Genomic DNA, 118,029 nt, shown 5'->3' with positions numbered 1-118,029 from the left:
GGGATGGATGACACTGTTATAGAACCCAGTCACACGGGATGGATGACACTGTTATAGAACCCAGTCACACGGGATGGATGACACTGTTATAGAACCCAGTCACACGGGACGGATGACACTGTTATAGAACCCAGTCACACGGGACGGATGACACTGTTATAGAACCCAGTCACACGGGATGGATGACACTGTTATAGAACCCAGTCACACGGGATGGATGACACTGTTATAGAACCCAGTCACACGGGATGGATGACACTGTTATAGAACCCAGTCACACGGGACGGATGACACTGTTATAGAACCCAGTCACACGGGACGGATGACACTGTTATAGAACCCAGTCACACGGGATGGATGACACTGTTATAGAACCCAGTCACACGGGATGGATGACACTGTTATAGAACCCAGTCACACGGGATGGATGACACTGTTACAGAACCCAGTCACACGGGATGGATGACACTGTTACAGAACCCAGTCACACGGGATGGATGACACTGTTATAGAACCCAGTCACACGGGATGGATGACACTGTTATAGAACCCAGTCACACAGGATGGATGACACTTATAGAACCCAGTCACACAGGATGGATGACACTGTTATAGAACCTAGTCTGCAGGAAGAAGTTACTCTTTTGCATTTACATTTTAGTAATTTAGCAGACAGTAATCCAGAGTGATTTACAGTTAGTGTATTCATATTAAGATAGCTAGGTGGGACAACCCCATATCACAATTATAGTAAGTACATCGTTCCTCAATAAGTAGCTATCAGCAAAGTCAGTGCTAGTAGGGGGGAAAAGTCAAGTGTGAGTGTTTAGATCAGGAAAGGCTCTGTTTTTTTTTGTGTGTGTGTGTGGGGGGGGGGGGGTGCTGTGGGATTATTTAAGATACTCTTTAAAGAGGTAGGGTTTCAGATGTTTTTGGGAAAATGTGCAGGGTATCTGTCCTAGCTTCAGGGGGAAGCTGGTTCCACCAATGTCAGGACAGAGAAGAGCTTTGACTGGGCCGAGCGGGAGCTGCCCTCCTGTAAGGGTCGGAGGGCCAACAGACCAGAAGTGGCAGAACGGAGTACTCAGGTTGGGGGGAGCCCAGCCAACAGTGAGTTGCGGTAGTCCAGACGGGAGATGACAAGTGCCTGGATTAGGACCTGCACCGTTTCCTGTGTGAGGTAGGGTCGTACTCTACGGATGTTGTAGAGCAATGACCTGAAGGAGCGAATCACTGCTTTGATGTTTTCTGAGAACTAACGGGTGTTGTCCAGGGTCACACCAAGGTTCTTTACACTCTGGGAGGAGGACACTATGGGGTTGTCAACCGTGATGAAGAGGTCCAACCATGATTGAGTGGTCTTTTGTCTTGCCAACGCTCTCACACATACCGACCCAGTCTCTGTGTTTGAGTAAGGTGTGGTTTGTCTAGCTCTATGCATTATGACTTGGATCAGGTGAATACAGGTCCGTTCCTGGTCATAGAATATGTAATAACAATATAAGCCATTTAGCAGACGCTTTCATTCAAAGCAATCCCGGGAAGCAAACCCAATACCTTGGTGTTACAAGCACCATGCTCTTCCAACTGAGCTACGAAGGGCCACATGTACTGACCCCTGATGACTACAACTGTTGTAGTTCAGGAAGGTCAACACCAGCAAGGTGATTTAGAATGTCAGTATTGTAGAGCCAACAGACTTCCCTAAAACACTAGACAGGATAGTGCTGCACTGCAGAACATCCTCATTCCAATAGATTGTAGTTTTATTCTGTGTTTAGTTGCCAGTGTGCTGTTGTGAAGTATAATGGGAATTTAGACTAAGGCTGTACTCAACATGTAAACATTAATAGACGCTAACAGACTACACTGAGAGCAGATGGTGCATTGATGTCCATTTCTCCAATTGATTTTGTTTTTTGCAATACTCTCTGATGGGGAAGCAAAATGTCCTGGGAACAGTTGCCTCACTCACCCCCCTCTCCCCTCCTCAGTCTGACTGCAATGGGTCTTACCTGCAGAAATACCTGATGAGAATCATAAATACTGGATCACCGTAATCACACATGCCATCTACCCAGAGCAGGGTATCATGTGAACTCAACTAGCCCTCTCTATCAGACATGCCATCTACCCAGAGTAGGGTATCATGTGAACTCAACTAGCCCTCTATCAGACATGCCATCTACCCAGAGTAGGGTATCAGGTGAACTCAACTAGCCCTCCCTATCAGACATGCCATCTACCCAGAGTAGGGTATCATGTGAACTCAACTAGCCCTCCCTATCAGACATGCCATCTACCCAGAGCAGGGTATCATGTGAACTCAACTAGCCCTCCCTATCAGACATGCCATCTACCCAGAGCAGGGTATCATGTGAACTCAACTAGCCCTCTCTATCAGACATGCCATCTACCCAGAGTAGGGTATCATGTGAACTCAACTAGCCCTCTCTATCAGACATGCCATCTACCCAGAGCAGGGTATCATGTGAACTCAACTAGCCCTCTCTATCAGACATGCCATCTACCCAGAGCAGGGTATCATGTGAACTCAACTAGCCCTCTCTATCAGGCATGCCATCTACCCAGAGTAGGGTATCATGTGAACTCAACTAGCCCTCTATCAGACATGCCATCTACCCAGAGCAGGGTATCATGTGAACTCAACTCCCCCTCCTTTTCATACTGTGAGGTACAGTACTACTCTATTCTCTGTTATGGTACAGGGTGTAGAAGAGTTGATTACTTTCTCCCTCTCATTCCAGACACTTCTAGAACATTCAAGGCACGATGAGTGATGTTTTGAATGGGAAGATTGTTTTGAAATCTGTAAATACATTGTTGTTTTAACTACACAGGACATGGGGATCGTAACCACGACAACTATTTATTTTTTAATCATGTTTCAGTATATTCCTTTTCAGTGCTAAGTCAGTAAACATTTTAATGTGTTATAACTGATCCAATGTGTTGATTCATGGTTGAAGTTCATTATGTCATCTAGTCCTGGTAGCTACATCTTCTTGACCTTTGAAGGTGATTTGATAAAAATAAAAATAATTCTGTACAAGCAGCTTCTAGGGGTGTAGATTGTGACTCACCATCAAATGTTATTGGTCACATACACACATGGTTAGCAGATGTTAGTGCGAGTGTAGCGAAATGCTTGTGCTTCTAGTTCCGACAGTGCAGCAATATCTAAAATGTAATCTAACAATTCCACAACAACTACCTAATACACACAAATCTAAGTAAATTAATGGCATAAGAATATATACATATAAATATATGGATGAGCAATGACAGAGTGGCATAGGCAAGATGCAATAGGTGGTATAAAATACAGTATGACATACTGTTTCCTCTATTCCTGGGAGAGACCTGCATGTGTTAGAGAATACACTAAACAGGATGGGAGAGACCTGCATGTGTTAGAGAATACACTAAACAGGCTGGGAGAGACCTGCATGTGTTAGAGAATACACTAAACAGGCTGGGAGAGACCTGCATGTGTTAGAGAATACACTAAACAGGATGGGAGAGACCTGCATGTGTTAGAGAATACATTAAACAGGATGGGAGAGACCTGCATGTGTTAGAGAATACACTAAACAGGCTGGGAGAGACCTGCATGTGTTAGAGAATACACTAAACAGGATGGGAGAGACCTGCATGTGTTAGAGAATACACTAAACAGGATGGGAGAGACCTGCATGTGTTAGAGAATACACTAAACAGGATGGGAGAGACCTGCATGTGTTAGAGAATACACTAAACAGGCTGGGAGAGACCTGCATGTGTTAGAGAATACACTAAACAGGATGGGAGAGACCTGCATGTGTTAGAGAATACACTAAACAGGATGGGAGAGACCTGCATGTGTTAGAGAATACACTAAACAGGATGGGAGAGACCTGCATGTGTTAGAGAATACACTAAACAGGCTTGGGAACATAATTGCTAGTATGTGTCTGGTGGTGTCTATTATCCCCACCTGGTGAATAAATCGTGTTTTTATTTCAGTGCGAGCGTTCATGCAATTTTTTAAATGGTATGCATGATTATGTTTCTTTGAACCCCAAAAAAAGAAAAATAATAATCTAAAAACTAGCTTGATAACCCGAGATATCTCTTAGCCATCTGCTGCCTTCAGAAGAATCAAAATCAATTTAAAAAAAGTTGAGTTACGTCTAGGGTAAATACTTTATGTAAGAAATGTGTATGATGAAACTTTGATTATCAGCATGAGTGGCGCAGCGGTCTGAGGCACTGCATATCAGTGCAAGAGGCGTCACTACAGTCCCTGGTTCGAATCCAGCATGAATCACATTCGGCCGTGATTGTGAGTCCCATAGTGCAGCGCACAATTGGCCCAGCGTCGTCCGGGGTAGACCGTCATTGTAAATAAGAAGTTAAATAGTAAAGGTTTTAGTGGGAAAACCAACGAGTCGTTCGATCCAGTAGAGGGGACAAAACAGCCAAATAAAATCAGCTGAAAATCACGTGACGTGTAACCAACATGGCGACTCTGTGCTGAGTTAGCATCATCAACAAACTCGGTGAATCGACAAGATACCGATAGCCCGGTTTCGTTAGTCTTTCTCTCGCCTGCGTCAACGCAGTGCCAGGCCGAAGATGACGGCCTGAGATAGCAGAAGTTATATCAAGAGATGCAACAGCAACACCTGAAGCAGGCAGAAAGCACAAAAACCAAGAGCATGTTTCTGTCTAGGGCGCTGGAGAAAATCCTTTCGGATAAGGAGGTGAAGCGGAGCCAGCACAGCCAGCTGCGTAAAGCTTGTCAAGTGGCACTTGGTACGTGAGTTGTATTTTTATTCCAGGACATTGCACCCATAGGCATGTTTTGTTTCTTCAATGTAATGTTTTAGGTAACCCTTGTGTGCTAACTAACACAGTACTGGGCTCTCATATCGAAATGGCCTCCTGACTGTCAAGCTTACTACTATAGTTTAGTGTAACGTTATGCTGTAACGCCGCATAATGTCCAACGCTTAAGTCTCTGAACGCTGGCTGATGTATAGTGGGGCCTTGTCATAGATCTGACTGCATGTGAACACATGAATCCTATGTTTTCATCACTGTCAACTTTAACAGCTATTTAACGTGATACCTAGACATTTGACCAGTCATTGTACAGTACGTAGCATTGTCACCTAACCGGAATGGCACCTGTTAAATCAACTGGCAATTTATGCCGCATTCAGATACTAGTCGGAACTAGTAAACTCGGAAATGTCCGACTTGTGGATTTGTTGAACTCGGCTCGTGTGGCTCAGTAGCCTAGTGGTTAGAGTCTTGGGCCAGTAACCGAAAGGTTGCTGGATCGAAACCCGAACTGACAAGGTGGTAATCTGTCGTTGTGCCCCTGAGCAAGGCAGTTAACCCACTGTTCCCCTGAGCAAGGCAGTTAACCCACTGTTCCCCTGAACAAGGCAGTTAACCCACTGTTCCCCTGAGCAAGGCAGTTAACCCACTGTTCCCCTGAGCAAGGCAGTTAACCCACTGTTCCCCTGAGTAAGGCAGTTAACCCACTGTTCCCCTGAGTAAGGCAGTTAACCCACTGTTCCCCTGAACAAGGCAGTTAACCCACTGTTCCCCTGAGCAAGGCAGTTAACCCACTGTTCCCCTGAGCAAGGCAGTTAACCCACTGTTCCCCTGAGCAAGGCAGTTAACCCACTGTTCCCCTGAGCAAGGCAGTTAACCCACTGTTCCCCTGAGCAAGGCAGTTAACCCACTGTTCCCCTGAGCAAGGCAGTTAACCCACTGTTCCCCGAGCGCCGAAGACGTGGATATCGATTATGGCAACCCAGCGCACCTCTCTGATTCAGAGGGGTTGGGTTAAATTCAGAAGTCACATTTCAGTTGAATGTATTGTGTTACAACTGACTAGGTATCCCCCTTTACCTAAATACAACAAGTTAGCAAGTGGGACATTTCAGAAATTCCTAGTTCCGACATTAACTCCAGGATACTCGGGACGTCTGTTCTTTTCCATTGAGCAGTGCAGGGTTAACATTAGTTTTACACACCACCCATTCTAGTGTTTGTTGAGAGATACATCCTGTAACCTTGTCTTTGATCATCTGAATAGGAGACGTTCCAGCTGTATACCTTTTACTGTACATTTAAGGATAATGTGTAAGTGACATTTTACTGTAAATGAATAGTCATTATTACTGCCGGTTTAGTATGACATATAGCGGAGTCCCTGAACCATCTTCCAAAAACGTCTGAAACCCTACGTCTGTATGGCGGGAACTTCTAGCTAGATCAGCGGCAATCAATTACTATTTGAGAAGGTCCACATTTTCCTAGGTGGCAAAGGTCAGAATGGATAATGTTAGATTCCAGTCGAGTCATTGTCACAGCCAGGTAACCCTGTACTGAAGTCGTACCATATTCATCTGGTGGGTTAATGTTGACCTTGCTCCCTTCAAATAAATTCATCTCTCCATATTGACATTGCCCAGCCCACTCATACTCTCCTGTTCAGCACACGGTACACTAAACAGTTTACTTAGGCTCTGTTCATTACATGTTTTTCTCATTGGCACGGATGCTGTGTCCGTTGTGGTTTGCTTTATGGGGGGAGGAACCTCCTTACCTGGCTATAGCTCAAATTCTTTATGATGATGGGTGGGTACAGGCTCGTACCTCAACTAACCTGTACCTGTACCCCCCTGTATACAGCCTCCTTATTCTTATTGTGTTACTTTTTATTATGACTTTTTATTTTAGCCTACTTGGTAAATATTTTCTTCTTCTTGAACTGCACTGTTGGTTAAGGGCTTGTAAGTAAGCGTTTCACAGTAAAGTCTACACTTGTTGTATTCGGCGCATGTGGTAAATAAAGTTTTGTTAAAGCAATAACATGTGTGTTTTGTTTGTCTTGGTTTCATATGGAATCACTCAATGAGCATGCCTCAGTGGAACCTCATCCTCTGACTGAAATTAGCCAGTCTTTTTCACAAACTGTGAGTGGCCAATTGACTGTGGTTCCCCCTAGTTTGAGTGTACGCATGCCATTGACAAATGAATTGTCCTAGACACTGGCACCATAGTTTTTGTTGTTGTTGCTGTCTACTGTGCTTTATCCTAGATCAGTGGTTCCCACCCCAAAACAGGAACTCAGTCCGGATTAAAATATTCTCTTGAAAGTTGTAATAGTAGAATACGCTTGGGGGGGGGATGTTCCCCAGGATGTCCCCCAATGCTGGGGCCCCTGAGTGGGAAAAGTTCGGGAACCCCAGTCCTACATTATGAAATGTAGACTATAGCACAAGTTCTATTTGGTTGTTAAGGGGAGATGAGATGAGCAACTGGAGATGTCCAGTGGTGCAGTAATTAGGCTATAATGCTGCTTCCACAGCGTATGGTTTGTTGGTGGATCCCAGATGAACCTTGGGAGAGTCAGCAGTTTATTTTTTTCTTCATATTTACTATACAATACAACTTTAATGTTGATCGTTGCAGCCAACATTGGGAATTCTGTCGTCTCCGCTCTTCATTGAGAGGAGAGGAGCACAGAGACAAGCTACAGTTGAGTCTACAACGGCTGTAGGCTATTTCCTCAGAGTACTCGATGCTCCCTGTTCCACCTCGTGTGCCTGCCTTGTGATCAACTTTGTGTCTTGTGTGTCAGCAGCTGCCAAGCATCTCAGCATGTGAAGTTCTGGGATACAACAGCCCCAATTTGGTCAAATCATATCTGGCCTTGTACGTATGCACTATTGCTAATGCTTAGACCTACTAGGCTAGATAAGGAAAATGGTGACTTCCAGTGGTGCATTTCGGCTTGTTCTGACAGATCTGCTTCGAACACAGGATCTTTGCTCTGCCCAAAGCTGTCACCAATGTTAAGGCGATAAGATTGTCTCCGGTCATTAGCAAGAGGTTTATGGCAGTTGAGGTTGTTTGATGTTTGACTGCATTTCATTTGTTGGTTTTGATTCTAATTCTAACTGTATTCATGGTAAGTTGATACTGGTATTTTTATGCTAGTGAAATGAATGATCAGTTATGCCCGAAACGCGTTCATCAGGTCTAAAGGTCAAAGTTCAGACCTCACTAATCTTGTTCCTTTTTTTTCTTCTTCTCCACTTCACAGATGAAATCAAAATCGAGCTTGAGAAGCAAAAGTAAGTCCAAAGCCGTTTCTCTCCGGAAGTATCTGCAGCTCATGGACAGGTGTTTGATGCACCTATTAAAGGGATAGTGTGACGACTTTTTTTAGCAGTTTTATCTCTGCGTGCTGTTTGCAGGAAGTTTAAGTTAGTTTCTGGAGCCTTTGCTATCTAGCGTTAGCACAAGGACTAGAAGGCTACAGGAAACGGCTGTCATGCTCTATCCCTTTTAAGCAGTCACCGCTGTCATTAGTGGTTATTAAACTTGTGATGTCCTGAGGCCTGCATGTCGCCATAACCTCGTGCTGTGGCTCCTTTCTACAGAGATGGCTCAGTGGTCCCGCCCCGAGCTAACTACATTGAAGCTGACAAATACGTACTGCCTTTTGAGCTGGCCTGTCAATCAAAGTCCCCACGCGTTGTCAGCACCTCGTTGGACTGCCTACAGGTATACAAGTTTACACATCAAAGAACTTAGACACACCAACACCCATACGTATTTCAATTCTAATCACATTTTATTTGTTACGTGCCGAATACAACATGTGTGGACCGTAAGTAAGCGCTTCACTGTTCACCTGTTGTATTCGGTACATATGATATAAAATGTGATTTGAATTGTGGGAGGGAGGTAATTGTAAGTCCCTATCACACAACCACGCACTGTTCAATTATATATAGTTTATTCTACTGTCCTGCTGTCTCTCTGTCCTTTTGTCACTATCCTACTGTCACTGTCCTATTGTCACTGTCTTACTGTCTCTCTGTCCTATTGTCACTATCCTACTGTCACTGTCCTATTGTCACTGTCCTGCTGTCTCACTGTCCTATTGTTACTGTCTTGCTGTCCTATTGTCACTATCCTACTGTCACTGTCCTGCTGTCTCTCTGTCCTTTTGTCACTATCCTACTGTCACTGTCCTGCTGTCTCTCTGTCCTTTTGTCACTATCCTACTGTCACTGTCCTGCTGTCTCTCTGTCCTATTGTCACTATCCTACTGTCACTGTCCTGCTGTCTCTCTGTCCTATTGTCACTGTCCTGCTGCTCACTGTCCTGCATGTCTCTCTGTCCTATTGTCACTGTCCTGCTGTCTCTCTGTCCTATTGTCACTGTCCTGCTGTCACTGTCCTGCTGTCTCTCTGTCCTATTGTCACTGTCCTACTGTCACTGTCCTGCTGTCTCTCTGTCCTATTGTCACTATCCTACTGTCACTGTCCTACTGTCACTGTCCTGCTGTCTCTCTGTCCTACTGTCACTGTCCTGCTGTCTCTCTGTCCTATTGTCACTATCCTGCTGTCTCTCTGTCCTTTTGTCACTATCCTACTGTCACTGTCCTGCTGTCTCTCTGTCCTATTGTCACTATCCTCGCCTGTCCACTGTCCTGCCGCTGTCTCTCTGTCCTATTGTCACTGTCCTGCTGTCTCTCTGTCCTATTGTCACTATCCTACTGTCACTATCCTGCTGTCACTGTCCTGCTGTCTCTCTGTCCTATTGTCACTGTCCTGCTGTCTCTCTGTCCTATTGTCACTATCCTACTGTCACTGTCCTGCTGTCTCTCTGTCCTATTGTCACTATCCTACTGTCACTGTCCTGCTGTCTCTCTGTCCTATTGTCACTATCCTACTGTCACTGTCCTGCTGTCTCTCTGTCCTATTGTCACTATCCTACTATCACTGTCCTATTGTCACTGTCCTGCTGTCTCTCTGTCCTTTTGTCACTATCCTACTGTCACTGTCCTTTTGTCACTATCCTACTGTCTCTCTGTCCTATTGTCACTATCCTACTATCACTGTCTCACTGTCCTATTGTTACTGTCTTGCCGTCCTACTGTCACTATCCTACTGTCACTGTCCTGCTGTCTCACTGTCCTATTGTCACTGTCCTGCTGTCTCTCTGTCCTATTGTCACTGTCCTACTGTCACTGTCCTGCTGTCTCACTGTCCTTTTGTCACTGTCTTACTGTCTCACTGTCCTTTTGTCACTATCCTACTATCACTGTCTTACTGTCCTATTGTCACTGTCCTACTGTCACTGTCCTATTGTCACTGTCCTACTATCACTGTCCTTTTGTCACTATCCTACTATCACTGTCCTTTTGTCACTATCCTACTATCACTGTCCTTTTGTCACTATCCTACTATCACTGTCCTTTTGTCACTATCCTACTATCACTGTCCTTTTGTCACTATCCTACTATCACTGTCCTTTTGTCACTATCCTACTATCACTGTCCTTTTGTCACTATCCTACTATCACTGTCCTTTTGTCACTATCCTACTATCACTGTCCTATTGTCACTATCCTACTATCACTGTCCTTTTGTCACTATCCTACTATCACTGTCCTTTTGTCACTATCCTACTATCACTGTCCTTTTGTCACTATCCTACTATCACTGTCCTTTTGTCACTATCCTACTATCACTGTCCTTTTGTCACTATCCTACTATCACTGTCCTTTTGTCACTATCCTACTATCACTGTCCTTTTGTCACTATTCTCCTATCACTGTCCTATTGTCACTATCCTACTGTCTCTCTGTCCTATTGTCACTATTCTACTATCACTGTCCTTTTGTCACTATCCTACTGTCTTACTGTCCTATTGTCACTATCCTACTATCACTGTCCTATTGTCACTATCCTACTATCACTGTCCTATTGTCACTATCCTACTATCACTGTCCTTTTGTCACTATCCTACTATCACTGTCCTTTTGTCACTATCCTACTGTCTTACTGTCCTATTGTCACTATCCTACTATCACTGTCCTATTGTCACTATCCTACTATCACTGTCCTTTTGTCACTATTCTACTATCACTGTCCTTTTGTCACTATCCTACTATCACTGTCCTATTGTCACTATTCTACTGTCTTACTGTCCTATTGTCACTATCCTACTGTCTTACTGTCCTATTGTCACTTCTCTCTGTCCTATTGTCACTATCCTACTTCACTGTCCTATTGTCACTATCCTACTATCACTGTCCTTTTGTCACTATTCTACTATCACTGTCCTTTTGTCACTATCCTACTATCACTGTCCTTTTGTCACTATCCTACTATCACTGTCCTTTTGTCACTATCCTACTATCACTGTCCTTTTGTCACTATCCTACTATCACTGTCCTATTGTCACTATTCTACTGTCTTACTGTCCTATTGTCACTATCCTACTAGTCACTGTCCTATTGTCACTATCCTACTATCACTGTCCTATTGTCACTATCCTACTATCACTGTCCTATTGTCACTATCCTACTGTCTTACTGTCCTATTGTCACTATCCTACTGTCTTACTGTCCTATTGTCACTATCCTAGTCCTTTGTCACTATCCTACTGTCACTGTCCTATTGTCACTATCCTACTATCACTGTCCTATGTCACTGTCCTGCTGTCTCTGTCCTTTTGTCACTATCCTACTAGTCTCACTGTCCTTTTGTCACTATCCTCTGTCTACTGTCCTTTGTCACTGTCCTACTGTCTTACTTCCTATTGTCACTATCCTACTGTCTTACTGTCCTATTGTCACTATCCTACTATCACTGTCCTTTTGTCACTATCCTACTGTCTTACTGTCCTATTGTCACTATCCTACTGTCTTACTGTCCTATTGTCACTATCCTACTGTCTTACTGTCCTATTGTCACTATCCTATTGTCACTATCCTACTATCACTGTCCTTTTGTCACTATCCTACTATCACTGTCCTTTTGTCACTATCCTACTATCACTGTCCTTTTGTCACTATCCTACTATCACTGTCCTTTTGTCACTATCCTACTATCACTGTCCTTTTGTCACTATCCTACTATCACTGTCCTATTGTCACTATTCTACTGTCACTGTCCTATTGTCACTATCCTACTGTCTTACTGTCCTATTGTCACTATCCTATTGTCACTATCCTACTATCACTGTCCTTTTGTCACTATCCTACTATCACTGTCCTTTTGTCACTATCCTACTATCACTGTCCTTTTGTCACTATCCTACTATCACTGTCCTATTGTCACTATTCTACTGTCACTGTCCTATTGTCACTATCCTACTATCACTGTCCTTTTGTCACTATCCTACTATCACTGTCCTTTTGTCACTATCCTACTGTCTTACTGTCCTATTGTCACTATCCTACTGTCTTACTGTCCTATTGTCACTATCCTACTATCACTGTCCTTTTGTCACTATCCTACTGTCTTACTGTCCTATTGTCACTATCCTACTGTCTTACTGTCCTATTGTCACTATCCTACTGTCTTACTGTCCTATTGTCACTATCCTACTATCACTGTCCTTTTGTCACTATCCTACTGTCTTACTGTCCTATTGTCACTATCCTACTATCACTGTCCTTTTGTCACTATCCTACTATCACTGTCCTTTTGTCACTATCCTACTATCACTGTCCTATTGTCACTATTCTACTATCACTGTCCTATTGTCACTATCCTACTGTCTTACTGTCCTATTGTCACTATCCTACTATCACTGTCCTTTTGTCACTATTCTACTATCACTGTCCTTTTGTCACTATCCTACTATCACTGTCCTTTGTCACTATCCTACTATCACTGTCCTGTTTGTCACTATCCTACTATCACTGTCCTTTTGTCACTATCCTACTATCACTGTCCTTTGTCACTATCCTACTATCACTGTCCTTTGTCACTATCCTACTATCACTGTCCTATTGTCACTATCCTACTATCACTGTCCTATTGTCACTATCCTACTATCACTGTCCTTTGTCACTATCCTAGTCCTATTGTCACTGTCCTATTGTCACTATCCTACTATCACTGTCCTATTGTCACTATCCTACTATCACTGTCCTATTGTCACTATCCTACTGTCTTACTGTCCTATTGTCACTATCCTACTGTCTTACTGTCCTATTGTCACTATCCTACTGTCACTGTCCTACTGTCACTGTCCTACTGTCACTGTCCTGCTGTCTCACTGTCCTACTGTCACTGTCCTGCTGTCTCTCTGTCCTTTTGTCACTATCCTACTATCACTGTCCTATTGTCACTATCCTACTGTCACTTTCTTACTGTCTCACTGTCCTATTGTTGCTGTCCTGTGGTCACTGTCCTACTGTCACTGTCCTGCTGTCTCACTGTCCTTTTGTCACTGTCTTACTGTCTCACTGTCCTTTTGTCACTATTCTACTATCACTGTCTTACTGTCCTATTGTCACTATCCTACTATCACTGTCCTTTTGTCACTATCCTACTATCACTGTCCTTTTGTCACTATCCTACTATCACTGTCCTATTGTCACTATTCTACTATCACTGTCCTATTGTCACTATCCTACTATCACTGTCCTTTTGTCACTATCCTACTATCACTGTCCTATTGTCACTATTCTACTATCACTGTCCTTTTGTCACTATCCTACTATCACTGTCCTATTGTCACTATTCTACTGTCACTGTCCTATTGTCACTATTCTACTGTCTTACTGTCCTATTGTCACTATCCTACTGTCACTGTCCTATTGTCACTATCCTACTGTCTTACTGTCCTATTGTCACTATCCTACTGTCACTTTCTTACTGTCTCACTGTCCTATTGTTACTGTCTTACTGTCCTATTGTCACTATCCTACTGTCTCTCTGTCCTATTGTCACTATCCTACTATCACTGTCCTGCTGTCTCTCTGTCCTATTGTCACTATCCTACTGTCACTGTCCTACTGTCACTGTCTATCTGTCCTTTTGTCACTATCCTATTGTCACTGTCCTATTGTCACTGTCCTATTGTCACTGTCCTACTGTCACTGTCCTGCTGTCTCACTGTCCTACTGTCACTGTCCTGCTGTCTCTCTGTCCTTTTGTCACTATCCTACTATCACTGTCCTGCTGTCTCTCTGTCCTATTGTCACTATCCTACTGTCACTGTCCTGCTGTCTCTCTGTCCTTTTGTCACTATCCTACTATCACTGTCCTGCTGTCTCTCTGTCCTATTGTCACTATCCTACTGTCACTTTCTTACTGTCTCACTGTCCTATTGTTACTGTCTTGCTGTCCTATTGTCACTGTCCTACTGTCACTGTCCTGCTGTCTCACTGTCCTTTTGTCACTGTCTTACTGTCTCACTGTCCTTTTGTCACTATCCTACTATCACTGTCCTTTTGTCACTATCCTACTATCACTGTCCTTTTGTCACTATCCTACTATCACTGTCCTTTTGTCACTATTCTACTATCACTGTCCTTTTGTCACTATCCTACTATCACTGTCCTTTTGTCACTATCCTACTATCACTGTCCTTTTGTCACTATCCTACTATCACTGTCCTTTTGTCACTATCCTACTATCACTGTCCTTTTGTCACTATCCTACTATCACTGTCCTTTTGTCACTATCCTACTATCACTGTCCTTTTGTCACTATTCTACTATCACTGTCCTTTTGTCACTATCCTACTATCACTGTCCTTTTGTCACTATCCTACTATCACTGTCCTTTTGTCACTATTCTACTATCACTGTCCTTTTGTCACTATTCTACTATCACTGTCCTTTTGTCACTATTCTACTATCACTGTCCTTTTGTCACTATCCTATTGTCACTGTCCTACTATCACTGTCCTATTGTCACTATCCTACTGTCTTACTGTCCTATTGTCACTATCCTACTGTCTTACTGTCCTATTGTCACTATCCTACTGTCTTACTGTCCTATTGTCACTATCCTACTGTCTTACTGTCCTTTTGTCACTATCCTACTGTCTTACTGTCCTATTGTCACTATCCTACTGTCACTGTCCTATTGTCACTATCCTACTGTCTTACTGTCCTATTGTCACTATCCTACTGTCTTACTGTCTTACTGTCTCTCTGTCCTTTTGTCACTGTCCTATTGTCTCACTTGACATAGCAGCAGGTAGCCTAGTGGTTAGAGCGTTGGGCCAGTAACCGAAAGGTCGCTAGTTCAAATCCCCAAGCCGACAAGGGGAAAAATCTGTCAACGTGCCTTTGAGCAATACACTTAAGCCTAATTGCTCCAGGGTCGCCGTTGATAATGCCTGGCCCTGACCTTGACCTGACCCCACTTTCCAAGGGGAGTTGGGATATGCAACAAACATACATTTAATACACGCTTGTACATGTGTGAAGTGGGAGGAATATAAGCACCTACAAGACTGTCAGTTATATTTTTTTATCTGACGTTTTGATTTATTGTTGATGTCGATTATTGTACTGCAATGTTTAGGAAACTGGCACGCAAGCATTTCACTGCACCTTTTATACGTGCTGTAAACTGTGTACGTGTCTAATAATGTTGGATTTTTTTCTTGTAAATTCCACATGGTGGAGGACTTAAAATGTTACTAGACCTGTTGTGTCTCCTCAGAAATGTCTGACTTGTGGCTGTCCGACTCCTTCTAAATACCACAGATGCTTACTCTCTCCACAATCTCTCCCCATGGCAGAAGCTCATTGCGTATGGCCACATCACGGGCAATGCCTCTGACAGTAGTGCTCCAGGGAAGAGGCTCATCGACCGGCTGGTGGAGACCATCTGTAACTGCTTCCAGGGCCCACAGACAGACGAGGGGGTGCAGCTGCAGATCGTCAAGGTCTGGCAGGGACCCCATCCATCTTAAACCTCTCCTTTTATGAATAGCTACTTATTTATACAGTACCAGTCTAAAGTTTGGACACACCTACTCATTCAAGGGTTTTTCTTTATTTTTCCTGTTTTCTACATTGCCAAGAGAGTGTGCAAAGCTTTCATCAAAGCAAAGGGTGGCTACTTTGAAGAATTTCATTATATAAAATGTATTTTGATTTGTTTATCACTTTTTTGGTTATTACATGATTCCATATGTGTTATTTCATAGTTTTGATGTCTTCACTGTTATTCTACAATGTAGAAAAAAAAATGTAAATAAAGAGAACCTGGAATGAGTAGGCGTGTCCAAACTTTTGACTGGTACTGTATATATCTCCTAGTTGCATCTCAGGACAAATTGCTGCCCATTATGTTCCACATCCCAGTCCCCATAGTGATACTACAGATATATCCGGTGTCACATCTGTCTCTTACGGCTGTACAGTAGACATGATGCATAACCAGAGTTCATTTCAGCTTCCCATAGTGGAGCTCCAGAGTTGAGGGTCCAAAGTCTGTCTTGTTCAAACAAGCTGCCAGTATTATCACGGTTGATAACAGGTTTTATTGGACTGACCAACAATTCCTACGACATAAAGATACTGTATATAAGATAATTCTTCTATAATTCACAAAGGTAGTGAAAGACTATTTATTCTCTGTCCCCTGTCTGTCAGGACGAGCGTTGCAAAATTCCGGGAACTTTTTAATAAATTCCCTGCTTTTCCAGAAATTCTGGTTGGAGGATTACGGATTAACCTTGTTATTCCCTTCTGATTCTGTGAACCCTCCAATCAGGATTTCAGGACAACCAGGGATTTTTTTGGGGGGGGAAGTTCCCGGAATTGTGCATTCCTAGTTCTGAGCCCTCTCTGTTCTCCTGTAGGCTCTACTGACGGCTGTGACCTCCCCTCACATTGAGATCCATGAGGGAACGGTTCTGCTGACAGTCCGTACCTGTTACAACATCTACCTGGCCAGCCGTAACCTCATCAACCAGACCACCGCCAAGGCCACGCTCACACAGATGGTCAATGTCATCTTCACCCACATGGAGATGCAGGCGGTCAGTGTACTTCTGTCCCCTGTCCAGACCAGCCCATATCACTCTCATATGTACACAATCGTCTATAACAAGCACTCAATCATTGATGCTGGTGTGTATCATCTTAGAGCAAGCTGATTGACCAATGGGAATGGAAATATCTGGATTGAAACTAGACAAGAAATGGATACACTCCTTGTATCTCAATCGTTTCTCTGGAAGTGTATTTGTGTCTCCTTTCTGAGTCAGGGTGGAACAGCCTGTGTCTCCTTTCTGAGTCAGGGTGGAACAGCCTGTCTCTCCTTTCTGAGTCAGGGTGGAACAGCCTGTGTCTCCTTTCTGAGTCAGGGTGGAACAGCCTGTGTCTCCTTTCTGAGTCAGGGTGGAACAGCCTGTGTCTCCTTTCTGAGTCAGGGTGGAACAGCCTGTGTCTCCTTTCTGAGTCAGGGTGGAACAGCCTGTGTCTCCTTTCTGAGTCAGGGTGGAACAGCCTGTGTCTCCTAGTCCTATTAGTTGACTGGTTCGTTAGCTGGTATTGACATGCTGTTAGTTTGGTGGTCTGACCAGTTGTGTTGATCATGGCTGGTCTGTTCATTTCCCTTCATCTGTACAGGCTATAGAGGCTCAGGAGAAGGATAGACAATGTCTGCCCCAGCAGAACCCCTCCCCTTCCCCTGGGCAGATGTCTGGTGGTTCTCCCCGGTCAGACTGCACCCCAGACCCCAACGGGACCCCTTCTCCTGCAGCCAGCACACCGGACCTTAATACCATCAATGGCCGACCAGAGGAGTGCCAGACTGAGGAGGATGTGGCTGCTACAGAGGATAACAGAGAGGAGACACCACCTCCAGGTATTGGCCTTGTTTGTATTCATACTTAGCATCGATCTGTGCTGTTCCCAGAGAGCTACCATCCTATTGGTTTACACTAGGGCTCTCCAACCCTGTTCCCAGAGAGCTACCGTCCTATAGGTTTACACTAGGGCTCTCCAACCGTTCCCAGAGAGCTACCATCCTATAGGTTTACACTAGGGCTCTCCAACCGTTCCCAGAGAGCTACCGTCCTATAGGTTTACACTAGGGCTCTCCAACCCTGTTCCCAGAGAGCTACCGTCCTATAGGTTTACACTAGGGCTCTCCAACTGTTCCCAGAGAGCTACCGTCCTATAGGTTTACACTAGGGCTCTCCAACCGTTCCCAGAGAGCTACCATCCTATAGGTTTACACTCCAACCTTAATCTAGCGCACTTGATTTTTTAAATGTATTATTTTTCTACCTCATTGCTGCAACTCCCCAACGGGCTTGGGAGAGGCGACGGTTGAGTCATGCGTCCTCCGAAACATGACCCGCCAAACCTCGCTCCTTAACACCCGCCCGCTTAACCCTGAAGCCAGCTGCACCAATGTGTCGGAGGAAACACGGTTTTACTGACGACCGAAATCAGCCTGCAGGTGCCTAGCCCGCCACAAGTAGTCGCTAGAGCTCAGTGAGTCAAGTAAAGCCCCCCTCCACTCTGGCCTAATTGTGCGCCACCCTATGGGACTTCTGGTCACAGCCGGTTGTGACACAGCCTGGGCTCGAACCCGGGTCTCTAGTGACACCTCAAGCGATGCAGTGCCTTAGACCGCTGCACCATTCGGAAGGCCCGCGCACTTCATGTTAATCATTTTCTGGTTGATGAGACGAATCAGGTTATTTACAACTGTGGTTGGAGTGTAAACCTACAGGAGGGTATCTCTCCAGGAACAGGGTTGGAGTGTAAACCTACAGGAGGGTATCTCTCCAGGAACAGGGTTGGAGTGTAAACCTACAGGAGGGTAGCTCTCCAGGAACAGGGTTGGAGTGTAAACCTACAGGAGGGTATCTCTCCAGGAACAGGGTTGGAGTGTAAACCTACAGGAGGGTATCTCTCCAGGAACAGGGTTGGAGTGTAAACCTACAGGAGGGTATCTCTCCAGGAACAGGGTTGGAGTGTAAACCTACAGGAGGGTATCTCTCCAGGAACAGGGTTGGAGTGTAAACCTACAGGAGGGTAGCTCTCCAGGAACAGGGTTGGAGAGCCCTGCCATAGATCATGATTTTATCCTTAGACATTTCTGAAGCTCACATCATCCTCATTCATTTGACACTTGGACTTTTTCCTCATGAATCGTTTTTAATGATCCACTTCCAGAAACAACACCAGCAGCAACACAGTCAGTAGAGGAAGGGGATGAAGTGGGAGGGGCATCAGAATTAGGGGAGAGGGGGACATCGGGAGTAGGGCAGGTCGATTCAAAGCCAACAGAGCAACCAACGACTGATGTGGTGGAGGAAGTGGCCGCAGAACCAGAACCACAGACCCAAACTGCACAAGGTCAGTAATTGGTTGTGATCGGAGTGACTGGACAGAGTTTGTTAATCAGAGCTTGTCTGTCATTTACACACCTGTATCAAGGTTCCTGCCTTCTACTTTTTCCAGGCCATTGTGCTTCTGCATTGCTTGCTGTTTGTGGTTTTAGGCTGGCATAGGGCTATGTGACATCTGCTGATGTAAAAAGGGCTTTATAAAATACATTTGATTGTGTCTGACTGGTCTGTTCCACCCCTCCACCCAGCAGGGGACTATTCTCCACGCATACCCCCAGAGCACCCTGAGCTGACGCCCCCTACACCCAGGGCAGTTAGGAACCAGATGAACGGCATTATGGGTGACCATGGTTCCGTGTCCTCTACAGACATCTTGGTGAGTTATCTCTTATCTTGGAATGAGGATGTGTCACATCAAAGGTTCTATGGGAACAGTGATTCCTGATGATTTTTGCCCTTTAATTATACATAGTTAAGCTCATTTTTAGTCATGTATTGACAATTGCATGGTACGGTTAAAGTTGTTCTGTTTAGTTTATTTTTTTCTTGTGTATTTTAGGATTTAGAGTCCATGCAGGGTGGCCAGAACGCTGTTCGTTTCTCACACATCCTGCAGAAAGACGCCTTCCTGGTCTTCCGATCGCTCTGTAAGCTCTCCATGAAGCCCCTGGCGGACGGCCCGCCGGACCCAAAGTGAGACATCACCCGCGAGCCCTTCAGCCCTTGCTTCCCCGCTCAGTTCACACCCACAACTTCACCCTTCCCTTGGTCTCATCACCTAAACCAGTCAACATTTTCTGCTTTCTGTTCACAATAATGTCATTTAGCAGACTGTTTTATCCATAAGTGACTTAGTCATGTGTGCATGTGTACATTTTGCGTACGGGTGGTCCCGGGAATTGAACCAACTATCCTGGTGTTGCAAGCTTCATGCGCTACTAGCTAAGCTACAGAAGACCACCAGGCCCCAATACCAGACTATATAACTAGCTGCCACTTGCTTGATATAGCTAGAGTGTTTAAAGATCCTGAGGTTTTACATTCTAGACGGAGTGTCTTCAGTGTCTCTAATGTCAAACCCTGAGGCTGGGAGTCTGAATAGACGAATGCTGAGCCTGATCACTGCTTCCAAACATAAGAGGGACGTGTTCTAGTTTAAACCTAAATACCTATATTCAACTGAGGCTATAGACTGTACAAGATATTCATATACTACACTGTTGAATATTTACATCTCCTCTGGCTTTTTCCCATGCGTTTGTCCTCCATCTCTCCTTTATCCATCTTCTTCTTTCCCCTCTTCCTCTCCACTGTTTTTTTTACCTTCTTGCGCTCTCTCTTGCGCTCTCTCTTGCGCTCTCTCTTGCGCTCTCTCTTGCGCTCTCTCTTGCGCTCTCTCTTGCGCCCTCTCTCTTGCGCCCTCTCTCTTGCGCCCTCTCTCTTGCGCCCTCTCTCTTGCGCCCTCTCTCTCGCGCCCTCAGGTCTCATGAGCTGCGCTCCAAGGTGGTGTCCCTGCAGCTGCTGCTGTCTGTGCTCCAGGGGGCGGGGCCTGTCTTCCGCACCCACGAGATGTTTGTCAACGCCATCAAGCAGTACCTGTGTGTGGCCCTCTCCAAGAACGGTGTCTCCTCTGTGCCAGAGGTGTTCGAGCTCTCCCTCGCCATCTTCCTCACCCTGCTCTCACACTTCAAAGTTCACCTCAAGATGCAGATTGAGGTGTGAGATGCAGGAGTTGCATAGAGATTTAATCTGGGATCTTATTTAGAGTCCTGTCATTCAGTTCATAATAGGCAACAGGGAATGAAAATAAATGATGCGACTACCTACCATCTTTCTTCTTTACCCCTCACTCTCTCTCTACCCCTCACTCTCTCTCTACCCCTCACTCTCTCTCTACCCTTCACTCTCTCTCTACCCCTCACTCTCTCTCTACCCCTCACTCTCTCTCTACCCCTCACTCTCTCTCTACCCCTCGCTCTCTCTCTACCCCTCGCTCCGCTCCTCTCTACCCCTCGCTCCGCTCCTCTCTACCCCTCGCTCCGCTCCTCTCTACCCCTCGCTCCTCTCCTCTCTACCCCTCGCTCTCTCGAACTCAGGTCTTCTTCAGGGAGATTTTCCTGACCATCCTGGAAACGTCATCCAGCTCCTTTGAACACAAGTGGATGGTCATTCAAACCCTGACACGGATATGTGCAAGTAAAAACACATGCTGCTGTTTATGTACCATGTACCACTCAACCCTCACTTAGACCTGTCTCATTTTAATCTTCCCTCCCCCTCTACAAACCCTTCACCCCAGATGCTCAGTGTGTGGTGGATATCTATGTGAACTACGACTGTGACCTGAACGCTGCCAACATCTTTGAGCGTCTGGTGAACGACCTGTCTAAGATTGCCATGGGAAGGAGTGGCCAGGAGCTGGGGATGACCCCTCTACAGGTGACCTCACACTGACCTGTCAGTAGTTACCTTCAAAATATGGTCAGAATTAGAATCACTTTTATTCGCCAAGTACATTGACAGTCAGAACTTGGTATGGTGCTGCTAGTGATAGACAACATTTAGAGACAGAATACAGACAGAGGAATTTACACAAAGTTATACATTATATACAAAATCATGGTTGGATTTTCAGTCATTTATCTGTTTCTGTGTTTTTGATCTCTGTAAATGATGTCACCGACCGTTAACAGGAGATATACAGTACCAGTCAAAAGTTTGAACACAGCTACTCATTCCAGGGTTTTTCTTTATTTTTTTTCTACTTTGTAGAATAATTGTGAAGACATCAAAACTATGAAGTAACGCATGGAATCATGTAGTAACCAAAAACGTTTTAAACAAATCAAAATATATTTCATATTTTAGATTATTCAAAGTAGCCACCCTGTGCCTTGATGACATCTTTGCACAGTCTTGGCATTCTCTCAACCAGCTTCATGAGGTAGTCACCTGGAATGCATTTCAATTAACAGGTGTGCCTTGTTAAAAGTTTATTTGTGGAATTTCTTTCCTTCTTAATGCGTTTGAGCCAATCAGTTGTGTTGTGACATGGTAGGGGTGGTATACAGAAGATAGCCCTATTTGGTAAAAGACCAAGTCCATATATTTAAAAAAATATATATATATATTCATATATATATATATATTTCATATATATATATTTCATATATATATATTTCATATATATATATTTCATATATATATATATTTCATATATTTCATATATTTCATATATATATATATTTCATATATATATATATTTCATATATTTCATATATATATATATATATATATTTCATATATATATATATTTCATATATATATATATTTCATATATTTCATATATATATATATATATATATATATATATATATATATATATATATATTTCATATATATATATATATTTCACCTTTTATTTAACCAGGTAAGCTAGTTGAAAACAAGTTCTCATTTACCACTGCGACCTGGCCAAGATACAGCAAAGCAGTGCGACAGAAACAACAACACAGAGTTACACATGGAATAAACAAGCGTACAGTCAATATCAATAACACAATAGAGAAAAAAAAGTATGGCAAGAACAGCTCAAATAAGCAATGAGAAACAACAGTGCATCATTACTTTAAGACGTGAAGGTCAGTCAATCTGGGAAATGTCAAGAACTTTGAAAGTTTATTCAAGTGCAGTCGCAAAAACCATCAAGCGCTATGATGAAACTGTCTCTGATGAGGACCGCCACAGGAAAGGAAGACCCAGAGTTACCTCTGCTGCAGAGGATAAGTTCATTAGAGTTACCAGCCTCAGAAATTGCAGTCCAAATAAATGCTTCAGAGTTCAAGTAACAGACACATGTCAACATCAACTGTTCAGAGGAGACTGTGTGAATCAGGCCGTCATGGTCGAATTGTTGCAAAGAAACCACTACTAAAGGACGCCAATAAGAAGAGACTTGCTTGGGCCAAGAAACACGAGCAATGGACATTAGAACGGTGGAAATCTGTCCTTTGGTCTGAGTCCAAATTTGAGATTTTTGGTTCCGATGGCCATGTCATTGTGAGACGCAGAGTAGGTGAACGGATGATCTCCGCATGTGTGGTTCCCACCGTGAAGCATGGAGGAGGAGGTGTGATGGTGCTGTGCTGGTCACACTGTCTGATATATTTAGAATTCAAGGCACACTTAACCAGCATTGCTACCACAGCATTCTGCAGCGATACACCATCCCATCTGGTTTGGGCTTAGTGGGACTATCATTTGGTTTTCAACAGGACAATGACCCAACATACCTCCAGGCTGTGTAAGGGCTATTTGACCAAGAAGGAGAGTGATGGAGTGCTGCATCAGATGACATGGCCTTCACAATCACCAGACCTCAACCCAATTGAGATGGTTTGGGATGAATTGGAACGCTACGTGAAGGAAAAGCAGCCAACAAGTGCTCAGCATATGTGGGAAGTCTTTCAAGACTGACTACCTCAGGAAGCTCATTGAGAGAATGCTAAGAGTGTGGAAAGCTGTCAAGGCAAAGGGTGGCTACTTTGAAGAATCTAAAATATATTTTGATTTGTTTAACACTTTGGTTACTACATGATTCCATATGTTATTTCATAGTTTTGATGTCTTCACTATTATTCTGCAATGTGGAAAATATTAAAAATAAAGAAGAACCCTTGCATGAGTAGGTGTGTCCAGACTTTTGACTGGTACTGTATTTTCCAGGAGTTGAGTCTGCGTAAGAAGGGCCTGGAGTGTCTGGTGTCCATTCTGAAATGCATGGTGGAGTGGAGCAGAGACATGTATGTCAACCCCAACCTGCAGGCCAACCTCGGTGAGTATAATGAGCTATATGTGTCTAGCTGTGAACAACTAGGTGTGTGTTTGACCCTGCTGTGTGTGTGTGTGTGTGACCCAGGCCAGGAGCAGCCGTCGGATGGTGAGGGTGCGGAGCTCAAGCTTCCTGACCAGCTGGCGTCTCGTAGAGACAGCGTCAGTTCTCTGGACTCCACTGTGTCATCTAGTGTCCAGTCGTCCCAGCCTGACCACCCAGAACAGTATGAGGTCATCAAACAACAAAAGGACGTCATTGAGCATGGCATTGAGCTGTGAGTCGCACTCCCTTTGTCCTCCCCTCTGACTTTCTCTGTATCTATCATTCTGGGAGATGTCTCGTAGCCTGTCTAATGATATATCTGTAGTAGCCATAGATTATTTGTGTCACCATCTCTCAAGGTTCAACAAAAAGCCCAAGCGAGGTGTCCAGTACTTACAAGACCAAGGCATGCTGGGAACCACAGCGGAGGAAATCGCCCAGTTCCTGCACCAAGAGGAGCGTTTGGATACGGTGAGCTCCTCACCACAACCTCATAGCCCTTCACCCAACTTGTATCACTGGGCAAACATGGAGAACTTTGATTCAGTATCCTCTCTAGAGTGTAACGGGATGTTTTTGTGATGTGCTCAGCCATTAGTTTGTCCAAAAAAAGGTTGTCATTGTAAATGCTGTTGTGTATAACGGACTTCCGTGGTTAAATAAAATAAACTCTTACACAACTTTTTATTTATTTCCCCTCTCCTCTCTATAGACCCAGGTAGGGGAGTACTTGGGGGAGAATATCCGTTTCAACAAGGAGGTTATGTACAACTATGTGGACCAGCTGGACTTTTGTGGCCGGGACTTTGTCTCTGCTCTGAGGTCTTTCCTGGAGGGCTTCCGGCTCCCAGGAGAGGCCCAGAAGATTGACAGGCTCATGGAGAAGTTTGCTGCCAGATATCTGGAGTGTAACCAGGGGTAAGGAATATGGCTGTCATTGGCTGTATGCTACCTACAGGGGGAGGCAGTGAGATTTTATACACTCTCTGGAAACCTGTCATGAAGAACATCCTCAATTATAGATACTGTGTGGATGTTGTCTTTAATGTCTGTTATATTGATGTGCTACTCCCCCGTGTTATATTGACGTGCCGCCCCCCGTGTTATATTGACGTGCCGCCCCCCCGTGTTATGTTGACGTGCCGCCCCCCCGTGTTATGTTGACGTGCCGCCCCCCCGTGTTATGTTGACGTGCCGCCCCCCCGTGTTATGTTGACGTGCCGCCCCCCGTGTTATGTTGACGTGCCGCCCCCCGTGTTATGTTGACGTGCCGCCCCCCGTGTTATATTGACGTGCCGCCCCCCGTGTTATATTGACGTGCCGCCCCCCCGTGTTATATTGACGTGCCGCCCCCCCGTGTTATATTGACGTGCCGCCCCCCCGTGTTATATTGACGTGCCGCCCCCCCGTGTTATATTGACGTGCCGCCCCCCCGTGTTATATTGACGTGCCGCCCGCCCGTGTTATATTGACGTGCCGCCCGCCCGTGTTATATTGACGTGCCGCCCGCCCGTGTTATATTGACGTGCCGCCCGCCCGTGTTATATTGACGTGCCGCCCGCCCGTGTTATATTGACGTGCCGCCCCCCCCGCCCGTGTTATATTGACGTGCCGCCCCCCCCGCCCGTGTTATATTGACGTGCCGCCCCCCCCCCCCCGTGTTATATTGACGTGCCGCCCCCCCCCCGTGTTATATTGACGTGCTGCCCCCCCCCCCGTGTTATATTGACGTGCCGCCCCCCCGTGTCATATTGATGCGCTTACCCCCCCCATCTATTGATGTGACACCACATGATCTTGCCCCTGCAGACAGGGGGAGTTTGCCAGTGCAGACACAGCCTACGTCTTGGCCTTCTCCATCATCATGCTGACCACAGACCTGCACAGTCCACAGGTCAGAACACCAACCAATCAGTCTGGTTTTATGTATATACACTACCGGTCCAAAGTTTTAGAACACCTACTCAAGGGTTTTTCTTTATTTTATTTTACTATTTTCTACATTGTGGAATAATAGTGAAGACATCAACACTATGAAATAACACATATGGAATCAAGTAGTAACCAAAAAAGTGTTCAACGAATCAAAATATATTTGATTCTTCCAATAGCCACCCTTCGCCTTGATGACAGCTTTGCACACTCTTGGCATTCTCTCAACCAGCTTCATGAGGTAGTCACCTGGAATGCATTTCAATTAACAGCTGTGCCTTCTTAAAAGTTAATTTGTGGAATTTCTTAATGCGTTTGAGCCAATCAGTTGTGTTGTGACAAGGTAGGGGTGGTATATAGAAGATAGCCCTATTTGGTAAAAGACCCAAGTCCATATTATGGCAAGAACGGCTCAAATAAGCAAAGAGAAACGACAGTCCATCATTACTTTAAGACATGAAGGTCAGTCAATACGGAACATTTCAAGAGCTTTGAAAGTTTATTCAAGTGCAGTTGCAAAAACCATAAAGCGCTATGATGAAACTGGCTTAGCGTTACCAGTCTCAGAAATTAAAATATATTTTGATTTGTGTAACACATTTTTTGGTTACTACATGATTCCATACGTGTTATTTCTTAGTTTTGATGTCTTCACTATTATTCTACAATGTAGAAAATAGTAAAATCAAGAAAAACCCTTGAATGAGTAGGTGTTCTAAAACTTTTGACTGTGTATATACACACAGTCCACAGGTCAGATCACCAACCAGTCAGTCTTTTTGAAAAAATGTTATATATACAGTACCAGTCAAAAGTTTTGACACACCTACTCATTTAAGAGTTTTTCTTTATTTTTACTATTTTCTACATTGTAGAATAATAGTGAAGACATCAAAACTATGAAATAACACATGGAATCATAAGTGTTAAACAAATCAAAATATTTTATATATTAGAGATATTTCAAAGTAGCCACCCTTTGCTTTGACGACAGCTTTGCACACTCTTGGCATTCTCTCAACCAGCTTAATGAGGAATGGTTTTCCAACACTCTTGAAGGAGTTCCCCACGCTTTTCCTTCACTCTGCAGTCCAACTCATTCCAAACCATCTCAATTGGGTTGAGCTCGGGTTATTGTGGAGGCCAGGTCATCTGATGCAGCACTAAATCACTGACGGTGTCACCAGTAAAGCACCCGAAAACCATCACACCTCCTCCATGCATCATGGTGGGAACCACACATGTGGAGATCATTCGTTCACCTGCTCTGCATCTCACAAAGACACAGCGGTTGGAACCAAAAATCTGGACTCATCAGACCAAAGGACTGATTTCCACCACTCTAATGTCCATCGCTCATGTTCTTGGTCCAAGCAAGTCCCTTCTTCTTATGTCCTTTAGTGGTTTCTTTGCAGCAATTTGACCATGAAGGCCTGACTTACGCAGTCTCCTCAGAACAGTTGATGTTGAGATGTGTCTGTTACTTGAACTCTGAAGCATTTCTTTGGGCTGCAACCTGAGGTGCAGTTAACTCTAATGGACTTATTCTCTGCAGCAGAGGTAACTCTGGGTCTTCCTTTCATGTGGCGGTCCTCATGAGTGCCAGTTTCATCATAGCACTTGGTTTTTGCAACTGCACTTGAAGAAACTTTAAAAGTTATTTACATTTCCCGCTTTGACTGGCCATGTCTTAAAGTAACGATGGACTGTCGTTTCTCTTTGCTTATTTGAGCTGTTCTTGCCATTTGGACTTCACAACCCAACTTATTGGCTCAAACGCATTAAGAAGGAAAGAAATTCCAGGTACACCTGTTAATTGAAATGCATTCCAGGTGACTACCTCATGAAGCTGGTTGAGAGAATGCCAAGAGTGTGCAAAGCTGTCATCAAAAAAAGTGAGGCTGCTTATAAAATATATTTTGGATTTGTTAACACTTTTTGGTTACTACATGATTCCATGTGTTATTTCATAGTTTTTATGTCTTCACAGTTATTCTACAATGTAAAAAAAAAAAAATTGAATGAGTAGGTGTCCAAACTTGACTATTTAGCAGACACTTTTATCCAAAGCGACTTAGTCAGTCATGCATACATTTTACGTATGGGTGGTCCCGGTAATCAAACCCACTACCCTGGAGTTACATGCTTTACCAACTGAGCTACAAAGGAACAAAAAGTTGCCATGCATTGCTCATCCGGGATTTGAACTCCCAAGCCTTCCTTTGTGAACCCACCACCACAACTCGACCAGACCGTCATTTAGCCTGTTCATACCTACCTACAGCCAGTTGTTTTAATTAACTGTAGTTCCCCACCGTTGTGTTACAGGTGAAGAACAAAATGACAAAGGAACAGTACATCAGAATGAACCGTGGCATCAACGACAGTAAAGACCTGCCTGAAGAGTACCTGTCCTCCATATACCATGAGATCGCTGGCAAGAAGATCGCCATGAAGGACAGCAAGGAGCACACTATCACACCCAAGGCTAGCAAGCACAGTAAGTAGAGGAGCCAGGGTACGACGAAGAGCCATATATTTAGAGTTGAGCCAACATTTAGAATATTATTTTGATTCTAGACTTTCAGTTGTTTTAAATATTCCCCTTGTTATGTTAATAGTGAGCTAACATGGCTGCCATAGAATATTGTAGTTTCATGTAAATGCATCATTATGCAGAATCCTCAATGTCACGTCTCTCTGAACGCAGCCCGTCTCTCTGAACGCAGCCCGTCTCTCTGAACGCAGCCCGTCTCTCTGAACGCAGCCCGTCTCTCTGAACGCAGCCCGTCTCTCTGAACGCAGCCCGTCTCTCTGAACGCAGCCCGTCTCTCTCTGAACGCAGCCCGTCTCTCTCTGAACGCAGCCCGTCTCTCTCTGAACGCAGCCCGTCTCTCTCTGAACGCAGCCCGTCTCTCTGAACGCAGCCCGTCTCTCTGAACGCAGCCCGTCTCTCTGAACGCAGCCCGTCTCTCTGAACGCAGCCCGTCTCTCTGACAAACTATCTAATCCTGTATGTATTATGTGTCAGCTGAACCCCTACACCAACCTGCCCAGGGGGAATTGTAGCCCTACTGGTTGCCTAGGAAACGTAGGTGTTGGTCATGTGATACTGTCAACCCAGAACTAATATTTTACATAATTTTGTCAAATGTTTTTACGTTGTCTGTCCACGAGAGATGAGTTGTGATAATGTGGGCGGTCTCTCTTTGCAGGCGTAGCCAATGAGAAGCAGCGTCGGCTGCTGTATGACGTGGAGATGGAACAGATGGCGAAGACAGCCAAGGCCCTGATGGAGGCTGTAAGCCACGCCCAGGCCCCCTTCTTCAGCGCCACCCATCTGGAGCACGTCCGGCCCATGTTCAAGGTACTGCAGAGTCAGCCAGCCTCTATAAAATACATTTTGTTTGAGACCTTTTTACATCAGCAGTTGTCACAGTGCTTTCCAGATCCCCAGCCTAAAGCCCCAAAGAGTTGAACATTTTTATTAGTCGTATGTACGGGATACACATGGTATACATCGTCCAATGAAATGCTTACTTGCAGGTTCCTTCTCGACAATGCAAAAACATTATTAGATAAGAATACGAATATAATGGCAGAATATATATATACTTAAGTCTAAAAATGGATGTATATATATTTTTTGCATAAGTATAATACAGGAAGGCACAATTTAGCAATATTTCCACATGTTTTGGGGAATGGGGGGGGTCAGTGTATAAACTGAGCAGTATAATGAGTCTGGTAGCAACAGTTGTTTGTGTCTGTAGCAGGAATGTACTGAGTTTACAAAACATTAGGAACACCTGCTCTTTCCATGACAGACTGGCCAGGTGAAAGCTATGATCCCTTATTGGTGTCTCTTGTTAAATCCACTTCAATCAGTGTTGAAGGGGAGGAGACAGGTTAAAGAAGGATTTTTAAGCCTTGAGTTAATTGACACATGTATTGTGTGTTTGCCATTGAGGGTGAATGGGCAAGACAAAAGATTTAAGTGCCTTTGAACAGGGTATGGTAGTAGGTGCCAGGTGCATCAGTTTGTCAAGAACTGCAACGCTGCTGGGTTTTTCCACACCCAACAGTTTCCTGTGTGTATCAAGAATGGTCCGCCACCCAAAGGACATCCAGCCAACTTGACACAACTGTGGGAAGCATTGGAGTCAACATGGGCCAGCATCCCTGTGGAACACATTCAACACCTTGTAGAGTCCATGCCCTGACGAATTGAGGCTGTTCTGAGGGCAAAAGGAGGGAGGATGTGCAACTCAATGTTAGGAAGGTTTTCTTAATGTTTAGTACACTCAGTGTGGGTGTGTGCATGAGTGAATGCATGTGTACTAATGTGTGGAGAATCAGCAGGTGGTCAGTTCAGCTGAAGTGTTCAGCAGTCTGATGGCTTGTAGATAGAAAGTGTTTCTGAGCCTGTTGGTATCAGACCTCATGTCTGCCTGACTGTAAGGGAGAGAACAGCTCGTGGTTGGGAGGTGTGAGGTCCTTGATGATGCTCTGTGCTTTCCTCTGGCACCGCTATGAGTAGATGAGCAGGAAATGTAGATGCAGAAGCCCAGACTATCACCTGTGCCAGAAGATGACTTTACCCTGTGTGTTTGTGTGTGTGACCGATGTTCTTTACGAAGTAAAAGGATTCAAGCGTGTGTGCTCTACCTGCCTGTGTATTTCAGCTGGCGTGGACCCCTCTCCTGGCAGCGTTCAGTGTGGGCCTACAGGACTGTGACGACCAGGAGGTGGCCTCTCTGTGTCTGGAGGGGATCCGCTGTGCTGTCAGGATTGCATGCATCTTCAGTATGCAGGTTAGTTGTCTCCCATGGCTACACAGCTAGACCTCCGCTTCTAAAACATCTAATGTAGCAACCTTAGGCTGTGTTTACACAGGCAGCCCAATTATCTTTTTCACCAATCAGATCAGCTCTTTTGCCAATTAGTGGGCTGCCTGTGTAAACACAGCCTTATACACTTTACTTCCCAAAGATTATTTTTGTTGTTGATTTCCCCCCCCATCAAACATAGTTCTAGACTTAACATGAACTTAAATAACCTACAAGAGACAGTTTTGTGTCTTTATGTTCATGTTTAACATTAATTACCCGTCTGTCTGTGGCCCCCTGTCTGTCTCTGTGCAGTTGGAGAGGGATGCGTATGTCCAAGCCTTGGCTCGGTTCACCCTGCTCACAGCCAGCTCCAGCATCACTGAGATGAAGCAGAAGAACATCGACACCATCAAGACCCTTATCACCGTGGCCCACACAGACGGAAACTACCTGGGCAACTCTTGGCATGAGGTAGGTCGGAGGGGCTTCTCCCAGATAGCCCACCTGGACTTCCCATTCCTAACCCTGTCTCTCTTCTGTCAGTCAGGAATGCAACCCATATTATAGAGTGTAGCACTTGGTAGAGACATTTTGAACAGAACATTGAGGCTCACCCCAGGCCCTAACCCTGTCTGTGCAGATCCTGCGGTGTATCAGCCAGCTGGAGTTGGCCCAGCTGATTGGCACAGGGGTGAAGACACGCTACATCTCTGGAGTGGTTCGGGATAGCCAGGCTGGCATCAAGGGCTTCCCCATCGGGGGAGAGGAGTTCATGCCCCTGGGACTAGGTAGGTCTCACAGGGCTCTTGAACATCAAGGACATTGACTGTGTAAATTGTGTTTGAAGACAGTTAGTGTACCAGATGGCACCCTATTCCCTATAATAGTGCACTACTTTTGACCAGGGATCTATGGGCCCTGATCAAAAGTAGTGCACTATGTAGGGGATAGGGTGCCGTTTGGCAAGTAACTGGTGTGTTAAATGTGTTTCCTGTTGCAGGGACCCTGGTGGGAGGTCCAGACCGGAGGCAGATGGCTCATATCCAGGAGTCAGTGGGAGAAACCAGTTCTCAGAGTGTAGTGGTGGCTGTGGACAGGTGAGAGACCAGAGATGTTTGAATACTCATTAACCGCCACCCCAGGTATTCCAGCGAGGATGGTGCTCATCACCTTCTGGAAGCAGCTGGGGGCGGAGTTAAGTCCAAAAGGCATGCGTGTATATCTGAACACGCCAGCATGTGTGACAAAGGTAGTGAGATCTCTGCTAGCTGCATGGAGGGGTACCTGAAGATAACCCTGACGAAGGTCAAGCTTCGTGAAGTTCTTGGAGCCATGGAATTGTGCGGTCAGCTCCTCAGCTGTAGGCAACGGGTACTTATCCGGGACAACGGCCTTGTTCACAGCACGAAGATCCACGCAGGTCCGGATTCCACCTGACTTTTTGGTTGCAATGACTAAGTTTGAAATCCAGGGGGCAGCGTTGACTGGCTCAATGATGCCTGCATCCAACTGTGCCTGGAGATCTTTTGTGACGTCATCACGCAGTGCAAAGGGAATGCGCCGCAGGGGCTGCATGACTGGGGTCACTTCCGGATTCACTAGGGGCCTGTGAGTAAAGGCTGTGAGGCAGCCCAGTCCATCAAAAAGAGTTGGCCAGTTCTGTTGCCATGTGCAGGTAACCTGGTGGATAGCTGACCCACTGTCATCTCTCAGCGTGAATCCCAAGCCTGTGAAGAGGTCGAGGCCCAAGAGGTTGGCACCCCGCTTTGCAACATGAAATGTGAATGATGGCAGATGCTTGGTGCCGTAGTGTACTGGGACCTGGAGGGTGCCTACAATGTCTATCTTGGATCTACCGTACCCACACAGGGCAGTGGAGGGCTGTTGGAGTGGTAGGTGACTGAAAAACTTGTAGTAAGTGGCAAGGTTGAGCAATGACACCGCAGCGCCAGTATCCAGCAGCAAAGGCAAACCCACCTCACCCAGCTGCACAGTGCATGTCCTGAATGACACATGGTTGGTGGAGACAGTTCGGATTTCCGTGCGTTCATGTTGAGAGTGAGATGAAACTAAGGGCCTGTGCTGGGTGGAGCTAGTAGCTGGGGCAGAACGACACACTTTTGCAAAGTGATTGTATTTTGAACAGTTCTTGCATATTTTCCCACGGGCTGGGCAGTTTGAAGCCCTTTAATTGTGAGAGCTAGCCCCGCAGTTGCCACAGCTACTTCTGTTCGTTTGTCTGTGTGCCTGCTGCACGGGCATGCCGGTGTCTGTGTCCATGCAGCTATCAACGTGGGAGGCCATGCACAGCGCGTGATCGTTGTAGTGCGCCTGCTCGGGCTGAAGCTGCTGTGTGAGAATGGCTGGGGGCCGAGTGTATGCTGCAGATCTGTCTGTTAGCATAGTAGAGCATTCCAACGCCGCTTCAACCTGGAGTGCTATTTTAATAGCTCCATCTAGTTGTAAATTATCCGATTCCAAAAGCAGTTTCTCCCTTGTCTTTTCACATAACGTCCCCTCTATCAACTGATCCCTGATGATCTCGTCCTGAAGTGTCCCATAGTTACAAGAGCTAGCCAAATCCCTCAGATTAGCCACGTAGCTTTGAATGGACTCACCCGGCCGTTGGTGTCTCTTCCGTAGCCGGTAGCGTCGGAGGAGCACTCGCTCTTTCCCGGCGAAATGGTTCCGTAGGAGGCTGACTGCAGCAGTGAATGTAGGAGCCGATCCAAGCGCTCTGAAAATCCTTTGTCCCTCTGTACCGAGGCAGTGACGGAGCAGTGCTGTCCTCCGCTTGTCGGAGATTGTAGAAAAGTCCATAGCTTCGATATAAGTGTTAAAGCTATCAAGCCAGTTATTCCACGGGACTGGAGGTTCGCCAGGCACGGCGAGGAATGGTGCCGGCGGTGGTAAACTGAATTCAGCCATCTTCGTCGCCAATGTTATATCTAGCCAAGCTGTAGAAGAACGCACGTCTGCACGGTTTCATCCGGTGGCGTGTGCTGCTTTATGGATGAATGGGTTGTCAGGATGAGTGGCACATGTCATTAAACGACACAGTGATGTACAATGAGAAACCGTGCAGACGTGCGTTCTTCTACAGCTAGGCTAGATATAGAACTCTCCTCCTTCCAGGCTTTTTAATCTTTGAATTTATATGGTGATCGCATCTAAACTTTCATAGTATTAGCACGACAACCGGCAAAACAGTTCGTCTTTCAATCACCCACGTGGGTATAACCAATGAGGAGATGGCACGTGGGTACCTGCTTCTATAAACCAATGAGGAGATGGTAGAGGCAGGACATGCAGCGCGATCTGCGTCAGAAATAGAAAGGAGATCTATTTTATCCCTTGGCAACGCAGACGCTCTTTGGCGCACGCAAGCAGTGTGGGTGCAATAATTTAATAACATGGATTTCTAGATTTATTTTGCGACGCTCGCGCACGTGACGTGTCCTGTCTGGTCAGCATGTTAGCTTAGCTAAATGGTATAGTCGTTGTGCATTCTCAAGGGACATTTGGGTGCTTTCGTAAATTCACTCTGGCGATGTATTCCGATTCCAGAACGCAGAATAATGAATTTACGAGCGCTCAACACCCGAATATGGCTGGTGTCAGTAAAAGTCGGCAAAAAAACGTAATTAAATTGTTGCCTGCAGCACAGTTAGTCACCAACACTCTGGATAACATGACTGCCTAACCAGCTCTGCTAGGGCCAGTAAAATAGTCAGTGGTCTCATTTGTGTCTGGAAGTAGCAAGCAAGCTAGCCAACATTATCTTGTGTGCTTGACTGCCTTTGTAAGGTCAGAACGCTCAAATAAACCCTACTCGTCGGCCAGAGTGTCCAGTGTGCGCTGCGAGTGCGAAACGCTCTGAATTTTACTAAAGGACAATGCTCTGAATTAACGAGCGAACTCTGGCACTCCAGATTGAATTTAAGAACACCACTGAAGTCATAAAATGTCTAACTAGTAATTTGTTATGCTAACTAGCTAGCAATAGGTTGCATAGCAACAGCATCAAATTCCGGTAGACAGGTGAAGAGCTAGTACGCTCAACTGAAAGGATACTGTTTGTTTACAGTGTACTAAAATGAACTAAATAGTATGTAGTATATACTCATTAAGTATACAGTATATTAGTATGGGTATTCGAACATAGCTCAGCTCTCTGAGAGTAATGGTGGCTGTGGACAGGTGAGAGACCAGCTCTCTGAGTAATGGTGGCTGTGGACAGGTGCGAGAGATGCGCGACAGTGCTGGGCGTTATACCGTATTTTACTATATTCCGGTATTGATGCACAGACCGGTTTAGGTTTTTACTTGTGTAACGGTATTTCAATGTTTGGTTTGTTAAATGTGTTACGCCACTCCTGCGCATGTAATAATATCAATTTTTATAGTTTACTATATTTGCTACTTGAGTTGTCTCTTTCCACACACACCAAGCCCCGGCCCCTGTCACTCAAGGAGAGCAGTTTTTGCACTACCACGAGTCACAACAACCACTCGCAGTGACAGTCTGCATGGTCAATGCTGCAGATATTCATGACAACGATGCTGATTTCCACATTGCTTCTTAATATAAATCCACAAGGGTTCTATAATTACACTACTAGTTAGCAACATCCAAGCTACAGTAAGAGCAAACATTTAATGTAACATCTAATTAGGATCCACTGGGGAAACACTGACCAACACTATGGTTCCTACCCTGTCACAATAACCCCTCCTTGGCTTTTTCATTCGTTGTCATGTCAAACAACACCGTATTCAAAGTCCCCACTATATTCCAACTTTTGGTTAAAGTTTTATTGGAACAGTATAAATACAATCCGAATGGTGAAAGCCCCATTAAAGTAACTTAGGAAGTATGTGTTGACACCTTAGGGCCATACACTGCTCATCAAGCATATTTAGAACTTGTATTATTCAAATACTGTCAAACACCATCAAATGAGAACGATATTGTATTTTGGCCACATCGCCCAGCCATAACACATGGTCACCATACACCATGTCTGCAGTCAGACATCTATACTTTGTCATGTACTGTATGCCATCTGATCTGAATTGTGCTATTTGGAATTACATGACCTGCGTTATGCTTTGTTTTCAGGATCTTCACTGGTTCCACAAAGCTAGATGGAAATGCAGTCGGTAAGTGGATCTGTGTGTTTCTCTGTATCTGTCTCTGGCAGTGTGAATGTGTTTCTTGATGTCGTCCTATTCCTAGTGGACTTTGTGCGGTGGTTGTGTGCGGTCTCCATGGATGAGCTGGCCTCTGCTCACCAGCCGAGGATGTTCAGTCTGCAGAAGATAGTGGAGATCTCCTACTACAACATGAACCGTATCCGTCTGCAGTGGTCACGCATCTGGCAGGTCATTGGAGACCACTTCAACAAGGTGAGTGACTACCGTCAGCAAGGACGGTTTCCCAGAACCAGATTAAGCCTATTTCTGGACTAAGAAACACTTTTAGTGGAGACACTGCATTGAGCATTGTTAGTCCATCGATGGTATTACAGGGATACTTTGGACACCATTTTTGTTTCTGGGTTCAGTATGAAGTAAGTTAGAGGTAGCATGCTAGCAGATACCCATAGACTTACAGTCATTCGCTTATGCTACCTAGCATTGGCTCGCGAAACTACCTCCAACTTCCTTCGTACTGAACACAGAGAAATAAAAACAGCATCCTCTAGTTCCTCTGACTCTGAGAAGTAGATAAAGGGCTTCATTGCCAAAATATCCCTTTAATCTATTAATCTAACCTGATTATGCAAAGACGTAGCCTATCTATTGACTGTGGATCTATGCCTGGGTGTTTGCTACTCTGCCAGGTGGGCTGCAACCCCAATGAGGATGTGGCCATCTTTGCGGTGGACTCTCTGAGGCAGCTGTCCATGAAGTTCCTGGAGAAAGGAGAGCTGGCTAACTTCCGCTTCCAGAAGGACTTCCTCCGGCCATTTGAACACATCATGAAGAAGAACAGGTAGAGATGGACCAGGGGGGAAGGGACAGTTCTTGAAATAGGTCATGTGAAGGGAGTAAAATGAAAGAGGCAGAGGTGATTTGGGTCAATATTGAGGATATGATGAGGGGGAAAACCCTCCCTCTACACACTCACAACAAACCATTGACTGTTTGACCCCCTCTCCTCCACAGGTCTCCCACTATCAGGGACATGGTGATCCGCTGTGTGGCCCAGATGGTCAACTCCCAGGCAGCCAATATCCGCTCCGGCTGGAAGAACATCTTCTCTGTGTTCCACCAGGCCGCCTCGGATCACGACGAGACCATTGTGGAGCTGGCCTTCCAGACCACTGGCCACATAGTCAGTGAGTACAGTCAGTCACATCAGGACTGTGACTCACCATTTTGACTGACAGTCGACGGCTAACTCTGTAGAGAAATGGACTGCTGATGAACAATTTCTCTCTCCTCCAGTGGTCACGTTTCAGCAGCACTTTGCAGCAGCCATAGACTCCTTCCAGGATGCGGTCAAGTGTCTGTCTGAGTTTGTGTGCAACGCTGCCTTTCCTGACACCAGTATGGAGGCCATCCGGCTCATCCGCCACTGCGCTAAATATGTCGCAGACCGGCCGCAGGTAGGCACCACACAGGCCCCGGGTAGGGTAGGCACCACACAGGCCCCGGGTAGGGTAAAAAACACAGTTGGAAAAAGGAACTTGGAATCTGGACATGGGTTACCAATTTGGACTAGAAAAAGCAAGCACTTGTGGTGGTATTAATGCACGAAGGGAGAGCGAGAGATGCAGCACTGGAAATATCCACGGAGGATTTGAACCAGGATGATGGTATGGGAACTCTGATTAGAGCACTAGATTCTGTGCGTCTTAAAGAAGAGAAAAGCCCGACCTACGAGGCATATTGAAACTTTGACAGTGTTACTAGAGACATTTCGGTTGCCGGTGGTGGAAAAAGTACCCAATTGTCATACTTGAGTAAAAGTAAAGATACCTTTTAATAGAAAACGACTCAAGTAAAAGTCACCCAGTAAAATACTACTTGAGTAAAAGTATTTGGTTTTAAATATACTTAAGTATCAAAAGTAAAAGTATAAATCATTTAAAATTCCTTATATTAAGCAAACCAGACGGCACAATCTTTAATTACAGAGCTAGGGGCACACTCAAACACTGACATCATTTACAAAGGAAGCATATGTTTGAGTCCACCAGATCAGAGGCAGTAGGGATGACCAAGGATGTTTTCTTGATAAGTGTGTGAATTGGACTATTTTCATGTCCTGCTAAGCAATCAAAATGTAACGAGTACTTTTGGGTTTCAGGGAAAATGTATGGAGTAAAAAGTACAATATTTTCGTTAGGAATGTAGTTAAGTAAAAGTGACATTTTTAATATAAATATTAAAGTACAGATACCCCAAAAAACTACTTAAGTAGTACTTTAAAGTATTTTTACTTAAGTACTTGACACCACTGTTGGTTTCAATGACGGACTACATAATTGATTTGGAACAGAGGTAAAATGGGATGCGCAAGTACGACATGGTTCTCCCGGATGTTAGCTTTCACGTTGCTAGCTACTGCCTGTCTGGATGCTAGGGAGAAACAGTTGGCTTTGACTGTGCTGACTTTTGCATCAATTAAGTCGGCACTAAAAAAAATATATTTTTGGTGAAAAGATGGCTGTCGTGCCAATAACAGATGGAATGCAGGTGAGTGACGCGGTATACCACACCGAGCAGCAGAGAAGGCGCCAACAAGTCACGTTCTCAAGACAACCAGACGAGGGCGCCATTGCCCAGCACAAATCCACTGGACAGTTATGGGAAGAGCACTTACTATTGGGTTAAAGATGAACATGATTGTCCTCATAAAAACTAACAGAGGAAAATGTAATCAGAAAGAGCAGTGTAACACTGTTTTCAAACCAACCTGCTTCTGATACAGATCTTTATAGTTGAGTCCTATATAGGACCGGCTGTGAGTCATACTGCGTGTACACACAGTGTGTGTGGCACTAAATGGCTTGATAGCTATGTCAGTCAACTAAATGTGAAAGAAGTACACCATGTGGAAATCATGATACCAGCAAAAATAGGTCAGACTAAGTGTCACATTGAAACAGAGGTGGTCCCTACCGATATCCCTTTACTGAATGAATGAAAAATAATAAAATGAATGAATTAATGACGTTTTTATTTTTGTGTCAAATCGCCTGTTGGCAGCCCATCCCTTATGAGAGTAATTGACACACAAACAAAGTAGAAGGGACCAGTGCAAGGGTTGGACCGGCACCTTTCAGCACTACATGCAGCGAGAAAAGCGTTCACTGAAGTGGAGAGTGTTCAGAGAGAATTCGCAGCTTCTCAGTGCATATCTCAAGATTGTGAAAAGTAAATGATCAACCAGTTGGTGGAGCTGTTGCTGAGAATCAGCCTCCTACTGAAAATGACACATTAATAGGCCCAAACCTACCAGATGTCTCCAGTCACTGATATAGACACTGACACAGGAAATGGAGCAGAGACCTTCAACCATGACATAGCTAATACTGTTGAGGGTTCAAATGAGGAAAACGTTCAACAGCCACTGAAACCTAGTTGTTGTCATTTGTAGTTAACAGGGACCACACAGGCCACGGTTAGGGACCACACAGGCCACGGGTAGGGACCACACAGAATCGCCAAGCACATCCCAGACCTAGATTACAAACTGCTACATTGCTCTCTAATCAAGCCTGCACTGTACGCCATCTGAGAATTTAGCATCACGGTGTTCCTGTTCCATTCCTCTGAGTGTCTTCCCGGTCTGTCCCCAGGCTCTGCGGGAGTACACCAGTGATGACATGAACGTGGCCCCAGGGGACCGGGTGTGGGTGAGAGGCTGGTTCCCTATCCTCTTTGAGTTGTCCTGCATCATCAACCGCTGCAAGCTGGATATAAGGACCAGGTAAAACATCTGACCTCAGTTCTGTGTACAGGTATAGACCCATTTCCTGTCCGCGTCAAAGGTAGCGCACGCAGTTCCGAATCGGAACGTGGTTTGTTTACATGGAAGTAAGCACGATCATGTCCGACTTCAGATGCAGCTTTTGCAAGTTAGCAAACACGTAATCAGATGGTTATTGTCTATAACATCGCAGATTTGATTACCAAGCAAGACAGCGAGGCAAGGTAACATATCCCAAATACAGCTAGATAAAGCCAGAAGAACGATATACTTGTTGAACAAGGCTATACTCGTCAGTCTGGTGTGTTTTTCATGGTCTTCACTCACTGCTAAGTTTACCATGGTTCCGACATCAGTGTATAGTTAGCTATCTGCTACTTGGCTTGTTGTTTGCTAGTATGCGCGCGTCATTCGAATGTGACGTTTGGCTCTGTATGGCTGTAACCAACTTTGATGCTTTGAGCCCAATAGATATTAATGTATGATTATGTGCGTCTCTCTGTCACAGGGGTCTGACTGTGATGTTTGAGATTATGAAGAGCTACGGACACACCTTTGAAAAGCACTGGTGGCACGACCTTTTCCGCATCGTCTTCCGCATCTTCCACAATATGAAGCTCCCTGAGCAGCAGACTGAGGTGAGTGGCTGTAGTTATTGTCCTTCCGCATCTTCCACAATATGAAGCTCCCTGAGCAGCAGACTGAGGTGAGTGGCTGTAGTTATTGTCCTTCCGCATCTTCCACAATATGAAGCTCCCTGAGCAGCAGACTGAGGTGAGTGGCTGTAGTTATTGTCCTTCCGCATCTTCCACAATATGAAGCTCCCTGAGCAGCAGACTGAGGTGAGTGGCTGTAGTTATTGTCCTTCCGCATCTTCCACAATATGAAGCTCCCTGAGCAGTAGACTGAGGTGAGTGGCTGTAGTTATTGTCCTTCCGTAAGTAGTAAGTAAGCCTTGTCCAAGCCCAAAAAAAAGCTTGTGGCCCTATGGGAGTTTCTGCTGGAATTACACTAAACAAAAATATAAACGGAAAGTGTTGGTCCCATGTTTCATGAGCTGAAATAAAAGATCCAAGAAATGTTCCATACGCACATAAAGATTATTTCTCAAATATACTCAGTTTGTTTACATCCCTGTTAGTGAGCATTTCTCCTTTTCCAAGATAATCCATCCACCTGACAGGTGTGGCATGTCAAGATGCTGATTAAACCGCATGATAATTACACAGGTGGACCTTGTGCTGGGGACAATAAAAGGCCACTCTAAAATGTGCACAACACAATGCCACAGATGTCTCAAGTTTTGAGGGGAAAAGCAATTGGTATATTGACTGCAGGAATGTCCACCAGAGCGGTTGTCAGAGAATTGAATGTTCATTTCTCTACCATAAGCTGTTAGAATTTGTCAGTACGTCCAACTAGCCTAACAACGGCAGACCACCTGTAACTGTCAGAAACCGTCTCAGGGAAGCTCATCTGCATGCTCGTCATCCTCACCAGAGTCTTGACCTGACTGCAGTTCGGCGTCGTAACCGACTTCAGTGGGCCAATGCTCACCTTCGATGGCCACTGGCACGCTGGAGAAATGTGCTCTTCGTGAATCCCGGTTTCGACTGTACCGGGCGTCGTGTGGGCGAGCACTTTGCTGATGTCAATAACCCCACCGGTATGGGCAGGCATAAGCTACGGACAACTAACACAATTGCCTTTTATCAATGGCAATTTGAATGCAAAGAGATACCATGATGAGATCCTGAGGCCCATTGTCGTGCCATACATTCGCCGCCATCACCTTATGTTTCAGCATGATAATACACAGCCCCATGTCACACAGATCTGTACACAATTCCTGGATGCTGAACATATCCCAGTTCTTCTATGGCCTACATACTCACCACATGTCACCCATTGAGCATGTTTGTGATGCTCTGGATCGACGTGTACGACAGCATGTTCCAGTTCCTGACAATATCCAGCAACTTCGCACAGCCATTGAAGAGCCATAGACAACATTCCACAGGCCACAATCAACAGCCTGATCAACTCTATGTGAGGGAGATGTGTCGCGCTGTATGAGGCAAATACTGATTTTCTGATCCATGCCCCTACTTTTTATTTTATTTTTTATTTTTAAGTTATCTGACCAACAGAAGCATATCTGTATTCCCAGTCATGTGAAATCCATAGATTAGGGCTTTGAGTTTATTTCAAGTGACTGATTACCTGAACTGTGACTGACTGTGACTATGAAATGTTGCATTTATAATTTTTTGTTCATCTTTTGTATCTTGTGACTTCTTGTAGAAGCACGAGTGGATGACCACGACCTGTAACCACGCCCTGTACTCTATCTGTGACGTCTTCACCCAGTTCTATGAGCCTCTCAGTGAGGTCCTGCTGGCTGACATTTTCACTCAGCTGCAGTGGTGTGTCATACAAGGTGGGTGCCTTCCTCTCAACAGTTAGGGGGAGGAAAAACACCGCTGACTCACACACACACCCCTAACTATTTAAATATCTACCGTAATATTATATGTGTAACATTTTACCAGAAATGTAATGTTAGGTGACGTAATGGTGAATGACATCAGTATTTTCTCTTCCCCTCCCACAGATAATGAGCAGTTGGCCCGGTCAGGGACTAATTGCCTGGAAAACCTGGTCATCCTGAATGGGGAGAAGTTTAGCCCAGAGGTATGGAACGTCACTTGCTCCTGTATGCTGGACATCTTCCAGACCACAAGCCCACATGTGTGAGTTCTGCTGCCGTCCGGTCTGTCACCTTGATGTTCTCACAACTTCAGCAACCCATCACCATGAACGTAACAGTAATATTTTCGGTGTGTTTTAATTATAAACAGAAAGCACACTGTTCGAGAAGATGAGGATCGCGTGTGTGTGTGTGCATTAGCAGTGCTGTCAGATGTTGTCTAGTCATGAGCAGAACTTGTTGCAGGCCATGGTGACTCATGAACACATCATGTGGCCAGCCAGAACACAGGAAACACTTAATCCCACAGACCACATGACTGACGATTTGTACATTTCTATTTGCACTTCTCAACAGCCTATTGACATGGCGACCGGCTGGTCAGGAAGAGGAGGCTGGTGATGGTAAACACATGGTGAGCAAACAATAACATTTATGAACCATCTGACAACAGTTCCCTTTGAGCCTGATTAGACAGACAGTAACAAGAGAAAGGGCAGCGATTTGACTCTTGTAAATTGATCTGGTCCTGTTTATGATCCGGTCCTGTTTATGATCCGGTCCTGTTCTTAAACCAACATGCAGATGGAGCCTTCTCATCTCATTGGCTGTATTTGTCTGTTTGTTTACAGGATGTAGATTTTGACACCCAGTCCCAGAACAGCTATGACAGGGCCCTGTCAGAGAGAGGAGGGCAGAGCCAGATATCCACCGCTAGCGATGACACCTGGAAAGGGACACCCCACACCAGTAAGCAACGGGTTGCAGAAATATTTGGCCCTCGCCCCTCAATTCACATTTCTCTCTCTACCTCATTATCCTTCATGTCATTTTCCATGTTTGACCCCAGTCTCTCTTTGGTCCCTGTCATTCAAATAAAGTATTATTAGTCGCCTACCTATATTTTGCAGGTGCAGGGAAATGCTTATGTTTCCAGCTCCAACAGTGCACTAATGCCTAACAATACACACAAATCCCCCAAATGAAAAACTAAGGAATTAAGAACTATCAGAAAGAGCAATGTCAGAGTCCGGAATGATGGAAGAAACATTATGAGCAAATAATGTAAAAAAAGAAATACTGTAAAGTTGGCAAGGAGCTATAAACAGGGCGACCGTGTCATCTTCCTGATGCCTCTGTGCTCGGTGTCAGGGATGTCAGACCAGAAGCTGTTTGCAGGGCTGCTCATCAAGTGTGTCGTGCAGTTGGAGCTGATCCAGACCATTGACAACATCGTCTTCTACCCGGCAACCAGCAAGAAGGAAGACGCAGACAATATGGCTGCGGCACAGGTTTATCACAACCATGTCTGTCCTTTATGAATATAAAGTCATGATGTTTATTAACATGTAGTTTAATTATGGCTTTGATACCCTACACCCAAAACACACTCAGTTTATGTTGCTGGGGAATTGACCGAGGCTCTGTGCTGTGTCTGTCCAAGAGGGATGCCCTGGAGGAGGCTGCAGAGGAGGGGGACCCTGGGCAAGGGGAGCAGGGCATGTACAGACACCTCTCCTCCCAGCACCTCTTCAAGCTGCTGGACTGCCTGCTGGAGTCACACACCTTTGCCAGAGATTTCAACTCTAACAACGAGCAGAGGACTGCACTCTGGAGAGCAGGTGCGTTCAACTGTCTGTCTCTCTTGGTGTGTTTACAGTATCTATCAGATGAGCTAATCGGCCAGGCTGTCATGTTTTTTGATATAGGATGCTCTTGTCTCTCTGTCTGCCCCGTCCTGTCTGTCTGCCCCGCCCTGTCTGTCTGCCCCGCCCCTGCTCTGTCTCAGGATTTAAGGGGAAGTCGAAGCCCAATCTGCTGAAGCAGGAGACTAGTAGTCTGGCCTGTAGCCTACGTATTCTGTTCCGCATGTACTGTGACCGGCAGCTCCAGGACTCCTGGCCTGAAGTCCAGACACGGCTGCTGCTGTGAGTGTCCTGGGGAAGGAAAGACTGGGGGGATCATGGTGTGAAAAACCTTGACAATTGTAATGTGATTTTGGCTCCTTTTAAAGCACTATATAAACACCATTTATAATTATTATAATTAAAGATATTAAAAGCATCCGTTCACACCAGTGATGTAGAGGCAGCAACCTGGGGAAACCCCAATGTGTTAAATTCTCAGTAAAAGTGGAACCAGTATTCTGTGTGACCTGAACCGCAACAAATGGAATGTAAATTTAATTCCAACATGTCATCCTTAGTCATCTGGCTGCCTCCCTGCTTGGTCCAGCTGTAACAGGTTCTTCAGCATTGGTTTGTCTGGATGTTTCACTCCCGGCAGTGCAATATGTGGTAATGTTACCGGTCCTGTCCTCAGGGTGTGTAGCGAGGCTCTGTCCTACTTCATCAGCTTGACCTCAGAGAGTCACAGAGAGGCCTGGACCAGCCTGCTCCTAGTACTGCTCAGCAGGACCCTGCGACTGACCGACGATAAGGTTACACACACCTACATCCACACGGACTGAAATATTTGCGCGTTTGCACACACGCACACACACTGACAACTGGGTTTGGCTTGCAGTGACAAGTGCCACACAAGTGATCTGTATTTTTTTTTGGAAGACTGTTTATGTGAACACGCGTCTGCCAGCACCATTTCAACTCTATATACCTGGCCTGAGTAGGCGGTAGGAAAAGAAGAGTCTATTTCCCATAACGTCCAATTGACGTATCTAATAGGTCAAATGGTTTGAATAACGAGCAGTAGAACAGCCTCTCACTGGCCTCCTTTCCCCTTGGGCAGTGAATTTGAATGCTGTAGAGGAAGGGACACTGATTATTTAACAGCTTGTCTTTGTAATGACCTTGGTATGTAAAAGAGGCCATTGGCTGTGTGCAGTCAGACCAGGGACCTTGGGCGACCTCTGCTACATCAAGGATCTATGCATTAGACTCGATTCAATGCAGATTTCCCGTATAGAGCTTACAGTCCGTTATCCTTAGCCTGGTTCAGTCTCATTGAGAACGGGTAACTAAAGGAAGGACACTGTTAGCTTACCAACAACTTTCTTTGCACATAACAATCAGATAAACAGGAAGTGTGCAGCCTTACGGGTTATTTTGACTTTGACTAAGAAATGTTTCCTCTTCCCAAATCCCACCTTCAGGTGTACATAGTGGCTTCTAAACAAACAATGTTGATATTTAACTTTGGCCATACTTCAAACAGTCCACTCTTTGACATCACACTCCACTCACCCTAAGCGTATTGCAGTTTGCGTGTGCATCTATCTGTTTGATGCTAAATAGTCTGTTCTTTGTCCCTTTCTGTCCTCAGTTCAAGCTTCATGCCTCCTGTTACTACCCTCACCTGTGTGAGATGATGCAGTTTGACCTGATACCTGAGCTCCGTGCCGTCCTGCGCCGCTTCTTCCTCCGCATCGGCTCTGTCTTCCACATCGCTGCTCCTGAGATGGGCTAGGCCAACCCTCCCTAGGAGGGTCTGGAGATGGAATGGTCTGTGTTGGGGGGGGGGGGGGGGCACTGGTGGATGGTGGGACGCTGAGGTGTATGAAGAGTGAGGCGAGAGCTCCCCTATCGGGAGTAAGGCAGTGCGGAGGGATGGAGGATGTAGATCGACGCAAAGATTCTGTTACCCTGAGGGAAAGATGCTTTGAAAGTCCTCCGTTCCTGTTTATCTTCTGCAAAGGAAAGGCTTCAAGAGTTGGTGATAAGGTCTGGTGCCCTTTAAGACTGCCTCCCCTTAGAACCTCTGCTGGGTAAAAAGCTCTGTGAAAGAACAGAGCTCTCTGTTTCTCAACACTGACGTTAATGTCAAATGTATGGAAAATGAACTACAACAATGAATTGATGTTGTTTTATATATATATCCTCTACCTGATTTTGTTTCTCCTAATCGTTGATTTAAGACTGAACAAACACGCATATCCAAAATGCTAACGCAAATGAAGAATACCATTACTGAATATGCTGAAAAGTACCACTGGCAGAAAAGCACATTGGAAACATGACACTGACGTGACACTGAAGTATCCTCAAGTGTTTCTCTAGTTGTGATGTACTTGATGATCTGATCAAACGATATTGTAACAACTGATAGGTCTTGTTATCAGGCCTATCCTTATTACTGTCCCATTTTTCATTATGTTCAATCCCTTCTTAATTTGATGTTATTGGTGGTTGGCCTCCAGTGTTTTCGTAGCACATCCTGTATTCAGAATCCTACCCTAGGATTACAATTAGTGGGGATGGCTTGCTCCCTAATGGGTGAGCAAGTATGGTCGGTTGTTCCCCTGCCACCATTCCCCATTTGATCCTATCATGTGAATCACTATAGCCTGTTATGAGTCCTAATTTTACTTGTATTTATTTATTTTTATACTTTATTTTAAAGCAACATTTACATGCCAGTTTACTTGTTGAAAAGCTACTGCACATTCCCTATGTTCTGAGAGCAAAACGGAATGACTAGCTATTTTCTAGAATGAATCTGGTGTCACGTAAAAAGGAAGTCTACAATGCAACGCCCATGGTATTCTATAGCAAGGATGAGATGTTCTTCTCCTGTCAGACAGTTCTGTGTTAAACCTAAATGGAGCCTGCAACAGATCCCTCATGTATTAACTGTCCAGTACTTTCTCAGAGTGGAATGCCTGTCAGTATTGTCAGTGAAATACCAGACAGGAGTAAGAATGAAGAGAAATCAAACATTACTCCTAAATATGTCAGGATATAGCTACCATCTTCACCATTTGCAGTTTAATCCTGTCTGCATTATTTTTTTTTTAAACAAGGATGTATATAATTATTTGAACTGCATTTAAATATTTTTGAGAAGCATTCCTCTACCTTACAACTATGGATGTCTACTTTTCCCTTAAGGGGAACTATACAGTATATGGAGAAATACATAGTGTAAAATAGAAAATGAAGTGCTATACATATTGTGATGTAATCTCCCAAGCATTTGGTGAAGTAATCAATAAACCTTGAATTCAGATCTATAGCAGCACTGCTTTTGTTGGTTCACTGTAAAGTTCAATTCAGTCATCGCTGTAATGTAGCAGCTACTGGTGTGGCCTTTTGACAATGCGTTTCTAAAGTTGACCACCATGTGGCGCTGTAAACCTCAAACGTTAGAATGTATCAAAGGGAATTCTGGGGGTAACAAAGGTTACCATGGAGATGTGAAACATCATTTGTTTTGTTTTGGGCTGTACAGACTTGATATAAAAATATTTTACGTTCTGGTAAAGCTGTACTGTGTTTAATTTACTTACGAAGAAAACCGACAACGTTTATCAAGAAAGTCATCATCTGAATATTTTAGCAAACTAAAATGAGGTCAAAGAAGATGGGATTGACCCTCTGTTAGGGTGCTAACGTGAACTGTAACCTTAATGTAGTTGGCTAATAACCTCGCTAACATAGCAGGCGTGTAGATGTACACATCTAGTTGGATGAAGTAAGCGTCATTCAATGTCAGTGGGCGGAACAGCTAGCTAGTAATGGCAATTTTGGCTAAAATTGGCAAGCTATCCAGTCAGCTCTCCTCCTTTTGCTCCTGCAGAAATGCCGAATATGATCCTCTCTGCTGATGTTTGGATTTCGTTGTGGACTTTGTGCCAGCCATTCAAGTTGCGGTAAGTGTTTCATATCGATTAATAATCAGGTTTAATGTTCAGTTTCTAGGAGCTGTATGAGAACGTTAGCTAAAGAAGCACAACCACCGATTCGCAATGGGAAAGGTATGTGAAAGGTGTTAGCTAGCAAACTAGTCAGAGGAAAGATGATACATAGGTTAAACAAATTTAAGCGAGCCAAACTAGCTAGCTACATTCCCTGTCCTATGTTGAATAAAATGAATTTAGACTCGTTTCAGTAGCCAAATAGACATTAAATGCAAATTACAAACCCAGCATAATTGACCAAGATTAGAACACCGACTGCCTACGAATTATAACTACTTGGGGGAATGACTTAGTTACATTTTCAATACGCCAATTTAACAAACTACTGTACCTTCTTTATGTTGAAATTGTAATGTGTAACTAAATGTGTTTCTGTAGCAAGTGACGATTGCTCAAAACTGAGTTGATATCCAACAAGCCATATTCCGGTGGATTTTAGGGTGCGTTTACACTGACAGCCCAGTTCGGATCTCTTTCTTTTTAACTAACCAGATCAGCTCCGAAAAAGATCTGTGATTTAATCATTCATGATTAAGACCAATTAGCGGAAGAAATATAAATTGGGTAGCTTGTGTAAAAGCAGCCTTATGTTGCATTCACGTCATCTCAAACTCAGGACCTCAAATTTTAACTCAAAAGTTATTTGCATAGACATAGAGCTTCCTATTGGTTGATTCTGGTACCTCCCAAGTGGGAAACTCGGGGCATGACTCTTCTGCCTATGTTAGAAAGTTGGAAATGTAGTAAACTAAGTATTAAATAAATCAAAATATATTTCAGATTCTAAAAAGTAGCCACCCTTTGCCTTGATGACAGCTTTGCACACTCTTGGCATTCTCTCAACCAGCTTCATGAGGTAGTCACCTGGAATGCATTTCAATTAACAGGTGTGCTTTAAAAGTGATTTCCTTAATGCATTTGAGCCAATCAGTTGTTTTGAAAAGGTAGGGGTATCTTCTGTATACCACCCCTATTTGGTAAAAGACCAAGTCCATATTATGGCAAGGACAGCTCAAATAAGCAAAGAGAAATGACAGTCCATCATTACTTTAAGACATGAAGGTCAGTCAATCCGGAACATTTTCAAGAACGTTGAAAGTTTCTTAAAGTGCAGTCGCAAGAACCATCAAGCGCTATGATGAAACTGGCTCTCGTGAGGACCGCCACAGGAAAGGAAGATCCAGAGTTACCTCTGCTGCAGAGGATAACTTCATTAGAGTTACCAGTCTCAGAAATTGCAGCCCAAATAAATGCTTCACAGATTTCAAGTAACAGACACATCTCAACATCAACTGTTCAGAGGAGGCTGTGTGAATCAAGCCTTCATGGTCGATTTGCTGCGAAGAAACCACTACTAAAGGACACCAATAAGAAGAGACATGCTTGGGCCAAGAAAAAACCAACAATGGATATTAGACCACTGGAAATCTGTTCTTTGGTCTGAGGATCCAAATTTGAGATTTTTGGTTCCAACCACCATGTCAATGTGAGATGCAAAGTAGGTGAACGGATGATCTTCGCATGTGTAGTTCTCACTGTTACGCATGGAGGTGTGGGGGTGCTTTGTTGGTGACACTGTCAGTGATTTATTTAGAATTCAAGGCACACTTAACCAGCATGGCTACCACAGTGATACACAGTCCCACTAAGCCCAAACCAGATGGGATGATCATTTGTTTTTCAACGCGACAATGACCCAACACACCTCCAGGCTGTGAAGGGCTATTTGACCAAGAAGGAGAGTGATGGAGTGCTGCATCAGATGACCTGGCCTCCACAATAACCTGACCTCAACCCAATTGAGATGGTTTGGGATGTGTGGACTGCAGCGTGAAGGAAAAGCTCCTGAGTGGCGCAGCGGTCTATCGCACTGCATCTCAGTGCTTGAAGCGTCACTACAGACACCCTGGTTCGATTCCAGGCTGTATCACAACCTGTATCACAATTGGTAGGCCCATTAGGGCGGCGCACAATTGGCCCAGTGTCGTCTGGGTTTTGCCGGTGTAGGCTGTCATTGTAAATAAGAATTTGTTCTTAACTGACTTGCCTAGTTAAATAAAAATGAATTTAAAGAAAAAAAGCATCCAACAAGTGCTCACCATATGTGGGAACTCCTTCCAGACTGTTAAAAGCATTCCAGGTGAAGCTGGTTGAGAGAATGCCAAGAGTGTGCAAAGCTGTCATCAAGTCAAAGGGTGGCTACGTTTGAATATACATTTTTTTTAACACTTTTTTTGGTTACTACATGATTCTATATGTGTTATTTCATAGTTTTGATGTCTTCACTATTATTCTAAAATGTAGTGTCCAAACTTTTGACTGGTACTGGAATTGTGAGAGGAATGTGAGACAATATCCACAGTAAAGTATAATTACATTAACTTTTCAAAGCTATGTTAGTGATTTAAGATTTGTATCACCTTAAGCATGCACACAAGATAAATGCACGCACGAGACGCATGTTTACATGGTTCTGCGCATGCTTCAGGTGATAGAAACATGAACACGCTACTAGCGCGTTGAGAAGTTGTAGTTATACATTCCTGTGGATATATTGTCTCACATTCAAATCAGGGTAACTCGTTGTGGAAAGTATCAGAATCGACCAATTTCCGAGTTGTCTGCAACGCCGCATACCCAATACACGCGCATCACGTAGCAGTAAAAGAGGCGGTAAGAGGAGACACGCGCATCACGTAGCAGTAGCCGGAAGAGGAAGCGCGACACCCTCCTTCCTCATTTTTTTTTCTGATTACATTACAGTCAGTCAATGAACTAAGCAAACCAGACCGAGCTGCTATTGCATTGTCTATGGGAGAACCACCCCGTTAAGCAGACCGGAACGGAGCATTTTATTTCCAATGATAAACGACTTGAGTGAACTATCTTCATTTTTCCACCATCTTTGGCAATAGTACATTTCACTTCTCTCCTCGGATTTTGACAGCAGGATTGATACGTTTTCAGAAAATAGGATTAAAGCCATTTACTAAGTGTTGCCGTTGACTAGGTAAGAACATGTCAATTGTAGACAATTATGGTTGTTTATACGTGACAATATAATTAGATGAGTTTATTGTTATGTTAAATATGTAGTTAGCTGGCTTGTGTATCAATACATTGCTATACAATTCCATGGTAATAAATGTATGCTGAGTCTCCATACAACTTGTTTCCACAACTCTATATGCTCAAAGATAACAATTTCCAGACATTTTTACAAAAACTTATTTATTTGGTTAAAACCGTGCAGATGCAGTTTGGTAACAGAAGGACGATTTATGTTGCATAGTTGTGGTTTAACTTTGCCATCATTGGTTTTTAGGGTTTGGCATACATTTTAATGTGAAATTCTTAGTCTCCGCATTATTCTGTTACTGTATAATTGCCTAAACGAAAAATGGCCACTTTGAAACATCACTAAAACGAATTACTGTAGCTATGTGTTTTGATCAAGTTGGGAGATGTATTTAAATCAGTCCATCTTTCAGTATTATTTGCCTTCAAACTGATATGGACGGGCTAGATTGTTCCATGGAATTCCTTGTAGCCCTAGTGGCTAGCGACACGTGCTGGTTAGCTGTGGCTACTGTAAACATATGCTTTATACAGCCTAGGCAACAAAGTAGCTCCCCACTTTCTAGTGCTATTTTCGATGTCATCATTTTTGGGGGATTGTTCCCACCTGTCAAGTCGCGAGTCATAGAGTCTTAAATGTCACTATAAGGAAAGGTCCGGTTCGGTGGGTCCAACTGAAGATGTGAAATATATTCGCTTCGTTTCTCCCACGTGGGGTTCTTGTGAAGTTGTTAGAACAACAGGGGTCCCCCTCCTGTCCACACTGACGCGCAAGCACAAAGGGATTTAAGAAATCACTTGTTTTATGAAGAAATATCATTTTATTCTTCATTTTGGGGGTTAATTGTGAAAATGACAAATTGAATACATTGTTAATATTTCTGATTGTGTTACTAAATAACATTAGGTTAACAATTATCATGTGTTATATATATATATATTCTATACTCTCCATAATATACATACTGGCAATTACAAATGCAAATGTGTTGTGAGTCAACCTAACTGGTAAATAAATGATGATCATATATTTAACCTCTGTCACAAACAACCTGCTGTTTTAGTCTGTTGGTTGTCAGAGCACTTTTCCCTGTCATGACTGTTCTGAAGCCACAGGCCAAAGGAAGGTTGTTTGTGGGGGCCAGGCAGGTAACGACAACCATTGCCATCTGTTTAATCTCCAATTAAAGCGATGCACTTTCACCCCACCTGTCGATCTAATTTTGCCCACTATAGTTCCCCTCCAGCTCCCCTCCTCCCCAAACCCACCTATGCTTATTGTGATGAATTATGCTCATTTAAGATCTTTGTTGTTCTCTTACCACAGGGCCTGAGCCATTGCACCAGCCTTTTTTTTTTTTTGTCTTCAAGACATCTATTTTCTGCATACCCAGAATGACACAGATTGGATTAAACACAAAGGCCTGATCCGAAGGGGTGTGTCACGAGCAGGTAAAACCGAGAGCCCGGGGGCGAAGAAGAAAGACAGGGAATGATGACTTACAACAACAGAGAACTGGTGGTGTACTATATTACCTATAAACTATCACAGAGGGACTACCCCTTCAACCACATGGAGCTCACGGAAGCCCAGAATCGGACTGAGGTGGGACAGGTGGAAGGGGGTGCGGCAGTCCTAACATACGTCAACGGGACGAGTCCCGGGACTCCACCACCACGGCAGTCGCCCCCCTCCTCCCCTCGGCGGACAGCGGGCCTGGACGCAGTGAAAGAGGCATTGCGGGACTCTGCCAACGAGTTTGAGCTGCGTTATGCCAGAGCGTTCAGTGACCTGTCCTCCCAGCTACACATCACGCCGTCCACAGCCTACCAGAGCTTTGAGAACGTGATGGACGAGGTGTTCCGGGACGGTGTCAACTGGGGACGGGTGGTGGGCCTGTTTTCCTTCGGAGGGGCCCTCTGTGTAGAATGTGTGGACAAGGAGATGAACCCCTTGGTGGGAAGGATCACAGACTGGATGACCGTCTACCTGGACAACCACATCCAGCCCTGGATCCAGAGCCAAGGAGGATGGGTGAGTCACGACTGAAAGATGTGTGCATGGGGGTAGGGAAGGGTCATGGGTCATTTAGCTCAATGTGGGTTGTTGTATGAAGCATCAGTTCTAGAGGTCGTTGGTACCTGGATAGTTTTAGACTGTTTAACTGTTGATTCTGCACATTAGCACCTGTTGTATAATCTGTATGTCGCGTCAGTTTGACTGAGCTGTGGACTGTATTTCACGCCTGACCTCTGGTCTCAGAGGCTGATTTGTCAGCTCTTGGACCTGAGACTGTTCCGTTTTAAGTGACTGATCTCTCTTGAGACGGGGTGCGGTTGGCCCCAGATCATCCAAGGAGAAAGAACAGGCGATAAGACAGCGTGAGATGTTTGCCTCTGGTCAGCTGGGCATTGATCAGCCTCATTGAGTTTTCAGCTGAATCGAAGTGAGCTCTGTTGGCTGGGATCGAAGTCTTCATGGGGGAATGAAGTATAGGCTTGAGCTTTATAGATCAACCTTTGTTTTCTCCTGGTTGCTTTCCACGTCTTCCTTTGTTCTGAGCCAGCAGCCTTCAGATGAAAGCAGTGTTCTCTCGGGTCAGCTGAGAGAGGGGTTGTCCTGTTCCTGGTAGGTGGGTGTGTTATGGGATGTGAGAAGGACACTGTTAAGGTCAGCTCTTCCTTTGTGTGGGCTGACACATGATGGGGTGTGGATTGGAATGGGGAGGGGATGTTGAAGCAGTCTCGAAAGGGATGGGTCCTATGGAAACTGGCATCTGATTGGGTACGTTGTGTGTGTGTGTGGAGGGGCCATCTGATTGGGTTGTCTTTCTGCTGTTGCAGAGCTGAAATGGATTTTTAATTTGAAGAGTTGAAACAGTCAGATGACTTGGTTACTGACAGCTCATATGCCACCACCACACCCAGAAACACCAGACTCAACCCCTTGAACCACTAGAACAGTAACTCATCACGTACAGGATCTCTGTTTACACAGTCTGTTGTCTGTGTTATTTCTGAACAATATTCTGATGAAACACATGCCCAACCACCTGAGCACCTTAGCGAATTTGAACGTTGTTGATGTCATCGAATGTTGCTCTGAGTGGAAGTCGTGAATGGTCTAAATATTGAATGGAATTGTGTGTTCAGTCAAGCAGATTCAGTCAAGTAGTTTGGTTTCTGTTCTCCTTGTGGTATTGGAATAGGGCCTCCAGACAAATGTTGTGTCCTCCCTGTGTGTGCTTTGTTAACCTGATATGGATAGGGGGCAGTATTTTCACGGCCGGATAAAAAACGTACCCGATTTTATTCTGTTTATTACTCCTGCCCAGAAACTAGAATATGCATATAATTGTTTGATTTGGATAGAAAACACCCTAAAGTTTCTAAAACTGTTTGAAAAAAACCTGAGAAGATTCCAAACAGGAAGTGCCCTCTCTGACCATTTCTTGGCCTTCTTTAGCCTCTTTATTGAAAACAGAGGATCTCTGCTGTAACATGACACTTTCTAAGGCTCCCATAGGCTCTCAGAAGGCGCCAGAACGTTGAATGATGACTTTGCAGTCCATGCTGAAAAACAGTAGCGCATTTGGATAGTGGTCGATCTGAGAACAATGAGACGGGTGCGCGCGTGCACGTGAAGAGTCCATTTTACATTTTCAGTCTTTGAACGAAAACAACGACTCCCAGTCGAAATATTATCGCTATTTTACGAGAAAAATCGCATAAAAATTGATTTTAAACAGCGTTTGACATGCTTCGAAGTACGGTAATGGAATATTTTGAATTTTTTTGTCACGATACGCGCCGGCGCGTCACCCTTCGTTACCCTTCGGATAGTGTCTTGAACGCACGAACAAAACGCCACTATTTGGATATAACTATGGATTATTTGGAACCAAACCAACATTTGTTGTTGAAGTAGAAGTCCTGGGAGTGCATTCTGACGAAGAACAGCAAAGGTAATCCAATTTTTCTTATAGTAAATCTGAGTTTGGTGAGTACCAAACTTGGTTGGTGTCAAAATAGCTAGCCTGTGATGGCCGGGCTATCTACTCAGAATATTGCAAAATGTGCTTTCACCGAAAATCTATTTTAAAATCTGACACCGCGATTGCATAAAGGAGTTCTGTATCTATAATTCTTAAAATAATTTATGTTTTTTGTGAACGTTTATCGTGAGTAATTTAGTAAATTCACCGGAAGTGTTCGGTGGGAATGCTAGTTCTGAACGTCACATGCTAATGTAAAAAGCTGGTTTTTGATATAAATATGAACTTGATTGAACAAAACATGCATGTATTGTATAACATAATGTCCTAGGAGTGTCATCTGATGAACATCATCAAAGGTTAGTGCTGCATTTAGCTGTGGTTTTGTTTTTTGTGACATTATATGCTAGCTTGAAAAATGGGTGTCTGATTATTTCTGGCTGGGTACTCTCCTGACATAATCTAATGTTTTGCTTTCGTTGTAAAGCCTTTTTGAAATCGGACAGTGTGGTTAGATAAAGGAGAGTCTTGTCTTTAAAATGGTGCAAAATAGTCATATGTTTGAAAAATTGAAGTTTTCGGATTTTTCGAGGAGTTTGTATTTCGCACCACGCCCTATCATTGGATATTGGAGCGGTGTTCTGCTAGCGGAACGTCTAGATGTAGATGCATATTCTAGTTTCTGGGCAGGAGTAATAAACAGATTAAATCGGGTACGTTTTTTTATCCGGCTGTGAAAATACTGCTCCCTATCCATAACAACAGGTTAAGTAAAAAATACTTTAAAGTACTTACGTAGTTTTTTGGGGTATCTGTACTTTACTATTTATATTTTTGACAACTTTTACATTTACTTCACTACATTCCTAAAGAAAATAATGTACTTTTTACTCCATACATTTTCCCTGACACCCAAAAGTACTCATTAAATTTTGAATGCTTGGCAGGACAGGAAAATGGTCAAATTTACACACTTATCAAGAGAACATCCCTGGTCATCCCTACAGCCTCTGATCTGGTGGACTCACTAAACACAAATGCTTTGTTTGTAAATTATGTTTGAGTGTGCCCCTGGATATCTGTAAATGGAAAAAAAAAAAATATAATAATTGTGCCATCTGGGTTGCCTAATATAAGGAATATGAAATGATTTATACTTGTACTTTTGATACTTAAGTATATTTAAAACCAAATGCTTTTAGACTTTTACTCAAGTAGTATTTTACTGGGTGACTTTCACTTATACCTGAGTCCTGTTCTATTAAGCTATCTATTAGCTTAATAGAACAGGACTCGGGTAACAGATAGCTTAATAGAACAGGACTCAGGTAACAGATAGCTTAATAGAACAGTCCTGTTCTATTAAGCTATCTGTTACCTGGGTCCTGTTCTATTAACTCTTTATGGATCAAATCCCGTTAACGGGATCGATTTGACAACATCCGGTGAAATGGCAGAGCGCCAAATTCAAATTAAATTATTAGAAATATTTAACTTTCTTACATTCACAAGTGCAATACACCAAATGAAAGCTTAACTTCTTGTTAATCTAGCCACTGTGACAGATTTAAAAAAAGGCTTTACGGCGATAGCAAACCATGCGATTATCTGAGGACAGCACCCCATCACACAAACGCATGACAATCATATTTCAACCCGCCAGCCGCGACACAAAACTCAGAAATAATGATATAATTCATGCCTTACCTTTGAAGAGCTTCTTCTGTTGGCACTCCAATATGTCCCATAAACATCACAAATGGTCCTTTTTGTTCGATTAATTCCGTCGTTATATCTCCAAAATGTCCATTTATTTGGCTCGTTTGATTCAGAAAAACACCGGTTCCAACTCGCCCAGCATGACCACAAAATATCTAAGTTACCTGTAAACGCTGTCCAAACATCTTTCCTAATCCAACTTTAGGTATTTTAAAACGTAAATAATCGATCAAATTTAAGACGGGATCAACTGTGTTCAATACCGGATAAAAACAATGTGAAGCGCGTGACCTGGGGCGCGCACAAAACAGTATAGTCCACTCGGCTGTACCCTCGTTCTGAATAGCCGTACTTCTTCATTTCTCTAAAGAAAAACATCAACCAATCTCTAAAGACTGTTGACATCTAGTGGAAGCAATAGGAATTGCAACCAAGTGCCACAGAAATCTAGGTTACCATAGAAACCTAATTGAAAACAGTCACCTCAACAACAACAAAAATTCCTGGATGGTTTGCCCTCCGGGTTTCGCCTGCCAAATTAGTTGTGTTATACTCAGACATAATTTTAACAGTTTTAGAAACTTTAGAGTTTTCTATCCAAATCTACCAATTATATGCATATCCTAGCTTCTGGGCCTGAGCAGCATGCAGTTTACTTTGGGCCTTTCTTTCATCCGGATGTGAAAATACTGCCCCCTATCCCAGAGAGGTTTTAAACGATCTGTTACCTGAGTCATTTTCTATTAAGCGATCTTAACTTTTACTCAGGTATGACTTTTGGGTACTTTTTCCACGACCGGTGAGGACCTGGGATATCCCCACACCACAGGGGAATCTATTAAAATGTACCCTATATTTTCCAGAAAGAAATGCCCTCTTGTTTACCCATTTCGCTCATGTTTCATTACAAACCTAACCTACACACTTCTTTCTCTGTCCTTTTTTTTTTCTCCCTGAAACACGTAGGCTCTTTCTCTAAAACACACAGATCCGTTGGCAGCTGTAAGATCTATAGAGTAGGTGTGTCCTATTACCTGATTGTATTGTGGTGTTAGAAAGAGAACTAGCCAGCTGCTTAGGGGAGGCCACACCCTGTTACAGCACAGGATGACTTACTGCTGTCCTACCTAACAAACATGTTCATTCACTTCTCCCTGACCGCTCTTCATCACATTGCTGCTTCATTACATTCAGTCTTGATTTGTGTTAGAGAAATGAACTGAGAAGAACGACTGAAAGGTTGATAGTTAATTGAGGGAACAGCAGATTAAGTTATGAAGACTGAGTGACAGGTGGAGTCCCCTTTGAGTCAACGGTTGGTTCTCTATCTGACCTCAGTGGTAAAGGAGGTTAAAGTGAATGGCGGGAACAGTACATTTAAGGAATGATGGGTGGAATCTCCCTTGAACCGTTCTCTCTGACCTCAGTGGTGAAGGAGGTTGGAAAGTGAAACGGAGTGCCAAAGAACATCATTTCGAAACAAATTGTGTGAGAATTTAGTCTACTGATGCACTGTAACAGTATGGTGGAGGGAGAGAATGTAGTCTACTGTAACAGTATGGTGGAGGGAGAGAATGTAGTCTACTGTAACAGTATGGTGGAGGGAGAGAATGTAGTCTACTGTAACAGTATGGTGGAGAGAATGCCTGAGGGGGTTTGGGTTAGTACTAATTATGGGTGAATAATATCTGGACATGCGGTTCTGACAGAATAACGGATAACTCATTTGGAACGTCAGTGGGAGAGGGCAGCTCTTGAGGATGATGGTTGGACCTGGGAGGGTGGGAGGACGCTAGTAGAGAAGAAATTCATGCTTATCTCCTTTGTGTCTGTGAGAGTGCCACACCTCAACTGTAGGCTACATCCCCTCCAAGCCGCTGCGTAACACATGTTATAAACTGGGTGGTTCGAGCCCTGAATGCTGATTGGCTGACAGTCGTGGTATATCACACATGTAGGAAAAAAATCAAATAAATCTGCTCTAATTATGTTGGTAACCAGTTTATAGTGTCCAGGCACTCCGCGTTGCGTCGTGCTTAAGAACAGACTTTAGCCGTGGTTTATTGGGCATAAACCCCCCCCCCCCCCCCCCCCCCCCCCCCCCCGCCGGGCCTTATTGCTTAAACCTCACACAGGCTATATTTGTCTCTTATACCACATGAATGTATTCATGTCCTATACTCTGTGACTGGACAACTTGAGCTCTTGCTATTTTGTCTTTTTTGTGGACATTTCATAGGCAGCACATATTTGTTCTAGACGGTCGAGCCCTTTCAATGAATACATAAACACTGCACATCGGATACACTGCCTGATCCACACGTCACGCCTATTCCCTGCCGTTGTATGTCAGACTGCACCTAAAGGAAAGGACAAGGAGACGTACCCCTGGGACCCATCAACCCTCCCTCCTCCTCTCTCGTCCTCCCTCCCCCAACCACCACACACTAGCAGTCGTGTTGCAGACCAGACAAGCAACAACACGCCAGCATCACCGTGGTGTGTGTGTGTGTGTGTGTGTGTGCACTCACCGTCACGTGTCCACTCGTTTGTTTACCCATCCATCCATGTTTCCTAATTTTCTTCAATCCATTTGACATGATCACCAATCACGACTGACTGTGTCCTCCCCCTGATAGATGTCTCAGATCCCTCCCATCTCCCTGAATGTCTTGCCTATACCTGGTCACCATGGGGATTTTGTTAACATTTTCAAGTGTACGTTTCAAATGAGTAGTGTTGGTATGTTTCTGAAATGAAAATGCTAAATGTGTTTTTGAAGTAGTCTGTTTTTATAGTTGTGTCGTACAGTGCTTTTGATACAATGGATCGAACAGTGTCCTAGACCTGTTCACGTGACCACCTTAAACAAAGGACCTCTGGGTGTGCGCACGTACAGACAAGTGTATGTGTAACCCCCCCCCCCCCCCCCCCTATCTGCTGTGCCCAGCCGTCCTCACAGGTAACATGCTGGTATGTAAACGTGCAGTAATAGACATTCTGATGGGTAGAGGACCATGTGAACAGTAATAGACATTCTGATGGGTAGAGGACCATGTGAACAGTAATAGACATTCTGATGGGTAGAGGACCATGTGAACAGTAATAGACATTCTGATGGGTAGAGGACCATGTGAACAGTAATAGACATTCTGATGGGTAGAGGACCATGTGAACAGTAATAGACATTCTGATGGGTAGAGGACCATGTGAACAGTAATAGACATTCTGATGGGTAGAGGACCATGTGAACAGTAATAGACATTCTGATGGGTAGAGGACCATGTGAACAGTAATAGACATTCTGATGGGTAGAGGACCATGTGAACAGTAGTAGACATTCTGATGGGTAGAGGACCATGTGAACAGTAGTAGACATTCTGATGGGTAGAGGACCATGTGAACAGTAATAGACATTCTGATGGGTAGAGGACCATGTGAACAGTAATAGACATTCTGATGGGTAGAGGACCATGTGAACAGTAATAGACATTCTGATGGGTAGAGGACCATGTGAACAGTAGTAGACATTCTGATGGGTAGAGGACCATGTGAACAGTAGTAGACATTCTGATGGGTAGAGGACCATGTGAACAGTAGTAGACATTCTGATGGGTAGAGGACCATGTGAACAGTAATAGACATTCTGATGGGTAGAGGACCATGTGAACAGTAATAGACATTCTGATGGGTAGAGGACCATGTGAACAGTAATAGACATTCTGATGGGTAGAGGACCATGTGAACAGTAATAGACATTCTGATGGGTAGAGGACCATGTGAACAGTAGTAGACATTCTGATGGGTAGAGGACCATGTGAACAGTAATAGACATTCTGATGGGTAGAGGACCATGTGAACAGTAATAGACATTCTGATGGGTAGAGGACCATGTGAACAGTAATAGACATTCTGATGGGTAGAGGACCATGTGAACAGTAATAGACATTCTGATGGGTAGAGGACCATGTGAACAGTAATAGACATTCTGATGGGTAGAGGACCATGTGAACAGTAATAGACATTCTGATGGGTAGAGGACCATGTGAACAGTAGTAGACATTCTGATGGGTAGAGGACCATGTGAACAGTAATAGACATTCTGATGGGTAGAGGACCATGTGAACAGTAATAGACATTCTGATGGGTAGAGGACCATGTGAACAGTAGTAGACATTCTGATGGGTAGAGGACCATGTGAACAGTAATAGACATTCTGATGGGTAGAGGACCATGTGAACAGTAATAGACATTCTGATGGGTAGAGGACCATGTGAACAGTAATAGACATTCTGATGGGTAGAGGACCATGTGAACAGTAATAGACATTCTGATGGGTAGAGGACCATGTGAACAGTAACAGACATTCTGATGGGTAGAGGACCATGTGAACAGTAGTAGACATTCTGATGGGTAGAGGACCATGTGAACAGTAATAGACATTCTGATGGGTAGAGGACCATGTGAACAGTAATAGACATTCTGATGGGTAGAGGACCATGTGAACAGTAACAGACATTCTGATGGGTAGAGGACCATGTGAACAGTAGTAGACATTCTGATGGGTAGAGGACCATGTGAACAGTAATAGACATTCTGATGGGTAGAGGACCATGTGAACAGTAACAGACATTCTGATGGGTAGATCTTAACTTGGGTTGGCCATTGCCTGTCTGTTTTTCTAACCTCTACAATGACACAGAATCCTCACAACTCTGTTTTGGATTTTCAATGGTAACCACTTGGGTTGAAATATTCAGAGGTGGAAACTTTCCACGGGAATATATGGGAATTAAGATTAATACCATTTTTAAATGTAGTTTTTATTTTTTTTAAATTACATTGGATATATTTACCTTATAAGTAGACATAATTGCAAATTATTAAATCCTTCCAATAGAAATGTAAAAAAAAATTGTTACGAATTTAACTTTAATTAAATGAGTTGACTTCACATGGGATGATTTCACTGAACAACAAAAGAAAGGGAATATTGAATGATCCCCAATGATCCATCGCATCTCCCAAAAACATTTTCAACATCTGTAAAATGATAGTCTAGAAACTAAAGCTTTGGTTGTCTTCCTCTCAGGCTTCCATGTCTTCTCCCTGGACCTCCTCAATGTCCACCTCTTGAACATCAGACTCTGAGGCCTCCTCTTCACTGTCACTTTCCAACCTTGTTGAGGATGGCTCATTGTCAGGCTCAAAAAGCCGCAAACTTGCCCGGATGGCCACCAATCTTTAAACCCTTGTATTGGTCAGCCTGTTCCATGCTTTGGTGTGTGTTCCCAAACAAGGACCAGTTGCGCTCCGAGGCGGCTGATATTGGTGCAATTTGGAGGATGATGTAGGCAATGGGGGAAAGAGCCTCAGATCCACAAAGTCCCTTCCAAGTCCCTTCCAGACTGTTAAACATGATGACAACGCCACCCCAACGGGTGTTGCTGGGCAGCTTCAATGTGGTGCTCTTATTCTTCTCACTTTGCTTGGTGAGATAGATTGCTGCTATAACTTGATGACCCTTCACATACCTAACCATTTCCTTGGCTCTCTTGTAGAGTGTATCCATTGTTTTCAGTGCCATGGTGTCCTTGAGGAGCAGATTCCATGCATGAGCAGCACAGCCAATGGGTGTGATGTGAGGGTAGGACTCCTCCACTTTAGACCAAGCAGCCTTCATGTTTGCAGCATTGTCTGTTTCCAGTGCAAATACCTTCTGTGCTCCAAGGTCATTGACTGCCTTCAGCTCATCTGCAATGTAGAGACCGGTGTGTCTGTTGTCCCTTGTGTCTGTGCTCTTGTAGAATACTGGTTGAGGGGTGGAGATGTAGTTCATTATTCCTTGCCCACAAACATTCGACCACCCATCAGAGATGATTGCAATACAGTCTGCTTTCTCTATGATTTGCTTGATCTTCACTTGCACTCTGTTGAACTCTGTATGAAGGAAATGAGTAGATAAAGCATGTCTGGTTGGAGGGGTGTATGCTGGGTGAAGAACATTCAGAAATCTCTTCCAATACACATTGCCTGTGAGCATCAGAGGTGAACCAGTTGCATACACAGCTCGAGCAAGACATTCATCAGCATTTCTCTATGTTCCTCCGTTGAGTCAAAACACTTCTGATTCCAGGAGGACCATGAGCTGTTGCTATCGATAAGGTGTCTGCTTCATCATTTTCACCTCAAATAGAAGTAGAGGGACTTTTGTCAGAGGTTGCTTGTTGTGAGCGCTGAGGGAACTTTATGCACTTGGCCAGATGGTTCTGCATCTTTGTTGCATTATTCACATATGATTTGGCATAGTATTTGCACATGTACACAGCTTTTCCTTCTACATTAGCTGCAGTGAAATGTCTCCACACATCAGATAGTGCCTGTGGCAATTTCCTTTAAAGATTAGGAAAAATTATAAAAACAACAAATACAATTCCATATACAGATAAATAGTTAAGCAGTTAGATTAAACGACTCCTTTGTAAGATACATGTTTAATTTAAAAACATTTATGGAAACAGGTGAATTAACACTCCTCAGTTAGCAGGCTCAAGCAAGCTAAAGCCCACATCGTAGTAAAAACTAACTAGCAGAAATTGTTAACAAGTTAGAAATTATTTAAACACACTTTGCTGTAGGCAACTATTTACTAGTTAACAAAATATAATGTATGTCAGATAAAACATATTCACCCACCCAGTATTGTAATCAAAACTTACCAGAAAGCATGTAGTCCTTCTTTTTTAATGAATTTAAGCAAAATTTCCCCAAATTCCAGGGCTTAACTTCCCATGGAAAATTTCCGGGAAAATTGCGGAAATTTACCGGAAAGTTTTCCACTTTTTGGTGAGGCTGGGTAAAAGGCTGTTCTAAATTGCCAGTCCCACACTGTGCTGAAGTTGTCCACCCGGAGGGTAACCTTTTCTAGAAGAAGGTGTAGCCTTCTCCCTCCACTTTCAGGGAACCTTCATCCAGGAACCTGGTTTCACTCAGGGCAGAAATGTCAATGCTGTAGAGCCTTAGTTCTGCAGCAATCAAAGCTGTTCTCCAATGGGGTCTATCACTATTATCATCATTGTCCAAAATAATTCTGATGTTCCATGTCGTCAGTTTTCTTTAGCATTTTTTGACCGCTGAGTGGAGCTCCCGATAGGTGCGGTAGCCTATCCAGGATGGAGTGAGTGGGGCACCTTCTCATAGGCCTCTCCCCAGCTGGGGTGAGCAGTGTGGCTCCTAAATAGGGCTGCTCAGTCACACAGGGGTCTACCGAGAGCAGCTGCCACTCAAGTCCCAACTGCTGGCGGCCATAATAGTCCTGTGCCGCTGGCGTGCACGGGTCTGATTTTTAAGGGCTCCCGGTGCATTCACTCCTGCACCCGTCACCAGATACCCCAACGCCGCCAGACTTTAGTCCGGTTTCCGGTTGATGGCTTCACCAAGGTCAGAAGTGGATAGTGGATACCAACAGCACTGCTTCACTGTAGGAAGGGGAAACCCAAGACAACCACTATCTTCCACAGGAGGCTGCTGGATCCAGTCTGTCAGCGTCCGCCAACCGCTCACCGCCAGCACTGCTTTTGTCTCAGGGGTGTGCTCACATAGCCTTTGTCATACCAGACTAACCCACAAGGCAGCGGGACAGTGGTTGATGGCTGCCAGGATGTGTCCACACAGAGTGGGGCCCACTGCTGCTCCGAGATCCCCTGCCGGTTAGCCTGGAGTTTCAAGACAATCAGTTAACGTGTACCGCCCTGAGTGGAGACTTGTGCATGAAGCTGCTCCCCAATTCATAACCAGGGCTAGCCGGCGGCAGCGAGCTTACCCACAGGTGCACACGGACACTTTCAAGTTTGTTTTGTCTTTATCAATAAAGCGTTTCCTTATAAATGTGTTCAGTCTTGCACACACTGCATTGTCTGTGTGGGGGTTGTTTGTGGTTGATGGCGTGTCAGTGACTGAGTGAAAATGGCAGTAAACAGATGGTGTGATTCTGTCTCCCACAGCCTTGTCACAAAACCGTCAGTCTGGGACAGGAGGTTTGATGCTGAGGAGAGAGAGAGAGATTGGGCCATTCCATTGCTCCAGGGTTGCAGGGGGGGGGGGGGGGGCTCAACTCACCTTCAAGGAAGTTTGGGACGTTCCACTCCTCCGGGGTTGCAGGGGGATCCAGCCACCATCACGTGTACACTACAGACTGGATGAGATGGGAGAAAAAAACAGTCTATGCACATCTGTGTGTGTGTGTACATGTGTAATGGGGTCTTGCCCGATGGAGCAGTCCATTTAGTGGTACCTCCCCCTCTCTCTCCTCTATTTATAGCCTCTATCATCCATCAGCCAGTGATGTGGAAGAGGAACCTGCAGCACTACTGGCTCACTTGGTGCACCAACACAGCTCGCCATCCAACCTAGCAGCACCACACTAAGCAATGAGCTGTTGCTGTGCTCTAAATATGGCAATATGTGATTGTGATTCTGTACAGAGCAGCCAGACATCCAGCTGTGCTGATGTAGATCAGTGTTCAGCAGGGAGGGAGGAGGGGCTTGGTGTTCAGCAGCAGGGAGGGAGGAGGGGCTTGGTGTTCAGCAGCAGGGAGGGAGGAGGGGCTTGGTGTTCAGCAGCAGGGAGGGAGTAGGGGCTTGGTGTTCAGCAGCAGGGAGGGAGGGGGGGCTTGGTGTTCAGCAGCAGGGAGGGAGGAGGGGTGTGTGTGTGTGTGTGTGTTGGTAGAGTAACTAGAGCAGTGGTGTGTGTTGGTGTACTCTCAGTGGAGACATTGTGTTTGCTGCTCTCTCTGCTCCAGTTCTGAGCTGGCTTAGTGTGGGAAATCAGGTCAGGATTCCTTTCCCCATTCTCTCTCTCCCTCTCTGTCACTCTGAATCTGTCCCTCGGCCTCTCTCTGTCCCTCGGGCCTCTCTCTGTCCCTCGGCCTCTCTCTGTCCCTCGGCCTCTCTCTGTCCCTCGGCCCTCTCTCTGTCCCTCGCCCTCTCTCTGTCCCTCGCCCTCTCTCTGTCCCTCGCCCTCTCTCTGTCCCTCGGCCCTCTCTCTGTCCCTCGGCCCTCTCTCTGTCCCTCGGCCCTCTCTCTGTCCCTCGGCCCTCTCTCTGTCCCTCGGCCCTCTCTCTGTCCCTCGGCCTCTCTCTGTCCCTCGGCCCTCTCTCTGTCCCTCGGCCCTCTCTCTGTCCCTCGGCCCTCTCTCTGTCCCTCGGCCCTCTCTCTGTCCCTCGGCCCTCTCTCTGTCCCTCGGCCCTCTCTCTGTCCCTCGGCCCTCTCTCTGTCCCTCGGCCCTCTCTCTGTCCCTCGGCCCTCTCTCTGTCCCTCGGCCTCTCTCTGTCCCTCGGCCCTCTCTCTGTCCCTCGGCCCTCTCTCTGTCCCTCGCCCTCTCTCTGTCCCTCGGCCTCTCTCTCTGTCCCTCGGCCCTCTCTCTGTCCCTCGGCCTCTCATCTTACTAGCAGTTTCTCCATCTTTAATAGATTGACTGTATAGGCCTGCATTTCTCCCCATTATCCCCTCCCTCGGTTTCTCCCTCAGTCTCTGTGTGTGTATAGAAACTGATATCAGATTATGAGACCTCTCTATGGGATTAGTGTGGTAGCTGTGATCTATTAAACTGACATGGGGTGAGGGGCTACGGTGCCCAGCAAATATTCCAGAATCTGAAAGCGCTGTAATGAATATGATTAAACTGACTTGTGATCACCATGATCGTTGTTGTTGTTGGAATTGGCAGAAATGTAAAAAGAGCCATATTTGGGGCTCCCGCGTGGCGTGGCTAAGGCACTGCATCTCCGTGCTAGAGGCATCAATACAGACCCTGGTTTGATTCCAGGCTGTATCACAACTGGATGTGATTGGGAGTCCCATAGGGCGGCGCACAATTGGCCCAGCCGTCATTGCTCATTCATATGTAGACTAGGTAACTAAAGATGAAATACATAATGTAAATATGAATTAGTTCTTAACTGACTTGCCTAGTTAAATAAAAATAAGTAAATGTTGTAGCCATATTTTCATGTTGTCTTTCCTCGTCTCCTATCCCATTACACCCGTCACTCCCTATCATTTTCTATTCTCCTCTTTCTTTCAGACAGATGGTAGGTCTTTGCCCCTTTTGTGAGGGGGTTGGGGTCGGGGAGTGTTTTGAGGGTTCAACTTTATGGGGTGCTGCTGGTGACACAGCAGATCTGAAGAAGCAAAATGTACACGTGTTTCTCTGTGTGTGGCGGCAGTGGTCCTTTTTCCCCGTAGACTCTGAGGATTGCGCTGGTGACAGAATGTGTGCTGCCCTGCTAGTGAACCCAAAGTGAGATTGGGAACAGATCGGCATCTGAGCCTGAATGTCCGACTCATTCATCTCTTTAATGAATGGATTCACCTCCGGATGGCTCAGCAGAGACACGGCCCACTAGAGGAAGAGGTCAGACAGATTCTCCTTCATGTGTAGACTAGAACCTACAGTGACAGCCAGCTGGGAGGTCACCATCAACTTCCTTGATCCATATTGTCCTTCTTACCAGACCATCTCCTAGTTAGAGGCAGGTAGTCTAGTGGTTAAGAGTGTTAGGTCTGATGACAGTGGTAAGGGCAGCAGGTAGTCTAGTGGTTAAGAGTGTTAGGTCTGATAACAGTGGTAAGGGCAGCAGGTAGTCTAGTGGTTAAGAGTGTTAGGTCTGATAACAGTGGTAAGGGCAGCAGGTAGTCTAGTGGTTAAGAGTGTTAGGTCTGATGACAGTGGTAAGGGCAGCAGGTAGTCTAGTGGTTAAGAGTGTTAGGTCTGATAACAGTGGTAAGGGCAGCAGGTAGTCTAGTGGTTAAGAGTGTTAGGTCTGATGACAGTGGTAAGGGCAGCAGGTAGTCTAGTGGTTAAGAGTGTTAGGTCTGATGACAGTGGTAAGGGCAGCAGGTAGTCTAGTGGTTAAGAGTGTTAGGTCTGATAACAGTGGTAAGGGCAGCAGGTAGTCTAGTGGTTAAGAGTGTTAGGTCTGATGACAGTGGTAAGGGCAGCAGGTAGTCTAGTGGTTAAGAGTGTTAGGTCTGATGACAGTGGTAAGGGCAGCAGGTAGTCTAGTGGTTAAGAGTGTTAGGTCTGATAACAGTGGTAAGGGCAGCAGGTAGTCTAGTGGTTAAGAGTGTTAGGTCTGATAACAGTGGTAAGGGCAGCAGGTAGTCTAGTGGTTAATAGTGTTAGGTCTGATAACAGTGGTAAGGGCAGCAGGTAGTCTAGTGGTTAAGAGTGTTAGGTCTGATGACAGTGGTAAGGGCAGCAGGTAGTCTAGTGGTTAAGAGTGTTAGGTCTGATAACAGTGGTAAGGGCAGCAGGTAGTCTAGTGGTTAAGAGTGTTAGGTCTGATAACAGTGGTAAGGGCAGCAGGTAGTCTAGTGGTTAAGAGTGTTAGGTCTGATAACAGTGGTAAGGGCAGCAGGTAGTCTAGTGGTTAATAGTGTTAGGTCTGATGACAGTGGTAAGGGCAGCAGGTAGTCTAGTGGTTAAGAGTGTTAGGTCTGATGACAGTGGTAAGGGCAGCAGGTAGTCTAGTGGTTAAGAGTGTTAGGTCTGATGACAGTGGTAAGGGCAGCAGGTAGTCTAGTGGTTAAGAGTGTTAGGTCTGATGACAGTGGTAAGGGCAGCAGGTAGTCTAGTGGTTAATAGTGTTAGGTCTGATAACAGTGGTAAGGGCAGCAGGTAGTCTAGTGGTTAAGAGTGTTAGGTCTGATGACAGTGGTAAGGGAAGCAGGTAGTCTAGTGGTTAAGAGTGTTAGGTCTGATAACAGTGGTAAGGGCAGCAGGTAGTCTAGTGGTTAATAGTGTTAGGTCTGATGACAGTGGTAAGGGCAGCAGGTAGTCTAGTGGTTAATTAAGAGTGTTAGGTCTGATGACAGTGGTAAGGGCAGCAGGTAGTCTAGTGGTTAAGAGTGTTAGGTCTGATAACAGTGGTAAGGGCAGCAGGTAGTCTAGTGGTTAAGAGTGTTAGGTCTGATAACAGTGGTAAGGGCAGCAGGTAGTCTAGTGGTTAAGAGTGTTAGGTCTGATAACAGTGGTAAGGGCAGCAGGTAGTCTAGTGGTTAAGAGTGTTAGGTCTGATAACAGTGGTAAGGGCAGCAGGTAGTCTAGTGGTTAAGAGTGTTAGGTCTGATAACAGTGGTAAGGGCAGCAGGTAGTCTAGTGGTTAAGAGTGTTAGGTCTGATAACAGTGGTAAGGGCAGCAGGTAGTCTAGTGGTTAAGAGTGTTAGGTCTGATAACAGTGGTAAGGGCAGCAGGTAGTCTAGTGGTTAAGAGTGTTAGGTCTGATAACAGTGGTAAGGGCAGCAGGTAGTCTAGTGGTTAAGAGTGTTAGGTCTGATGACAGTGGTAAGGGCAGCAGGTAGTCTAGTGGTTAAGAGTGTTAGGTCTGATGACAGTGGTAAGGGCAGCAGGTAGTCTAGTGGTTAAGAGTGTTAGGTCTGATGACAGTGGTAAGGGCAGCAGGTAGTCTAGTGGTTAAGAGTGTTAGGTCTGATGACAGTGGTAAGGGCAGCAGGTAGTCTAGTGGTTAAGAGTGTTAGGTCTGATGACAGTGGTAAGGGCAGCAGGTAGTCTAGTGGTTAAGAGTGTTAGGTCTGATAACAGTGGTAAGGGCAGCAGGTAGTCTAGTGGTTAAGAGTGTTAGGTCTGATGACAGTGGTAAGGGCAGCAGGTAGTCTAGTGGTTAAGAGTGTTAGGTCTGATAGACAGTGGTAAGGGCAGCAGGTAGTCTAGTGGTTAAGAGTGTTAGGTCTGATAACAGTGGTAAGGGCAGCAGGTAGTCTAGTGGTTAAGAGTGTTAGGTCTGATGACAGTGGTAAGGGCAGCAGGTAGTCTAGTGGTTAAGAGTGTTAGGTCTGATGACAGTGGTAAGGGCAGCAGGTAGTCTAGTGGTTAAGAGTGTTAGGTCTGATAACAGTGGTAAGGGCAGCAGGTAGTCTAGTGGTTAAGAGTGTTAGGTCTGATGACAGTGGTAAGGGCAGCAGGTAGTCTAGTGGTTAAGAGTGTTAGGTCTGATGACAGTGGTAAGGGCAGCAGGTAGTCTAGTGGTTAAGAGTGTTAGGTCTGATAACAGTGGTAAGGGCAGCAGGTAGTCTAGTGGTTAAGAGTGTTAGGTCTGATGACAGTGGTAAGGGCAGCAGGTAGTCTAGTGGTTAAGAGTGTTAGGTCTGATGACAGTGGTAAGGGCAGCAGGTAGTCTAGTGGTTAAGAGTGTTAGGTCTGATGACAGTGGTAAGGGCAGCAGGTAGTCTAGTGGTTAAGAGTGTTAGGTCTGATGACAGTGGTAAGGGCAGCAGGTAGTCTAGTGGTTAAGAGTGTTAGGTCTGATGACAGTGGTAAGGGCAGCAGGTAGTCTAGTGGTTAAGAGTGTTAGGTCTGATAACAGTGGTAAGGGCAGCAGGTAGTCTAGTGGTTAAGAGTGTTAGGTCTGATAACAGTGGTAAGGGCAGCAGGTAGTCTAGTGGTTAAGAGTGTTAGGTCTGATGACAGTGGTAAGGGCAGCAGGTAGTCTAGTGGTTAAGAGTGTTAGGTCTGATGACAGTGGTAAGGGCAGCAGGTAGTCTAGTGGTTAAGAGTGTTAGGTCTGATAACAGTGGTAAGGGCAGCAGGTAGTCTAGTGGTTAAGAGTGTTAGGTCTGATGACAGTGGTAAGGGCAGCAGGTAGTCTAGTGGTTAAGAGTGTTAGGTCTGATAACAGTGGTAAGGGCAGCAGGTAGTCTAGTGGTTAAGAGTGTTAGGTCTGATAACAGTGGTAAGGGCAGCAGGTAGTCTAGTGGTTAATAGTGTTAGGTCTGATAACAGTGGTAAGGGCAGCAGGTAGTCTAGTGGTTAAGAGTGTTAGGTCTGATGACAGTGGTAAGGGCAGCAGGTAGTCTAGTGGTTAAGAGTGTTAGGTCTGATAACAGTGGTAAGGGCAGCAGGTAGTCTAGTGGTTAAGAGTGTTAGGTCTGATAACAGTGGTAAGGGCAGCAGGTAGTCTAGTGGTTAAGAGTGTTAGGTCTGATAACAGTGGTAAGGGCAGCAGGTAGTCTAGTGGTTAATAGTGTTAGGTCTGATGACAGTGGTAAGGGCAGCAGGTAGTCTAGTGGTTAAGAGTGTTAGGTCTGATGACAGTGGTAAGGGCAGCAGGTAGTCTAGTGGTTAAGAGTGTTAGGTCTGATGACAGTGGTAAGGGCAGCAGGTAGTCTAGTGGTTAAGAGTGTTAGGTCTGATGACAGTGGTAAGGGCAGCAGGTAGTCTAGTGGTTAATAGTGTTAGGTCTGATAACAGTGGTAAGGGCAGCAGGTAGTCTAGTGGTTAAGAGTGTTAGGTCTGATGACAGTGGTAAGGGAAGCAGGTAGTCTAGTGGTTAAGAGTGTTAGGTCTGATAACAGTGGTAAGGGCAGCAGGTAGTCTAGTGGTTAATAGTGTTAGGTCTGATGACAGTGGTAAGGGCAGCAGGTAGTCTAGTGGTTAATTAAGAGTGTTAGGTCTGATGACAGTGGTAAGGGCAGCAGGTAGTCTAGTGGTTAAGAGTGTTAGGTCTGATAACAGTGGTAAGGGCAGCAGGTAGTCTAGTGGTTAAGAGTGTTAGGTCTGATAACAGTGGTAAGGGCAGCAGGTAGTCTAGTGGTTAAGAGTGTTAGGTCTGATAACAGTGGTAAGGGCAGCAGGTAGTCTAGTGGTTAAGAGTGTTAGGTCTGATGACAGTGGTAAGGGCAGCAGGTAGTCTAGTGGTTAAGAGTGTTAGGTCTGATAACAGTGGTAAGGGCAGCAGGTAGTCTAGTGGTTAAGAGTGTTAGGTCTGATGACAGTGGTAAGGGCAGCAGGTAGTCTAGTGGTTAAGAGTGTTAGGTCTGATGACAGTGGTAAGGGCAGCAGGTAGGTCTAGTGGTTAAGTGTGTTAGGTCTGATGACAGTGGTAAGGGCAGCAGGTAGTCTAGTGGTTAAGAGTGTTAGGTCTGATAACAGTGGTAAGGGCAGCAGGTAGTCTAGTGGTTAAGAGTGTTAGGTCTGATAACAGTGGTAAGGGCAGCAGGTAGTCTAGTGGTTAAGAGTGTTAGGTCTGATGACAGTGGTAAGGGCAGCAGGTAGTCTAGTGGTTAAGAGTGTTAGGTCTGATGACAGTGGTAAGGGCAGCAGGTAGTCTAGTGGTTAAGAGTGTTAGGTCTGATGACAGTGGTAAGGGCAGCAGGTAGTCTAGTGGTTAAGAGTGTTAGGTCTGATGACAGTGGTAAGGGCAGCAGGTAGTCTAGTGGTTAAGAGTGTTAGGTCTGATGACAGTGGTAAGGGCAGCAGGTAGTCTAGTGGTTAAGAGTGTTAGGTCTGATGACAGTGGTAAGGGCAGCAGGTAGTCTAGTGGTTAAGAGTGTTAGGTCTGATGACAGTGGTAAGGGCAGCAGGTAGTCTAGTGGTTAAGAGTGTTAGGTCTGATGACAGTGGTAAGGGCAGCAGGTAGTCTAGTGGTTAAGAGTGTTAGGTCTGATGAACAGTGGTAAGGGCAGCAGGTAGTCTAGTGGTTAAGAGTGTTAGGTCTGATAACAGTGGTAAGGGCAGCAGGTAGTCTAGTGGTTAAGAGTGTTAGGTCTGATGACAGTGGTAAGGGCAGCAGGTAGTCTAGTGGTTAAGAGTGTTAGGTCTGATAACAGTGGTAAGGGCAGCAGGTAGTCTAGTGGTTAAGAGTGTTAGGTCTGATAACAGTGGTAAGGGCAGCAGGTAGTCTAGTGGTTAAGAGTGTTAGGTCTGATGACAGTGGTAAGGGCAGCAGGTAGTCTAGTGGTTAAGAGTGTTAGGTCTGATGACAGTGGTAAGGGCAGCAGGTAGTCTAGTGGTTAAGAGTGTTAGGTCTGATGACAGTGGTAAGGGCAGCAGGTAGTCTAGTGGTTAAGAGTGTTAGGTCTGATGACAGTGGTAAGGGCAGCAGGTAGTCTAGTGGTTAAGAGTGTTAGGTCTGATGACAGTGGTAAGGGCAGCAGGTAGTCTAGTGGTTAAGAGTGTTAGGTCTGATGACAGTGGTAAGGGCAGCAGGTAGTCTAGTGGTTAAGAGTGTTAGGTCTGATGACAGTGGTAAGGGCAGCAGGTAGTCTAGTGGTTAAGAGTGTTAGGTCTGATAACAGTGGTAAGGGCAGCAGGTAGTCTAGTGGTTAAGAGTGTTAGGTCTGATAACAGTGGTAAGGGCAGCAGGTAGTCTAGTGGTTAAGAGTGTTAGGTCTGATGACAGTGGTAAGGGCAGCAGGTAGTCTAGTGGTTAAGAGTGTTAGGTCTGATAACAGTGGTAAGGGCAGCAGGTAGTCTAGTGGTTAAGAGTGTTAGGTCTGATAACAGTGGTAAGGGCAGCAGGTAGTCTAGTGGTTAAGAGTGTTAGGTCTGATGACAGTGGTAAGGGCAGCAGGTAGTCTAGTGGTTAAGAGTGTTAGGTCTGATAACAGTGGTAAGGGCAGCAGGTAGTCTAGTGGTTAAGAGTGTTAGGTCTGATAACAGTGGTAAGGGCAGCAGGTAGTCTAGTGGTTAAGAGTGTTAGGTCTGATAACAGTGGTAAGGGCAGCAGGTAGTCTAGTGGTTAAGAGTGTTAGGTCTGATGACAGTGGTAAGGGCAGCAGGTAGTCTAGTGGTTAAGAGTGTTAGGTCTGATGACAGTGGTAAGGGCAGCAGGTAGTCTAGTGGTTAAGAGTGTTAGGTCTGATAACAGTGGTAAGGGCAGCAGGTAGTCTAGTGGTTAAGAGTGTTAGGTCTGATAACAGTGGTAAGGGCAGCAGGTAGTCTAGTGGTTAAGAGTGTTAGGTCTGATAACAGTGGTAAGGGCAGCAGGTAGGTCTAGTGGTTAAGAGTGTTAGGTCTGATGACAGTGGTAAGGGCAGCAGGTAGTCTAGTGGTTAAGAGTGTTAGGTCTGATGACAGTGGTAAGGGCAGCAGGTAGTCTAGTGGTTAAGAGTGTTAGGTCTGATAACAGTGGTAAGGGCAGCAGGTAGTCTAGTGGTTAAGAGTGTTAGGTCTGATAACAGTGGTAAGGGCAGCAGGTAGTCTAGTGGTTAATTAGAGTGTTAGGTCTGATAACAGTGGTAAGGGCAGCAGGTAGTCTAGTGGTTAAGAGTGTTAGGTCTGTTGACAGTGGTAAGGGCAGCAGGTAGTCTAGTGGTTAAGAGTGTTAGGTCTGATAACAGTGGTAAGGGCAGCAGGTAGTCTAGTGGTTAAGAGTGTTAGGTCTGATAACAGTGGTAAGGGCAGCAGGTAGTCTAGTGGTTAAGAGTGTTAGGTCTGATAACAGTGGTAAGGGCAGCAGGTAGTCTAGTGGTTAATTAAGAGTGTTAGGTCTGATAACAGTGGTAAGGGCAGCAGGTAGTCTAGTGGTTAAGAGTGTTAGGTCTGATGACAGTGGTAAGGGCAGCAGGTAGTCTAGTGGTTAAGAGTGTTAGGTCTGATGACAGTGGTAAGGGCAGCAGGTAGTCTAGTGGTTAAGAGTGTTAGGTCTGATGACAGTGGTAAGGGCAGCAGGTAGTCTAGTGGTTAAGAGTGTTAGGTCTGATAAGTGGTAAGGGCAGCAGGTAGTCTAGTGGTTAAGAGTGTTAGGTCTGATGACAGTGGTAAGGGCAGCAGGTAGTCTAGTGGTTAAGAGTGTTAGGTCTGATGACAGTGGTAAGGGCAGCAGGTAGTCTAGTGGTTAATAGTGTTAGGTCTGATGACAGTGGTAAGGGCAGCAGGTAGTCTAGTGGTTAAGAGTGTTAGGTCTGATAACAGTGGTAAGGGCAGCAGGTAGTCTAGTGGTTAAGAGTGTTAGGTCTGATAACAGTGGTAAGGGCAGCAGGTAGTCTAGTGGTTAAGAGTGTTAGGTCTGATAACAGTGGTAAGGGCAGCAGGTAGTCTAGTGGTTAATAGTGTTAGGTCTGATGACAGTGGTAAGGGCAGCAGGTAGTCTAGTGGTTAAGAGTGTTAGGTCTGATGACAGTGGTAAGGGCAGCAGGTAGTCTAGTGGTTAAGAGTGTTAGGTCTGATAACAGTGGTAAGGGCAGCAGGTAGTCTAGTGGTTAAGAGTGTTAGGTCTGATGACAGTGGTAAGGGCAGCAGGTAGTCTAGTGGTTAAGAGTGTTAGGTCTGATGACAGTGGTAAGGGCAGCAGGTAGTCTAGTGGTTAAGAGTGTTAGGTCTGATAACAGTGGTAAGGGCAGCAGGTAGTCTAGTGGTTAAGAGTGTTAGGTCTGATGACAGTGGTAAGGGCAGCAGGTAGTCTAGTGGTTAATAGTGTTAGGTCTGATGACAGTGGTAAGGGCAGCAGGTAGTCTAGTGGTTAAGAGTGTTAGGTCTGATAACAGTGGTAAGGGCAGCAGGTAGTCTAGTGGTTAAGAGTGTTAGGTCTGATGACAGTGGTAAGGGCAGCAGGTAGTCTAGTGGTTAAGAGTGTTAGGTCTGATAACAGTGGTAAGGGCAGCAGGTAGTCTAGTGGTTAAGAGTGTTAGGTCTGATGACAGTGGTAAGGGCAGCAGGTAGTCTAGTGGTTAAGAGTGTTAGGTCTGATAACAGTGGTAAGGGCAGCAGGTAGTCTAGTGGTTAAGAGTGTTAGGTCTGATGACAGTGGTAAGGGCAGCAGGTAGTCTAGTGGTTAAGAGTGTTAGGTCTGATAACAGTGGTAAGGGCAGCAGGTAGTCTAGTGGTTAAGAGTGTTAGGTCTGATGACAGTGGTAAGGGCAGCAGGTAGTCTAGTGGTTAAGAGTGTTAGGTCTGATAACAGTGGTAAGGGCAGCAGGTGGTCTAGTGGTTAAGAGTGTTAGGTCTGATGACAGTGGTAAGGGCAGCAGGTAGTCTAGTGGTTAAGAGTGTTAGGTCTGATGACAGTGGTAAGGGCAGCAGGTAGTCTAGTGGTTAAGAGTGTTAGGTCTGATGACAGTGGTAAGGGCAGCAGGTAGTCTAGTGGTTAAGAGTGTTAGGTCTGATGACAGTGGTAAGGGCAGCAGGTAGTCTAGTGGTTAAGAGTGTTAGGTCTGATAACAGTGGTAAGGGCAGCAGGTAGTCTAGTGGTTAAGAGTGTTAGGTCTGATGACAGTGGTAAGGGCAGCAGGTAGTCTAGTGGTTAATAGTGTTAGGTCTGATAACAGTGGTAAGGGCAGCAGGTAGTCTAGTGGTTAAGAGTGTTAGGTCTGATGACAGTGGTAAGGGCAGCAGGTAGTCTAGTGGTTAAGAGTGTTAGGTCTGATGACAGTGGTAAGGGCAGCAGGTAGTCTAGTGGTTAAGAGTGTTAGGTCTGATAACAGTGGTAAGGGCAGCAGGTAGTCTAGTGGTTGGGCCAGTAACCGAACTGTTGCTGGTTTGAATCCCCGAGCCGACTAGGTCAGCCTGTATAGTCTCCTCTGGCCTCGGCCTGCGTAGTCCTCCTCTGGCCTCGGCCTGCGTGGTCTCCTCTGGCCTCGGCCTGCGTGGTCTCCTCTGGCCTCGGCCTGCGTGGTCTCCTCTGGCCTCGGCCTGCGTAGTCTCCTCGGCCTGGGTGTTCTCCTCGGCCTGCGTAGTCCTCCTCTGGCCTCGGCCTGCGTAGTCTCCTCTGGCCTCGGCCTGCGTAGTCTCCTCTGGCCTCGGCCTGCGTGGTCTCCTCTGGCCTCGGCCTGCGTAGTCTCCTGGGCCTGCGTAGTCTCCTCTGGCCTCCGCTTTGCATAAGTGTTTAAAGGGGCGTGAATGACAGAGTTGTTTAGTGTGGGTTGTTGTTTGTAATCAGTCACCAGTCTTTATGACTACATAGTACTCCAGCTATTTGAGCAGGAGACGTTAAAGGCAGAACAGAGCCTTGCTCTAGTGCTTTGCCAGGTGTATGAACCCCTCCCCATGCTGCAGGTGTATTATGGTTTGGCCCAAAGCCCGACTTTCACACTCTGGCGGATGACTGTCTGCCAGTTGTCATATGACCTTATTTTTTTTACATTTCTTGAAACTTTTATTTAACTTGGCAAGTCAGTTAAGAACAAATTATTCTTTACAATGACGGCCTACACCGGCCAAACCTGGACGGCGCGGCGGCGCCGTATGGGATGATCTGCTGACAGGCATGAGGAGGTGTTTTCTGAGGGTGGGACTGGGGGCAGTGTCTTAGCTGTCAACTTTAGCCTAGTTCTGCCCTGCCTGTGTGCATCACGATGGCAGATAAGAGGTCCACCTGTGGTCAATGTGAGTATATTCAACATATTTGACCAGCGGGGAAGATTAAAAGCCGTCCTTTGATGTCACTCAAATGTAATCTAACGCAACAGTTTGTTTATCTAAGTTTACTCAACAAACAAGACGTACTGATGTGGAATTGCACTTTTGCCCCCAGAAGCACAACACATCCCGTGTTTTCGTTATGACTCAGCAAAGGTCAGACTTCAACATCAGAGGCATGTCTGAGACATGAGGTGATAACATATTACTCAAATACTGGATGATACAATCTAGATGGCCTGCGTCATCACTGAAGAATGCAGCGTTTGACAGGAAATCCGTCCAGTGTGACCAAGGGGTTTTGCAACCCTCCGTTGTCTTTCGTTGGGCTGGTTTAAAGCGGAATCTGGCATTTTTTTATTAGTAGTTCTATTCAGAGGCTTCTGTGTTCCCAGGGCTATGCCAGCATTCTGTAATTCACAGAACTAGGCTGGCTGAACATTCTGGATTCCTTTCTGCATTTGAATGGAACACTCCCCTTTTAGCATTGTTTCAACTCTGTTTGGTAACTGTGTTCCCTCTGCATATTTTCCTTTCAGGTTGCCAAACTGAGCTGAGGCCTCTATTGAAAGAGACCTGCCCAGATCAGCTGATGCTGAATTATTTGAAAGGCTCTGGTTAATTCAGATTCTCTCTCTCTCTCTCTCTGGGGACCTAAGGGCTCTAAATTATGAAGAGAAACACTTTAGTCTAAACCTCAAAACTATCTTAAATATTGCTTACATTCTCTAAAATAGCCCCTTTTTCATTGGTAAAAAAACAAATCTAGTGGTCAGTGTTTCACCAAGGTGACATTGTTTCCAGGTCATGATGGTGGTGTGAAACAGTGGGGTAACCTGCTAGAACTGACTCGGGGGCTGATGGTCCTTTCCTCCCAGCCATGTAGCTTTGGATAATCTATCAGACACAAACACACCGATCAGCTGCTCTCTGGTAACCGTGACGACCTTATAATGAAATGTTTTTTTTTTTTCCCCTTTGCCCCACGGACTTCTCCGTCCCTCCTCTCTCCTTCTCTCTTCAGCTATCGATTAAAAAAATATATATAATAACCCAGAGGCTGGAAAACATCTTAGAATGGCTGCTGCTTAGCACCTGTCATCTCTGGGGAACAAGTGGAAAACACTGGAGAGAGAGAGAGTAGGTTTAGGGCTAGGTAGCTCACACTGAGAGAGTAGGTTTAGGGCTAGGTAGCTCACACTGAGAGAGTAGGTTTAGGGCTAGGTAGCTCACACTGAGAGAGTAGGTTTAGGGCTAGGTAGCTCACACTGAGAGAGTAGGTTTAGGGCTAGGTAGCTCACACTGAGAGAGAACCACCCAGACATGGAGAATGACAAACATTACAATGTTTACTACCAGTCATTTAACATGTAGGATAATTGATCGTGTAGGATAATTTAACATGTAGGATAGACCTGTGATTTACTACCTGTAATTGAACATGTAGGATAATTGAACGTGTAGGATAATTTAACATGTAGGATAGACCTGTGATTTACTACCTGTAATTGAACATGTAGGATAATTGAACGTGTAGGATAATTTAACATGTAGGATAGACCTGTGATTTACTACCTGTAATTGAACATGTAGGATAATTGAACGTGTAGGATAATTTAACATGTAGGATAGACCTGTGATTTACTACCTGTAATTGAACATGTAGGATAATTGAACATGTAGGATAGACCGGTGTGATTTATTACCAGTCATTTAATGTGTAGGGTAATTGAATGTGTAGGGTAATTGAATGTGTAGGATAATTGAATGTGTAGGATAATTGAATGTGTAGGATAATTGAACATGTAGGATAGACCGGTGTGATTTACTACCAGTCATTGAAGGTGTAGGATAATTGAATGTGTAGGATAATTGAATGTGTAGGATAATTGGATAATTGAATGTGTAGGATAATTGAATGTGTAGGATAATTGAATGTGTAGGATAATTGAATGTGTAGAATAATTGAATGTGTAGGATAATTGAACATGTAGGATAGACCGGTGTGATTTACTACCAGTCATTGAAGGTGTAGGATAATTGAAGGTGTAGGATAATTGAATGTGTAGGATAATTGGATAATTGAATGTGTAGGATAATTTAATGTGTAGGATAATTTAATGTGTAGGATAATTGAACATGTAGGATAGACCGGTGTGATTTACTACCAGTCATTGAAGGTGTAGGATAATTGAATGTGTAGGGTAATTGAAGGTGTAGGGTAATTGAAGGTGTAGGGTAATTGAAGGTGTAGGATAGACCGGTGTGATTTAGTACCAGTCATTGAGCATTTAGACCCCAGTTCACTAGAAAGGTGTGGTTATACAGTGTGTGGACTGTGTCGGGGTGTGTGGTATGGTCATGCCTGGGCAGGTAGAATACACATTAGACCTCCTGAGATCAATAAGCACTGAAGACTACAGGGTTGAGTATTATGCTGCTGCCTGCCATGATTACAGACCACAGGAAGCAGTGTTGAGCTGAGACAGACCTGGGCAGAGACATTGAAGATGAACCTAGATGATATGGTAGAAAGATGAGCAAGTGTGTTAAAAATAAAATGTATTCTTGTATTTTATTAATATTCTTTCAGGGGAGGGAAAGTGAAGTGAACTCTTATCCTATTTTATTGTATTATTATTATTATTGTATTTTTTTTTTTAAGGCTTTTGGTTTCACCTGTCACTCACTCTGTATTCTGATATGCTTCAACACATGTATCATGACCTATTGTCATCGCAAACCCACATCTTTATTTTCTACACCCACATCTTTATTTTCTACACCCACAGCATTCCTGTCATTCCCCTTCATGGTGTTCTCACAGGGAGCGATACTCTCTGTGGCTTCATCTCTCAGTGAAAGGGAGATACCTAATCGGTTGTACAACTGAATGCATTCATTAACCCACCATCTCTGCCATAATCTACGTCTTCGGCGCCGGGGAACAGTGGGTTAACTGCCTTGCTCAGGGGCACAACGACAGATTATTACCTTGTCAGCTCAGGGATTCGCTTACCGGCCCAATGCTCTAACCACTAGGCTAACTTCAGAGTGCTGCTGACTGCTGTGCCACAGTTAGTCTTACATGTTGACATTCCTTAGCCTCTGCAGACAGACTTCACCTACTGTAGTTTGGTTTGGCTGTGGTGGGTTTGTTTGGACAGTGTTTGCACCGGAATCATTGAGTGATGAATGTGAACACTATGGGTGTATATACAGTATTCATTGCAGTGGGTTTGTATCTGTAGGTCTACTCTGCAGGGATGGTCAGACCTCAGCTAGGTAGCACTGCCAGAGACAGACACTACTGTTGGCCTACAGATCAACACTGCCAGAGACAGACACTACTGTTGGCCTACAGATAAACACTGCCAGAGACAGACACTACTGTTGGCCTACAGATCAACACTGCCAGAGACAGACACTACTGTTGGCCTACAGATCAAACACTGCCCAGAGACAGACACTACTGTTGGCCTACAGATAAACACTGCCAGAGACAGACACTACTGTTGGCCTACAGATCAACACTGCCAGAGACAGACACTACTGTTGGCCTACAGATAAACACTGCCAGAGAGACATAATTCTGTAGACCAGGGAGGGAGCTTTTTACCAGACACCTTCGCAGCTAATGCTGTTTCTGTGCTTCCGGCTCCGTTGTTAAGTATTGTTCTGTATTTGGAGGAGTGATGACGGTATCACCCTGTTAGAGAGGAAGGAAGAGAGGGGTGTGGGAGATGTGCACACCACCCATCTGTAATCAAAGCAGCATGTTTGGAATGTCTCTGGAATGAGTCTCCTATCTTACTTTAATTCCAGCAGCGGGACAAAGACTCTGTCTGACCATCTGAATGTTAAGTTATGAAGGTTACACAAACAGAAATGTCAACTACTTGGTTTATAGTCATCAGTCGTAATATTAGATTGTTTGAGAACTATTTGTTTTACTGGCCAGTTAAGTCCACTATTCACTCACTGCACTGAAAACAACCTCAGCCAGCTTCAACCAGCTTCAGCCAGCTGGAACATCAGTGCCAGATGTCATGGGATGAATCATCCGATGTGAGCTTGTTCCCTCGTGTGGCTGGAGCCAGAAGTGCAGACCTTTATGTCAGCATTCTGGGACGTTCTCTCCAATAAATGACTGGAAGGGGGGGGGGGGGCTCAACATGACCCTGACGGTGGGAAATGTCAACAATGAAAGGGATTCCCTTGGGGGTAACTGCTGTTCAATCTCATAGGGAGGTTTTCTGGTTGTGGACGTGCTGGGAACATTTCTATTTGGCTCTGATTTTAAAATTAGTGCTTTATATAATAAAGGTATAGTGATTTTAGGTTCTGTTTTGGGTTATACCTCATTTTGTTCACAAACTCCCTTCTCTCTATCTCCAGGACCGGTTTGCAGAGATCTTTGGAATGGACGCTGCAGCCGAGAGCAGGAAGTCTCAGGAGAGCTTTAAGAAGTGGCTTCTGGCAGGGATGACCCTGGTCACAGGAGTCGTCGTAGGGTCACTCTTCGCTCAGAAACGCCTGTGAGAACGACAGCCACAACAGACGCCGTCTAGGGAAATGAAGGAATTGCTTAACTTTTTCTTATTTCTCCTTTAATTTCCAAGAAAATACATTATTATTATGTTTGAACCTTGCATCCCACCATACACTGAGGACTCTCTGACAAACTGTTGAGATTAAAGAGAGAATGATGGTCACTTATGTTACCTTCATCAAATACCTCCCTGCAACACCCTAAAACACAAGAAAATGGAGGGAGGTATCTAGGACTGTCTTGGGCCAAACCTTCCTCTTTTTCCTTTTGTCTACTCTTTCCTGTCGAGCTTTTTCTCCAATTGCTGTATTAATTAGTTTTTACAAATGTAAAAGGGATTCAGAAACAAGCTAGCGCATCATATAGGCGCGTTGGCCTGAGATTAGTGAGGTCATTTAATTTGTCGTGTGTGTTCATTGGTTTGTTTTTATTTTTCTACCATTAAAAACCCACGTGATCATTTCCTGTTGTGATGGTGGTCTAATACCTGGCACACAGAACACACAAGGTGCACAACAAACCACTAGCCAGTGACGATGAGTATTTATCTAGCAGCTGGGGAAAACGTTAAGTGTTTTTAAAACTTACAACACAACCTTGTGATCATTTTTAGCTAATAAGATTGAAGATGAATGAAGCAGAAACCTTATTTAGTGAGATTACAGATCATTGAGACTCCTGATGTTCATATCGAAGACATGAGAAAATGTTGTCAGGCCGACTTCGGGGTCGGACCTCTTCAACCTGCCACCTCTGTCTGCCTTAGTTTTCACATGTGGCACATTCATTTCTGATCTCCTTCCTGTCACAGCAGCTGATGTCATGCGTCACTCAACACACCTGCTGTTTAGACCACATCTGTCAAACCTAGTCGACAGAGACTGAGGAAAACGATTCCTTGGTGTCCAAACGTCTTTAATTTAAACACAGCGTCAGTAAGTCAGGAGGGTGTTTGTAGTCTGGCATTTTTATAGTGTCACGCTCCGTGAGCTGGCAGTTAGCTTCACTCAGGAGGAAGTAGGAGGATGAGAAGGAGGGGGAGACGGGTGCAACGCCCCACCCACATTCTGACCCTCTGCTTCAGGGAACGGAGCCCTAGGGAAGTAGCGCTCCTCTTGTGTGACAGGTAGACGGTTGTAAACCCAGCCTTTTAGACTTTGCAACGGCGTCCTGCGTTTCAAAACTGGATTGAGGTCTCTCTCACTTGCTGTGGTTTTTCCACATTTTATTTGAACAGTGTAGCAGAGCTGTGTTAAACTTTAGAGGCATGTCAACGTTTATATGCTTTATTTTATGTCAAAGCCCTGTTAGTTTATAGTTTCTTTACCCCACGTTTTCTATGCATTTCCTGCTTAATATTGTTGATGTGTTTTTAAATCTTATGTTTTTTGACTGCTTTTCTCAATTGCAGATGAATAACTTGGGTTTCATCAGGAAACATTTATCCGACTGCCAATACCCTCCAAGCAGCTCATACCGTACCGGGCCCTCCAGTGTATTTAGTTACAGTACCAGTACCGGGCCCTCCAGTGTATTTAGTTACCAGTACCGGTACCGGGCCCTCCAGTGTATTTAGTTACAGTACCGGTACCGGGCCCTCCAGTGTATTTAGTTACAGTACCAGTACCGGGCCCTCCAGTGTATTTAGTTACAGTACCAGTACCGGGCCCTCCAGTGTATTTAGTTACAGTACCGGTACCGGGCCCTCCAGTGTATTTAGTTGTACAGTACCAGTACCGGGCCCTCCAGTGTATTTAGTTAGTTACAGTACCAGTACCGGGCCCTCCAGTGTATTTAGTTAGTTACAGTACCGGTACCGGGCCCTCCAGTGTATTTAGTTAGTTACAGTACCGGTCCCGGGCCCTCCAGTGTATTTAGTAGCCAGTCCGGACCGGGCCCTCCAGTGTATTTAGTTACCAGTACCGGTACCGGGCCCTCCAGTGTATTTAGTTACAGTACCGGTACCGGGCCCTCCAGTGTAGTTAGTTACAGTACCGGTACCGGGCCCTCCAGTGTATTTAGTTAGTTACAGTACCGGTACCGGGCCCTCCAGTGTATTTAGTTAGTTACAGTACCGGTACCGGGCCCTCCAGTGTATTTAGTTAGTTACAGTACCGGTACCGGGCCCTCCAGTGTATTTAGTTACAGTACCGGTACCGGGCCCTCCAGTGTATTTAGTTAGTTACAGTACCGGTACCGGGCCCTCCAGTGTATTTAGTTAGCAGTACCGGTACCGGGCCCTCCAGTGTATTTAGTTAGTTACAGTACCGGTACCGGGCCCTCCAGTGTATTTAGTAGGCCAGTACCGGGCCCTCCAGTGTATTTAGTTAGTCAGTACCAGTACCGGGCCCTCCAGTGTATTTAGTTAGTTACAGTACCGGTACCGGGCCCTCCAGTGTATTTAGTTAGTTACAGTACCGGTACCGGGCCCTCCAGTGTATTTAGTTACAGTACCGGTACCGGGCCCTCCAGTGTATTTAGTTACAGTACCGGTACCGGGCCCTCCAGTGTATTTAGTTACAGTACCAGTACCGGGCCCTCCAGTGTATTTAGTGAGTTACAGTACCGGTACCGGGCCCTCCAGTGTATTTAGTTAGTTACAGTACCGGTACCGGGCCCTCCAGTGTATTTAGTTAGTTACAGTACCGGTACCGGGCCCTCCAGTGTATTTAGTTAGTTACAGTACCGGTACCGGGCCCTCCAGTGTATTTAGTTAGTTACAGTACCGGTACCGGGCCCTCCAGTGTATTTAGTTAGTTACAGTACCGGTACCGGGCCCTCCAGTGTATTTAGTTAGCAGTACCGGTACCGGGCCCTCCAGTGTATTTGAGTTACAGTACCGGTACCGGGCCCTCCAGTGTATTTAGTTAGTTACAGTACCGGTACCGGGCCCTCCAGTGTATTTAGTTACAGTACCGGTACCGGGCCCTCCAGTGTATTTAGTTACAGTACCGGTACCGGGCCCTCCAGTGTATTTAGTTACAGTACCGGTACCGGGCTCTCCGGTGTATTTAGTTACAGTACCGGGGGCCCTCCAGTGTATTTAGTTACAGTGCCGGGCCCTCCAGGGTATTTTAGTTACAGTACCGGGCCCTCCAGAGTATTTCGTTAGTAACAGTTTGTTCAGGTCCACCGTCACCCTGCTTAGGATCTTGATGCTCTCCTCTCCCTAATTATTTTCTGTTTGATATCTCAAGAACACCATATTATTTGATTCTCTGGGGACAAGGTTTTCTCTTTACTTATGAATATACTATAGATCAGGGCTCTGTTCCTGGAGAGCTACCGTACTGTAGGTTTTCACTCCAACCCTGTTCCTGGAGAGCTACCGTCCTGTAGGTTTTCACTCCAACCCTGTTCCTGGAAAGCTACCACCCTGTAGGTTTACACTCCAACCCTGTTCCTGGAGGGCTACCGTCCTGTAGGTTTACACTCCAACCCTGTTCCTGGGGGGCTACCGCCCTGCAGGTTTACACTCCAACCCTGTTCCTGGAGTGCTACCGTCCTGTAGGTTTACACTCCAACCCTAATGTAGCTCACCTGAATTGAATTAGCTGGTTGATAAGCTGAATCAGGTTAGTTACAGCTGGGGTTGGACTGAAAACCTGCAGGATGGTTGCTCTCCAGGCAAAAAGCTGGCCACGTTGCTCCAAACATCAAATTTCAAAGTGTATCGTTCCATTTCTCCAAATGTTGAAGTTAAGGGTTCAGTTTAGGGACTCATTCTGAATGGTTAAGGTTTGGGGTATTGTTCACAACTGGGATCGAACACACAGCCTTCTGATCCAGTCATGGGATTTCGGCCATCCACAACACCCTGGCAAAACCCAAGCCTACTTGATGGTAATGGTGCTCACTGTTGCCCCTAGTGGCCGGTTTTGAAGACATTTCCCAACATTTCAGGATGTGGATAGACGTCCAATTTCGACACCAAACTTGAACGACCTGGCTGCTCCAGGAAGAGTGGGAAAGCCCTGCTATAGATAAATATCTGCCAACTGATCATGAACCATTTCATCACACATTCCAAGACAGTAATATATTTTTCTAGTGTGTGCCCCACAGCCAGCGAACCACTGCCTGGGGCCAGCGCCCTCCGGGTGCCAGTCTGTTCACTGCCTGGGGCCAGCTGCTGCTCTCGCCAACTCCTTATAGAATTGTCATAGCATGTTTGTCTTGACAATGACGAGTGCACAAAAGCAGAAACGGATCTGGGACCAGGCTAACAAAAAGCTGCTTGCAGGCTTTTCCTGCAATGTGACCTTTGTCACATGAAGAAGTTCCCTCCGTGTGAATGTGGTGTGTGGGCATTCGTGTTGTATGGAAAATGTTTTGCAGGAGGCATAAGAATGAATTGAAACAGCATGCCTAGCTGGTTATTTAAACAATCATTAGAATAGTATCATAGTTACTAACATATTAAAAACAATTAGCTAACTTTGAAATGTTATTTATGATATTTGGTGTAAAGTGTCCCTTCAAATTGCCTTATTAAATTCCATATTTGCATTGTGTACTTTGTATTTCATTGTTAATGTTTTGCGTTTAACTGCTAATAGAATATTGATAGGGTAAAGGAGGAAAACAACGCCGTGTCTGTCTTAGATTACATGCAACTGAATAAAAGACCAATGTGGAACATGGAGAGATTTCAGAATTTTAATTTTGGGAGGGATGAGGGAAAAGGCCAGAAGACATCATTTGAGGAAAACTCAAAACATTCATGACTTTGATCTAGTTGTTGAACATGTTAAAGTAGAACAGAATTTTCAACCAACTTCTTCAATTCCAGACTCAATTCAAAACGACCAATGTCTGCTAAACGTCCGTGTCTAGTTGCAGGGAGTCCGTTTGAATTTAGAAGTAATCCAACCATGTGTACGCCGCCATCTTGTCTATTTAAAAAATAATGTTTATCTTCTCTCATTGATTGAGACGGGTGAGTGTTCACCCCAAAGTGCCACATGTCACGACACTCACGTGTCTTGATCAATGACGGAAGATTTGAAATAGACAAGATGGCGACATGCACATTGTTGAATTACCTCATGAAATAAAACAGTTATTTCATTAAATAGCAGAGCATTTTCTAAATTCAAACAAACCCCCCCTGCAACTAGACATTGATGTTGAGAAGACATTGGTTGTCTTCCAAGTCGGGAATTGAGGAAGTATCGCCAAGTTAAGGTTGGTCTCAAATTTCCTGTGCTATGTCAAACATTACGTATCCTGTATCTGCTAATGTAGCATCACATTATCCCTTTACAATCTGTAAGCTAGACTTGATCCTAAAGGAGAGAACATCCAAATGAATATATTATTCTGTAAATTCATTTAACCTCTACGGGACCGATGTCGCCCCCCCCCCCCCCCCCACCCCCCCCCCCCCCCCGGGACGGTTGACAACATTTTGAGCAGCAATGCAATGGTTCATTAGATCAGTCTAAAACTTTGCACATACACTGTTGCCATCTAGTGGACAAAATCGAAATTGTGCCAAGACTCCAAAGTGATATAATGGCCTTTCAAAGATGTGGGAACAAAAAATAAATAGAAAACATGTTTTTTTTCTTTGTACTATCTTTTACCAAATCTGATGTGTTATATTCTCCTGCATTAATTTCACATTTCCACAAACTTAAAAGTGTTTCCTTTCAAATGGTATCAAGAATAGGCATATCCTTGCTTCAGGTCTTGAGCTACAGGCAGTTAGATCTGGGAATGTCATTTTAGGCAAAAATGGAAATAAAGGGTCAGATCCTTAAATTAAAAGGAAAATGTGTAGTTACTACATACAGTACCACTCAAAAGTTTGGACACAGCTACTCATTCCAAGGTTTTTCTTTAATTTTACTATGTGGGAACTCCTTCAAGACTGTTGGAAAAGCATTCCAGGTGAAGGTGGTTGAGAGAATGCCAAGAGTGTGCAAAGCTGTCATCAAGGCAACGGGTGTCAACTTCGAAGAATCAAAAAAAAATGTTAACATGTTTTTTTGGTTACTACATGATTCCATATGTGTTATTTCATAGTTGTGATGTCCACTATTATTCTACAATGTAGAAAATAATAAAATAAAAACCTTGAATGAGTCGGTGTGTCCAAACTTTTGACTGGTACTGTACATTTTTTAAATTATAAATGAATATGCACCCATTGATTCTTGAAGAATATAGCTTATAAATAAATGCCTCATGAGCTTAGTTCAACTTTCGTGCCCCATCGGAACCCAAAATGATCTTATTTTACTCTGTTTATAAACAAAGAAAATGTAAACAAACAATATATGGTTAAAACTATAATGTTGACATCATGGATGGGCAGTCTTTGCATCCATCCATAGCTCTGTCTATGAATCTGAGAGTGGTTACATATCTCCAGCCCCATCCCTCAGCTGTTTACCAGGGATGAGGAGGAGGCTTTGTTCGTTTTTCAATTGCTGATTGCTGCCTTAACAGGCTTGATGCTGTTCCTTACCTAAAATGAGTCCTAACATTGCAAAGAATATCAGTATTTTCTGTTAAAAAAATGTTTTTATTATGCTTGTAGTAGAGAGTATAGATGGCAAACAAGTTAAAGATCATGTATGGTCTGAGGCTCTGAGCATCATCACTACAAGTAAGGAAAGCACACAAAAAGGTACAAGGATTGATTTAATGTTTTAGTTGTCATTGAGTAATAATCTTTTGATACATAAAATGCTACAATGAACCATTTTAAAGTGGAAATTCCCTTTTGTGAGAACTGAAAATGCTGCCTTACAGGGATTCTCCGGTACTTCTGTATACTTTTTCGCCAGTAGATCTGAAAATAGCGCTCACGAGAAAAAGTGGTCCCGAAAATTATGTAATACATCGCATACACTACATGACCAAAAGTATGTGGACACCTGCGCGTCGAATATCTCATTCCAAAATCACGGGCATTAATATGGAGTTGGTCCTCCCTTTACTGCTATAACAGCCTCAAGTCTTCTGGGAAGGCTTTCTACTAGATGTTGGAACATTGCTGCGGGGACTTGCTTCCATTCAGCCACGAGCATTAGTGAGGTCGGGCACTGATGTTGGGCGATTATGCCTGGCTCGCAGTCGGCGTTCCAATTCATCCCAAAGGTCTTTTATGGGGTTTAGGGCAGGGCTCTGTGCAGGCCAGTCAAGTTCTTCCACACCAATCTCGACAAACCATTTCTGTATGGACCTCGCTTTGTTTTCGGGGGCATTGTCATTCTGAAACAGGAAAGGGCCTTCCCGCAAACTGTTGCCACAAAGTTGCAAGCGCAGAAGCATCTAGAATGTCATTGTATGCTGTAGCGTTAAGATGTCCCTTCACTGGAACTAAGGGAACCATGAAAACCAGCCCCAGACCATTATTCGTCTTCCACCAAGCTTTACAGTTGGCACTATGCATTCTGGCAGGTAGTGTTCTCAAGGCATCCGCCAAACCCAGATTTGTGCGTCAGACTGCCAGATGGGGAAATGTGATTAATCACTCCAGAGAACAATGGCGGTGAGCTTTACACCACTCCAGCCGACACTTGGCATTGCGCAAGGTGATCTTAGGCTTGTGTGCGGCTGCTGTTCGGGCCATGGAAACCCATTTCATGAAGCTCCCGATGAACAGTTATTGTGCTGACGTTGCTTCCAGAGGCAGTTTGTAACTCAATAGTGAGTGTTGCAACCGAGGACAGACGATTTTTACGCACTTCAGCACTCGGCGGTCCCGTTCTGTGAGCTTGTGTGGCCTACCACTTCATGGCTGAGCTGTTGTTGCTCCTAGACGATTCCACTTCACAATAACAGCACTTACAGTTGACCCGGGCAGCTCTAGCAGGGCACAAATTTGACAAACTGACTTGTTGGAAAGGTGGCATCCTATGACGGTGCCACGTTGAAGGTCACTGCGCTCTTCAGTAAGGCCATTCTACTGCCAAGGTTTTATGCTATGGAGATTGCATGGCTGTGTGCTCAATTTTATACACCTGTCAGGTACAGGTATGGCTAAAAGGGGTGTCCACATAATTTTGTGTATATAGTGTACGTGCAGATACAGTTGAAGTCAGAAGTTTACATACACTTAGGTTGGAGTCATTAGAACTCGTTTTTCATCCACTCCACAAATTTCTTGTTAACAAACTATAGTTTTGGCAAGTCGGTTAGGACAGCTACTTTGTGCATGACAGAAGTCATTTTCACAACAATTGTTTACAGATTATTTCACTTATAATTCACTGTATCAGAATTACAATGGGTCAGAGGTTTACTTACACGAAGTTGACTGTGCCTTTAAACAGCTTGGAAAATTCCTGAAAACGCTTCAGAAGCTTCTGATAGGCAATTGAGTCAATTGGAGGTGTACCTGTGGATGTATTTCAAGGCCTACCTTCAAACTCAGTGCCTCTTTGCTTGACATCATGAGAAAATCAATCAGCCAAGACCTCAGAAAAAAATGTAGACCTTCACAAGTCTGGTTCATCCTTGGGAGCAATTTCCAAACGCCTGAAATTACCATGTTCATCTGTACAAACAATAGTACGCAAGTATAAACACCATGGGACCACGCAGCCGTCATACGCTCAGGAAGGAGACGTGTTCTGTCTCCTAGAGATTAACGTACTTTGGTCCGAAAAGTGCAAATCAATCCCAGAACAACAGCAAAGGACCTTGTGAAGATGCTGGAAGAAACAGGTACAAAAGTATCTATATCCACAGTAAAACGAGTCCTATATCAACATAACCTGAAAGGCCGCTCAGCAAGGAAGAGGCCACTGCTCCAAAACTGCCATAAAAGAGCCAGACTATGGTTTGCAACTGCACATGGGGACAAAGATCGTACTTTTTGGAGAAACGTCCTCTTGTCTGACGAAACAAAAATAGAACTGTTTGGCCATAATGACCATCGTTATGTTTGGAGGAAAAAGGGGGAGGCTTGCAAGACAAAGAATACCATCCCAACTGTGAAGCACGGGGGTGGCAGCATCATGTTGTGGGGGTGCTTTGCTGCAGGAGGGACTGGTGCACTTCACAAAATAGATGGCTTCATGAGGGAGGAAAAGTACGTGGATATATTGACGCAACATCTCAAGACATCAGTCAGGAAGTTAAAGCTTAGTCGCAAATGGGTCTTCCAAATGGACAATGACCCCAAGCATACTTCCAAAGTTGTGGCAAAATGGCTTAAGGACAACAAAGTCAAGGTAGTGAAGTGGCCATCACAAAGCCCTGACCTCAATCCTATAGAAAATGTGTGGGCAAAACTGAAAAAGAGTGTGCGAGCAAGGAGGCCTACAAATCTGACTCAATTACACCAGCTCTGTCAGGAGGAATGGGCCAAAATTCACCCAACTTATTGCGGGAAGCTTGTGGAAGGCTACCCGAAATGTTTGACCCTAGTTAAACAATTTAAAGGCAATGCTACCAAATACTAATTGAGTGTATGTAAACTTCTGACCCACTGGGAATGTGATGAAAGAAATAAAAGCTGAAATAAATCATTCTCTCTACTATTATTCTGACATTTCACATTCTTAAAATAAAGTGGTGATTCTAACTGACCTAAGACAGGGAATTTTTACTAGGATTAAATGTCAGGAATTGTGAAAAACTGACTTGAAATGTATTTGGCTAAGGTGTATGTAAACTTCCGACTTCAACTGTACGTGCACCACACCATTGCTCTCCCTCCCTCTGCTGTGGGTGAGTCTCGCAAGCTGTCACAAATGGCGAGGGGCTGAATCTCATTGGCTCAAACTCTAATTTCTTGGTGGCTCGCCCACATGGGAGGAAATGTAGGCAATATGGTGCAGCACAGCTTCTAGAAAACAGTCTTTCAAAGTATGGATTTCATGGCTAATTGAAGTAACACAGTAATGTTGCTCATAGATTATGCATGTATGAATTACACATTGACACATCCAGTCCAAAGTCGGAGGTCTAAAAAAATACTTATTAGTTCGCAAAGTACCAGAGCATGTCTTTAAAGACAAAGTATCGGAGCATGTCTTTGAAGATAAAGTACCGGTGGATGTCTTTAAAGCTAACGTATCGGTGCATGTCTTTTCAAGCCAAAGTACCGGTGCATGTCTTTAAAGATAAAGTATCAGTGCATGTCTTTAAAGACAAAGTACCGGAGCATGTCTTTAAAGAGTTTAACAGTTATGGGATAAAACAAAAGTATACTAGGCTGCGTTTTTTGTTAGTGTTGAGTGTATCTGAACCACAGGGACCACCAAGGCAATTGTATAACCCGCAATACTCACTTCCTTTAGGGCCAAACCAGACACAATACCACTGGAATGCTAAAGCAGAAATTAGGACAAGCAGCCCATATTGTTAGACATATTTTCTCAAATAGATAGAGAGAAGAAAGCAAACCGTTTTTGTAATTTTTTACTTAAACAGTATGGGGATGGATTCAGATGGGTAGCTTGCCACTATGGTGGAAGAAGAGGCTGTTGGCTAAACAGAGGCTCAAGGTATTGTCAAGTCCAACCGCTCCTCATTTCAGTACAGTATCCCGTCTTTTCCCTTACTTAATTTACTTCCATTGTTTGTTCTTGTAGTCCCACTTGGCAGAAAAGCCCTCAATTGGGTTGACCCGCATGTCCAGCATCCTCTGAACCTGCTTAGCCTGCCACTCCTCACCAAAAGTGTGAGGTTGAGGTGGGTACACTGTGGGACACATAGGAGAAAGAGAACAGCAGCTTTGAGGATGGAACATGTGTGATACAGGCTCGAGGAAGTCTATCAAGTTTAGCAATCAACCATGAGAATTCTTACCATAGTGGCCCTGCCAAAACACCACCAGACCAGTGATGCCAAAGAAGATGAACATCCCACCAATCACAGTCTTCCACTCATGGGATGGCTTCTTCATCTCAGGGTAAGTGTGGTTGAACTTCAACCTGTACACTGGGACAGAGAAGAAGAAATATTAAGGGTAGCAGGATGAAAGGCTGTAAAATGAGAAGGAATGAGACAGTACATTTTCACTTGCTTTGGCAATGTAAACATTCAGTATGTTTCCCATGCCAATAAAGCTATTTTCATTGAATTTAAAAAAAAAAATGTTTTATTTTAATTGAATTGAGAGGGTATTACAGGCAATTTTTTCCTCCTTGGACAGTGCAGTCCATGGCCCCTTCTCCTTCTGTTTCAGGCTCTTATCCTTAGAATCAAGGACATCAATCCATGCTCTGTCTGGCAGAGGGGTGTCCAGACGATCCCAGTACATTGGCTGGGACATGTCCACCTGGTCAGATACCTCTACAGTACAGGAGAGATAGGGCACATGATTGATTATGTGAGGGGGGGGGGGGGGGGCTGAGGTAAAGGGAGTGGTATGGTTGGTTTAGAGGTTTATAGACGTTAGAGAAGTAGACATTACACTGGGTGGTAAGACCTCAGGTCCTTGCGCTTGTAAAACCATTCACCACTTAAAGCCAACAGCGCCATCTGCTGATAAAACATGCAATGGCACAGTAGGCCATGCCATTTCAAATTCAACTTGCTCGAATAAAATGAGGTTTTACACAACAAACTAGGATATGTGTACTGTGATTATTATTTTTTGTTGATACATTTATACTGAAAATAAATGTTTTTTCCAACAGACAATTATGCATGCAGTGCAATGTCAAAGAATACCGTGGTGGCTATGGCTTGACATCCTCGCACCACTGTTGGTCAGTCCCACCACTGCGCGCCTGGAAAGCAAGAACCCCACTCGTCCTACTGTCAGGTGAAGCATCTGACAGGTGAGGAATAGAGACAGAACAAGATTTTTACCTCAACAAAATGTCTCTACATAACTGATCATTCCATCCGGACCCAATGAGCACCGTCCGACGCTGTTGTCCATGGACGTTGAAAAGACGTCGAAATTTGGTCCATCTGCCCTGGCCTTGATTTAAACATCCACAGACGTCATTTTTTGGTCCAGACCGGCCTTGATTTTAACGTCCACAGACATCCGGTCCAGACCGGACAAAACATTTGAACTAAACATCGACGTCTATAATTGGTTCAGATTTGTACAGTAAAGTAGAGTATAGTTCAGTACAGTAGAGTACAATACAGTACAGAACATAGTAAAGTACAGTATTATGTACTCTATTGTACTGTACCTTACTGTACTCTAATGTACTGAACTAAACCGTGTACTTTACTGTACTGTAATGCCCTCTGTGCTCTACTGCATTGGTTCCCAAATTGGGAACCTAGGGTGGGGCCTGAGTAAAAAAGTTTGGGAACTTCTGCTCTACTGTACTCTACTGTAGTCCAAACTTGTGAAACATAGACGTCTATATTGGTTCAGATGTTTTAAGATCTGGCATGTGTCAGCAACATCTGAGCAGGGGAGCATGATGTGTGTCTTGTTTAGAATAATACCCAGTGTGCTTTGCAAGTGTTCATTTTTTTTACATTTACATTTTGGGTTTTTAGCAGACACTCTTATCCAGAGCAACTTACAGTCAGTGCATTCAATTAAAGGTAAAGCATGGTGGTTCAGTTGGTAGAGCATGGTGTTTGCAACGCCAGGGTTGTGGGTTCGATTCCCACGAGGGACCAGTATGGAGTAAAAATGTATGCATTCACATGAGAATAAGAGCGTCTGCTAAATGACTAAAATGTAAAAAACCACCTATTAATTACACTAATAGCACAACAACAACAAAAATGTTTCCGTAACATTCCTGAGAAGTGCGCTGTTGTTTTTTGTCTGTTCGTCCAATACATTTTAACATGATCATTATCAGTTGTAAAACTTTTGAAAAAGCTAACATAAGTGCATGTGACAGGTAAGAGCAATAATACATATAATATAATGCTTTCTTTATTGACTAGTAGATCAAAGTTAATGTATGAGTGGTTGAAGTTTGTCCATAGAAACAATTAACAAAAAATAATGTATTTTCAGAGTATACGTCTTTTAGCGGTTATTTCAATGTAATTTTGCTCACTGGGGAGGCTTCCTCTTTCATTTTAAAGTGACCAGGTATTTTAACAATAAGCCAAAACTTATCCTCTGCGCAATGCCGTAAAAACAAAGGTTGATGAAAAAGCCTAGCTTCTTTTAGGGACTTCAAAGCAAAGCAAGTTAGGCTAAGTAACTACGCTATGGGAGAGTGGGGTAAGTTGAGCCAAAGGGTTAGTTAAGCTACCCCTTGTTTCTAGCAGTGGTGTAATGTACTTCAGTAAAAATACTTTAAAGTACCACTTAAGTTGTTTTTTGGGGGGTAAGAAGTCCATTAGAGCAGCAGCAAGGGATGAAACAAAATATACAATGACTCTGAAGAGGTACATTCCCACATGAAAAAATCCTACAGTAGTCCGCAAAAACACTAAAGTGAATACTGTTGTATTTACTGTAGTTTTACAGACATGTACTATACTGTAGTATTTACAGTTTACTACAGTCTAAATACTCTAGTAAGAAAAAAACTGTAGTATATACACTATAGTAATTAGTGTAGTGTTTTTTGTGGACTGTAATATACAGTATTATTTACTCTAGTGTTTTTGCGGACATTACTGTTGCATTTTTGTTTTATTGTTTTTGACATAGCAGTGGGGGCTTGTCCTTGAGGAACCCTACTGGACAAAATACTCAAAGAGCACATTTTCCATAACCTGTAGGTAGGTACGTAGGTAAGACTGATGTCTGAATGTAGCCTATAGGGAACACAATATATGTCTATACTTGGCATGTACAGTAGGTCTCTCACTTATGGGTGACACAAATTATGATAAAGGGGAGGGGAATGGGCGGGGTATATGAAGATTGTGTACTGTAGTATATACCATAGTAATTTACTGTAGTGTTTTTGCGGACTGTAGTGTTTCTGTGAACATTACTGTAGTATTTACTGTGGTGGTTTGTGGTATGTAGTATAATGTAGTATTTACTATTGTATTCTACAGTATATTGCAACATTATATAGTAAGTACTACACATGATCGAGGGATACTACAGTGTGTAATATAGTATTCTACAGTATACTACAGTTTACTGCAGAATTCTATAGTAAGTGCTGTAATATTCTATTGTAAACTGTAGTATTTTTTATGTGGGTTTACAAAAAAGAAAACAAACATGTAACTTTGTGAAAGAGAGGCTATGATATAGTAGCATAGGCACACAAGAGCTGTGTTCGAATACTCATACTAACTGCACTAACCGTAAATGTGACATTATTAGTCATAGTATGGATATAGTCAGCATACCAAAAGTTCCCGGATGTCGTACTAAATTCACGAAAATACAAAGTATACTAGCAATGGACACTATTTCTGTGCTTTTAGGACCCATAATGCAATTCTTCAGAAAAATGGCCGTGGCTTCACAAAGTTTTCAAATGTGAAGAAAATGGCGGGAAATATGCAGCCGAAGTCTGAAGAGAGTGGATACAAATTCGTTGCTTTAACTAATTATGACAAATGTTAAGAAGCTGTTGAGCAATGTAATAAAGTAATGACTTTTCAAAATAAGTTACGTTACACGTTACGTTGGCTGACAATTTGTTTCCGAACCACATTACAGCAGTATATACCGGCTATGTAAGTTGACTGTGCCTTCAAAACCGTTTGGAAAATTCCAGAAAATAATGTCATGGCTTTAGAAGCTTCTGATAAGCTAATTGACATCATTTGAGTCAATTGAAGGTGTACCGGTGGATGTATTTCAAGACCTACCTTCAAACTCACTGCCTCTTTGCTTGACATCATGGGAAAATCAAAAGAAATCAGCCAAGACCTTAGAAAACAATTGCAGACCTCCACAAGTCTGGTTCATCCTTGGGAGCAATTTCCAAACGCCTGAAGGTACCAGGTTCATCTGTACAAACAATAGTATGCAAGTATAAACAGCATGGGACCACGCAGCCGTCATACCGCTCAGGAAGGAGACGCGTTCTATCTCCTAGAGATGAACGTACTTTGGCGCGAAAAGTGCAAATCAATCCCAGAACAACAGCAAAGTACCTTGTGAAGGTGCTGGAGGAAACGGGCACACAATTATCTATATCCACAGTAAAACGAGTCCTATATCGACATAACCTGAAAGGCCGCTCAGCCAGGAAGAGGGCACTGCTCCAAAACCGCCATAAAAAAGCCAGACTATGGTTTGCAACTGCACATGGGGACAAAGATTGTGCTTTTTGGAGAAATGTCCTCTGGTCTGATGAAACAAAAATAGAACTGTTTGGCCATAATGACCATCGTTATGTTTGGAGGAAAAAGGGGGAGGCTTGCAAGCCGAAGAACACCATCCCAACCGTGAAGCACGGGGGTGGCAGCACCATGTTGTGGGGGTGCTTTGCTGCAAGAGGGACTGGTGCACTTCACAAAATAGATGGCATCGTGAGGGAGGAAAAAGATGTGGATATATTGAAGCAAGATCTCAAGACATCAGTCAGGAAGTTAAAGCTTAGTCGCAAATGGGTCTTCCAAATGGACAATGACCCCAAGCATACTTCCAAAGTTGTGGCAAAATGGCTTAAGGACAACAAAGTCAAGGTAGTGAAGTGGCCATCACAAAGCTCTGACCTCAATCCCATAGAAAATTTGTGGGCAGACCGTAAAAAGTGTGTGCGAGCATGGAGGCCTACAAACCTGACTCAGTTACACCAGCTCTGTCAGGAGGAATGGGCCAATATTCAATATTCTAAATATTATTCTGACATTTCACATTCTTAAAATAGTCATCCTAACTGATCTAAAACAGGGAATATTTACTAGGATTAAATGTCAGGAATTGTGAAAAACGGAGTTTAAATGTATTTGGCCATGGTGTATGTAAATGTCCGACTTCAACTGTAGGTATTCCTCTTGTCTGTGGATCTATTGGGGCGGTATGCAAATTGGAGTGGGTCTAGGGTGTCAGGTAAGGTAGAGGTGATATAATCCTTAACTAGCCTCTCAAAGCATTTCATGATGACAGAAGTGAGTGCTATGGGGCGATAGTCATTTAGTTCCGTTACCTTTGCTTTCTTGGGTACAGGAACAATCGTGGACATCTTGAAGCAAGTGGGGACAGCAGACTGGGATAGGGAGAGATTGGATATGTCCGTAAACACTCCAGCCAGTTGATCTGCGCATGATCTGAGGATGCGGTTAGGGATGCCGTCTGGGCCGGCAGCCTTGCGAGGGTTAACACGCTTAAATGTCCTTCTCATGTATGCCACAGAGAAGGAGAGCCCACAGTCCTCTGGAGTGGCCCGCGTCGGTGGCACTGTGTTATCCTCAAAGTGGGACGAAGAAGGTGTTTAGCTTGTCTGGGAGCAAGATGTCGATGTCCGTGACGTGGCTGGTTTTCCCCTTTGTAATCTGTAATTGTCTGGAGTCCCTGCCACATACGTGTCGTGTCTGAGCCGTGACGTATGTGGCAGTGATGTTGAAGATAAACGTGTCTCATACTTTGCCAGGTTTTAAAATAGAACATGAAGAGCATCTAACAGATCGTCACTTACTGTAGTTTACTGTTATGACAAGCAAAACTGTCCAATAGAACCATGAAGCAGTATTAACACGACGAAACAGTATTAACACAATGAAGCAGTATTAACACGACGAAGCAGTATGAACACGACAAAACAGTATTAACACGATGAAACAGTATTAACACAATGAAGCAGTATTAACACGACGAAGCATTATGAACACGACGAAACAGTATTAACACGACAAAACAGTATTAACACAATGAAGCAGTATTAACACGACGAAGCAGTATTAACACGACGAAGCAGTATTAACACGACGAAGCAGTATTAACACGGTGAAGCAGTATTAACACGATGAAGCAGTATTAACGCGACGAAACAGTATTAACACGATGACGCAGTATTAACACAACAAAACAGTATTAACACGACGAAGCAGTATTAACACGGTGAAGCAGTATTAACACGACGAAGCAGTATTAACACGATGAAGCAGTATTAACACGACGAAACAGTATTAACACGACGAAGCAGTATTAACACGACAAAACAGTATTAACACGATGAAGCAGTATTAACACGACAAAACAGTATGAACACGAAGAAGCAGTATTAACACGAAGAAGCAGTATTAACACGATGAAGCAGTATTAACACGATGAAGCAGTATTAACACGACAAAACAGTATTAACACGATGAAGCAGTATTAACACGACGAAGCAGTATTAACACGATGAAGCAGTATTGCCACGATGAAGCAGTATTAACACGACAAAACAGTATTAACACGATGAAGCAGTATTAACACGATGAAGCAGTATGAACACGAAGAAGCAGTATTAACACGAAGAAGCAGTATTAACACGACAAAACAGTATTAACACGATGAAGCAGTATTAACACGATGAAGCAGTATTAACACGATGAAGCAGTATTAACACGATGAAGCAGTATTAACACGAAGCAGTATTAACACGAAGCAGTATTAACACGATGAAGCAGTATTAACACGATGAAGCAGTATTAACACGATGAAGCAGTATTAACACGATGAAGCAGTATTAACACGAAGCAGTATGAACACGATGAAGCAGTATGAACACGAAGAAGCAGTATGAACACGAAGAAGCAGTATGAACACGAAGAAGCAGTATTAACACGAAGAAGCAGTATTAACACGAAGAAGCAGTATTAAGACAACAAAAAAGTATTAACACGATGAAGCAGTATGAACACGATGAAGCAGTATGAACACGATGAAGCAGTATTAACACGATGAAGCAGTATGAACACGATGAAGCAGTATGAACACGATGAAGCAGTATGAACACGATGAAGCAGTATTAACACGATGAAGCAGTATTAACACGAAGCAGTATTAACACGATGAAGCAGTATGAACACGATGAAGCAGTATGAACACGATGAAGCAGTATTAACACAACAAAACAGTATTAACACGATGACGCAGTATTAACACAACAAAACAGTATTAACACGATGAAGCAGTATGAACACGATGAAGCAGTATTAACACAACAAAACAGTATTAACACGATGAAGCAGTATTAACACGATGAAGCAGTATTAACACAATGAAGCAGTATTAACACAAAACAGTATTAACACAACAAAACAGTATTAACACGATGAAGCAGTATGAACACGATGAAGCAGTATGAACACGATGAAGCAGTATTATTACGACAAAACAGTATTAACACGATGAAGCAGTATTAACACGATGAAGCAGTATTAACACGACAAAACAGTATTAACACGACAAAACAGTATTAACACGATGAAGCAGTATTAACACGATGAAGCAGTATTAACACGACAAAACAGTATTAACACGACGAAGCAGTATTAACACGATGAAGCAGTATTAACACGACGAAGCAGTATTAACACGACGAAGCAGTATGAACACGATGAAGCAGTTTTAACACGATGAAGCAGTTTGAACACGATGAAGCAGTATGAACACGATGAAGCAGTATGAACACGATGAAGCAGTATGAACACGATGAAGCAGTATTAACACGAAGAAGCAGTATTAACACGAAGAAGCAGTAATAACACGAAGAAGCAGTATGAACACGATGAAGCAGTATTAACACGATGAAGCAGTATTAACACGATGAAGCAGTATTAACACGGTGAAGCAGTATAAACACGGTGAAGCAGTATAAACACGATGAAGCAGTATTAACACGACAAAACAGTATTAACACGACGAAGCAGTATTAACACAACAAAACAGTATTAACACGATGAAGCAGTATGAACACGATGAAGCAGTATTAACACAACAAAACAGTATTAACACGATGACGCAGTATTAACACAACAAAACAGTATTAACACGATGAAGCAGTATGAACACGATGAAGCAGTATTAACACAACAAAACAGTATTAACACGATGAAGCAGTATTAACACGATAAAGCAGTATTAACACGATGAAGCAGTATTAACACAATGAAGCAGTATTAACACAAAACAGTATTAACACAACAAAACAGTATTAACACGATGAAGCAGTATGAACACGATGAAGCAGTATTAACACGATGAAGCAGTATTAACACGATGAAGCAGTATTAACACGACAAAACAGTATTAACACGACAAAACAGTATTAACACGATGAAGCAGTATTAACACGACGAAGCAGTATTAACACGACAAAACAGTATTAACACGACGAAGCAGTATTAACACGACGAAGCAGTATGAACACGATGAAGCAGTTTGAACACGATGAAGCAGTTTGAACACGATGAAGCAGTTTGAACACGATGAAGCAGTATGAACACGATGAAGCAGTATGAACACGATGAAGCAGTTTGAACACGATGAAGCAGTTTGAACACGATGAAGCAGTTTGAACACGATGAAGCAGTATGAACACGATGAAGCAGTATGAACACGATGAAGCAGTATTAACACGATGAAGCAGTATTTCATCAAGCAAACACAGAATGTCTAGGCTGTGCAAATATATATATATTTAATTAAATGAACAAAATATTGAATTGGCTTAGTCTTGTTTTTTTTCTGTGTTTGAAAAACAACATATTTAAGTAATCCAATGGACTTGCGCATCGTCAATGGGACTACTCACAGCGGAAACTTACAGTGTATCATTGCTATGCACCATTACCATTTCTACAGTGTATCATTGCTATGCACCATTACCATTTCTACAGTGTATCATTGCTATGCACCATTACCATTTCTACAGTGTATCATTGCTATGCACCCTTGCCATTTCTACAGTGTATCATTGCTATGCACCATTGCCATTTCTACAGTGTATCATTGCTATGCACCATTACCATTTCTACAGTGTATCATTGCTATGCACCATTACCATTTCTACAGTGTATCATTGCTATGCACCGTTACCATTTCTACAGTGTATCATTGCTATGCACCATTGCCATTTCTACAGTGTATCATTGCGCATCATAGCCTACCTACAGTAGTGTAATGGAGGAGCGCATCATCAGTGGACTCATCACAGGCTAATGTTACTTGGCCTAACGTTGTTATAATGTTTTGCTAGCTAGCGCACGTTAACTTACAGTGTACCATTGCTATGCATAGCCTACTGTTTTGAACTTGGACTTGCAGCAGCAGGCACGGGATCGTCTCTGACGACGTATTCACAGGTCCGACTGTGTTGGCTGGGAGCCAATGATAGCGTCAATAATGTATTAAGTATTGACACTTGTCTTCTCATCCGCCGCGCTTCCCGACCTTCAATGAAATGTAGCCTACTGTGAGCGTTGTTATTTTTTTTATTTTGTCTTTGTCCTAAACGGGTCTGCAATGCTTAAATAGCCTTTTGCTCCCATACATTCCCATACAAATGTTTCCCATACGTTTGTTCGACAATTCCGCCTTGATACTCTCATCTCCCCAGATCTCCAGTGAGGTCTCCATTTCACATACAGTCCACGTCGCCCCTTAGCCCTTATTCCAACACTTTTCTTGGTATTTTTAGCTAATTTTGCTATTTAATAGTATGTCTACCTAAAGTTAACTGGCTAACAAAAGTTTAATGACCAACAGAAAATAACGAACGTGTTGCCGGTCACATTACCTCCTACCCTGGTCCTAAATCTTGGATCCACAGCCCAGGCATTGACCAGGACTCGTTTACGTTTCACACATGCTTTATAGCGCGGATCAGGGTACCTGAACGCTCCAGGATCTGGATCTTACAGGGGTTAAGGGAAAGCGCCCTTAATTACACTTTAGCCCCCCACTCCAGGCTGAGACTAAACTAAAACCAGGGTAGGATTCAGAAAGGCTGGGAATACCAGATCATTTAGGTGATTTGTTTGTATTGCAAGAGTAATACTCTCTGTCTGTCTGTCTGTGTCTCTCTTTCTCACTCTCTTTCTCTCACACACACACACACACACACACACACCAGCCAGGAACATTTTTGAAAACTGGCAGTTGGTCAACATTAGCAGCCACGTCACCACGTCTAAAGGACCTCCACTCACAGACGGACAGACAAACAGACACGGACCATTACACATTTATGAGACACACTTTGAGACATTTATGCAAAATCATTTGTGCAGACATATTTTTATCAAGGAGTACAGTGTGATTTGTTCTCCAAATATGGAGTTGCGTCTGTCTTTTGTTAAGGCACAAATGTTTACAAATGAAACTTGTGGAGAATTGAGTTAACTATTTAGACGGCCAATGCCCTAATGCATAATTACAAAAGGCATTGAGAGAGATTACAATTATTTGTATACAAATACAGTATTGCATACCATTAACACAATCCATTTTCCTCTCAACAGCCTGACAAGGAATAGTATTAATGCTCATGCCTTTAAAAACATTTTTGTTTGTTTGTAGAAGTCTCTGTCTGCACAGTCTGTGTTAGAAGTTTAGATAGCCCTCCCAACCCAACCCAGCCCCTGTCTGACCCAAATAGCTAGTCCTCTCTGACCCCAAAGGTTCTGAAGTCATCGGGTACTCACATTTGTCCTGAGAGAGTGGACCTTGAGAAAAACAATATGGACAAAAAAGTTGACCCGCTCTTCAGCGATTGCCTGCTTTGGCGGACTGTTGCTGTGTCTCAGCTTTGGTTCTTGGTGAGAGAATGGGAGGGCTAAAGGCAGGGAGGGGGTGTGTGAGAGCTAATAGAGACTAAACCCGTACAAGTAAACAATCTGAGGAAGCATGCGACACTACTGGCAGACTAGAGCAGGGATAGGATTGTACTGTAAAATATTTCTATTCCACTCTCTCTTTAATAATTTTCTCCTTTCCACCTTCACAGATCTTACAGAGATCTCCACTGTGACAGAAACGGGGAGCCTCTGGAATGCAGAAAGGGTTACTTTAGGTCAGTTTTATTGTAAGAACGAGGGATCTTAGAAAAGAGTTGCTTTAACAGTGAAAAGGAAATGGAAAAACATCTCTAGAGAGAGAGAGAAAGAGACCAAGAGAGGCCGTGTGAAAGGTTGAAAGAGAGAGACCAAGAGAGGGTAAGAAAAAGAGTGAGATGTGAACCTCCGGTATTTGGGGAGGAAGAGTGGGGTGTTAGAAAAACAGTACTGTATGCTGTTTAGCAAGCAAATGTAGACAGCAGCTCTTAACTCAGAGGCATCTCTCTCTCTCTCTCTCTCTCTCTCTCTCTCTCTCTCTCTCTCTCTCTCTCTCTCTCTCTCTCTCTCTCTCTCTCTCTCTCTCTCTCTCTCTCTCTCTCTCTCTCTCTCTCTCTCTCTCTCTCTCTCTCTCTCTCTCTCTCTCTCTCTCTCTCTCTCTCTCTCTCTCTCTCTCTCTCTCTCTCTCTCTCTCTCTCTCTCTCTCTCTCTCTCTCTCTCTCTCTCTCTCTCTCTCTCTCTCTCTCTCTCTCTCTCTCTCTCTCTCTCTCTCTCTCTCTCTCTCTCTCTCTCTCTCTCTCTCTCTCTTCTCTCTCTCTCTCTCTCTCTACATATTTATATACTGCAGGCGATTGTTCCAGGTTGCTTTATTAGGTTAATGTTAGTATCAACTATACCTATTTCAGCAGAACACAGTAAAGAAATGACAGAAGTACTAACAGCTAGATTCTTGTAGTATGTTTTCAATCCATATTAACACAGAGCAGCGCAATGGATTCGGACAGTCTGTTAAAAAGTAACTTCCCTCTGATAAACAGAGTTGTTGTGTGTACATGACGTAATCATCCGAGTCCACCTTACTTGGACTAACCCTCATACTGTTTCTTTAACATCTTCATGGTTTGTATGTATAAAACTACATTCAATCTGCTTGCCAATCTGTCACCGGCACAGGACTAAGTATATTTGACTGCAGTGGTAGACGTGAATAAATCTACAGTATGTAGATGGGTGTATGCCTTTCAGCAGTGGTGGAAAAAGTACCCAATTGTCATACTTGAGTAAAGGTAAATGAATAGAAAGAACTAATGTAAAAGTGAAAGTCACCCAGTAAAATACTACAAGTATTTGGTTGGTAAAAGTCTAAAAGTATTTGGTTTTAAATATACTTAAATATCAAAAGTATAAATCATTTCACATTCCTTATATTAAGCAAACCACATGGCACGATCTTCTTGTTTATTTTTTTTAACGGATAGCCATGGGGAACACTCCAACACTCAGACATCATTTACAAATGAAGCATGTGTGTTTAGTGAGTCCACCAGATCAGAAGCAGTAGGGATGACCAGGGATGTTCTCTTGATAAATGTGTGAATTTAACCATTTTCTTGCCCTGTTAAGCATTCAAAATGTAAGGAGTACGGAGTTTGAGTGTCAGGGAAAATGTATGGAGTAAAAAGTACCTTATTTCCTTTAGGAACATAGTGGAGTAAAAGTAAAAGTTGCAAAAATATAAATAGTAAAGTGAAGTACAGGTACCCCCAAAAAACGACTTAGGTAGTACTTTAAAGTATTTTTACCTAAGTAGTTTACACCACTGCCTTTCAGTGCTACAACTCATAGTACAGTCCCACTGGGCACACTGGTTCAATCAATGTTGTTTCCATTTTATTTCAGTGAAATTACGTTGAATAGACGTCTGTGCCCCAGTGGGTTATATTATTATGGACCAACAAAAGTGTGCTGCAGACCAATGGTTCATAGAAATACAAAATGGCTAAAAAGTGAAAAAGTTCAGCTAGTTATAATTGGTGAATTATTATTGGTGTCACGTGTTGCTGACAAAACCCCCAGATAATGACCAGATAGTGGCGATGGGACCAATAAACCCATCAACTTCGGGACACACTCGTGAATTGAATGATGCAATTCATGTTCCCAATTTTAAATAATAAAAGGAGCATGACATTTAAATTGCCAAATTTTACACGAAATGAACCCTTCCTCAGCTTTGGCACACTTGTGCAAATGAAGGCAAAAACGGAGCGGCGAGGGGAAGGTGGTTATTTTGAATTCAGACTACAGCAACTCAATGGTGCCGCAATTTGGTGGTTACCACATTTAGACACAAGGTGGCAGCATGTACATAACTTCAGAATCAATAGCATCGCCTTGCATTGTTGGTGAAGCGCTGTAGGTTTGTCAAGTAGGTCTAAAATGGATAGGCCTTTTCTGTTGGCATTATATTAATTTAAGGAGATCGTCAGAGACCAACAAAAACCTGTACTCACAGAGCTCTAGTTGTTGTTAGGCTACTGGGATTTGTGTTTCTCTGGGTTGCGTGGAAAGACTGAGGCTGATCCATGGGAGATATTGGGAATGAGTCCTAATGTTTAGTTAAATAAACTTTCTCAACGGTGGTGTGATGGCTACAACTGAAGTGGATGATCAGCTTTATATTTCGACCAGTGGTGGAACATGGCAGACTGATTGGTTATTACAATTCACACACTTATCAAGAGAAAATCCCTGGTCATCCCTACTGCCTCTGATCTAGCGGACTCAATAAACACAAATGCTTTGCTTGTAAATTAGTGTTGAAAAACAATTGTGCCGTCTGGTTTGCTTAATATAAGGAATTTGAAATGATTTATACATTTACTTTTGATACTTAAGTAGATTTAAAACCAAATACCTTTAGACTTTTATTCAAGTAGTATTTTACTGGGTGACTTTCACTTGAGTCATTTAAAAAAATGTATTTTGTGTTATTGACTATATGTTTGTTTATGTGTAACTTTGTGTTGTTGTTTTTGTCACACTGCTTTGCTTTATCTTGGCCAGGTCGCAGTTGTAAATGAGAACTGGCCTACCTGGTTAAATAAAGGTGAAATAAAAAAATAAAAATTCTATTAAGGTATCTTTATGCTGGGAGGACATTACCATAACAACTGGGGGGACATTACCATAACAACTGGGGGGACATTACCATAACAACTGGGAGGACAATACCATAACAACTGGGGGGACATTACCATAACAACTGGGAGGACATTACCATAACAGCTGGGAGGACATTACCATAACAGCTGGGAGGACAATACCATAACAGCTGGGGGGACATTACCATAACAACTGGGAGGACAATACCATAACAACTGGGAGGACATTACCATAACAACTGGGAGGACAATACCATAACAACTGGGAGGACAATACCATAACAACTGGGAGGGCATTACCATAACAACTGGGAGGGCATTACCATAACAACTGGGAGGGCATTACCATAACAACTGGGAGGGCAAGACATAGAGCTGACATAAATGTCACAGGCCATGGACCCCTCCAACAAACACACACAAACCAACACCCCCAAACAGGGTGGCACGTGTCCCCCTGATTCATTCATGAAAATTAAGTACATGCCGTGACGGTGCACACATCCACCCCACCCCCAAGTCGATGCCCCTATTGTCCCTCCACCACACCCCTCCATCCACCCCACCCCCAAGTCGATGCCCCTATTGTCCCTCCACCACACCCCTCCATCCACCCCACCCCCAAGTCGATGCCCTTATTGTCCCTCCACCACACCCCTCCATCCACCCCACCCCCAAGTCGATGCCCTTATTGTCCCTCCACCACACCCCTCCATCCACCCCACCCCCAAGTCGATGGCCCTATTGTCCCTCCACCACCCCCTCCATCCACCCCACCACCAAGTCGATGCCCCTATTGTCCCTCCACCACCCCCATCCACCCCACCACCAAGTCGATGCCCCTATTGTCCCTCCACCACCCCCCTCCATCCACCCCACCCCCAAGTCGATGCCCCTATTGTCCCTCCACCACCCCCTCCATCCACCCCACCACCAAGTCGATGCCCCTATTGTCCCTCCACCACCCCCATCCACCTCACCACCAAGTCGATGCCCCTATTGTCCCTCCACCACCCCCCTCCATCCACCCCACCACCAAGTCGATGCCCCTATTGTCCCTCCACCACTCCCATCCACCCCACCACCAAGTCGATGCTCCTATTGTCCCTCCACCACCCCCCTCCATCCACCCCACCCCAAAGTCGATGCCCCTATTGTCCCTCCACCACCCCCCTCCATCCACCCCACCCCCAAGTCGATGGCCCTATTGTCCCTCCACCACCCCCCTCCATGCACCCCACCCCCAAGTCGATGCCCCTATTGTCCCTCCACCACCCCACCCCCAAGTCGATGCCCCTATTGTCAGGGTAGGCAGCATCCCAGAGACAGAACACATCAGATCTCTGTAGTCAGGGTAGGCAGCATCACAGAGACAGAACACATCAGATCTCTGTAGTCAGGGTAGGCAGCATCACAGAGACAGAACACATCAGATCTCTGTAGTCAGGGTAGGCAGCATCCCAGAGACAGAACACATCAGATCTCTGTAGTCAGGGTAGGCAGCATCACAGAGACAGAACACATCAGATCTCTGTAGTCAGGGTAGGCAGCATCCCAGAGACAGAACACATCAGATCTCTGTAGTCAGGGTAGGCTGCATCACAGAGACAGAACACATCAGATCTCTGTAGTCAGGGTAGGCAGCATCCCAGAGACAGAACACATCAGATCTCTGTAGTCAGGGTAGGCAGCATCCCAGAGACAGAACACATCAGATCTCTGTAGTCAGGGTAGGCAGCATCACAGAGACAGAACACATCAGATCTCTATAGTCAGGGTAGGCAGCATCACAGAGACAGAACACATCAGACTCTGTAGTCAGGGTAGGCAAAATCCCAGAGACAGAACACATCAGATCTCTGTAGTCAGGGTAGGCAGCATCACAGAGACAGAACACATCAGATCTCTGTAGTCAGGGTAGGCAGCATCACAGAGACAGCACACATCAGATCTCTGTAGTCAGGGTAGGCAGCATCCCAGAGACAGAACACATCAGATCTCTGTAGTCAGGGTAGGCAGCATCACAGAGACAGAACACATCAGATCTCTGTAGTCAGGGTAGGCAGCATCACAGAGACAGAACACATCAGATCTCTGTAGTCAGGGTAGGCAGCATCACAGAGACAGAACACATCAGATCTCTGTAGTCAGGGTAGGCAGCATCACAGAGACAGAACACATCAGATCTCTATAGACAGGGTAGGCAGCATCACAGAGACAGAACACATCAGATCTCTGTAGTCAGGGTAGGCAGCATCCCAGAGACAGAACACATCAGATCTCTGTAGTCAGGGTAGGCAGCATCACAGAGACAGAACACATCAGATCTCTGTAGTCAGGGTAGGCAGCATCCCAGAGACAGAACACATCAGATCTCTATAGTCAGGGTAGGCAGCATCACAGAGACAGAACACATCAGATCTCTGTAGTCAGGGTAGGCAGCATCACAGAGACAGAACACATCAGATCTCTGTAGTCAGGGTAGGCAGCATCACAGAGACAGAACACATCAGATCTCTGTAGTCAGGGTAGGCAGCATCACAGAGACAGAACACATCAGATCTCTGTAGTCAGGGTAGGCAGCATCACAGAGACAGAACACATCAGATCTCTGTAGTCAGGGTAGGCAGCATCACAGAGACAGAACACATCAGATCTCTGTAGTCAGGGTAGGCAGCATCACAGAGACAGAACACATCAGATCTCTGTAGTCAGGGTAGGCAGCATCCCAGAGACAGAACACATCAGATCTCTGTAGTCAGGGTAGGCAGCATCCCAGAGACAGAACACATCAGATCTCTGTAGTCAGGGTAGGCAGCATCACAGAGACAGAACACATCAGATCTCTGTAGTCAGGGTAGGCAGCATCCCAGAGACAGAACACATCAGATCTCTGTAGTCAGGGTAGGCAGCATCACAGAGACAGAACACATCAGATCTCTGTAGTCAGGGTAGGCAGCATCACAGAGACAGAACACATCAGATCTCTGTAGTCAGGGTAGGCAGCATCACAGAGACAGAACACATCAGATCTCTGTAGTCAGGGTAGGCAGCATCACAGAGACAGAACACATCAGATCTCTGTAGTCAGGGTAGGCAGCATCACAGAGACAGAACACATCAGATCTCTATAGTCAGTGTAGGGGCTATTGATTTTCTTCCACACATCAGTGTATTCTGCTTCCTCAGTCAGCCATGGGAATCAGGATGTTTTATCAGACTGTACAGAACATTCTCCTGCTCATGTATGTGGGTGGAAGGAGAGTGGAGGCCCAGCCTATCTCTTGGAGCAGCTTTAACTAAGGCTGCCATGGTGGCCCCTACATGCCCAGACTCGCTGGGCTGTCTCGTCTCTGCTGTAGAGCTTGTGCTCACGCGGGCTCCCCGGCCCTGGCAGCACAGGACCGTCCCCTCCATTGAAGCCCTGAGGCAAAATGGGTAAGTGGGTCAGATTCCCATCGTGGGCACTCCAAGGCTTGTTCATGTTTGTTTTCCTTCTGCTGCCTTATTCTTCCCTGCTGCTGTGTGCTCTTTTTGAGGTTGTTGCTTCCCTGGCGCTGCTTCACAGGGGATACCAAGGCATGGAGGGGAGGGGGATGTGTCCCCGATAACGATGAACCAGCATGCCATAGAGGAGAGGGGGATGTGTCCCCGATAACGATGAACCAGCATGCCATAGAGGAGAGGGGGATGTGTCCCCGATAACGATGAACCAGCATGCCATAGAGGAGAGGGGGATGTGTCCCCGATAACGATGAACCAGCATGCCATAGAGGAGAGGGGGATGTGTCCCCGATAACGATGAACCAGCGTGCCATAGAGGAGAGGGGGATGTGTCCCCGATAACGATGAACCAGCATGCCATAGAGGAGAGGGGGATGTGTCCCCGATAACGATGAACCAGCATGCCATAGAGGAGAGGGGGATGTGTCCCCGATAACGATGAACCAGCATGCCATAGAGGAGAGGGGGATGTGTCCCCGATAACGATGAACCAGCGTGCCATAGAGGAGAGGGGGATGTGTCCCCGATAACGATGAACCAGCATGCCATAGAGGAGAGGGGGATGTGTCCCCGGATAACCAGCATGCCATAGAGGAGAGGGGGATGTGTGCCTGGATAACCAGCGTGCCATAGAGGAGAGGGGGATGTGTGCCCGTAGATGAACCAGCGTGCCATAGAGGAGAGGGGGATGTGTCCCTGGATAACCAGCATGCCATAGAGGAGAGGGGGATGTGTCCCCGTGCGATGAACCAGCATGCCATAGAGGAGAGGGGGATGTGTGCCCGTGCGATGAACCAGCATGCCATAGAGGAGAGGGGGATGTGTGCCTGGATAACCAGCGTGCCATAGAGGAGAGGGGGATGTGTCCCTAGATAACCAGCGTGCCATAGAGGAGAGGGGGATGTGTGCCTGGATAACCAGCATGCCATAGAGGAGAGGGGGATGTGTCCCTGGATAACCAGCATGCCATAGAGGAGAGGGGGATGTGTCCCTGGATAACCAGCATGCCATAGAGGAGAGGGGGATGTGTGCCCTGGATAACCAGCGTGCCATAGAGGAGAGGGGGATGTGTCCCTGGATAACCAGCGTGCCATAGAGGAGAGGGGGATGTGTGCCCTGGATAACCAGCATGCCATAGAGGAGAGGGGGATGTGTCCCCGATAACGATGAACCAGCATGCCATAGAGGAGAGGGGGATGTGTCCCCGATAACGATGAACCAGCGTGCCATAGAGGAGAGGGGGATGTGTCCCCGATAACGATGAACCAGCGTGCCATAGAGGAGAGGGGGATGTGTCCCCGATAACGATGAACCAGCGTGCCATAGAGGAGAGGGGGATGTGTCCCCGATAACGATGAACCAGCATGCCATAGAGGAGAGGGGGATGTGTGCCTGGATAACCAGCATGCCATAGAGGAGAGGGGGATGTGTGCCTGGATAACCAGCATGCCATAGAGGAGAGGGGGATGTGTGCCTGGATAACCAGCATGCCATAGAGGAGAGGGGGATGTGTGCCTGGATAACCAGCGTGCCATAGAGGAGAGGGGGATGTGTGCCTGGATAACCAGCGTGCCATAGAGGAGAGGGGGATGTATGCCTGGATAACCAGCATGCCATAGAGGAGAGGGGGATGTGTGCCTGGATAACCAGCATGCCATAGAGGAGAGGGGGATGTGTGCCTGGATAACCAGCGTGCCATAGAGGAGAGGGGGATGTGTCCCTAGATAACCAGCGTGCCATAGAGGAGAGGGGGATGTATGCCTGGATAACCAGCATGCCATAGAGGAGAGGGGGATGTGTCCCTGGATAACCAGCATGCCATAGAGGAGAGGGGGATGTGTGCCTGGATAACCAGCGTGCCATAGAGCGAGAGGGGGATGTGTGCCTGGATAACCAGCATGCCATAGAGGAGAGGGGGATGTGTGCCTGGATAACCAGCGTGCCATAGAGGAGAGGGGGATGTGTCCCTAGATAACCAGCGTGCCATAGAGGAGAGGGGGATGTATGCCTGGATAACCAGCATGCCATAGAGGAGAGGGGGATGTGTCCCTGGATAACCAGCATGCCATAGAGGAGAGGGGGATGTGTGCCTGGATAACCAGCGTGCCATAGAGGAGAGGGGGATGTGTGCCTGGATAACCAGCATGCCATAGAGGAGAGGAGGATGTGTCCCTGGATAACCAGCGTGCCATAGAGGAGAGGGGGATGTGTCCCTGGATAACCAGCGTGCTATAGAGGAGAGGGGGATGTGTCCCTGGATAACCAGCGTGCCATAGAGGAGAGGGGGATGTATGCCTGGATAACCAGAATGCCATAGAGGAGAGGGGGATGTGTCCCTGGATAACCAGCATGCCATAGAGGAGAGGGGGATGTGTGCCTGGATAACCAGCGTGCCATAGAGGAGAGGGGGATGTGTGCCTGGATAACCAGCATGCCATAGAGGAGAGGGGGATGTGTCCCTGGATAACCAGCGTGCCATAGAGGAGAGGGGGCTGTGTCCCTGGATAACCAGCGTGCCATAGAGGAGAGGGGGATGTGTCCCTGGATAACCAGCGTGCCATAGAGGAGAGGGGGATGTGTCCCTGGATAACCAGTGTGCTATAGAGGAGAGGGGGATGTGTCCCTGGATAACCAGCGTGCCATAGAGGAGAGGGGGATGTGTCCCTGGATAACCAGCGTGCCATAGAGGAGAGGGGGATGTGTCCCTGGATAACCAGCGTGCCATAGAGGAGAGGGGATGTGTCCCTGGATAACCAGCGTGCCATAGAGGAGAGGGGGATGTGTCCCTGGATAACCAGCGTGCCATAGAGGAGAGGGGGATGTGTCCCCGGATGAACCAGCGTGCCATAGAGGAGAGGGGGATGTGTCCCCGATAACGATGAACCAGCATGCCATAGAGGAGAGGGGGATGTGTCCCCGATAACGATGAACCAGCATGCCATAGAGGAGAGGGGGATGTGTCCCCGATAACGATGAACCAGCGTGCCATAGAGGAGAGGGGGATGTGTCCCCGATAACGATGAACCAGCATGCCATAGAGGAGAGGGGGATGTGTCCCTGGATAACCAGCGTGCCATAGAGGAGAGGGAGATGTGTCCCTGGATAAACAGCATGCTATAGAGGAGAGGGGGATGTGTCCCTGGATAACCAGCGTGCCATAGAGGAGAGGGGATGTGTCCCTGGATAACCAGCGTGCCATAGAGGAGAGGGGGATGTGTCCCTGGATAACCAGCGTGCTATAGAGGAGAGGGGGATGTGTCCCTGGATAACCAGCGTGCTATAGAGGAGAGGGGGATGTGTCCCTGGATAACCAGCGTGCCATAGAGGAGAGGGGGATGTGTCCCTAGGATAACCAGCGTGCCATAGAGGAGAGGGGGATGTGTCCCTGGATAACCAGCGTGCCATAGAGGAGAGGGGGATGTGTCCCTGGATAACCAGCATGCCATAGAGGAGAGGGGGATGTGTCCCTGGATAACCAGCGTGCCATAGAGGAGAGGGGGATGTGTCCCTGGATAACCAGCGTGCCATAGAGGAGAGGGGGATGTGTGCCTGGATAACCAGCGTGCCATAGAGGAGAGGGGGATGTATGCCTGGATAACCAGCATGCCATAGAGGAGAGGGGGATGTGTCCCTGGATAACCAGCATGCCATAGAGGAGAGGGGGATGTGTGCCTGGATAACCAGCGTGCCATAGAGGAGAGGGGGATGTGTGCCTGGATAACCAGCATGCCATAGAGGAGAGGGGGATGTGTCCCTGGATAACCAGCGTGCCATAGAGGAGAGGGGGATGTGTCCCTGGATAACCAGCGTGCCATAGAGGAGAGGGGGATGTGTCCCTGGATAACCAGCGTGCCATAGAGGAGAGGGGGATGTGTCCCCGATAACGATGAACCAGCATGCCATAGAGGAGAGGGGGATGTGTCCCTGGATAACCAGCGTGCCATAGAGGAGAGGGGGATGTGTCCCTGGATAAACAGAATGCTATAGAGGAGAGGGGGATATATCCCTGGATAAACAGAATGCTATAGAGGAGAGGGGGATATATCCCTGGATAACCAGCGTGCCATAGAGGAGAGGGGATGTGTCCCTGGATAACCAGCGTGCCATAGAGGAGAGGGGGATGTGTCCCTGGATAACCAGCGTGCTATAGAGGAGAGGGGGATGTGTCCCTGGATAACCAGCGTGCTATAGAGGAGAGGGGGATGTGTCCCTGGATAACCAGCGTGCTATAGAGGAGAGGGGGATGTGTCCCTGGATAACCAGCGTGCTATAGAGGAGAGGGGGATGTGTCCCTGGATAACCAGCGTGCCATAGAGGAGAGGGGGATGTGTCCCTGGATAACCAGCGTGCCATAGAGGAGAGGGGGATGTGTCCCTGGATAACCAGCGTGCTATAGAGGAGAGGGGGATGTGTCCCTGGATAACCAGCGTGCCATAGAGGAGAGGGGGATGTGTCCCTGGATAACCAGCGTGCCATAGAGGAGAGGGGGATGTGTCCCTGGATAAACCGCGTGCTATAGAGGAGAGGGGGATGTGTCCCTGGATAACCAGCGTGCCATAGAAGAGAGGGGATGTGTCCCTGGATAACCAGCGTGCCATAGAGGAGAGGGGGATGTGTCCCTGGATAACCAGCATGCTATAGAGGAGAGGGGGATGTGTCCCTGGATAACCAGCATGCCATAGAGGAGAGGGGGATGTGTGCCTGGATAACCAGCGTGCCATAGAGGAGAGGGGGATGTGTGCCTGGATAACCAGCGTGCCATAGAGGAGAGGGGGATGTGTCCCTAGATAACCAGCGTGCCATAGAGGAGAGGGGGATGTATGCCTGGATAACCAGCATGCCATAGAGGAGAGGGGGATGTGTCCCTGGATAACCAGCATGCCATAGAGGAGAGGGGGATGTGTGCCTGGATAACCAGCGTGCCATAGAGGAGAGGGGGATGTGTGCCTGGATAACCAGCGTGCCATAGAGGAGAGGGGGATGTGTGCCTGGATAACCAGCGTGCCATAGAGGAGAGGGGGATGTGTCCCTGGATAACCAGCGTGCCATAGAGGAGAGGGGGATGTGTCCCTGGATAACCAGCGTGCCATAGAGGAGAGGGGGATGTGTCCCTGGATAACCAGCGTGCCATAGAGGAGAGGGGGATGTGTCCCTGGATAACCAGCATGCCATAGAGGAGAGGGGGATGTGTCCCTGGATAACCAGCGTGCCATAGAGGAGAGGGGGATGTGTCCCTGGATAACCAGCGTGCCATAGAGGAGAGGGGGATGTGTCCCTGGATAACCAGCGTGCCATAGAGGAGAGGGGGATGTGTCCCTGGATAACCAGCGTGCCATAGAGGAGAGGGGGATGTGTCCCTGGATAACCAGCGTGCCATAGAGGAGAGGGGGATGTGTCCCTGGATAACCAGCGTGCCATAGAGGAGAGGGGGATGTGTCCCTGGATAACCAGCATGCCATAGAGGAGAGGGGGATGTGTGCCTGGATAACCAGCGTGCCATAGAGGAGAGGGGGATGTGTGCCTGGATAACCAGCGTGCCATAGAGGAGAGGGGGATGTGTCCCTAGATAACCAGCGTGCCATAGAGGAGAGGGGGATGTATGCCTGGATAACCAGCATGCCATAGAGGAGAGGGGGATGTGTCCCTGGATAACCAGCATGCCATAGAGGAGAGGGGGATGTGTGCCTGGATAACCAGCGTGCCATAGAGGAGAGGGGGATGTGTCCCTGGATAACCAGCGTGCCATAGAGGAGAGGGGGATGTATGCCTGGATAACCAGCATGCCATAGAGGAGAGGGGGATGTGTCCCTGGATAACCAGCATGCCATAGAGGAGAGGGGGATGTGTGCCTGGATAACCAGCGTGCCATAGAGGAGAGGGGGATGTGTGCCTGGATAACCAGCGTGCCATAGAGGAGAGGGGGATGTGTCCCTGGATAACCAGCGTGCCATAGAGGAGAGGGGGATGTGTCCCTGGATAACCAGCGTGCCATAGAGGAGAGGGGGATGTGTCCCTGGATAACCAGCGTGCCATAGAGGAGAGGGGGATGTGTCCCTGGATAACCAGCGTGCCATAGAGGAGAGGGGGATGTGTCCCTGGATAACCAGCGTGCCATAGAGGAGAGGGGGATGTGTCCCTGGATAACCAGCGTGCCATAGAGGAGAGGGGGATGTGTCCCTGGATAACCAGCGTGCCATAGAGGAGAGGGGGATGTGTCCCTGGATAACCAGCGTGCCATAGAGGAGAGGGGGATGTGTCCCTGGATAACCAGCGTGCCATAGAGGAGAGGGGGATGTGTCCCTGGATAACCAGCGTGCCATAGAGGAGAGGGGGATGTGTCCCCGATAACGATGAACCAGCATGCCATAGAGGAGAGGGGGATGTGTCCCTGGATAACCAGCGTGCCATAGAGGAGAGGGGGATGTGTCCCTGGATAAACAGCATGCTATAGAGGAGAGGGGGATGTGGCCCTGGATAACCAGCGTGCCATAGAGGAGGGGGGATGTGTCCCTGGATAACCAGCGTGCCATAGAGGAGAGGGGGATGTGTCCCTGGATAACCAGCGTGCCATAGAGGAGAGGGGGATGTGTCCCTGGATAACCAGCGTGCCATAGAGGAGAGGGGGATGTGTCCCTGGATAACCAGCGTGCCATAGAGGAGAGGGGGATGTGTGCCTGGATAACCAGCATGCCATAGAGGAGAGGGGGATGTGTCCCTGGATAACCAGCGTGCCATAGAGGAGAGGGGGATGTGTCCCTGGATAACCAGCGTGCCATAGAGGAGAGGGGGATGTGTCCCTGGATAACCAGCGTGCCATAGAGGAGAGGGGGATGTGTCCCTGGATAACCAGCGTGCCATAGAGGAGAGGGGGATGTGTCCCTGGATAACCAGCGTGCCATAGAGGAGAGGGGGATGTGTCCCTGGATAACCAGCGTGCCATAGAGGAGAGGGGGATGTGTCCCTGGATAACCAGCGTGCCATAGAGGAGAGGGGATGTGTCCCTGGATAACCAGCGTGCCATAGAGGAGAGGGGGATGTGTCCCTGGATAACCAGCGTGCCATAGAGGAGAGGGGGATGTGTCCCCGATAACGATGAACCAGCATGCCATAGAGGAGAGGGGGATGTGTCCCTGGATGAACCAGCGTGCCATAGAGGAGAGGGGGATGTGTCCCTGGATAAACAGCATGCTATAGAGGAGAGGGGGATGTGTCCCTGGATAACCAGCGTGCCATAGAGGAGAGGGGATGTGTCCCTGGATACCAGCGGCATAGAGGAGAGGGGGATGTGTCCCTGGATAACCAGCGTGCTATAGAGGAGAGGGGGATGTGTCCCTGGATAACCAGCGTGCTATAGAGGAGAGGGGGATGTGTCCCTGGATAACCAGCGTGCTATAGAGGAGAGGGGGATGTGTCCCTGGATAACCAGCGTGCCATAGAGGAGAGGGGGATGTGTCCCTGGATAACCAGCGTGCCATAGAGGAGAGGGGGATGTGTCCCTGGATAACCAGCGTGCTATAGAGGAGAGGGGGATGTGTCCCTGGATAACCAGCGTGCCATAGAGGAGAGGGGGATGTGTCCCTGGATAACCAGCATGCCATAGAGGAGAGGGGGATGTGTCCCTGGATAACCAGCGTGCCATAGAGGAGAGGGGGATGTGTCCCTGGATAACCAGCGTGCTATAGAGGAGAGGGGGATGTGTCCCTGGATAACCAGCGTGCCATAGAGGAGAGGGGGATGTATGCCTGGATAACCAGCATGCCATAGAGGAGAGGGGGATGTGTCCCTGGATAACCAGCATGCCATAGAGGAGAGGGGGATGTGTGCCTGGATAACCAGCGTGCCATAGAGGAGAGGGGGATGTGTGCCTGGATAACCAGCATGCCATAGAGGAGAGGGGGATGTGTCCCTGGATAACCAGCGTGCCATAGAGGAGAGGGGGATGTGTCCCTGGATAACCAGCGTGCCATAGAGGAGAGGGGGATGTGTCCCTGGATAACCAGCGTGCTATAGAGGAGAGGGGGATGTGTCCCTGGATAACCAGCGTGCCATAGAGGAGAGGGGGATGTGTCCCTGGATAACCAGCGTGCCATAGAGGAGAGGGGGATGTGTCCCTGGATAACCAGCGTGCTATAGAGGAGAGGGGGATGTGTC

General features: G+C 45.3%; 3 protein-coding genes across 8 annotated transcripts; 2 read left to right on the top strand and 1 right to left on the bottom strand.

The window, feature by feature from the left end:
- Positions 1 to 4,153: 4,153 nt before the first annotated feature.
- On the top strand, positions 4,154 to 47,435 carry LOC106566435 (brefeldin A-inhibited guanine nucleotide-exchange protein 2). Of its 3 annotated transcripts, none has more exons than XM_045692937.2 (39): positions 4,154 to 4,818; positions 8,132 to 8,162; positions 8,472 to 8,595; positions 15,597 to 15,743; positions 16,665 to 16,844; positions 17,437 to 17,674; positions 18,997 to 19,179; positions 19,424 to 19,548; positions 19,732 to 19,865; positions 20,654 to 20,888; positions 21,269 to 21,368; positions 21,472 to 21,611; positions 23,898 to 24,006; positions 24,091 to 24,280; positions 24,408 to 24,519; positions 24,761 to 24,966; positions 25,858 to 25,942; positions 28,309 to 28,480; positions 29,196 to 29,347; positions 30,666 to 30,794; positions 31,125 to 31,283; positions 31,453 to 31,600; positions 31,813 to 31,909; positions 35,935 to 35,975; positions 36,052 to 36,221; positions 36,659 to 36,810; positions 36,984 to 37,156; positions 37,266 to 37,426; positions 39,626 to 39,756; positions 40,265 to 40,394; positions 42,061 to 42,196; positions 42,371 to 42,509; positions 42,824 to 42,881; positions 43,099 to 43,216; positions 43,619 to 43,773; positions 43,911 to 44,088; positions 44,256 to 44,394; positions 44,789 to 44,906; positions 45,749 to 47,435. In XM_045692937.2, exons 1-39 carry the CDS (start codon positions 4,674 to 4,676, stop codon positions 45,890 to 45,892), a joined length of 5,484 nt encoding a protein of 1,827 aa, XP_045548893.2. In that variant the 5' UTR covers positions 4,154 to 4,673; the 3' UTR covers positions 45,893 to 47,435. The 3 variants fall into 3 exon arrangements, with proteins under 3 accessions (XP_045548893.2, XP_045548892.2, XP_013989942.3); XM_045692936.2 differs by having other exon boundaries at positions 4,155 to 4,818; positions 19,421 to 19,548; XM_014134467.3 differs by having other exon boundaries at positions 4,157 to 4,818; positions 19,421 to 19,548; positions 43,619 to 43,758.
- A 384-nt stretch (positions 47,436 to 47,819) lies between these two features.
- Positions 47,820 to 82,084, top strand: bclx (Apoptosis regulator Bcl-X). 3 transcript variants are annotated; one of them, XM_045692195.2, is made up of 3 exons: positions 47,820 to 48,074; positions 52,528 to 53,235; positions 81,469 to 82,084. In XM_045692195.2, the coding sequence occupies exons 2-3, from the start codon at positions 52,693 to 52,695 to the stop codon at positions 81,610 to 81,612; spliced, it is 687 nt and encodes a 228-aa protein (XP_045548151.1). In that variant the 5' UTR covers positions 47,820 to 48,074; positions 52,528 to 52,692; the 3' UTR covers positions 81,613 to 82,084.
- Positions 82,085 to 91,990: 9,906 nt separating this feature from the next.
- LOC106566437 (cytochrome c oxidase subunit 4 isoform 2, mitochondrial) lies at positions 91,991 to 103,233 on the bottom strand. 2 transcript variants are annotated; one of them, XM_014134468.3, is made up of 5 exons: positions 103,082 to 103,233; positions 93,263 to 93,365; positions 92,717 to 92,881; positions 92,396 to 92,527; positions 91,991 to 92,287 (listed from the first exon to the last, which is right to left on the bottom strand). In XM_014134468.3, the coding sequence occupies exons 2-5, from the start codon at positions 93,363 to 93,365 to the stop codon at positions 92,154 to 92,156; spliced, it is 534 nt and encodes a 177-aa protein (XP_013989943.1). In that variant the 5' UTR covers positions 103,082 to 103,233; the 3' UTR covers positions 91,991 to 92,153. The 2 variants fall into 2 exon arrangements, with proteins under 2 accessions (XP_013989943.1, XP_082815966.1); XM_082959840.1 differs by lacking the exon at positions 103,082 to 103,233 and adding an exon at positions 97,597 to 97,806.
- Between the last annotated feature and the right edge of the window lie 14,796 nt (positions 103,234 to 118,029).

Source organism: Salmo salar, chromosome 13, assembly GCF_965601325.2.
Source record: "Salmo salar chromosome 13, fSalSal1, whole genome shotgun sequence".
In the NCBI taxonomy this organism is placed as follows: Eukaryota; Metazoa; Chordata; class Actinopteri; order Salmoniformes; family Salmonidae; genus Salmo; species Salmo salar.
Note: the sequence above shows the minus strand (reverse complement) of the source record. Positions and strands in the feature narration are given on the sequence as shown.

Coding starts and splice junctions, on each gene's coding strand:
- LOC106566435 (XM_045692936.2), top strand. CDS start 4,674: ATGCAACAGCAACACCTGAAGCAGGCAGAAAGCACAAAAACCAAGAGC. Junction 30,795..31,124: donor CATGCATCTTCAGTATGCAG/GTTAGTTGTCTC, acceptor GTCTCTGTGCAG/TTGGAGAGGGATGCGTATGT. Junction 43,217..43,618: donor GAAAGGGACACCCCACACCA/GTAAGCAACGGG, acceptor GCTCGGTGTCAG/GGATGTCAGACCAGAAGCTG.
- bclx (XM_045692195.2), top strand. CDS start 52,693: ATGATGACTTACAACAACAGAGAACTGGTGGTGTACTATATTACCTAT. Junction 53,236..81,468: donor TCCAGAGCCAAGGAGGATGG/GTGAGTCACGAC, acceptor CTCTATCTCCAG/GACCGGTTTGCAGAGATCTT.
- LOC106566437 (XM_082959840.1), bottom strand. CDS start 97,791: ATGAGAAGGACATTTAAGCGTGTTAACCCTCGCAAGGCTGCCGGCCCA. Junction 92,528..92,716: donor CAAGGAGGAAAAAATTGCCT/GTAATACCCTCT, acceptor TCTCTGTCCCAG/TGTACAGGTTGAAGTTCAAC. Junction 92,288..92,395: donor GTTTTGGCAGGGCCACTATG/GTAAGAATTCTC, acceptor TGTGTCCCACAG/TGTACCCACCTCAACCTCAC.